The sequence below is a fragment of the Scyliorhinus torazame genome, chromosome 23 (assembly GCF_047496885.1).
Source record: "Scyliorhinus torazame isolate Kashiwa2021f chromosome 23, sScyTor2.1, whole genome shotgun sequence".
In the NCBI taxonomy this organism is placed as follows: Eukaryota; Metazoa; Chordata; class Chondrichthyes; order Carcharhiniformes; family Scyliorhinidae; genus Scyliorhinus; species Scyliorhinus torazame.
Window position 1 is genome coordinate 68,223,717 of NC_092729.1, and position 144,179 is coordinate 68,367,895.

A 144,179-nucleotide genomic window follows, 5' to 3' on the forward strand; every position below is an offset into this window, starting at 1 on the left:
CTCCAACAATATGGCCCCTCTCATTTGTAAATACTGAAGAAAAGTCCTTATTCAAGACCTCTCCTATCTTTTCAGACTCAATACACACTCCCCCGCTACTGTCCTTGATCGGACATACCCTCGCTCTAGACATTCTCATATTTTTCACATATGTGTAAAAGGCCTTGGGGTTTTGCTTGATCCTACCCGCCAAATATTGTTCATGCCCTCTCTTAGCTCTCCTAATACCTTTCCTCATTTCCCTCCTGGCTATCTTGTATCCCTCCAGCGCCCTGTCTGAACCTTGTTTGCTCAGCCTTACATAAGTCTCCTTCTTCCTCTTAATAAGACATTCAACCTCTCTTGTCAACCATGGTTCCCTCACTCGACCATCTCTTCCCTGCCTGACAGGGACATACATATCTAGGACACGTAGTACCTGTTCTTTGAACAAGTTCCACATTTCATTTGTGTCCTTCCGTGACAGCCTATGTTCCTAACGTATGCACTTCAATTCTTGTCTGACAACATCAGAGTTACCCTTCCCCCAATTATAAACCTTGCCCTGTTGCACGCACCTATTCCACTCCATTACTAAAGTGAAAGTCACAGAATTGTGGTCACTATCTCCAAAATGCTCCCCCACTAACAAATCTATCACTTGCCCTGGTTCATTACAAAGTACCAAATCCAATATGGCCTCTGCTCTGGTCGGACAATGTACATACTGTGTTAGAAAAGCTTACTGGACACACTGCACAAACACCACCCCATCCAAACTATTTGATCTAAAGAGTTTCCACTCAATGTTTGGGAAGTTGAAGTCACCCATGACGACTACCCTGTGACTTCTGCACAGATTTCCAAAATCTGTTTCCCAATCTGTTCCTCCACATCTCTGCTACTATTGGGGGGCCTATAGAAAACTCCCAACAAGGCGTCTGCTCCTTTCGTTTTTCTGACTTCAACCCATACTAACTCAGTAGGCAGATACTCCTCGAACTGCCTTTCTGCAGCTGTTATACTATCTCTAATTAACAATGCCACCCCACACCTCATTTACCACCCTCCCTAATCTCATTGAAACATCTATAACCAGGGACCTTCAACAACCATTTCTGCCCCTCTTCTATCCAAGTTTCCGTGATGGCCACCACATCGTAGTCCCAAGTACCGATCCATGCCTTAAGTTCACCCACCTTATTCCTGATGCTTCTTGCGTTGAAATATACACATCTCCGTGCCTGCAAGTATTCTCATTTGTCAGTGTTCCCATCGCCACTGCCTCACTACACGCTTTGGCGTCCTGAATATCGGCTACCTTAGTTGCTGGACGACAAATCCGGTTCCCATTCCCCATCCAAATTAGTTTAAACCCTCCCGAAGACGACTAGAAAGCCTCCCTCCCAGGATATTGGTGCCCCTCTGCTTCAGATGGAACCCGTCCTGCTTGTACAGGTCTCACCTTCCCCAGAATGCGTTCCAATTGTCCAATTACCTGAAGCCCTCCCTCCTACACCATTCCTGCAGCCACGGATTCAACTGCAGTCTCTCCCTATTCCTTGCCTCGCTATCACGTGGCACCGGCAACAAACCAGAGATGACAACTCTGTCTGTTCTGGCTTTTAACTTCCAGCCTAACTACCTAAATTTGTTTGTTACCTCCACACCCCATTTCCTACCTACGTCGTTGGTACCAATGTGCACAAGGTCTTCTGGCTGCTCCCCCTCCCCCTTAAGGATCCTGAAGGCACGATCCGAGACATCCCTGGCACCCGGGAGGCAACATACCTTCCGGGAGTCTCGCTCGCGACCACAGAATCTCCTATCTATTCCTCTCACCATTGAGTCTCCTGTTACTATTGATTTTCCATCCCCCCCCTCTTCCCTTCTGAGTCCCAGAGCCAGACTCAGTGCCAGAGACCTGGCTGCTAGGGCCTTCCCCCGGTACATCATCCCCCCCCCCCACCCCCAACAGCATGCAAAACGGTATACTTGTTTTGAAGGGGAAAGGCCACGAGGGATCCCTGCACTGTCTGCCGTTTTATTTTCATTCCCCTTACTGTAACCCAGCTACTGTTGTCCTTTACCTTGGGTGTGGTTACCTCCCTGTAACTCTTCTCTATAACCCCCTCTGCCTCCCGGATGATCCGAAGTTCATCCAGCTCCAGCTCCAGTTCCCTAACTCGGTGTCTGAGGAGCTGGAGTTGGGTGCCCTTCCCGCAGGTATAGTCAGCGGGACACCGATGGTATCCCTCACCATCCACATCCCACAGGAGGAGCATGCAACTGGCTTAGTCTCCATCCCCTCTTACCTTACAGAACATTGCTGCCCTGTGGACCAACTGGTCCTCCGCTCTCCAACTGTGCTCCCAGACAGCTACGCTTTCTGTAAACTCCTGGCTCCCTTCTTGCTCTTTGCGGAAATGAAGGAAACTAAATGAAAGGAGAACCTTACTCCCTCCTCACCTCACTCCCTCAGTCACCAAATTCTCACTATAACACTCAAATGCACCAAATTCAGCACTCAGTGCAAACAGAGTCTGGTGGATCACTATTATACTGTGAATCTAGCCTCTGAAAACTGGCTTAATGCAATTCACTAATTAACTAATTAACAAGCTCCAGCTGCAAGGACCTACAAGTAGAACCTTTGTTTAAAGCTGATTGAAAATTAACCTCCTTCTAAACCAAACAGCAACTTTTAAGTTAATTAACTAAATAAAAGAAAGACTAGACTTTAGATAAAAATGTATCTTGTATGCCTTAATTAAGACACCTCTTAACCTTCTTCTTTCTAATACAGACCTAATGCAATACAGAAGCAGAAAAAAGCAGCATTTCCTCAGTCATCCTCAATGTAATAGAGGCAGAAAGAGGTGCCTGATGCCAGGAAATTATCAGAACGCGAAGACGTTGTGCAGAAACTTGAAATGCAGGTCAATTAGCTATTTCTTCTCGAGATTAATTTTATTGATCAGTACCATACATATCAGGTAAATATTGCACAATAGTGTTTCTGAAAAGAAAATAGTTGCATTAGCCATTTGTGACAAAAACCAGGACATTTACAACGCATCGCCACTTCCATTATGTGGTCTTGTCATTTATTCCCTCTAAATTCTATCTCCAATATCATCTGAAATGCATTTATGCCATGTCCAATAGCTGGAACTGCATTTATTCAAAATACTCGTGTGAATCAGGAAAAAACACATCACCACAGCAATAGCGCCTGTTAAATTGGTAATATTCACTGAATTGATCCGCTTATCCCTAATACAAAGAGTTGATCAAATGAAAGGAACAGCTCTTGCCAATCGAATTCATCCATGAAATATGCACTTGCTGATTCAGAAAGCGACAATGTGAATGTTGCCCACGAGAAATTACACAAAAATGCACGGCACAGCCAAGCGTTTTCACAGGTGGCGATGCCAATGCAGTTTTATTGCGTAATAAAGGACAATGAAGATTCCACATTATACAAAAAATTATTTTGAAGACGTTACCCAAGTCTGTTATTGGACAAATCTGCCGCAAAACATCCAAGTCAGTTCAGCCAACTATCATTACGCTGTCTCTACCTCGTCTTCTCCACATCTGTAGCTCAGTGTATGTGAAAGAGCGTGTTTATGTGTGCAGCTGTGTGAATCATTGTGTGCATATGTGTGAGTTTAAATGCAAGATAATTTTCGCTGAATAACCTATTAATTGAGGGAGAACGGCACAGAGGGTAGTTCTTGCCTGGAAATCGCTGTTGGAGGGCGCGGTGGAAGAAGGTACGGTAGTGACGATTAATGGGTGTCTTCATAATTACATGAATAAGATGTGAATAGGGAGAAACAGATCCTGGAAGTGTAGAAGGTTTTATGTTGGACTGCAAGCATTGTCGGCGCAGACTTGGAGGGCCGATGTGCATGTTCCTGTGTTGTACGTTTCTTCTTTATTTGTTCTGTACAGAAAGTAAACACCATAATTGAACAGCAAATGTCCGAATGAAAGAATAAATAAACTAATAAAAACACAAACAACAGAGAATAATCAGGTAAATATGTTTTGACGTTTTTGATCTCATGTCGTGAAACACAAATTGGAGCCTGTGGGGATATTTCCTATTTTAAGACTGATGTCAATGTCAGACTATCTCCAAGATAACAGCATTTTCAGACACCTCAGAACGTGCGCAAAGAGTCATCAGAGACATAATTGCATGTTTTCAAAATTTCATTTGACACATTAAAAACTGATCAGGCAGAACACTCATGATTCCATTCTGCGCTTTTACTGTCGGAACGTAGGACTTTTTAATTCGTATTTTCACTGAAAGCATACGACTACTTTTAAAGAACGGGCGGAATGCAGCACAGTGGTTAGCACTGTTGGTTCACAGATCCAGCGTCCCAGTTTCTATCCACACTTGGATCACTGTGCGTGCGGAGTCTGCACGTTCTCCTCGTGTCTGCGTAGATTTCTCCCGGGTGCTCCGGTTTCCTCCCACAAGTCCCGAACGACGAGCTTGTTAGCTGAATTGGACATTCTGAATTCTCTCTCAGTGTACCCGTACAGCGCTGGAGCGTGGTCTTGATCAATTAGGCCAGTGGGCCGACGAATGGCAGATGGAGTTTAATTTAGATAAATGTGAGGTGATGCATTTTGGCAGATCGAATCAGGCCAGGATCTACTCAGTTAATGGTATGGCGTTGGAGAGAGTTATAGAACAAAGAGATCTAGGAGTACAGGTTCATAGCTCCTTGAAGGTGGAGTCGCAGGTGGACAGGGTGGTGAAAAAGGAATTCGGCATGCTTGGTTTCATTCGTCAGAACATTGAATACAGGAGTTGGGACGTCTTGTTGAAGTTGTACAAGACATTGGTACGGCCACACTTGGAATACTGTGTGCAGTTCTGGTCACCCTATTATAGAAAGGATATTATTAAACTGGAAAGAGTGCAGAAAAGATTTACTAGGATGTTACCGGGACTTGATGGTTTGAGTTATAAGGAGAGGCTGGATAGACTGGGACTTTTTTCCTTGGAGCGTAGGAGGCTTAGGGGTGATCTTATAGAGGTCTATAAAATAATGAGGGGCATAGATAAGGTAGATAGTCAACATCTTTTCCCAAAGGTAGGGGAGTCTAAAACTAGAGGGCATAGGTTTAAGGTGAGAGGGGAGAGATTCAGAAGGGCCCAGAGGGGCAATTTCTTCACTCAGAGGGTAGTGAGTGTCTGGAATGGGCTGCCAGAGGTAGCAGTAGAGGCGGGTACAATTGTGTCTTTTAAAAAACATTTAGTTAGTTGCATGGGTAAGATGGGTATAGAGGGTTATGGGCCAAGTGCGGGCAACTGGGACTAGCTTAATGGTAAAAACTGGGCGGCATGGATTGGTTGGGCCGAAGGGCCTGTTTCCATGCTGTAAACTTCTATGATTCTATGATTCTATGACTCGGTGATTTGCACAGTACCTTCATTGCAGTGTTAATGTAAGCCTCCTGTTGACATTAATAAAGATTATTATAAAAGATTATTACATGGTAAGTTATATAGCATTGCAGATTCATACAGTAATGTCACAGATATGAAACAAAATATGAGGAAAACCTCTGCACAATTGTCCATATTGTATTGTAATCATCATCAATCATAAAAAATGAAATTAAAAAACAAATGAGTGAAGAACAAAATCATTAGTTGATAAAAGAAAATAATTTTTTCCAAAAAGCTTCAAAATACCTTCATAATCGGGGGGGAACATTCTGAAGCTGACATTCTAATCTTCACTTGGAGAGGCTGGGTTTGATCAGTGATAGTCATCATGGCTTTCCCTGAGAGAGGTCAAGCCTCAGGAATTTGATTGCATTTCTCGAGAAGGTAATCGAGTGTATATGTGTGGGGAGGGAAGTTGTGGCTTCTATGGATTCCAGCAAAGGCTTCGACAAAGTTCCCACTTGCACGACTGATACAGTAAGTAAAAGCATGTGGGTTGCAGTGTCCCTTGGCAAGTTAAATCCAAAACTGACTTCGTGGCAATAGGTAAAATGAGTTAAGAAGTCCGGTGTTCAGTGGTGGACCACAGAGTTCAGTGCTTGGCCCACTGTTGCTGCAGGGATATATAGACGGTTGGTCAGATGGGCCAGTGGCAGGTGTAATTTAGCTCTGAAAAATGAGAGGTGACGCACCTTGGAAGGAGTGAAAGAGAAGGGAGTATGCAATGCATCATAGGACACGAGAAGCTCAGGGGAACAGATGGATCTTGTGATTATTGTCCAGAGGCGGCAGGACAGTTCAAGAGATTAGTAAAAAGGCACACTGGACACGAGACTTTAATAACCGTGCCCCATATATAAGAGCAGGGAGCTAATGTTGGAACTGCACAAGTCTCCCGTTAGGCGAAAGCAGCAGTACTGTGTGCTGTTCTGGTCGCCTCTCCATCGACGGTGCAGTGCAGCTTCACCAGGATTTTGCCTGGGTGGAGAATTTCAGCTATGAAGAGAGGGTAGATTGGATCGTGTTCTTTAATTCAGAACACAGACGGCTGAGGAGCAAGCTGAGGTGCACAGACAGGATAGATAGGGACATGCAGTTCTCCTTAATTCCAGGGTTAATATCGAGGAGCATTATTGTAAAGTGGGCGGCAATTGGCTCAGACTGGATCAGAGGACAACACCCCAGAGGGTGTTAGGAGTTGGGAATGCACTGACTGGGAGGGAAGGAGAGGCGGGAAACGTAACAACATTATAAAAAGTAAGTGGATGAAAGTAACTGGATGAGTACTGTCATAACGTTTACGACTGTGTGCCAAGTGCTGGGAAGTGGATTTCGACATCTGCAACAAGAGAAGCCATCATGGTCTCCTAATCTAGCCATCAAACCACTAGAATCTATCATGTGCTATCGTGTGAATGGCCAGCTGTCACTATTGATATATATCGAGATCGCTGTGTCAAAATCCTGGATCTCTCTCTCTAACAGCACATTGGGTGTACCTACACCATATGGACGGCAGCTGATGAAGAACACAGCTCACTACCGTAATCCCAAGGGCAATTCAGGATAAGCCATGAATGCTGGCCTTTTCACCACCGCCCTCTTCTTATTAATGAAGATGACAGAATGGTCAGGACTCGCAAAAAGCTACACCTGTATTCAGAATAATTTACAATCCTTTAGATTTCTACATCTCCGTCGCTCAAACGTTTTCGAAGCTGCAACGATTGGTCATTTCAGCAGCAAGATTGTGGCTGTATTGCAATGAGCTTCTCACTTCAGACGAAGTAGAAATGCCGGATGTTAAACTAAATGTGCCTCTCCGAATTACCGATAGCAGTATTGGATGTTTTGGTGGCAAGGTTTTTCACGTAAAGATTAAATGTCATGTATCTCTGTTCACCATGACGCGCATTTAACAACACCGCACCACATATAGGAGGTGGCCGTTTGGAAAGATTAGCAGAACAGATGTACCTGCCGTGGCCTGATGTAAAACATCATGGCTTCCCCAGAACTTCTGATCACAGTTACCAATTATTCTCAATGAAAAACATGGACTCATTTGAAATTTCACCTGTCGTCTCCATTCAGTTTCAATTTAATTTCCGTGTCTGGAGAAGCTGAATAACTCCTCTCACAACCGAGCACATGTTTCCCAGCCGAAATGATAGGCTTGGAGACACCGCTCTGGTAGTCAACGGCACCACACATAGCAGAACGACCCCTGACTGCAAACATCCGCTCACAAAGGTGTGGGTTAATAATGCTGCCGATGGATTAATCACGGAAAAGGTACTATTAATTCACCAACCAATTACCTAGAACTTGGAAATTGAACACATTTTTAAAATAAGTATTGCTCTGTAGCGACTTCGTGAACCGTGAGTCCTGATCCACTGAGGAGAACGGGGACACTGCAAATAAACCCCATGGGCATTGATGCCGCCTGCATTCCGATACTGGATGAGTGAGCGATGGGATAAGATGGGGAGAGCGCCAATTTAATACAAACTGAAATCAGGTTCAGTCTCTCAGTCACAATAAACATTCCCGCGTGTATTGACAGCAACAATGACACGCGGAATTGTGCCGAGTCTTTTGTAATTACATTGTTTTGGTTTTGGGCAGCCTTGGAAATGACCATATGGAGTTTTCATTCCACGGTAAGAGATGTGGTGAATGTATGGAGTTGTTCTATATTGCTGTGGTAATGTTGTTAACGGTCCTGAGTTCAATATACATTCAGGCCATATGTCTGCTAACGCTGTGATTAAAGAGCCATAAATATGATTTTTGGCATTGACATTAACTAGTTATTTGTTTCCGTGTACAGGGCTAATGAAATAAGGTTTATGGAATGGAGGTTTACCGGGTATAGTTAATTAATGAAGGATGGTGTGTAATCGGCGGTCATGGTCATGGGACATCCCACTGGCTCAAATCTGATATATTGATGAGAAGAGCCGGGTCTGTATGATTTTTGTGGCAGTTTTGTCATCGGACTTAAGCCTGTGAAAGCAGAATGATTTCCACGTTGTTCCTGAACGGGTCTCTGTCAAAAGGCCTGCACCGGAACAGGAAGGAAACCTGATTGCTAACTATATTTATGAGTGGACAGTGAACTGTATTGGGATGCTTAGTTGAAATATATATGGTGGCAACTGTGCATCGCGAGTTAAAGTTTTTTCTTCCATTTCAGAACGGTTTTCCTGATGATTGTTAAAGTGTTAATGTACTTAATTCTGTTTTTAAGCTCACGTTACTATTAACATCACACATGAACGTGCGGGGCATGATTGCAAAATTGCAGGTGACAAGAAATATAACAGAGAGTATCGAAGGTGGCAGGAATCTAACTTAATGCAGAGCAAAGACGGGGACAAATATGAGATGGGAGTTGGTCAATGTCGGACTGAGATTCTTGCACCTAAATGTGCGCAGTATACCAAACAAAGTAAATTAGCTTCTTGCGCACAATTACATTGGTTGATACGATGTTGTGGGCATCACAGAGACGTAGGTACCCGGGAATCAGGCTGGTATCTAAATATCCAAGAATATGTGCCTGTCGAAAGGACAGGCAGATGGGCAGATAACGCGAGTTTGCATCGTTTGTTCGAAATGAAATTAAATCGATAGCCAGGAGAGATACAGGGTGAGAAGACGAAAAATGTGTTTGGGTGGCGTTGAGGAGTCGCAAACGAAAAAAAGGCCCTGATTTGAGTTATGCCCAGGCAGTAGTCAGGATCTGGGGCAGTAGCCAAGCCACGAGATAGAAACATCTGCTAAAAAAACAATATTACAATAATTGTACGGACTTCAAGATGCATGTGGAATGGGAAAATCAGGTTGCTACTGGATCCCAAGAAATGGAATTCGTGGACTGTCTAAGAGTTTATTTTTATGAGCAACTTGGGACAGAATGCACTAGGGAGGAGACAATTCTGGGTTTGGTGATGTATAATGAGGCAGACGTAATGAAGGAACTTAAGGTGAAGATACTATTTGGGGGCAGAAAGCACAGTATGATCGAATGCATTTTTAATTTTTGATAATCTTTATTGTCACAAGTAGGCATACATTAACACTGCAATGAAGTTACTGTGAAAAGCCCCTAGTCGCCACACCCCGGCGCCTGTTCGGGTACACAGACGGAGAATTCAGAATGTCCAAGTCACTAACACCGCGTCTTTCGGGACTTGTGGGAGGAAGCCGGAGCACCCGGAGGAAACCCACGCAGACTCGGGCAGAACATGCAGACTCCGCAGAGACAGTGACCCAAGCCTGAAATCAAACCTGGGACCCTGGCGCTGTGAAGCAACTGTGCTAACTACTGTGCAACTTGCCGCCCACTACCGCCGTTTTAAACGGAGAACAAATAATCAGATGGAACGGTATTTGAAATTGAATCAAGGAAACTACGACGTGAGGGAGGAGCTGGCCAGAGTTGGTTGCAAGTGGAGGCGTGCAGGGAAGACAGTGGAGCAGCAAAGGCAGGGCTTCTTGGTGGTTATTCGCGAGGTACAACAGAAATTTATCCCAAGGAAGAGGAATCATCTAAGGGGAGGACGAAGCATCCAGGGCTGGCGGGGAAAGTCAAGGAAAGCTTCAAAGCAAAATACAAAGCATACAACGTGGCGAGCATTAGTGGTAAACCAAAGGATTGGGAAGCCTTTCAAAGCGAATAAAGGATTATTAAAAATGCAATGAGGGTGGAGAGGATAATGTATGAGGGTAAGATAGCCAGTAATACAAATGAAGGTTGCAATAGGTATTTGGAAATATATAAAGGGTAAGAGAGAGAGGCAATAACAGGCATTAGACCATCGTAAACTGAGGATGGAGAAGTCGTAATCGGAAACAAAGAAATGGCAGGAGAACGAATAGTCACTTCTCGGTGGAAGACATCGGTGGGGTACCAGAACATACCGAGAATCACGGGGCACAGTTCTCTTTTTTAAAATTAGAGTACCCAATTCATTTTTACCAATGTAGTGGCTATTTAGTGTGGCCAATCCATCTACCCAGCGCATTTTTGGCATGTGGGGGCGAGACCCACGCAAACAAGGGGATAATGTGCAAAGTCCACACGGAAAGTGACCGAGAGCTCCGATCCTACCTGGGACCTCGGCGCCGCCAGGCAGCAATGCTAACCATTGAGCCACAGTGCTGCTCCAGGGGGCACAGTTAACGTCAGTGCCCTACACTAAAGAGAACGTTCTGGGGAAACAGAAACGTCCGAGGGTGGATGAATCAACTGACCGGATGGGCTTTATCCCAATGGTTCTAAAGGAGATAGCTGAGGTGATTGTAGAGGCTTTGGTGATGATCTCTCAGAAAACACTGGTGGCACGGAGGGTCCCAGAGGACTGCAAAATGCGTAAATTAACACCCCTGTTTAGGAAGGGTGGGAGGCAGAAGACAGGAAATTATATGTCGGTTAGCCTGACTTCGGTCATTAGTAAGATTTTAGAGTCCGTAATTAAAGATAAGATTGTGGAGTACTTGGAGAAGGCATGATCAAAGAGGCCTCTTCACGTGGAGGACATGTCTGAGTAGGTAACAAGGAAGTTAGACAAAGGAGAACTAGTGGATATGATTGATTTCGATTTCCAGAAGGCATTTGACAAGGGCTCGCATAGGAGACTGTTCAATAAGTTAAGAGCCCATGCTGTTCAGGGTAAGATCCTGGCATTGATGGAGGATTGGCTGACTGGCAGAAGGCGGAGGGGTGGGGGAAAAGGGGTTATTTTTTTGGATGGCTGCCGGTGACTATTGCTGTGCCTCAGGGGTGGATTTAGGGGCCACAAGTTTTTATTATATACATTAAATATCTGGAATCAAGAACTGAGGGCTCTATTGCTAAGTTTGCAGATGATACAAAGATATCCAAAGGGACAGGGAGCATTGAGGAAGCACGGGGCTACAATGTGGAAAAGTGTGAGGTTACGCACTTTGATAGGATTACTGGAGGCTTAGACTATATTCAAAATGCGTAAAGTCTCAGGAAACCAGAAAGAAACAGGGACTTATAAGTCCGAATGCCAGTTCATTTGGCAGTTAGGAAGGCAAATGCAATGTTAGCCTCATGTCGAGAAGGCGAGAATACACAACCAGGGATGTATTTCTGAGGCTGTATAAGGCTCTGATCAGACCCCATTTGGACAGTTTTTGACCCCGTATAAAAATGAGGATGTGCTGGCCTTGGGAACGGACCAGAGCGGGTTCACAAGAATGGTCCCTGGAATGAAGAGCTGTCGTATGCGGAGTGGTTGAGTACTCTAGGCCTTTGTTCGTAGGAGTTTAGAAGGTATGGGAGGATCTTATTGCAACTTACAGGAAACTGAGAGTTCTAGATAGTGTGGACGTGGAGAGGGTGTTTCCACTCGTCGGAAAAATCTAGAACACTAGGGCGCAGACTCTTACCGAAGGGATGATCCATTAAAACTGAGATGTGATGGATTTATTCAACCACAAGTTGGAAAACCGGTGGGACTATTTGCCTCACATTACCGTGGAGGCCAAATCACTGAGTGTCTTTAAGATAGAAATATATAGGTTCTTGTTCAATAAGGGGGTCAGGTGTTATGGGTAGAAGGCAGGAGAATACCGATGAGAAAAATATCATGATTGAATGACGGAGCAGACTCGATGAGTCGAATGGCCGGTTTCTAATCCTCTGCCTTTTGGTCTTATAGACATAAATATTGGCAGAGTTGTGGTCAGTGAGAAGGATATCTATAATCTCAAAAATTATATAGATGGGTGAGTGGAGGGGCGATCAAGTGTCAGATGTAATTTAACATTGGTAAGTGTGAGGTCAGCATTTATTGAGGACAAGCAGTTCTAGGGAGTACACAAGAAATGGGAATTGACTGAGAGGGTAATTAAGTGAGAGAGCTTGGTGTACATGTAGACAGATCCCGAAAGGTATCAGTTCAATTCGGCAAGGTCGGGAAGAAATTACATGGAATGTTCTCCTTCATCGGCAGAGGAATAGAATATAAAGTAAGGGTCCAATGGTGGAATTGTATCAAACACTGGTGAGGCCACAACTGAAGTAATGGTCACCACATTACAGGAAGGCCATAATTGCACTGGACAGAGTGCAGAAGAGGTTTGTAAAAATGTTGCCAGCGCTCAACACGTGCAATTACAATAACAGATTGGATATTTGAGGTTATTTTCTTTGGTACAAAGAAGACTTAGGGGGGACTTAATTGTGCTGTACAAAGTTATGAATGGATGTGAAAGAATGGACAGAATAAAGTGGTTTCCCTTGTTCGAGAAGTCTGGAGCCAGGGGACATAGTTACAACTTAAGTGCTAGAAGGAGAAGAGGGGACATGAGGACGTATATTTTCACCCAGGCGTTAGTGGGTGCCTTGAAATCGCTGCCCGAGTTGATGGTGGAGTCCATGACCCCAAACCCTTCTTTAAAATCCCTCATCTGCACCTGATATGTTTGTGAGCGACAGGGTTATGAACCGGGTGCAAGAAGGTGGGATTATGAAGGCACCCCGATCTCCCCGGCTGGCATGGACAAAATGGGCTGAATGTCCTCTTACAGAGTTGCAACAGTTCTAAGTTTCGATAGGACAACTCCTGGTCATATTATACACACCAGTTGCAGACTTATCCATTGCTCATTCTTTTACAAATTGAACATTTTTGAAAATTGCAGTCTGGTCCATTATCATACAACATCGAACATACAGTGCAGAAGGAGGCCATTCGGCCCATCAAGTCTGCACCGACCCATTTAAGCCCTCACAACCACCCTATCCCCATAACCCAATAACCCCTCCTAACCTTTTTTGGACACTAAGGGAAAGTAGCATGGCCAATCCACCTAACCTGCACATCGTTGGACTGTGGGAGGAAATCGGAGCACCCGGAGGAAACCCGCGCAGACACGGGGAGAATGTGCCGACTCCGCATAGACAGTGATCCAGCGGGGATACAACATGGGGCCCTGGCGCTGTGCAGCCACAGTGCAGTCCACTTGTGCTACTGTACTGCCAATCCCAAAAGAGATTGAAGTGAAGAAATGTCCCTCACAGAATCAGAATGCCTGACTATGATGAAGACCAATCTCCAACCAAACACAAATGTTTAAAGTTGTTACTTCTGCTACATTTAACTCCACAACCGAAACAACACATGATCATTGTGTAACTTACAAATGTTAACATTTTCGAACATGACATTATCTTATCAATGTTTCAGCCTTTGTTGTGCAAAATTCAGCGCTGTTGCTCTAACTGTGACTTTAACTGTCACTTCCTCCTAGTAGATATAACCTCTCTCATTTAACATTTCCTGGTTTGAATTTTTGTGAAGTGGCACTTACCCGCCGTCCTTCCAACTCACATGTCCTCAAGTCCCTCAGAGTGAACATGGTGGGTGGTGTCCTCTTTCTATTCTTTGGTGAGTAGTGCAGCAATCTTTTATTGACCCGAGTGTGTTTTTGGCTTCTGCTTGGTGTGTGTACTAGCAGAGGAATAGTGGATCTGAGCCCCGAGGCGCCAGAACGCTGGTAGCGAAGAGTGTTAAAGCAATACCAGTGGTGGAGATTGCATTAGTTTGTACTCTCGGACCAGGAACTTAACTGTGTTGAATTCTGTGTGAGCAGCAATGAAAAAGTGAAGCTGGCTTTAGATCGCAGGAACGTCGAGCGATGTTGATGACAGCAGCAAGCCAAGAGAGTGTCTGCTACTTCGACTGACCTCCTGGCCCTGTTACACTGCATTGATCAGAGGATGGACCCTGAGGATATTATCAGCTGTTTTACATAGTGTTTAATTAGCCTGTTACACCGCCAAATAACTGCTGAGCTCAAACACCAAGTGGGTCCTTTCCACCAATGTGTGAGGCAGAGAATCACTTGCCCAAGAATCGTGTTAAAGGGGGGCTGATTTATGAATCGAACATTAACGCTTCTATTTGTGACAGATTGTATCTACTTGTCGAATTAATATGGCAGCACGGTAGCACAGTGGTTAGCACAGTTGCTTCACAGCTCCAGGATCCCAGGTTCGATTGCCGGCCAGTGTCACTGTCTGTTCGGAGTCTGCACGTTTTCCCCGTTTCGACGTGGGTTTCCTTCGGGTGCTGCGGTTTCCTCCCACAGTCCAAAGATGTGCAGGTTTGGTGGATTGACCATGCTAAATTGCCCTCAATGTCCAAAAAGGTTAGCTGGGGTTGATGGGCTACTGGGATAAGGTGAAGGGATGGTCTTAAGTACGGTGCTCTTTCCAAGAGCCGCTGCTGCAGACTCGATGGGCAGAATGGCCGCTTTCTGCACTGTAAATTGTGTGAAATTCTATGAAAATAAGCTAGTCTGCATCAAGGCTTCTCAGAGGCCTTGAGTTGAATTAAAGCCTCTTCCATCAGTAGTTGGACAAACTGAAATTTTAGCAGAGATGGAATACTTGTGTGCTGTTTGGAGAACATAGTTATTTTGTTTTGTCTTGCCTTGTTCAAGGACAGAGTCGCTCAAGGAGGTATAATCCATTTATTCACAATGACACTGATATTTCACAGAAAAGGCGTAGATATTCTATCATCTGACAAATGTGTCTGAACCATTTATAGAATGATAAAGGAAATAGTCAGGGTCAAAGCTGTTGAAACCTTCAAGAACCATCAATAGATTATTTAGAAATAAACGTTGCCATTATTAGGATTAGAATGGCAGCAGGGCAAGTCTGGTGTACCGAGATCTTACCTTATATGAAGGTAGAATGGAGTCATTCGTCTATGATTTCATCAGAATTTTAGCGGAAGCAAAAGTTAGATTCACGCTGAGTTGTCTTCTCAGAATTTGAATATTTTGAACTTCCCTGTCCCGATTGCTGGAGCTGAGCATATAACTGAGATGTAATCTCTAATGTGAACAAACACTGGAGCCTTGCAATCGGTGTTTCAGCTGACTATTGTGCTCAGCATTTATCTCTCAGTCTCTTCACACCCTGCACTTACTTTTATCCTCCAATGTCCTTGTGCTACTTGTGGAATTGTTCCTCCCTCTTTGTCTGTTAGGGCCCATTCGTGGAATGTTAAGACCTTCATGCTATTGAATGACTAGATTTCATACTTTCTTGAGCAAATAGCAAATAAACACGGTCCTTATACTGTAACAGTTTTGGTGTTCGAGGCATTAATCCTTTTGAGCTTAGGTTGGAAACAAGTAAGCCAGATTCTTATGTAATAATTTAATTGAATTTGGATTCGCCAGCACTGCGTCTCCCAATTCCCCTATTTCTGTCAATTGAGTTTCTGGCGCTACCAATCAGCTCAGAGCATCGGCAGCTTTGAAGGAATCGTGGACCAAAAGCATTGACAGAGTCACTTAATTCTGCGCCATTCTGGGGAAGAAACACTGTAGGGCGGTGTGGTTGCCATTGTTACCACAGGTCGCGGTTTTTATCCCCCACAGGTCAACCAACTCACTCAGTGTCTGTGCAAACAGGTAAACATTGAGGAGGAGAATGTTGCATTTGTGAATGCAAATCCTGCCAATATATTGACAAAGCTGGAGGGAATTGTTTTATTCACAGTATTGTGACATTTTCTGCTGCATATATTTGGAGCTGTTCCTTTATCTTTGAGTCAATTTCTTTTCTCACAATTGCTAAGTTCCTCTTTCTTTGTCGCGAATGTAGTTTGAGTTGAAACCACAGTCTTCCTGTCTGTTGCTCAGTGCTTTTTCTCCCATTGATAACAATGGCAATTGTCAGCATGTTTGATGTGCTTTCTGGCTCTGTTGCATCTCCTAATTTCAGGCGATGTGTGATAATTTCCAGCATATGTGTTGCGGTCTGCACAACTGAACTTTCCTCACTGATACTTCAGTCAGGGCTCAGCTGTATGAACTTGTCTTAAAACCTTCTCCTCATTCTCCATTCTACAAATGAGCAACGAACTGAGCAGTATGTCTGCAGAGGGGGCGGAGTCAAATGTCCTTGATTAAAACAGCTATCAACACTCCTCAGAATATTTCTCCCCATCTACATCTTTCACAATATACATGATCACTTTTCACAGATACATCCATTTCATAATGGAACTCCGCCAATTGTACTGTACAGTCTGTTTGGTAATCTGTGAAGAAATCTCCCATCTCTACAGTGTACATTTCTGCTCTCATCTATTTTTCGTTCGCGAAATCAATCAGTCGCATAATTATTTCTGAACAGTTGGAGCATGGGACCTCATTAACTAATATTTAATATTTGGGTTCATCTGTCAAAGTCCCAGTGTGGAGCTGCAGTTGATTGGAATACAGGAACATAGGAGCAGGAACAAGACATTCAACGCCTTGTTACTGCTCCTTCACTCAACAGCATCACAGCTGGTCCTCCACAATAACAGCATGTTCGTTCACTCTCTAGTTATCAGTTGATGTATTTTACACTCGAAAGTTATTGACATATATCTTCAACATGCCAAGGATTTAGCCCAGAGTTATCTATCATAGAATTTACAGTGCAGAAGGAGGCCATTCGGCCTATCGAGTCTGCACCGGCTCTTGGAAAGAGCACCCTACCCAAGGTCAACACCTCCACCCTATCCCCATAACCCAGTAACCCCACCCAACACTAAGGGCAATTTTTCGGTACTAAGGGTTATTTATCATGGCCAATCCACCTAACCTGCACATCTTTTGACAGCGGGAGGAAATCGGAGCACCTGAAGGAAACCCACGCACACACGGGGAGGATGTGCAGACTCCGCACAGATAGTGACCCAAGCCGGAATCGAACCTGGGACCCTGAGGCTGTGAAGCAATTGTGCTATCCACAATGCTACCGTGCTGTCTATCGGACCGAACGCTAAAGAGTCAGCAGGTTTTGAGTGACGAATGTCCTCCTGATCTATGTTTAAAATGGTCTCCTTGTAATTTAGAGACAGTCTCCCCAGGCTGCCAGGAAACATGCATTCTCCATCCACCTGTCGAGTCTTAGAGAATAATGCTTGGTTCAGTCGGATCATCTGTCATTCGCAACTGTACAGTAGGGAACACAAACACATTTTTAGCAATGTCTCCTGAGGGGACAGCTACGCAATCCCTGGGATGGATATCGTGAAGCGAGTCCACTATTTCTGTGGCACATATATTTGTTCTTATGCCAGAAGGCCACAATTATAGGGAAAGCTGCGGATATTATTTCACCATGGCTCTCTCTAAATGCAAGAAAACATTCATATTCCTGTCCGAAAACACTCTTGCAATTAATGACACGGTACATTTTGACATCCTAGTTGTTTAATGAATTTCCATGCCAGCTTTTCGTGAGATATGGGCAATGACATCCAAGTTCCTGAGAATGAAATAACTGAGCATTTGGAAAGTGGGGAACGGATCGGTCCAAATCGGCATGGATTTACTGAAGGGAAATCATGCTTGACCAATCTTCTGGAATTATTCGGTATGTGACCAATTATTATTCAGAGTGGACAATGGTGAGCCAGTTGTTGCTGTGGATCTGGACTTTCAAATGGCTTTTGACAAGATCCCACAAAAGACATTGCTGGACAATATTGTAGCTCATGGTATTGTGGGTAATAGATTGAAGTGGATAAAGAACTGGTTGGCAGACAGGAAGCAGAGAGTGGGAATAAAGTGGTCATTTCAGAGTGGCAGACAGCGGCAATTGATGTACCGCAGGGTTCAGTGCTGGGGTCCCAGCTATTCACAATATTCATCAGTGATTTGGACGAAGCAATTGCAAGCAGTATCTCAAAATTTACAAACGACACAAAGTTGGGTGGCAGTGTGTGCTGTGAGGAGGATGCAAAGAGGCCGCAGGGTGATTTGTACCGGCTGGTGGAATGGGCACATACCTGCCAATTGCAACACGATGTGGATAAATGTGAGGTATCCACTTTGGTGGCAAAGCAGGAAGGATGATTAATATGTGAACAGTGGCAGTTTAGGAAAAGGGGAAGTGCAAAGAGATCTGGGTGTCATGGTTGAACACAGCAGACGGTGACGAAAACGAATGGCATGCTGGGCTTCATAGCGAGAACATTTGAGTATAAGAATAGGGATGTCTTGCTGCAGTTATACAGGGCCTTCTTGCTGCAGTTATACAGGGCCTTGAAGAGGCCACATCTTGAGTACTGCGTGAAGATTTGGTCTCCTAGATTGAGGAAGGACATTCTTCCTTTTGAGGGTGTCAAGAGAAGATTCAGCAGATTAATTCCAAGGATGGCAGGGCTGGTGTATGAAGAAAGACTGGATAAACTAGGCTTGTATTCAGTTGGAGTTTCGAAGAAAGCGAGGCGATCTCATAGAAACATATAAAATCCTGATGGAACTGGGCAGGCTGGATGCGGAAGAATGTTCCCGATGTTGGGTCGTCCAGAACAAGGGGCCACAGCCTAAGAATAAAGGGGGAAGCCATTCAGGACTGAGCTGAGAAAGAATGTCTTCTCAGAGAGCTGTGAACTTGTGGATTTCCAAACCACAGAAAGCTGTTGGGGCCAGTACGTTGGATATATTCAAGAGGGATCTGGACTTGACCCTTGCGGCTAAAGGGATCAAGGGGCACTGAGATCAATAGGGAGTGGGATACTGAATTTGAATGATCAGCCATGATCATATTGAATGGCGGTGCAGGCTCGATGGGCAGAATGCCCTCCGACTGCACCTATATTCTACGTTTCCATGTTAATATCAAATCTCTCACTATTTCGTAAAAACTCTGACTTTCTGCTTTTCCAACCAAAGCGGAAAACATCACATTTTTACCACATTACGGTTCTTCCGCCAGGTTGATGTCCACTCACCTGTCCTCTCAGAATCCCATGATGCATCCTTCCATCGCCACTCAACTGACTTCTCCACCTGGCTGCGTGCTGACAGCATATTTGCAGCTATTGCCTTTATACCTCTCACCAAATTCCTTGATATAAATTGTGAACAGCTGGAGCCCAATCACAGATCCTTGTGGTTCCCCTGTTTAAACCTTGCCCGAGAGCATGAAATGACTTCCTTTATTGTTCTATTCCTTCCGTATGTAAAAGACTTTTCAGTTCATGCCAGGATATCGTTACTGTTCACATGCACCCTACTTTTGCCCATTCATTTTGCGTATCGGACAGTTCTGAATTCCGTCTGGAAACTCAATGCATCGCGCCAATTGCTCTCACAGGAATGTCCTGCCTGGGATTAGATTTCTAGTGATATCCATCACCCACCTCTTGAACCTAATCTCTCTCTCAGAGCTTGAAGCAGTTGAAGTTGTAACTTGTTACTCTGTTCAGGTACAGACAAATGTTGCATCGTGTCTGATCACACCCACCAACCTAACCCATTTAGTCTATGTAATGCCCACAAATGCATCCATCCATGTTTAGGTTAGAAAGTGCTGGTGCAATATTAACTGTATTTATTTATTTATGTGACTGAAATTCAGATTACATCAATAAATAAAGACCTGCGAACTTGTCTGCTGCTTCTCTAACAGGTGTGAAAGACTTTGGAAGGAAAATATTGTTTAAAACTGAAGTCTTGCCAACAATATACCTACGATAGGTTCTAATTCTCTTGACCTGAAACAAACTTCCCACTCGGATGAGAGAGAGTCTTGTAGTATGTGTTAAATTACAACTGATCATATGTAAAGGGTTCTTAAACTGCAGAAATGGGTTGTCAGTTCGTGCATTCTCTATTAATTCACGACTCAGTACAATTGAAATTATTTGTATTTATAGTAGATAAAGAGGTCATTCGGATGAAGAGCTCAGGTGTTGTCATTGACACTCCACACCATCCTCCTCTTATACTGGTTCATACAACCTTACCAGTACTTCCTCTAACTCTTTTGTATCAGCCAAATGTTTACAACCAAATTTCCCTGAATGACATGAATGGTACCAGCATCAGCAAATCTGGAAAGTATCAACTTCTATATCCCGTCCACTCCCTGGTGGGGGCGGGGGGGGCGGGGTGAGAAGCAGTTATCATTTCAGATCTAAATGATGACTCTACTAAACTGGCTCTGCTGACTCTGTGATGATTTTGAGCGGAGGGAAACCATGAAATGGAAATTAGACTGCTGTTCAGCCCATGGCCTGGACAGAGCAGATAATCTGGTTAGCTCTGGATGTCCTCTGTGACGGCCAATCAGCTCAGTGTGCCAAAGCTATAGAAAGGAAGCATTAACCAAGTGTGGTGATAACGCTGCTCAACCAGTGTTCAATGCAGCGAAGTGAACATGCGCGGAATGGGCGGGGAATTAGCAAAGATAGAAACAGAGCTAGAAAGGCCTTTAGTTCAGTATTACAACTATGGTTCCCAGTACAGGCAATCAAGTTCAAACTGGCTTCCATGATGTATATGGTTATGCGGTGGGACATTGACCAATGGCATGATTCAGTCATGAAGGAGGAGCTTCCGGAGATATGGGAAGTTCAGTTAAAGGGCAGCACTTGAAGCCAATAATGGAACGTTCTGGAATGTCTAATTAGGTTATTCTGTTAGATCTGAGTCATGGTCCTTCCTGGAAACAGCTAAGTTCCTCTTTTCTCAACTGAAGTCTCTTCGAGGTCAAAACTTTTCTTTCCACTCTGACACTTAAGTGCTATTTCTGTTATCTTTAATACCGACCACATTCAAAACGTTGGCTTAATTTTTTAGTCTTTGTTGTAGGAGTACGTTCCTGGAAGACTCTGTATATGTTAGGAGCTGATGACTTTATCAGTTATACAATCAAACGCTCCTCTTGAGAAAACCAGGCGGCGTTTTACCTCTGACAACCTGTATTAACTTCACTTCCTCCTTCAGTCTGCTGGAGTTTAGCACACCATTGATATAGAGGTCTGTAGAGTGGTAGGAGACTAATGAGAGGCAATGCTCTTTGTGCTCAGAATTTCCTTGACATTTCTCACATACATACATACATTCATACATAGAAGTTGGGGGTAGGAGGAGGCCTTTAGGCCCTTCGAGCCTGCTCCGCCATTCATCACGATTATGGCTGATCATCCAACTCAATAGCCTAATACTGCTTTCTCCCCATAGCCTTTGATCCCATTCTCCACATGTGCTATCTCCAGCCGCCTCTTGAATATATTCAATATTTTAGCATCAACTACTTCCTGCGGTAATGAATTCCACAGGCTCGCCACTCTTTGTGTGAAGAAATGTCTCCTTATCTCTGTCTGAAATGTTTTACCCTGAATCCTCAGGCTGTGACCACTGGTTCTGGACACACACATCATTGGTAACCTCTTCCATGCATCTACCCTGTCTAGTCCTGTTAGAATGTTTTACGTGTAAGGACACATATAGCACAGTGGATCGCACTGGGACTCTGGCTCTGAGGACCCAGGTTCGAATCCACGCCTTGGGTCACTGTCCGTGTGGAGTTTGCACATTCTCCCCATGCGTGCGGAGGTTCCGCCTGCACAACTCAAAGATGTGAAGGTTAGGTGGGTTGGCCCTTAATTGGAAAAATAATAATTGGATCGTAAAAATTGATATAAAAAAACAAAAATAATTTTATAAGTCTATATGAGATCCCCCCTCATTCTTCTGACCTCCAGAGAGAACAATCCCAACCTTGTCAATCTCTCCTAATATGTCCCGCCATCCCTGAAATATGTCTGGTAAAACTTCGCTGCGCTTCCTCGAGAGCAAGAACATCCTTCCTCAGAGAAGGAGACCAAAAGTGCACACAATACTCCAGGTGTGGCCTCACCCATGCCCTGTATAATTGCAACAATACTACCTGCCTCTATACTCGAAACCTCTCACAATGCAGACCAACATATAATTGGCCTTCTTTACCGTCTGCTGCACCTGCATGCTCACCTTCAGCGACTGGTGCACAAGGACACCCAAGTCCCGCTGCACCATCCCCTCTCCCAATATACAACTATTCACCTAGGATTTTGTCTTCCTGTTTTTGCTTCCACAATGAATAACATCACACTTATACAAATTATACTGCACCTGCCATTGATTTGCCCACTCACCCAACCTGTCCAGATCTTGCTGTAGGATCCCTGCATCCTCGTCACAGTTCACCCTCCCACCTAACTTGGTATCATCTGCAAACTTTGAGATGTTACATTTGTTCCCTCATCCAAATTATTAATATATACCGTTAATAGCTGGGGCCCCAGCACCGATCCCTGTGGTACCCCACTGGTTACTGCCTGACAATTTGAAAAGGACCCATTAATCCCAACTCTTTGTTTACCCTCTGCCAACCCGTTTTCTATCCACCTCAATACACTTCCCCCAATCCCATGTGTTTTAATCTTGCACAAAATCGCTTTTGCGTGACTTTGTCAGGCGCCTGCTGAAAGTCCAAATATACCACATCGACTGACTCCCCCTCGTCAACTGTACTGGTTGCTTGTTTAAAGAATTCGAACAGATTTGTCCAGCATGATTTTCCCTTCATAACTCCATGCTGACTCGGACTGATCCTACCAGTGATTTCTAAGTGTTCCGCTATAAAGTCCTTGATAATGGTTCAAGCATTTTCCCCACTACCGATTTTGGCTTACTGGTCTATAATTCCCTGCTTTCTCTCACCCTCCCTTTTTGAATATCGGAGTGACGTGAGCTACCCTCCAATCTGAAGGTACAGTTCCAGAGTCTATAGAATCCCGGAAGATGACCACCAATGCATCCAGTATTTCCAGAGCCACATCCGAAAGCACTCTGAGATGCAGATTCCTAGGCCCTGGGTATTTATCCACCATCAATCACATCGATTTCCTAGCACCATTACTCTACTAATGTTGATCCCCCTCAGTTCTTCCCTCTCACTAAACCTTTCATTCTCCAACATTTCTGGTGTTTGATTTGCGACCTCTTTTGTGAAGACAGAACCAAAGTGTGTACTCCGTTGCTCAGCCATTTCGTTCTCGCTTTTTGTGCATCCCATGTTTCTGTCTCTAGGCATAGACTGTGGCAATTGAGACTGTATATCACAGTCTCAATTGCCACAGTCCATGCCTCCATCTTTTCCATATTGCAACCAGGGCATTGAGATTCACATGATTTGTCTTTTCCTGGACACGAATGGATCGATAAAGATCTGTGACGTTTACACTCACACACTCCACGCAGCTGCACCGCTTCGCCTTTACAAAGATTGCACTCAGTCAGCAAATGGAGCTTGTGTGTTATTTAAAACTACTTTAATTCGAGGACTTTCCTGAAGATAATGTGAGGTTATTGATCCTTGCCATGGAATATTAGTAGTTTACATAAATGGAGCACACAGTATCACAAATATAATTATATTCACGGGAGTCCGTTACCAAGCATGATCTTGCCCTGCTGTGCTCTGAGGAGAATAACTGTAATTATCATTCGTCTCCATATAAAGTAAGTGTCATCCTCCCTGATACAATTGGATCAATCTCATTTCATCCCTAACAATTGTTGGATACCCTCCCTAAAGTACCTGTTCAAAATTGGAAATGATGACATGTTCAGGCATGACCGGTGACTTTTTTCAGAATCATTTATTTCATAAAACCATGGAGGAAAGAAGCACTGCATGGGGCCCGTCTAGTCGATTTCGCAACTCAATGAAATTATATCCGATCTGGTCTGCTAATCAATAACTCCCACTTGTCTGGCTTATCCCCATAATCATTGATTCCATCACTGATTAAAAGTCTGTCTATTTCAGCCTCGTATTTGTCAACGGCCAAGATCTCCAGACATCTGAAATAAGGAATTCCACAGGATCACTGCCACATTAGAGAATAAATCCCTCCTCACATATCTCTGAAAAGATCGGTCCTGAACCTGGGATTATGCCCTCTTGTCCGAGACTCTCTCACAAGGGGAAACAACCATTCCCATTTACCCTGTCAAGCCTTTCTTGACAATTCTATATTTCTCAATAATGTTCTCATCTGATCTTTCTATGTTTAGAGATCCTTTAATCTTTACTATTTCACAGAGTCTTCCGCATTACCAGTAGTTTGAGTATTTTGTATATGTGGACACTCTTCTCAATGTCAGATGTTAGACAATCAATCAGAAGTACAATGCTTACTGTACAACTACAGTAGTACAACTACTGTCTCCCTCCTTCCTGGAATATCGGTGTAATATTAGTAAGGTTTCAAGCGGCTCCATTCATTCAGGCTGACGGGGATTTGAGAAGATTACGCCGAATGCATTTGTTATCGCTGTGGTTCACTTCCATTGAGACCCGAGGTTCAAGGCCTTAGATTTGACGGAACTTGTCAGTCTTCACTTCCATAAATGTGTCCCGTATGTGTTGTACCCTGTCTTTCTTGGTTTTAGCTCCCTCCCACTTTTTCGGCCACCAATCCCTGGATGGTTGTTCCCTAATTTACTTTAAACACAATGTTTCTCTCCGTATCATTCTCTCGCGTCTGTCTGTCCGTCTGTCTGACTCTCTCCATCTGTCCACGTGAGGATCCCTGTATCCATCATCCTATGTGTGTTTCTCCCTGACGGTCACTCGGTCTCTCTCTCTCTCTCTCTGACCGTATGGCTGTATCTGTCTGTCTGCCTCTCTGTTTGTTTGTGCAGCTCTCTCTGCCCGTCTGTCTATCTCTCTCTCCCTCATTCATAGTCTCTCTCTCTCTCTCTCTTTCTCTCACTGTCTCTCTCACCCTCTCTCTCTCTCTCCATCTCTCTCTGTCTGTGTGGCTGTATCTGTCCGTCTGCCTATATGTCTGTTCGTGTATCTTTCAGTCTGTAAGTCCGCCACTATTGGTGATGCCCGGTACAGTAATTAATTATTTAATTTGTTCAAATTATTTAAACAAGATTCTCAGAATGTATCTTCACTCGCCTTATAAAAAACATCTTCCCCTGACCCATTGTTTTTCAGTGATGTGTTAATATGATGTTTATTTTGTCTGAGTTGATCTATTTCTTATCTGAGACCACAGATTTCCGTTATAATATTTACCAACTCTGTTAAATTTAACCAGATACATTTTCATATGTTTAAGCTTTTGTTAATCTTAATCGAGGACTCTTTACGTTAATGCACCAAGTTTGAAATTGTGACAGTTACAAAACTACACTTGTAAACTGAATTGAAGCACGAAACGGATCGAATAATTTAAACTGCACTTCCTCCATTATTCTGCTTAATCTGCTAACACCATTGAGATAGAGATCTGTACAGAGGGAGGAGACTAATGTCCTTTTGTATACACTGTGCAGTAGCTGCTGCTTGTGGTCAACATTTATCCGGCAACCTTCACATGTTCAATAAAAAAACTCTATGGTGAATGCAGCCAGCCGTTTAATGATGGTGGATACAGATATAGGCAGGCATAAACTGACACAGAGACAGAGACACAGACTGGGACAGACAAACTGAGAGCGACAGACAGAGGCCCACGTTAATACAGGTATACAGGCACAGACTGCTAATCAGAATGTGACAAATGCATAGAGCCAGCTGGACACAGAGTGAGACAAAGACACAGATTAATACAGATATACAGACAGAGGCAGCTAAATAGAATGTGACAAATGCAGAGAGACAACTGGAAAATCGGAGTGAGACAGAGGCACAGATTAATACAGATATAAAGACATGGGGAGCACGGTAGCATAGTGGTTAGCTTAATTGCTTCACAGCTCCAGGGTCCAAGGTTCGATTCCCGGCTTGGGTCACTGTCTGTGCGGAGTCTGCACGTTCTCCCCGTGTGTGAGTGAGTTTCCTCCGCGTGCTCCGGTTTCCTCCCACCGTCCAATCATGTGCAGGTTAGGTGGATTGGCCATGCTAAATTGCCCTTAGTGTCCAAAATTGCCCTTAGTGTGAGGTGGGGTTACTGGATAAGGTGCAGGTGTGGGCTTGGGTAGGGTGCTCTTTCCAAGAGCTGGTGCAGACTCGATAGGCCGAATGGCCTTCTTCTGCACTGTGAACTCTATCTATAAACAGCTAGCTAAACAGAATGTGCCAAATGCATAGAGGCAGCCAGACAGAGACACAGATTAATACAGATATACAGACACAGACAGCGAAACAGAATGTGACAAATGCACAGAGATAGTCGGACAGAGTGACACACAGACACAGATTAATACTGATAGACAGACACAAACAGCTGGTAGATTGTGACAAATGCATAGAAACTGCCGGACAGTGTGAAACTGATTTAAACAGATAGACAGACATAGCCAGCGAAACAGAATGTGACAAATGAATAGAGGCAGCCGGAGAGAGTGAGACAGAGACACAGATTAATACAGATATACAGGTACAGACGGCTAAACAGAATGTGACAAATGCAGAGCGATAGCAGGACAAACAGAGTGAGACACAGACACAGATTAATACAGATATAGAGGCACAGACATCTACACAGATTGTGTGAAATGCATAGCGACAGTCACAGAGTGAGACAGAGACACAGATTAATATGTTGCTCAGAAGGGAAGGGGGAGTAGAGCATTAGTCATTGGAGACTCCATAGTAAGGGGGATAGATAGGAGATTCTGTGGGAACGAGAGAGTCTCGCGGTTGGTGTGTTGGCTCCCAGGTGCCAGGATGCGTGATGTCTCGGATCGTGTTTTCGGGATCCTGAAGGGGGAGGGGGAGCAGCCCCAAGTCGTGGTCAACGTAGTTACCAACGACATAGGTAGGAAAAGGGATAGGGATATAAGGCAGGAATTCAGGGATCTAGGGTGAAAACTTAGATCTAGGACAAACAGAGTTATGGAAATGAAATAAATGAAATGAAAAACACTTATTGTCACAAGTAGGCTTCAAATGAGGTTACTGTGAAAAGCCCCTAGTCGCCACATTCCAGCGCCTGATCGGGGAGGCTGGTACGGGAATTAAACCGTGCTTCCGGCCTGCCTTGGTCTGCTTTAAATCCAGCAATTTAGCCCTGTGCTAAACCAGCCCTATTATCTCTCGGTTGTTACCCGTGCCACGTGACAGCGAGACGAGGAATAGGGAGAGAGAGGAGTTGAACACGTGGCTACAGGGATGGTGCAGGAGGGAGGGTTTCAGATTTCTGGATAATTGGGGCTCATTCTGGGTTAGTTTGGACCTCTACAAACGGGATGGTTTACACCTCGACCAGAGGGGTTCCAATATCCGGGGGGGGGGGGGGGGATTTTGTAATGCTCTTGGGGAGGGTTTAAACTAGTTCAGAAGGGGCTTGGGAACCTGAATTGCAGCTCCAGTATACAGGAGATTGAGAGTAGTGAGGTCATGAGTAAGGTTTCAAAGTTGCAGGAGTGCACCGGCAGGCAGGAAGGTGGTTTAAAGTGTGTCTTCTTCAATGCCAGATTAATCCGGAATAAGGTGGGTGAACTTGCGGCATGGGTTGGTACCTGGGACTTCGATGTTGTGGCCATTTCGGAGAGCAGGGACAGGAATGGTTGTTGCAGGTGCCGGGATTTCGATATTTCAGTAAGCACAGGGAAGGTGGTAAAAGAGGGGGAAGGGTGGCATTGTTAGTCAAGGACAGTATTACGGTGGCAGAAAGGACGTCTGACGAGGACTCGTCCACTGAGGTAGTATGGGCTGAGGTTAGAAAAAGGAAAGGAGAGTCGCCCTGTTCGGGGTTTTCTATACGCCTCCGAAAGGTTCCAGAGATGTTGAGGAAAGGATTGCAAAGATGATTCTGGATAGGAGCGAAAGCAGCAGGGTAATTGTTATGGGGGACTTTAACTTTCCAAATATTGACTGGAAACGCTATAGTTCGGGGACTTTAGATGGGTCTGTTCTTGGGCAATGTGTGCAGGAGGGTTTCCTGACACAGTATGTAGACAGGCCAACAAGAGGCGAGGCCATATTGGATTTGGTACTGGGTAATGAGCAGTAAAGGTGTTATATTTGGAGGTAGGTGAGCACTTTGGTGATAGTGACCACAATTCGATTAAGTTTACTTTAGTGATGGAAAGGGATAGGTATATAACGTAGGGCAAGAGTTATATCTGGGGGAAAGGCAATTATGATGCGATGAGGCATGACTTAGGATGAATCGGATGGAGAGGAAAACTGGAGGGGATGGGCACAATGGAAATGTGGAGCTTGTTCAAGGGAAAGCTACTGCGTGTCCTTGATAAGTATGTACCTATCAGGCAGGGAGGAAGTGGTCCAGAAAGGGAACCATAGTTTTCTAAAGCAGTCGAAACACTTGTCAAGAGGAAGAAGGAGGCTTATGTAAAGATGAGACATGAAGGTTCAGTTAGGGCGCTAGAGATATACAAGTTAGCTAGGAAGGACCTAGAGAGAGAGCTCAGAAGAGCCAGGAGGGAACATGAGAAGTCTTTGGCAGGTAGGATCAAGGATAACCCTAAAACTTTCTATAGATATGTCAGGAATAAAAGAATGACTGGGGTAAGAGTAGGGCCACTCAAGGACGTAGTGGGAAGTTGTGCGTGCAGTCCGATGAGATAGGAGAGGTGCTAACTGAATATTCTTTTACTAAAGTTTTGTACAGCTGCATCATCACCTCACGGCTCTTAAATTCAATCGCTCCGTTAATGAACGCTAGCACACCATAGGCCTTCTTCACAGCTCTATCCACTGGAGTGGCAACTTTCAAAGATGTATGAACATAGACCCCATGATCGCTCTGCTCCTCCACATTGTCAAGAACTCTACCGTTAACCCTGTTTTCCGCATTCATATTTGTCCTTCCAAAATGGACAACCTCACACTTTTCAGAGTTAAACTCCATCTTCCACTTCTCAGCCCAGCTCTGCATCCTATCTAAGTCTCTTTGCAGCCGACAACAGCCCTCCTCACTATCCACAACTCCACCAATCTTCGTATAGTCTGCACATTTACTGGCCCGCCCTTCAACTCCCTCATCCAAGTCATTAATGAAAATCACAAACAGCAGAGGACCGAGAACTGATCACTGCGGTACACCACTGGTAACTGGGATGCAGGCTGAATATTTCCCATCCACCACTACTCTCTGAATTCTATCGGTTAGCCAGTTCGTTATCCAACTGGCCAAATTTCCAACTATCCTATGCCTCCTAACATTCTGCAGAAGCCTACCATGGGGAACGTTATCAAATGCCTTACTAAAATCCGTGTACACTACATCCACTGCTTTACGTTCATCCACATGCTTGGTCACCTCCTCAAAGAATTCAATAAGACTTGTAAGGCAAGACCTACCCCTCACAAATCCGTGCTGACTATCCCTAATCAAGCAGTGTCTTTCCTGATGCTCAGAAATCCTATCCTTCAGTACCATTTCCATTACTTTGCCTACCACCGAAGTAAGACTAACTGGCCTGTAATTTCCAGGGTTATCCCTATTCCCTTTTTGGAACAGGGGCACGACATTCGCCACTCTCCAATCCCCTGGTACCACCCCTGTTGACAGTGAGGACGAAATGATCATTGCCAACGGCTCTGCCATTTCATCTCTTGCTTCCCATAGACTCCTTGGATATATCCCGTCAGGCCCGGGGGACTTGTCTAGCCTCAAGTTTTTCAAACTGCCCAACACATCTTCCTTCCTAACAAGTATTTCCTCGAGCTTACCAGTCTCTTTCACACTGTCCTCTCCAACAATATGGCCCCTCTCATTTGTAAATACAGAAGAAAAGTACTCGTTCAAGACCTCTCCTATATCTTCAGATTCAATACACAATCTCCCGCTACTGCCCTTGATCGGACCTACCCTCGCTCGAGTCATTCGCATATTTCTCACATATGTGTAAACGTCCTTGGGGTTTTCCTTGATCCTACCCGCCAAAGATTGTTCATGCCCTCTCTTAGCTCTCCTAATCCCTTTCTTCAGTTCCCTCCTGGCTATCGTGTATCCCTCCAACGCCCTGTCTGAACCTTGTTTCCTCAGCCTTACATAAGTCTCCTTTTTCCTCTTAACAAGACATTCAACCTCTCTTGTCAACCATGGTTCCGTCACTTGACCATCTCTTCTCTGCCTGACAGGGACATGCATATCAAGGACACGTAGTACCTGTTTCTCGAACAAGTTCCACATTTCACTTGTGTCCTTCCCTGCCAGCCTATGTTCCCAACTTACGCACTTCAATTCTTGTCTGACAACGTCGTATTTACCCTTCCCCCAATTGAAAACCTTGCCCTGTTGCACGCACCTATCCATCTCCATTACTAAAGTGAAAGTCACAGAATTGTGGTCATTCTCTCCAAAATGCTCCCCCACAAAGAAATCTATCACTTGCCCTGGTTCATTACCAAGTACTAAATCTAATATTGCCCCTCCTCTGGTCGGACAATCTACATACTGTGTTAGAAAAGCTTCCTGGACACACTGCACAAACACCACCACATAGACAAACACAGAGTCACAGACTGAGACAGACACACAGAAAGGGTCAGTAGCATATATTGAAATGTTCATGCTAAGATCGCTTCCCCACAAAACGATGCATGGTATAACTTGTCATTGCACGGTAATCCACTGTCTTTAACCTTTGGCGCTATTTCTCGTGGTCCATCCATGTGTAAGATGTGGTCCCTCACATACCTCCGCGTGAACGCCCACTCCCAATAGACCGGGCTGATATAGGATATTCAGAGGGACATGACGTCATATCCCACACCAGCTCATTCAGAACTTTGGAAACATATCTGAATACAATCCTGTTCTCAAATCGCTCCACCTCCCGCTTGTTTTCTCAATAGACTTCAATCAGAATTATCTGATTATCAATGACATGCCAGTGCAAATAACCACTGCTCCTTCAGCCAATCAACTGCTCTGGTTATTTACCAAACATCTATAACCGCCAATTAATCTTGCTGTGCACCAAGGAGAAAACCCTCAAATTGTCATATCTCCCCACCCAATAAAGTCCCTGTCCTCGGGCAGAAGTATCGAGCAGTCTGCCTGTAACCCTTTATGATACTGTCCGACTCATCCGAAAGTGGTTCCTTCATAATTCGACGCAAAAAAAGTGACTGCTCGGACGGTCAATTTTTTTTCCAGAATTTATTCTTTCATAACGCGCAGTACGGTAGCACAGTGGGTAGCACTGTGGCTTCACAGCTCCAGGGTCCCAGGTTCGATACCCCGCTGGGTCACTGTCTGTGCGGGGTCTGCACGTTCTCCCCGTGACTGCGTGGGTTTCCTCCGGGTGCTCCGGTTTCCTCCCACTGTCCAAAGATGTGCAGGTGAGGCGGATCGGCCAAGATAAATTGTCCTTAGTGTCCAAAAAAGGTGAGCTGGGTTACGGACATAGGGTGGAGGCGTGGGTTTAAGTGGGGTACCCTTACCCGAGGGCCGGTGGAGACTCGATGGGTCGATTGGCCTCCTCCTGCACTTTATATTCTATGATTTCTATGGTAAGACCACAGGGTCGGGTGTAGGCCATTCGGCTAATCGAGCCATTCAATTAGATCATGACCGAGCTGACGTGATAATCCTCAACACCACGCTTCCCGCTCTTACCGCATAGCTCTCGATTCCATTACTGATTAAAAATCTGTCTATCTCAACACTGAATGTTTTTCACGACCCAACCGTGGACACATCGGCGGTAAATAATTCCACAGATTCACTGCCCTCTGAAAGAATAAATACCTCCCCATGTCTGTATAAAATGATAGATGTCTGAGTCAGATATTAGTGCCTTTTGAGTTCGACTCCCCCACAAGGGGGACAACGTCAATCATCGACACTGACAATCCACCGTGAGATTCCTATAATTCCCAATAATCTGCTTTTCTTTTTAAGAAGTGGATTTATTATATTGTTTTAAATTACTTTTTGACATATTCATTCGCTTTTACATGCCACTTTAAAGCTTCATGTATGGGAACACTGATCTCAAGGTCAGATGATAGGTACCTAGTCTATAGTGTGAGATCTGTGGGAGGCTGCCAACAATTTGGAATTAGCAATTTGTGGGACTATGAGCGCAGACAAGTCATCCAAGGTTACTAATACTGCTCAATAGGTGTATTTTATGGTACACAAACTTTAATCTAAACACATAATTAACCAGACTCATATTAAGGAAACCTCTTTGCAATTGACAGCTAATACAGTTTGTAAATTACTGAAAAACACAACTTGATCGCACTATCTAAAGCTTCCAAAATGTATTCAAGGTTAGTAACCTAATACACTTCAATTTCCACATCTAAATAAAGTCAACATCAGAGCTACTTGCTTCTGAAGAGGAGCAACTAAACCGGAGGGCGTAGACTTATTCCGGTTACGGCAAATTTCGCGGCTAAACAAATCACTTACAAGGGCCCACCCGAGATGAGAAGTTGTGACCTGACCGCGACAGACTGGAGGGTGGAGTTTATTGTATTTATCAATCAATATTTATGGTAGAAATCAAGCACCAGGGACCATATAGGTAATTGTAACTTAATTTAATAACAACGTAATAAGTAAGTTGGGCAGCACTGTGGTACAGTGGTTAGGAGTGCTGCTTCATAGCGCCGAGGTCCAAGGTTCGATCCCAGCTCTGGGTCACTGTCCGTACGGAGTTTCATTCTCCCCGTGTTTACGTTCGTTGCACCCCCCAACCCGAAAATGTGCAGGGCAGGTGGATTGGCCATACTAAATTGCACCTTAATTGGAACAAAATTATTGGGTACTCTAAATTTATTAAAAACAAGAATATAATGAGGACTTATTTTTTTATTGATTACTTACTGCTAGAAATGTCAGTAAGCGGGCTAAAATGCTTCGCCTGTGAGATGTGGGAAGTCCTTGACAGTTCAAGCGTTCAAATCAAGTGTATCTGCAGTATTTATACCCAATTGCAGATCCTCACAGATCGCTTCAATCTTGAAGCAGAAGTTGGATCAATTGAGGAGCATTCAGGTGACGAAAAGCATCACAAAGAGGTGTTCTAGACACCTGGTCACCCCCCCGGTACAGATGGGTGACAGCTGTCATAATAACAAACTTTATTGTCACAAGTAGGTGCATCTGACATGTGGGGGTCTTCCAAAGTTTGACTCTGTCTTTCTCTCTCTCAGTTATTCTGTATCCAACTGTCTGCCTGTCTTTCTCGCTCTCTCTCTCTCTCTCTCTCTGTCTGCTACCCCAAGTGACGAATGCTTACTTTAGCTTTTCATTTCCTCTTAAACCCCTTGTCGAACAATATTGCCATGTTTTTTATTCAGTTTCATGGCGCTAAAATCCCCAGCACGTCGGCACAGTGCAATAAATCTGCATGTTAACATATTCTGCGATATGTGTGGAACATTTAAGAGTTAATTAATATTGAAATATGTTAAACATAATTGGATTCGTGCAGGTATGGATCAGTCTGGATAAATAAGTGCAGGGGGTTCAGTCTATCAATCCGACATTTATGACGCCCATTTATTCAAGAATTATCTGTTTCATCTTTTCGAAAAATTTGACAGAGATTTTCACCAAGCATTGCTCAACAGGGTCAGTAAACATGACTTCCTATGGCCCATTGCTTACACTCTCAACGGTTAAGTTTATTTTGTATGAGGCGCTCTGTCCCTGATCTGAAACCACTGGTTTCCGTTACAAACGCTGACTGTCACTAAAATACAACCAGGCGGAATTTAAAATGTTCTATCCACTAATATTTCTGTTTCTTCATTTATGGATTTCATGTTGCGTTTCGGACAGTGCACAAACTAATTCCAGATTCCGAAAATTGAAACAATATTCGGTTCTTATTATTTAAACGGCACGTTCTGCTTCATCTCCTGGATTTAACTAAGTGAATAATCTGTACAGACGGCGGAGATTAATGTTTTTTAGTGAACACATTACGTATGGATCCATATCGTGCCAGGGACAGGCACACAAATAGTGACAGACACACAAAAAGGTAGAGACAAACAGAGGGAAGCACACAGGGACAGGCACACAGACAGTGACAGACACACAGAAAGGCAGAGACAAACAGTGGTAAGCACACAGGGACAGGCACACAGAAAGTGACCGACACACAGAAAGGCAGAGACAAACAGAGGTAAGCACACAGGGACAGGCACACAGAAAGTGACAGACACACAGAAAGGCAGAGACAAACAGAGGTAAGCACACAGGTACAGGCACACAGATAGTGACAGACACACAGAAAGGCAGAGACAAACAGAGGTAAGCACACAGGGACAGGCACACAGAAAGTGACAGACACACAGAAAGGCAGAGATTAACAGAGGGAAGCACACAGGTACAGGCACACAGATAGTGACAGACACACAGAAAGGCAGAGACAAACAGAGGTAAGCACACAGGGACTGGCACACAGAAAGTGACAGGCACACAGAAAGGCAGAGATTAACAGAGGGAAGCACACAGGGACAGGCACACAGATAGTGACAGACACACAGAAAGGCAGAGATTAACAGAGGGAAGCACACAGGGACAGACACACAGTTAGTGACAAACACACAGAAAGGCAGAGACAAACAGAGGGAATTGGCAAATAGGGTTAAGGAAAATCCCAAGGCTTTTTACATGTACATAAAAAGCAAATGGGTAGCCAGGTAAAGGGTTGGCCCACAGAAGGATAGGCAAGGGAATATATGTGTGGAGCCAGAGGAAATGGGCGAGGTACTAAATGAATACTTTGCATCAGTATTCACCAAAGAGAAGAAATTGGTAGATGTTGAGTCTGGAGAAGGGTGTGTAGATAGCCTGGGTCACATTGAGATCCAGAAAGACGAGGTGTTGGGTGTCTTAAAAAATATTAAGGTAGATACGTCCCCAGGGCTTGATGGGATCTACCCCAGAATACTGAAGAGGCTGGAGAGGAAATTGCTGAGGCCTTGACAGAAATCTTTGGATCCTCACTGTCTTCAGGGGATGTCCCGGAGGACTGGAGAATAGCCAACGTTGTTCCTCTGTTTAAGAAGGGTAGCAAGGATAATCCAGGGAACTACAGGCCGGTGAGCCTTACTTCAGTGGTAGGGAAATTAATGGAGAGAATTCTTCGAGACAGAATCTACTCCCATTTGGAAGCAAATGGACGTATTAGTGAGGGGCAGCATGGTTTTGTGAAGGGGAGGTCGTGTCTCACTAACTTGATAGAGTTTTTCGAAGAGGTCACTAAGATGACGGATGCAGGTAGGGCACTGGATGTTGTCTATATGGACTTCAGTAAGGCCTTTGACAAGGTCCCTCATGGTAGACTAGTACAAAAGGTGAAGTCACACGGGATCAGGGGTGAGCTGGCAAGGTGGATACAGAACTGGCTAGGTCATAGAAGGCAGAGAGTAGCAATGGAAGGATGCTTTTCGAATTGGAGGGCTGTGACCAGTGGTGTTCCACAGGGATCAGTGCTGGACCTTTGCTCTTTGTAGTATATATAAATGATTTGGAGGAAAATGTAACTGGTCTGATTAGTAAGTTTGCAGACGACACAAAGGTTGGTGGAATTGCGGATAGCGATGAGAACTGTCAGAGGATACAGCAGGATTTAGATTGTTTGGAGACTTGGGCGGAGAGATGGCAGATGGAGTTTAATCCGGACAAATGTGAGGTAATGCATTTTGGAAGGTCTAATGCAGATAGGGAATATACAGTGAATGGTAGAACCCACAAAAGTATTGAAAGTCAAAGAGATCTAGGAGTACAGGTCCAGAGGTCGTTGAAAGGGGCAACACAGGTGGAGAAGGTAGTCAAGAAGGCATACGGCATGCTTGCCTTCATTGGCCGGGGCATTGAGTATAAGAATTGGCAAGTCATGTTGCAGCTGTATAGAACCTTAGTAAGGCCACACTTGGAGTATAGTGTTCAGTTCTGGTCGCCACCCTACCAGAAGGATGTGGAGGCTTTAGAGAGGGTGCAGAAGAGATTTACCAGAATGTTGCCTGGTATGGAGGGCATTAGCTATGAGGAGCGGTTGAATAAACTCGGTTTGTTCTCACTGGAACGAAGGAGGTTGAGGGGTGACCTGATAGAGGTCGACAACATTATGAGGGGCATAGGCAGAGTGGATAGTCAGAGGCTTTTACCAAGGGTAGAGGCGTCAATTACTAGGGGGCATAGGTTTAAGGTGAGAGGGGCAAGGTTTAGAGTAGAAGTACGAGGCAAGTTTTTTACGCAGAGGGTAGTAGGTGCCTGGAACTCGCTACCGTAGGAGGTGGTGGAAGCAGGGACGATAGTGACATTTAAGGGGCATCTTGACAAATACATGAATAGGATGGGAATAGAGGGATACGGACCCAGGAAGTGTAGAAGATTGCAGTTTAGTGGGGCAACATGGTCGGCACCGGCTTGGAGGGCCGAAGGGCCTGTTACTGTGCTGTACATTTCTTTGTTCTTTGTTCTTTGTTCACACCGGGACAGGCACACAGAAAGTGACAGACACACAGAAAGGCAGAGACAAACAGAGGTAAGCACACAGAGAAAGACACACAGACAGTGGCAGACACACAGAAATGCAGAGACAAACAGAGGTAAGCACACAGATACAGGCACACAGAAAGTGACAGACACACAGAAAGGCAGAGATTAACAGAGGGAAGCACATAGGGACAGGCACACAGAAAGTGACAGACACACAGAAAGGCAGAAACAAACAGAGGTAAGCACACAGGGACAGGCACACAGAAAGTGACAGACACACAGAAAGGCAGAGATTAACAGACGTAAGCACACATGGACAGACACACAGATAGTGACAGACACACTGAAAGGCAGAGATTAACAGAGGTAAGCACACAGGGACAGGCACACAGAAAGTGACAGACACACAGAAAGGCAGAGATTAACAGAGGGAAGCAGACAGGGACAGACACACAGTTAGTGACAGACACACAGAAAGGCAGAGACAAACAGAGGGAATCACACAGGGACAGGCACACAGATAGTGACAGACACACTGAGAGGCAGAGACAAACAGAGGTAAGCACGCAGGGACAGGCACAATGAAAGTGACAGACACACCGAAAGGCAGAGATTAACAGAGGTAAGCACACTGGGACAGGCACACAGATAGTGACAGACACACAGAAAGGCAGAGACAAACAGAGGGAAACACATAGGACAGGCAAACAGATAGTGACAGACACACAGAAAGGCAGAGACAAACAGAGGTAAGCACACAGGGACAGGCACACAGAAAGTGACAGACACACAGAAAGGCAGAGATTAACAGAGGGAAGCACACAGGGACATGCACACAGACAGTGACAGGCACACAGAAAGATAGAGAATAACAGAGGGAAGCAGACAGGGACTGGGACACAGATAGTGACAGACACACAGAAAGGCAGAGACAAACAGAGGGAAGCACACAGGGACTGGGACACAGATAGTGACAGACACACAGAAAGGCAGAGATTAACAGAGGTAAGCACACAGGTACAGGCACACAGATAGTGGCAGGCACACAGAAATGCAGAGATTAACAGTGGTAAGCACACAGGGACAGACACACAGAAAGTGACAGGCACACAGAACGGCAGACATTAACAGAGGGAAGCACACAGAGACAGGCACACAGAAGGGCCGAGACAAACAGAGGGAAGCACACAGGGACAGGCAGCCAGATCGTGACAGACACACAGAAAGGCAGAGATTAACAGAGGTAAGCACACAGGGACAGACACACAGTTAGTGACAGACATACTGAAAGGCAGAGACAAACAGAGGGCAGCACACAGGGACAGGCACACAGATAGTGACAGACACACAGAAAGGCAGTGATTAACAGAGGGAAGCTCACAGGGACAGACACAGAGTTCGTGACAGACACACAGACAGGCAGAGATTAACAGAGGGAAGCAGACAGGGACAGACACACAGTTAGTGACAGACACAGAAAGGGAGAGAGAAACAGAAGAAAGCACACAGGGACAGACACACAGATAGTGGCAGACACACAGAAAGGCAGAAACTAATAGAGAGAAGCACACAGGGACAGACACACATTTAGTGACAGACACACAGAAAGGCAGAGATTAACAGAGGTAAGCACACAGGGGCAGACACACAGTGAGTAACAGACACACAGAAAGGCAGAGATTAACAAAGGTAAGCACAGAGGTACAGGCACACAGATAGTGACAGACACACTGAAAGTGAGAGACAAAGAGAAGTAAGCACACAGGGACAGGCACAGAGATAGTGGCAGGCACACAGAAATGCAGAGATTAACAGAGGTAAGTACACACAGAAAGTGACAGGCACACAGAAAGGCAGAGACTAATAGAGGGAAGCACACAGGGACAGACACACATTTAATGACAGACACACAGAAAGGCAGAGATTAACAGAGGTAAGCACACTGAGACAGGCACACAGAAAGTGACAGACACACAGAAATGCAGAGATTAACAGAGGTAAGCACACAGGGACAGACACACAGAAAGTGACAGACGCACAAAGGCAGAGATTAACAGAGGGAAGCACACAGGGACAGACACACTGATAGTGACAGACACACAGAAAGGCAGAGACAAACAGAGGGAAGCACACAGGGACAGGCACACGATAGTGACAGACACACGGAGAGGCAGAGACAAACAGAGATAAGCACGCAGGGACTGTCACAATGAAAGTGACAGACACACAGAAAGGCAGAGAAAAACAGAGGGAAGCACATAGGACAGGCACACAGATAGTGACAGTCACACAGAAAGGCAAAGATTTACAGAGCGAAGCACACAGGGACCGGCACACAGATAGTGACAGACACACAGAAAGGCAGAGAATAACAGAGGGAAGCACACAGGGACTGGCACACAGAAAGTGACAGACACACAGAAAGGCAGAGACAAACAGAGGGAAGCACTAAGGGACAGACACACAGACTGTGGCAGACACACAGAAATGCTGAGACAAACAGAGGTAAGCACACAGGGACAGGCACACATATAGTGACAGACACACAGAAAGGCAGAGATTAACAGAGATAAGCACACAGGTACAGGCACACAGATAGTGACAGACATTGAAAGGGACGGACAAACAGAAGTAAGCACACAGGGACAGGCACACAGATCGTGGCAGGCACACAGAAATGCAGAGATTAACAGAGGTAAGCACACAGGGACAGACACACAGAAAGTGACAGGCACACAGAAAGGCAGAGATTAACAGAGGGAAGCACACAGGGACAGACACACAGTTAGTGACAGACACACAGAAAGGCAGAGATTAACAGAGGGAAGCACACAGAGACAGGCACACAGAAGGGCCGAGACAAACACAGGGAAGCACACAGTGACAGGCAGCCAGATCGTGACAGACACACAGAAAGGCTGAGACAAACAGAGGGAAGCACTCAGAGACAGGCACATAGATAGTGACAGACACACAGAAAGGCAGAGAAAAACAGAGGTAAGCACACAGGGACAGTCACACAGAAAGTGACAGACACACAGAAAGGCAGACATTAAGAGAGGTAAGCACACAGGGACAGACACACAGATAGTGACAGACATACTGAAAGGAAGAGACAAACAGAGGCCAGCACACAGTGACAGGCACTAAGAAAGTGACAGACACACAAAAAGGCAGAGATTAACAGAGGTAAGCACACAGGGACAGACACACAGTTAGTGACAGACACACAAAAAGGCAGAGACAAACAGTGGTGAGCACACAGTGACAGGCACACAGAAAGTGAAAGACACACAGAAAGGTAGAGACAAACAGTGGAAAGCACACAGGGACAGGCACACAGATAGTGACAGGCACACAGAAAGGCAGAGTTTAACAGAGGGAAGCACACAGGGACAGACACACAGTTAGTGACAGACACACAGAAAGGCAGAGATTAACAGAGGTAAGCACCCAGGTACAGGCACACAGATAGTGGCAGGCACACAGAAAGGCAGAGATTAACAGAGGTAAGCACGCAGGGACAGGCACACAGATAGTGGCAGGCACACAGAAAGGCAGAGATTAACAGAGGTAAGCACGCAGGGACAGGCACACAGATAGTGGCAGGCACACAGAAAGGCAGAGATTAACAGAGGTAAACACACAGGGACAGGCACACAGATAGTGACAGACACACTGAAAGTGAGAGACAAACAGAAGTAAGCACACAGGGACAGGCACACAGATAGTGGCAGGTACACATAAATGCAGAGATTAACAGAGGTAAGTACACAGGGACAGACACTCAGAAAGTGACAGGCACACAGAAAGGCAGAGATTAATAGAGTGAAGCACACAGGGACAGACACACATTTAGTGACAGACACACAGAAAGGCAGAGATTAACAGAGGTAAGCACACAGAGGCAGGCACACAGAAAGTGACAGACACACAGAAATGCAGAGATTAACAGAGGTAAGCACACAGGGACAGGCACACAGAAAGTGACAGACACACAAAGGCAGATATTAACAGAGGAAGCACACAGGGACAGGCACACAGATAGTGATAGACACACAGAAAGGCAGAGATTAACAGAGGGAACCACACAGGGACAGACACACAGTTAGTGACTGACACACACAATGGCAGAGACAAACAGAGGTAAGCACACAGGGACAGACACACATTTAGTGACAGACACTCAGAAAGGCAGGGATTAACAGAGGTAAGCACACAGAGACAGGCACACAGAAAGTGACAGACACACAGAAATGCAGAGATTAACAGAGGTAAGCACACAGGGACAGACACACAGAAAGTGACAGACACACAAAGGCAGAGATTAACAGAGGGAAGCACACAGGGACAGACACACAGTTTATGTCAGACACACAGAAAGGCAGAGATTAACAGAGGGAAGCACACAGAGACAGGCACACAGAAGGGCCGAGACAAACACAGGGAAGCACACAGTGACAGGCAGCCAGATCGTGACAGACACACAGAAAGGCAGAGACAAACAGAGGGAAGCACTCAGAGACAGGCACATAGATAGTGACAGGCAGACAGAAAGGCAGAGAAAAACAGAGGTAAGCACACAGGGACAGTCACACAGAAAGTGACAGACACACAGAAAGGCAGACATTAAGAGAGGTAAGCACACAGGGACAGACACACAGATAGTGACAGACATACTGAAAGGAAGAGACAAACAGAGGCCAGCACACAGTGACAGGCACTAAGAAAGTGACAGACACACAAAAAGGCAGAGATTAACAGAGGTAAGCACACAGGGACAGACACACAGTTAGTGACAGATACACAAAAAGGCAGAGACAAACAGTGGTAAGCACACAGGGACAGGCACACAGAAAGTGAAAGACACACAGAAAGGTAGAGACAAACAGTGGAAAGCACACAGGGACAGGCACACAGATAGTGACAGGCACACAGAAAGGCAGAGTTTAACAGAGGGAAGCACACAGGGACAGACACACAGTTAGTGACAGACACACAGAAAGGCAGAGATTAACAGAGGTAAGCACCCAGGTACAGGCACACAGATAGTGGCAGGCACACAGAAAGGCAGAGATTAACAGAGGTAAGCACGCAGGGACAGGCACACAGATAGTGGCAGGCACACAGAAAGGCAGAGATTAACAGAGGTAAGCACGCAGGGACAGGCACACAGATAGTGGCAGGCACACAGAAAGGCAGAGATTAACAGAGGTAAACACACAGGGACAGGCACACAGATAGTGACAGACACACTGAAAGTGAGAGACAAACAGAAGTAAGCACACAGGGACAGGCACACAGATAGTGGCAGGTACACATAAATGCAGAGATTAACAGAGGTAAGTACACAGGGACAGACACACAGAAAGTGACAGGCACACAGAAAGGCAGAGATTAATAGAGTGAAGCACACAGGGACAGACACACATTTAGTGACAGACACACAGAAAGGCAGAGATTAACAGAGGTAAGCACACAGAGGCAGGCACACAGAAAGTGACAGACACACAGAAATGCAGAGATTAACAGAGGTAAGCACACAGGGACAGGCACACAGAAAGTGACAGACACACAAAGGCAGATATTAACAGAGGAAGCACACAGAGACAGGCACACAGATAGTGATAGACACACAGAAAGGCAGAGATTAACAGAGGGAACCACACAGGGACAGACACACAGTTAGTGACTGACACACACAATGGCAGAGACAAACAGAGGTAAGCACACAGGGACAGACACACATTTAGTGACAGACACTCAGAAAGGCAGAGATTAACAGAGGTAAGCACACAGAGACAGGCACACAGAAAGTGACAGACACACAGAAATGCAGAGATTAACAGAGGTAAGCACACAGGGACAGACACACAGAAAGTGACAGACACACAAAGGCAGAGATTAACAGAGGGAAGCTCACAGGGACAGGCACACAGATAGTGACAGACACACAGAAAGGCAGAGACAAACAGAGGGAAGCACACAGGGACAGGCACACAGTTGGTGACAGACACACTGAGAGCAGAGACAAACAGAGGTAAGCACGCAGGGACTGGCACAATGAAAGTGACAGACACACCGAAAGGCAGAGATTAACAGAGGTAAGCACACAGGGACAGGCACACAGATAGTGACAGACACACAGAAATGCAGAGATTAACAGAGGTAAGCACACAGGGACAGACACACAGAAAGTGACAGACACACAAAGGCAGAGATTAACAGAGGGAAGCACACAGGGACAGACACACAGTTAGTGACAGACACACAGAAAGGCAGAGATTAACAGAGGGAAGCACACAGAGACAGGCACACAGAAGGGCCGAGACAAACACAGGGAAGCACACAGTGACAGGCAGCCAGATCGTGACAGACACACAGAAAGGCAGAGACAAACAGAGGGAAGCACTCAGAGACAGGCACATAGATAGTGACAGGCAGACAGAAAGGCAGAGAAAAACAGAGGTAAGCACACAGGGACAGTCACATAGAAAGTGACAGACACACAGAAAGGCAGACATTAAGAGAGGTAAGCACACAGGGACAGACACACAGATAGTGACAGACATACTGAAAGGAAGAGACAAACAGAGGCCAGCACACAGTGACAGGCACTAAGAAAGTGACAGACACACAAAAAGGCAGAGATTAACAGAGGGTAGCACACAGGGACAGACACACAGTTAGTGACAGACACACAAAAAGGCAGAGACAAACAGTGGTAAGCACACAGGGACAGGCACACAGAAAGTGAAAGACACACAGAAAGGTAGAGACAAACAGTGGAAAGCACACAGGGACAGGCACACAGATAGTGACAGGCACACAGAAAGGCAGAGTTTAACAGAGGGAAGCACACAGGGACAGACACACAGTTAGTGACAGACACACAGAAAGGCAGAGATTAACAGAGGTAAGCACCCAGGTACAGGCACACAGATAGTGGCAGGCACACAGAAAGGCAGAGATTAACAGAGGTAAGCACGCAGGGACAGGCACACAGATAGTGGCAGGCACACAGAAAGGCAGAGATTAACAGAGGTAAGCACGCAGGGACAGGCACACAGATAGTGGCAGGTACACAGAAAGGCAGAGATTAACAGAGGTAAACACACAGGGACAGGCACACAGATAGTGACAGACACACTGAAAGTGAGAGACAAACAGAAGTAAGCACACAGGGACAGGCACACAGATAGTGGCAGGTACACATAAATGCAGAGATTAACAGAGGTAAGTACACAGGGACAGACACACAGAAAGGGACAGGCACACAGAAAGGCAGAGATTAATAGAGTGAAGCACACAGGGACAGACACACATTTAGTGACAGACACACAGAAAGGCAGACATTAAGAGAGGTAAGCACACAGAGGCAGGCACACAGATAGTGACAGACATACTGAAAGGAAGAGACAAACAGAGGCCAGCACACAGTGACAGGCACTAAGAAAGTGACAGACACACAAAAAGGCAGAGATTAACAGAGGTAAGCACACAGGGACAGACACACAGTTAGTGACAGACACACAAAAAGGCAGAGACAAACAGTGGTGAGCACACAGGGACAGGCACACAGAAAGTGAAAGACACACAGAAAGGTAGAGACAAACAGTGGAAAGCACACAGGGACAGGCACACAGATAGTGACAGGCACACAGAAAGGCAGAGTTTAACAGAGGGAAGCACACAGGGACAGACACACAGTTAGTGACAGACACACAGAAAGGCAGAGATTAACAGAGGTAAGCACCCAGGTACAGGCACACAGATAGTGGCAGGCACACAGAAAGGCAGAGATTAACAGAGGTAAGCACGCAGGGACAGGCACACAGATAGTGGCAGGCACACAGAAAGGCAGAGATTAACAGAGGTAAGCACGCAGGGACAGGCACACAGATAGTGGCAGGCACACAGAAAGGCCGAGATTAACAGAGGTAAACACACAGGGACAGGCACACAGATAGTGACAGACACACTGAAAGTGAGAGACAAACAGAAGTAAGCACACAGGGACAGGCACACAGATAGTGGCAGGTACACATAAATGCAGAGATTAACAGAGGTAAGTACACAGGGACAGACACACAGAAAGTGACAGGCACACAGAAAGGCAGAGATTATTAGAGTGAAGCACACAGGGACAGACACACATTTAGTGACAGACACACAGAAAGGCTGAGATTAACAGAGGTAAGCACACAGAGACAGGCACACAGAAAGTGACAGACACACAGAAATGCAGAGATTAACAGAGGTAAGCACACAGGGACAGGCACACAGAAAGTGACAGACACACAAAGGCAGATATTAACAGAGGAAGCACACAGGGACAGGCACACAGATAGTGATAGACACACAGAAAGGCAGAGATTAACAGAGGGAACCACACAGGGACAGACACACAGTTAGTGACTGACACACACAATGGCAGAGACAAACAGAGGTAAGCACACAGGGACAGACACACATTTAGTGACAGACACTCAGAAAGGCAGGGATTAACAGAGGTAAGCACACAGAGACAGGCACACAGAAAGTGACAGACACACAGAAATGCAGAGATTAACAGAGGTAAGCACACAGGGACAGACACACAGAAAGTGACAGACACACAAAGGCAGAGATTAACAGAGGGAAGCACACAGGGACAGACACACAGTTTATGTCAGACACACAGAAAGGCAGAGATTAACAGAGGGAAGCACACAGAGACAGGCACACAGAAGGGCCGAGACAAACACAGGGAAGCACACAGTGACAGGCAGCCAGATCGTGACAGACACACAGAAAGGCAGAGACAAACAGAGGGAAGCACTCAGAGACAGGCACATAGATAGTGACAGGCAGACAGAAAGGCAGAGAAAAACAGAGGTAAGCACACAGGGACAGTCACACAGAAAGCGACAGACACACAGAAAGGCAGACATTAAGAGAGGTAAGCACACAGGGACAGACACACAGATAGTGACAGACATACTGAAAGGAAGAGACAAACAGAGGCCAGCACACAGTGACAGGCACTAAGAAAGTGACAGACACACAAAAAGGCAGAGATTAACAGAGGTAAGCACACAGGGACAGACACACAGTTAGTGACAGATACACAAAAAGGCAGAGACAAACAGTGGTAAGCACACAGGGACAGGCACACAGAAAGTGAAAGACACACAGAAAGGTAGAGACAAACAGTGGAAAGCACACAGGGACAGGCACACAGATAGTGACAGGCACACAGAAAGGCAGAGTTTAACAGAGGGAAGCACACAGGGACAGACACACAGTTAGTGACAGACACACAGAAAGGCAGAGATTAACAGAGGTAAGCACCCAGGTACAGGCACACAGATAGTGGCAGGCACACAGAAAGGCAGAGATTAACAGAGGTAAGCACGCAGGGACAGGCACACAGATAGTGGCAGGCACACAGAAAGGCAGAGATTAACAGAGGTAAGCACGCAGGGACAGGCACACAGATAGTGGCAGGCACACAGAAAGGCAGAGATTAACAGAGGTAAACACACAGGGACAGGCACACAGATAGTGACAGACACACTGAAAGTGAGAGACAAACAGAAGTAAGCACACAGGGACAGGCACACAGATAGTGGCAGGTACACATAAATGCAGAGATTAACAGAGGTAAGTACACAGGGACAGACACACAGAAAGTGACAGGCACACAGAAAGGCAGAGATTAATAGAGTGAAGCACACAGGGACAGACACACATTTAGTGACAGACACACAGAAAGGCAGAGATTAACAGAGGTAAGCACACAGAGGCAGGCACACAGAAAGTGACAGACACACAGAAATGCAGAGATTAACAGAGGTAAGCACACAGGGACAGGCACACAGAAAGTGACAGACACACAAAGGCAGATATTAACAGAGGAAGCACACAGAGACAGGCACACAGATAGTGATAGACACACAGAAAGGCAGAGATTAACAGAGGGAACCACACAGGGACAGACACACAGTTAGTGACTGACACACACAATGGCAGAGACAAACAGAGGTAAGCACACAGGGACAGACACACATTTAGTGACAGACACTCAGAAAGGCAGAGATTAACAGAGGTAAGCACACAGAGACAGGCACACAGAAAGTGACAGACACACAGAAATGCAGAGATTAACAGAGGTAAGCACACAGGGACAGACACACAGAAAGTGACAGACACACAAAGGCAGAGATTAACAGAGGGAAGCTCACAGGGACAGGCACACAGATAGTGACAGACACACAGAAAGGCAGAGACAAACAGAGGGAAGCACACAGGGACAGGCACACAGATAGTGACAGACACACTGAGAGCAGAGACAAACAGAGGTAAGCACGCAGGGACTGGCACAATGAAAGTGACAGACACACCGAAAGGCAGAGATTAACAGAGGTAAGCACACAGGGACAGGCACACAGATAGTGACAGACACACAGAAATGCAGAGATTAACAGAGGTAAGCACACAGGGACAGACACACAGAAAGTGACAGACACACAAAGGCAGAGATTAACAGAGGGAAGCACACAGGGACAGACACACAGTTAGTGACAGACACACAGAAAGGCAGAGATTAACAGAGGGAAGCACACAGAGACAGGCACACAGAAGGGCCGAGACAAACACAGGGAAGCACACAGTGACAGGCAGCCAGATCGTGACAGACACACAGAAAGGCAGAGACAAACAGAGGGAAGCACTCAGAGACAGGCACATAGATAGTGACAGGCAGACAGAAAGGCAGAGAAAAACAGAGGTAAGCACACAGGGACAGTCACACAGAAAGTGACAGACACACAGAAAGGCAGACATTAAGAGAGGTAAGCACACAGGGACAGACACACAGATAGTGACAGACATACTGAAAGGAAGAGACAAACAGAGGCCAGCACACAGTGACAGGCACTAAGAAAGTGACAGACACACAAAAAGGCAGAGATTAACAGAGGGTAGCACACAGGGACAGACACACAGTTAGTGACAGACACACAAAAAGGCAGAGACAAACAGTGGTAAGCACACAGGGACAGGCACACAGAAAGTGAAAGACACACAGAAAGGTAGAGACAAACAGTGGAAAGCACACAGGGACAGGCACACAGATAGTGACAGGCACACAGAAAGGCAGAGTTTAACAGAGGGAAGCACACAGGGACAGACACACAGTTAGTGACAGACACACAGAAAGGCAGAGATTAACAGAGGTAAGCACCCAGGTACAGGCACACAGATAGTGGCAGGCACACAGAAAGGCAGAGATTAACAGAGGTAAGCACGCAGGGACAGGCACACAGATAGTGGCAGGCACACAGAAAGGCAGAGATTAACAGAGGTAAGCACGCAGGGACAGGCACACAGATAGTGGCAGGCACACAGAAAGGCAGAGATTAACAGAGGTAAACACACAGGGACAGGCACACAGATAGTGACAGACACACTGAAAGTGAGAGACAAACAGAAGTAAGCACACAGGGACAGGCACACAGATAGTGGCAGGTACACATAAATGCAGAGATTAACAGAGGTAAGTACACAGGGACAGACACACAGAAAGTGACAGGCACACAGAAAGGCAGAGATTAATAGAGTGAAGCACACAGGGACAGACACACATTTAGTGACAGACACACAGAAAGGCAGAGATTAACAGAGGTAAGCACACAGAGGCAGGCACACAGAAAGTGACAGACACCCAGAAATGCAGAGATTAACAGAGGTAAGCACACAGGGACAGGCACACAGAAAGTGACAGACACACAAAGGCAGATATTAACAGAGGAAGCACACAGAGACAGGCACACAGATAGTGATAGACACACAGAAAGGCAGAGATTAACAGAGGGAACCACACAGGGACAGACACACAGTTAGTGACTGACACACACAATGGCAGAGACAAACAGAGGTAAGCACACAGGGACAGACACACATTTAGTGATAGACACTCAGAAAGGCAGAGATTAACAGAGGTAAGCACACAGAGACAGGCACACAGAAAGTGACAGACACACAGAAATGCAGAGATTAACAGAGGTAAGCACACAGGGACAGACACACAGAAAGTGACAGACACACAAAGGCAGAGATTAACAGAGGGAAGCTCACAGGGACAGGCACACAGATAGTGACAGACACACAGAAAGGCAGAGACAAACAGAGGGAAGCACACAGGGACAGGCACACAGATAGTGACAGACACACTGAGAGCAGAGACAAACAGAGGTAAGCACGCAGGGACTGGCACAATGAAAGTGACAGACACACCGAAAGGCAGAGATTAACAGAGGTAAGCACACAGGGACAGGCACACAGATAGTGACAGACACACAGAAAGGCAGAGACAAACAGAGGGAAGCACACAGGGACAGACACACAGAAAGTGACAGGCACACAGAAAGGCAGAGATTAACAGAGGGAAGCACACAGGGACAGACACAGTTAGTGACAGACACACAGAAAGGCAGAGACAAACAGAGGGAAGCACACAGAGACAGGCACACAGAAGGGCCGAGACAAACAGAGGGAAGCACACAGGGACAGGCAGCCAGATCGTGACAGACACACAGAAAGGCAGAGACAAACAGAGGGAAGCACTCAGAGACAGGCACATAGATAGTGACAGGCAGAGAGAAAGGCAGAGACAAACAGAGGTAAGCACACAGGGACAGTCACATAGAAAGTGACAGACACACAGAAAGGCAGACACTAAGAGAGGTAAGCACACAGGGACAGACACACAGATAGTGACAGACATACTTAAAGGAAGAGACAAACAGAGGCCAGCACACAGTGACAGGCACACAGAAAGTGACAGACACACAAAAAGGCAGAGATTAGCAGAGGTAAGCACACAGGGACAGACACACAATTAGTGACAGACACACAAATAGGCAGAGACAAACCGTGGTAAGTACACAGGGACAGGCACACATAAAGTGAAAGGCACACAGACAGGTAGAGACAAACAGTCGTAAGCACACAGGGACAGGCACACAGATAGTGACAGGCACACAGAAAGGCATAGTTTAACAGAGGGAAGCCCACAGGGACAGACACACAGTTAGTGACAGACACACAGAAAGGCAGAGATTAGCAGAGGTAAGCACACAGGTACAGGCACACAGATAGTGGGAGGCACACAGAAATTCAGAGATTAACAGAGGTAAGCACACAGGGACAGACACACAGATAGTGACAGACATACAGAAAGGCAGAGACAAACAGAGGGAAGCACATAGGTCAGACACACAGATAGTGACAGACACACAGAAAGACAGAGGCAAACAGAGGTAAGCACACAGGGACAGGCACACAGAAAGGCAGAGATTAACAGAGGGAAGCACACAGGAACAGGCACACAGATAGTGACAGACAGACAGAAAGGCAGAGAATAACAGAGGGAAGCACACAGGGACTGGGACACAGATAGTGACAGACACACAGAAAGGCAGAGACAAACAGAGGGAAGCACACAGGGTCTGGCACACAGAAAGTGACAGACACAGAGAAAGGCAGAGACAAACAGAGGGAAGCACTAAGGGACAGACACACAGACAGTGGCAGACACACAGAAATGCAGAGACAAACAGAGGTAAGCACACAGGGACAGGCACACATATAGTGACAGACACACAGAAATGCAGAGATTAACAGAGGGAAGCACGCAGGGACTGGCACAATGAAAGTGACAGACACACCGAAAGGCAGAGATTAACAGAGATAAGCACACAGGGACAGGCACACAGATAGTGGCAGACACACAGAAAGGCAGAGACAAACAGAGGGAAGCACATAGGACAGGCACACAGATAGTGACAGACACACAGAAAGGCAGAGGCAAACAGAGGTAAGCACACAGGAACAGGCACACAGATAGTGACAGACACACAGAAAGGCAGAGACAAACAGAGGGAAGCACACAGGGACTGGCACACAGAAAGTGACAGACACACAGAAAGGCAGAGACAAAGAGAGGGAAGCACGAAGGGACAGACACACAGACAGTGGCAGACACACAGAAATGCAAAGACAAACAGAGGTAAGCACACAGGGACAGGCACACATATAGTGACAGGCACAAAGAAAGGCAGAGATTAACAGAGATAAGCACACAGGTACAGGCACACAGATAGTGACAGACACTGAAAGGAAGAGACAAACAGAAGTAAGCACACAGGGACAGGCACACAGATAGTGGCAGGCACACAGAAATGCAGAGATTAACAGAGGTAAGCACACAGGGACAGACACACAGAAAGTGACAGGCACACAGAAAGGCAGAGATTAACAGATGGAAGCACACAGGGACAGACACAGTTAGTGACAGACACGACAGACACACAGAAAGGCAGAGATTAACAGAGGGAAGCACACAGAGACAGGCACACAGAAGGGCCGAGACAAACAGAGGGAAGCACACAGGGACAGGCAGCCAGATAGTGACAGGCAGACAGAAAGGCAGAGAGAAACAGAGGTAAGCACACAGGGACAGTCACACAGAAAGTGACAGACACACAGAAAGGCAGATATTAAGAGAGGAAAGCACACAGGGACAGATACACAGATAGTGACAGACATACTTAAAGGAAGAGACAAACAGAGGCCAGCACACAGTGACAGGCACACAGAAAGTGACAGACACACAAAAAGGCAGAGATTAGCAGAGGTACGCACACAGGGACAGACACACAGTTAGTGACAGACACACAAAAAGGCAGAGACAAACAGTGGTAAGCACACAGGGACAGGCACACAGAAAGTGAAAGGCACACAGACAGGTAGAGACAAACAGTCGAAAGCACACAGGGACAGGCACACAGATAGTGACAGGCACACAGAAAGGCCGAGTTCAACAGAGGGAAGCACACAGGGACAGACACACAGTTAGTGACAGACACACAGAAAGGCAGAGATTAGCAGAGGTAAGCACACAGGTACAGGCACACAGATAGTGGGAGGCACACATAAATTCAGAGATTAACAGAGGTAAGTACACAGGGACAGGCACACAGAAAGGCAGAGATTAACAGAGGTAAGCACGCAGGGACTGGCACAATGAAAGTGACAGACACACCGAAAGGCAGAGATTAACAGAGATAAGCACACAGGGACAGGCACACAGATAGTGACAGACACACAGAAAGGCAGAGAAAAACAGAGGGAAGCACATAGGACAGGCACACAGATAGTGACAGACACACAGAAAGACAGAGGCAAACAGAGGTAAGCACACAGGGACAGGCACACAGAAAGGCAGAGATTAACAGAGGGAAGCACACAGGAACAGGCACACAGATAGTGACAGACAGACAGAAAGGCAGGGAATAACAGAGGGAAGCACACAGGGACTGGGACACAGATAGTGACAGACACACAGAAAGGCAGAGACAAACAGAGGGAAGCACACAGTGACTGGCACACAGAAAGTGACAGACACACAGAAAGGCAGAGACAAACAGAGGGAAGCACTAAGGGACAGACACACAGACAGTGGCAGACACACAGAAATGCAGAGACAAACAGAGGTAAGCACACAGGGACAGGCACACATATAGTGACAGACACACAGAAAGGCAGAGATTAACAGAGATAAGCACACAGGTACAGGCACACAGATAGTGACAGACACTGAAAGGGAGAGACAAACAGAAGTAAGCACACAGGGACAGGCACACAGATAGTGGCAGGCACACAGAAATGCAGAGATTAACAGAGGGAAGCACACAGGGACAGACACACAGAAAGTGACAGGCACAGAGAAAGGCAGAGATTAACAGAGGGAATCACACAGGGACAGACACACACTTAGTGACAGACACGACAGACACACAGAAAGGCAGAGATTAACAGAGGGAAGCACACAGAGACAGGCACACAGAAGGGCCGAGACAAACAGAGGGAAGCTCACAGGGACAGGCAGCCAGATAGTGACAGGCAGACAGAAAGGCAGAGACAAACAGAGGTAAGCACACAGGGACAGTCACACAGAAAGTGACAGACACACAGAAAGGCAGATATTAAGAGAGGTAAGCACACAGGGACAGATACACAGAGAGTGACAGACATACTTAAAGGAAGAGACAAACAGAGGCCAGCACACAGTGACAGGCACACAGAAAGTGACAGACACACAAAAAGGCAGAGATTAGCAGAGGTACGCACACAGGGACAGACACACAGTTAGTGACAGACACACAAAAAGGCAGAGACAAACAGTGGTAAGCACACAGGGACAGGCACACAGAAAGTGAAAGGCACACAGACAGGTAGAGACAAACAGTCGTAAGCACACAGGGACAGGCACACAGATAGTGACAGGCACACAGAAAGGCCGAGTTTAACAGAGGGAAGCACACAGGGACAGACGCACAGTTAGTGACAGACACACAGAAAGGCAGAGATTAGCAGAGGTAAGCACACAGGTACAGGCACACAGATAGTGGGAGGCACACAGAAATTCAGAGATTAACAGAGGTAAGCACACAGGGACAGACACACAGAAAGTGACAGGCACACAGAAAGGCAGAGATTAACAGAGGTAAGCACGCAGGGACTGGCACAATGAAAGTGACAGACACACCGAAAGGCAGAGATTAACAGAGATAAGCACACAGGGACAGGCACACAGATAGTGACAGACACACAGAAAGGCAGAGACAAACAGAGGGAAGCACATAGGACAGGCACACAGATAGTGACAGACACACAGAAAGACAGAGGCAAACAGAGGTAAGCACACAGGGACAGGCACACAGAAAGGCGGAGATTAACAGAGTGAAGCACACAGGAACAGGCACACAGATAGTGACAGACAGACAGAAAGGCAGAGAATAACAGAGGGAAGCACGCAGGGACTGGGACACAGATAGTGACAGACACACAGAAAGGCAGAGACAAACAGAGGGAAGCACACAGGGACTGGCACACAGAAAGTGACAGACACACAGAAAGGCAGAGACAAACAGAGGGAAGCACTAAGGGACAGACACACAGACAGTGGCAGACACACAGAAATGCAGAGACAAACAGAGGTAAGCACACAGGGACAGGCACACATATAGTGACAGACACACAGAAAGGCAGAGATTAACAGAGATAAGCACACAGGTACAGGCACACAGATAGTGGCAGGCACACAGAAATGCAGAGATTAACAGAGGGAAGCACACAGGGACAGACACACAGAAAGTGACAGGCACACAGAAAGGCAGAGATTAACAGAGGGAAGCACACAGGGACAGACACACACTTAGTGACAGACAGACAGAAAGGCAGAGATTAACAGAGGGAAGCACACAGAGACAGGCACACAGAATGGCCGAGACAAACAGAGGGAAGCACACAGGGACAGGCAGCCAGATAGTGACAGGCAGACAGAAAGGCAGAGACAAACAGAGGTAAGCACACAGGGACAGTCACACAGAAAGTGACAGACACACAGAAAGGCAGATATTAAGAGAGGTAAGCACACAGGGACAGATACACAGATAGTGACAGACATACTTAAAGGAAGAGACAAACAGATGCCAGCACACAGTGACAGGCACACAGAAAGTGACAGACACACAAAAAGGCAGAGATTAGCAGAGGTACGCACACAGGGACAGACACACAGTTAGTGACAGACACACAAAAAGGCAGAGACAAACAGTGGTAAGCACACAGGGACACGCACACAGAAAGTGAAAGGCACACAGACAGGTAGAGACAAACAGTCGTAAGCACACAGGGACAGGCACACAGATAGTGACAGGCACACAGAAAGGCCGAGTTTAACAGAGGGAAGCACACAGGGACAGACACACAGTTAGTGACAGACACACAGAAAGGCAGAGATTAGCAGAGGTAAGCACACACGTACAGGCACACAGATAGTGGGAGGCACACAGAAATTCAGAGATTAACAGAGGTAAGCACACAGGGACAGACACACAGAAAGTGACAGGCACACAGAAAGGCAGAGATTAACAGAGGTAAGCACGCAGGGACTGGCACAATGAAAGTGACAGACACACCGAAAGGCAGAGATTAACAGAGATAAGCACACAGGGACAGGCACACAGATAGTGACAGACACACAGAATGGCAGAGACAAACAGAGGGAAGCACATAGGACAGGCACACAGATAGTGACAGACACACAGAAAGACAGAGGCAAACAGAGGTAAGCACACAGGGACAGGCACACAGAAAGGCAGAGATTAACAGAGTGAAGCACACAGGAACAGGCACACAGATAGTGACAGACAGACAGAAAGGCAGAGAATAACAGAGGGAAGCACACAGGGACTGGGACACAGGTAGTGACAGACACACAGAAAGGCAGAGACAAACAGAGGGAAGCACACAGGGACTGGCACACAGAAAGTGACTGACTCACAGAAAGGCAGAGACAAACAGAGGGAAGCACTAAGGGACAGACACACAGACAGTGGCAGACACACAGAAATGCAGAGACAAACAGAGGTAAGCACACAGGGACAGGCACACATATAGTGACATACACACAGAAAGGCAGAGATTAACAGAGATAAGCACACAGGTACAGGCACACAGATAGTGACAGACACTGAAAGGGAGAGACAAACAGAAGTAAGCACACAGGGACCGGCACACAGATAGTGGCAGGCACACAGAAAGGCAGAGATTAACAGAGATAAGCACACAGGTACAGGCACACAGATAGTGACAGACACTGAAAGGGAGAGACAAACAGAAGTAAGCACACAGGGACTGGCACAATGAAAGTGACAGACACACCGAAAGGCAGAGATTAACAGAGATAAGCACACAGGGACAGGCACACAGATAGTGACAGACACACAGAAAGGCAGAGACAAACAGAGGGAAGCACATAGGACAGGCACACAGATAGTGACAGACACACAGAAAGACAGAGGCAAAAAGAGGTAAGCACACAGGGACAGGCACACAGAAAGGCAGAGATTAACAGAGGGAAGCACACAGGAACAGGCACACAGATAGTGACAGACAGACAGAAAGGCAGAGAATAACAGAGGGAAGCACACAAGGACTGGGACACAGATAGTGACAGACACACAGAAAGGCAGAGACAAACAGAGGGAAGCACACAGGGACTGGCACACAGAAAGTGACAGACACACAGAAAGGCAGAGACAAACAAAGGGAAGCACTAAGGGACAGACACACAGACAGTGGCAGACACACAGAAATGCAGAGACAAACAGAGGTAAGCACACAGGGACAGGCACACATATAGTGACAGACACACAGAAAGGCAGAGATTAACAGAGATAAGCACACAGGTACAGGCACACAGATAGTGACAGACACTGAAAGGGAGAGACAAACAGAAGTAAGCACACAGGGACAGGCACACAGATAGTGGCAGGCACACAGAAAGGCAGAGATTAACAGAGGGAAGCACACAGGGACAGACACACAGTTAGTGACAGACATACAGAAAGGCAGAGATTAACAGAGGGAAGCACACAGAGACAGGCACACAGAAGGGCCGAGACAAACAGAGGGAAGCACACAGGGACAGGCAGCCAGATCGGGACAGACACACAGAAAGGCAGAGACAAACAGAGGGAAGCACTCAGAGACAGGCACATAGATAGTGACAGGCAGACAGAAAGGCAGAGACAAACAGAGGTAAGCACACAGGGACAGTCACACAGAAAGTGACAGACACACAGAAAGACAGATATTAAGAGAGGTAAGCACACAGGGACAGACACACAGATAGTGACAGACATACTTAAAGGAAGAGACAAACAGAGGCCAGCACACAGTGACAGGCACACAGAAAGTGACAGACACACAAAAAGGCAGAGATTAGCAGAGGTAAGCACACAGGGACAGACACACAGTTAGTGACAGACACACAAAAAGGCAGAGACAAACAGTGGTAAGTTCACAGGGACAGGCACACAGAAAGTAAAAGGCACACAGACAGGTAGAGACAAACAGTCGTAAGCACACAGGGACAGGCACACAGATAGTGACAGGCACACAGAAAGGCAGAGTTTAACAGAGGGAAGCACACAGGGACAGACACACAGTTAGTGACAGACACACAGAAAGGCAGAGATTAGCAGAGGTAAGCACACAGGTACAGGCACACAGATAGTGGCAGGCACACAGAAAGGCAGAGATTAACAGAGGTAAGCACGCAGGGACAGGCACACAGATAGTGGCAGGCACACAGAAAGGCAGAGATTAACAGAGGTAAGCACGCAGGGACAGGCACACAGATAGTGGCAGGCACACCGAAAGGCAGAGATTAACAGAGGTAAGCACACAGGAGCAGACACACAGTTAGTGCCAGACACACAGAAAGGCAGAGATTAACAGAGGTAAGCACACAGCTACAGGAACACATATAGTGACAGACACACTGAAAGTGAGAGACAAACAGAAGTAAGCACACAGGGACAGGCACACAGATAGTGGCAGGCACACTGAAATGCAGAGATTAACAGAGGTAAGTACACAGGGACAGACACACAGAAAGTGACAGGCACACAGAAAGGCAGAGATTAATAGAGTGAAGCACACAGGGACAGACACACATTTAGTGACAGACACACAGAAAGGCAGAGATTAACAGAGGTAAGCACACAGAGACAGGCACACAGAAAGTGACAGACACACAGAAATGCAGAGATTAACAGAGGTCAGCACACAGGGACAGACACACAGAAAGTGACAGACACACAAAGGCAGAGATTAACAGAGGAAGCACATAGAGACAGGCACACAGATAGTGATAGACACACAGAAAGGCAGAGATTAACAGAGGGAACCACACAGGGACAGACACACAGTTAGTGACTGACACACAGAATGGCAGGGACAAACAGAGGTAAGCACACAAGGACAGGCATACTGAAAGTGACAGACACACAGAAAGGCAGCGACAAACAGAGGTAAGCACACAGAGACAGGCACACAGAAAGTGACAGACACACAGAAAGGCAGAGACAAACAGAGGGAAGCACATAGGACAGGCACACAGATAGTGACAGACACACAGAAAGACAAAGGCAAACAGAGGTAAGCACACAGGGACAGGCACACAGAAAGGCAGAGATTAACAGAGGGAAGCACACAGGGACAGGCACACAGAAAGTGACAGACACACAGAAAGGCAGAGATTAACAGAGGGAAGCACACAGGGACAGGCACACAGAAAGTGACAGACACACAGAAAGGCAGAGACAAGCAGAGGTAAGCACACAGAGACAGGCACACAGATAGTGGCAGACACACAGAAAGGCAGAGACAAACAGAGGTAAGCACACAGAGACAGACTCACAGACAGTGACAGACACACAGAAAGGCAGAGACAAACAGAGGTAAACACACAGGGACAGACACGCAGACAGTGACAGACACATAGAAAGGCAGAAATTAACAGAGGTAAGCACACAGGGGCAGGCACACAGATAGTGACAGACACACAGAAAGGCAGAGACAAACAGAGGGAAGCACACAGAGGCAGACACACAGACAGTGACAGGCACACAGAATGGCAGAGACAAACAGAGGTAAGTACACAGAGACAGGCACACAGAAAGTGACAGACACACAGAAAGGCAGAGATTAACAGAGGGAAGCACACAGGGACAGGCACACAGAAAGTGACAGACACACAGAAAGGCAGAGACAAACAGAGGGAAGCACACAGAGGCAGACACACAGACAGTGACAGGCACACAGAATGGCAGAGACAAACAGAGGTAAGTACACAGAGACAGGCACACAGAAAGTGACAGACACACAGAAAGGCAGAGATTAACAGAGGGAAGCACACAGGGACAGGCACACAGAAAGTGACAGACACACAGAAAGGCAGAGACAAACAGTGGTAAGCACACAGGGACAGTGACACAGATAGTGACAGATACACAGAAAGGCAGAGATTAACAGTGGTAAGCACACAGGGACAGGCACACAGAAAGTGAATGGCACACAGACAGGTAGAGACAAACAGTCGTAAGCACACAGGGACAGGCACACAGATAGTGACAGGCACACAGAAAGGCAGAGTTTAACAGAGGGAAGCACACAGGGACAGACACACAGTTAGTGACAGACACACAGAAAGGCAGAGACAAACAGAGGGAAGCACATAGGACAGGCACACAGATAGTGACAGACACACAGAAAGACAAAGGCAAACAGAGGTAAGCACACAGGGACAGGCACACAGAAAGGCAGAGATTAACAGAGGGAAGCACACAGGAACAGGCACACAGATAGTGACAGACAGACAGAAAGGCAGAGAATAACAGAGGGAAGCACACAGGGACTGGGACACAGATAGTGACAGACACACAGAAAGGCAGAGACAAACAGAGGGAAGCACACAGGGACTGGCACACAGAAAGTGACAGACACACAGAAAGGCAGAGACAAACAGAGCGAAGCACTAAGGGACAGACACACAGACAGTGGCAGACACACAGAAATGCAGAGACAAACAGAGGTAAGCACACAGGGACAGGCACACATATAGTGACAGACACACAGAAAGGCAGAGATTAACAGAGATAAGCACACAGGTACAGGCACACAGATAGTGACAGACACTGAAAGGGAGAGACAAACAGAAGTAAGCACACAGGGACAGGCACACAGATAGTGGCAGGCACACAGAAATGCAGAGATTAACAGAGGTAAGCACACAGGGACAGACACACAGAAAGTGACAGGCACACAGAAAGGCAGAGATTAACAGAGGGAAGCACACAGGGACAGACACACAGTTAGTGACAGACATACAGAAAGGCAGAGATTAACAGAGGGATGCACACAGAGACAGGCACACAGAAGGGCCGAGACAAACAGAGGGAAGCACACAGGGACAGGCAGCCAGATCGTGACAGACACACAGAAAGGCAGAGACAAACAGAGGGAAGCACTCAGAGACAGGCACATAGATAGTGACAGGCAGACAGAAAGGCAGAGACAAACAGAGGTAAGCACACAGGGACAGTCACACAGAAAGTGACAGACACACAGAAAGGCAGATATTAAGAGAGGTAAGCACACAGGGACAGACACACAGATAGTGACAGACATACTTAAAGGAAGAGACAAACAGAGGCCAGCACACAGTGACAGGCACACAGAAAGTGACAGACACACAAAAAGGTAGAGATTAGCAGAGGTAAGCACACAGGGACAGACACACAGTTAGTGACAGACACACAAAAAGGCAGAGACAAACAGAGCGAAGCACTAAGGGACAGACACACAGACAGTGGCAGACACACAGAAATGCAGAGACAAACAGAGGTAAGCACACAGGGACAGGCACACATATAGTGACAGACACACAGAAAGGCAGAGATTAACAGAGATAAGCACACAGGTACAGGCACACAGATAGTGACAGACACTGAAAGGGAGAGACAAACAGAAGTAAGCACACAGGGACAGGCACACAGATAGTGGCAGGCACACAGAAATGCAGAGATTAACAGAGGTAAGCACACAGGGACAGACACACAGAAAGTGACAGGCACACAGAAAGGCAGAGATTAACAGAGGGAAGCACACAGGGACAGACACACAGTTAGTGACAGACATACAGAAAGGCAGAGATTAACAGAGGGATGCACACAGAGACAGGCACACAGAAGGGCCGAGACAAACAGAGGGAAGCACACAGGGACAGGCAGCCAGATCGTGACAGACACACAGAAAGGCAGAGACAAACAGAGGGAAGCACTCAGAGACAGGCACATAGATAGTGACAGGCAGACAGAAAGGCAGAGACAAACAGAGGTAAGCACACAGGGACAGTCACACAGAAAGTGACAGACACACAGAAAGGCAGATATTAAGAGAGGTAAGCACACAGGGACAGACACACAGATAGTGACAGACATACTTAAAGGAAGAGACAAACAGAGGCCAGCACACAGTGACAGGCACACAGAAAGTGACAGACACACAAAAAGGTAGAGATTAGCAGAGGTAAGCACACAGGGACAGACACACAGTTAGTGACAGACACACAAAAAGGCAGAGACAAACAGTGGTAAGCACACAGGGACAGGCACACAGAAAGTGAAAGGCACACAGACAGGTAGAGACAAACAGTCGTAAGCACACAGGGACAGGCACACAGATAGTGACAGGCACACAGAAAGGCAGAGTTTAACAGAGGGAAGCACACAGGGACAGACACACAGTTAGTGACAGACACACAGAAAGGCAGAGATTAGCAGAGGTAAGCACACAGGTACAGGCACACAGATAGTGGGAGGCACACAGAAATTCAGAGATTAACAGAGGTAAGCACACAGGGACAGACACACAGAAAGTGACAGGCACACAGAAAGGCAGAGATTAACAGCGGGAAGCACACAGGGACAGACACACATTTAGTGACAGACACACAGAAAGGCAGAGATTAACAGAGGTAAGCACACAGGTACAGGCACACAGATTGTGGCAGGCACACAGAAAGGCAGAGATTAACAGAGGTAAGCACGCAGGGAAAGGCACACAGATAGTGGCAGGCACACAGAAACGCAGAGATTAACAGAGGTAAGCACGCAGGGACCGGCACACAGATAGTGGCAGGCACACAGAAAGGCAGAGATTAACAGAGGTAAGCACACAGGAGCAGACACACAGTTAGTGACAGAAACACCGAAAGGCAGAGATTAACAGAGGTAAGCACACAGCTACAGGCACACAGATAGTGACAGACACACTGAAAGTGAGAGACAAACAGAAGTAAGCACACAGGGACAGGCACACAGATAGTGGCAGGCACACAGAAATGCAGAGATTAACAGAGGTAAGTACACAGGGACAGACACACAGAAAGTGACAGGCACACAGAAAGGCAGAGATTAATAGAGTGAAGCACACAGGGACAGACACACATTTAGTGACAGACACACAGAAAGGCAGAGATTAACAGAGGTAAGCACACAGAGACAGGCACACAGAAAGTGACAGACACACAGAAATGCAGAGATTAACAGAGGTCAGCACACAGGGACAGACACACAGAAAGTGACAGACACACAAAGGCAGAGATTAACAGAGGAAGCACATAGAGACAGGCACACAGATAGTGATAGACACACAGAAAGGCAGAGATTAACAGAGGGAACCACACAGGGACAGACACACAGTTCGTGACTGACACACAGAATGGCAGAGACAAAGAGAGGTAAGCACACAGGGACAGGCATACTGAAAGTGACAGACACACAGAAAGGCAGCGACAAACAGAGGTAAGCACACAGAGACAGGCACACAGAAAGTGACAGACACACAGAAAGGCAGAGATTAACAGAGGGAAGCACACAGGGACAGGCACACAGAAAGTGACAGACACACAGAAAGGCAGAGACAAGCAGAGGTAAGCACACAGAGACAGGCACACAGATAGTGGCAGACACACAGAAAGGCAGAGACAAACAGAGGTAAGCACACAGAGACAGACTCACAGACAGTGACAGACACACAGAAAGGCAGAGACAAACAGAGGTAAACACACAGGGACAGACACGCAGACAGTGACAGACACATAGAAAGGCAGAAATTAACAGAGGTAAGCACACAGGGGCAGGCACACAGATAGTGACAGACACACAGAAAGGCAGAGACAAACAGAGGGAAGCACACAGAGGCAGACACACAGACAGTGACAGGCACACAGAATGGCAGAGACAAACAGAGGTAAGTACACAGAGACAGGCACACAGAAAGTGACAGACACACAGAAAGGCAGAGATTAACAGAGGGAAGCACACAGGGACAGGCACACAGAAAGTGACAGACACACAGAAAGGCAGAGACAAACAGTGGTAAGCACACAGGGACAGTGACACAGATAGTGACAGATACACAGAAAGGCAGAGATTAACAGTGGTAAGCACACAGGGACAGGCACACAGAAAGTGAAAGGCACACAGACAGGTAGAGACAAACAGTCGTAAGCACACAGGGACAGGCACACAGATAGTGACAGGCACACAGAAAGGCAGAGTTTAACAGAGGGAAGCACACAGGGACAGACACACAGTTAGTGACAGACACACAGAAAGGCAGAGACAAACAGAGGGAAGCACATAGGACAGGCACACAGATAGTGACAGACACACAGAAAGACAAAGGCAAACAGAGGTAAGCACACAGGGACAGGCACACAGAAAGGCAGAGATTAACAGAGGGAAGCACACAGGAACAGGCACACAGATAGTGACAGACAGACAGAAAGGCAGAGAATAACAGAGGGAAGCACACAGGGACTGGGACACAGATAGTGACAGACACACAGAAAGGCAGAGACAAACAGAGGGAAGCACACAGGGACTGGCACACAGAAAGTGACAGACACACAGAAAGGCAGAGACAAACAGAGCGAAGCACTAAGGGACAGACACACAGACAGTGGCAGACACACTGAAATGCAGAGACAAACAGAGGTAAGCACACAGGGACAGGCACACATATAGTGACAGACACACAGAAAGGCAGAGATTAACAGAGATAAGCACACAGGTACAGGCACACAGATAGTGACAGACACACAAAGGCAGAGATTAACAGAGGAAGCACATAGAGACAGGCACACAGATAGTGATAGACACACAGAAAGGCAGAGATTAACAGAGGGAACCACACAGGGACAGACACACAGTTCGTGACTGACACACAGAATGGCAGAGACAAACAGAGGTAAGCACACAGGGACAGGCATACTGAAAGTGACAGACACACAGAAAGGCAGCGACAAACAGAGGTAAGCACACAGAGACAGGCACACAGAAAGTGACAGACACACAGAAAGGCAGAGATTAACAGAGGGAAGCACACAGGGACAGGCACACAGAAAGTGACAGACACACAGAAAGGCAGAGACAAGCAGAGGTAAGCACACAGAGACAGGCACACAGATAGTGGCAGACACACAGAAAGGCAGAGACAAACAGAGGTAAGCACACAGAGACAGACTCACAGACAGTGACAGACACACAGAAAGGCAGAGACAAACAGAGGTAAACACACAGGGACAGACACGCAGACAGTGACAGACACATAGAAAGGCAGAAATTAACAGAGGTAAGCACACAGGGGCAGACACACAGATAGTGACAGACACACAGAAAGGCAGAGACAAACAGAGGGAAGCACACAGAGGCAGACACACAGACAGTGACAGGCACACAGAATGGCAGAGACAAACAGAGGTAAGTACACAGAGACAGGCACACAGAAAGTGACAGACACACAGAAAGGCAGAGATTAACAGAGGGAAGCACACAGGGACAGGCACACAGAAAGTGACAGACACACAGAAAGGCAGAGACAAACAGAGGGAAGCACACAGAGGCAGACACACAGACAGTGACAGGCACACAGAATGGCAGAGACAAACAGAGGTAAGTACACAGAGACAGGCACACAGAAAGTGACAGACACACAGAAAGGCAGAGATTAACAGAGGGAAGCACACAGGGACAGGCACACAGAAAGTGACAGACACACAGAAAGGCAGAGACAAACAGTGGAAAGCACACAGGGACAGTGACACAGATAGTGACAGATACACAGAAAGGCAGAGATTAACAGTGGTAAGCACACAGGGACAGGCACACAGAAAGTGAAAGGCACACAGACAGGTAGAGACAAACAGTCGTAAGCACACAGGGACAGGCACACAGATAGTGACAGGCACACAGAAAGGCAGAGTTTAACAGAGGGAAGCACACAGGGACAGACACACAGTTAGTGACAGACACACAGAAAGGCAGAGACAAACAGAGGGAAGCACATAGGACAGGCACACAGATAGTGACAGACACACAGAAAGACAAAGGCAAACAGAGGTAAGCACACAGGGACAGGCACACAGAAAGGCAGAGATTAACAGAGGGAAGCACACAGGAACAGGCACACAGATAGTGACAGACAGACAGAAAGGCAGAGAATAACAGAGGGAAGCACACAGGGACTGGGACACAGATAGTGACAGACACACAGAAAGGCAGAGACAAACAGAGGGAAGCACACAGGGACTGGCACACAGAAAGTTACAGACACACAGAAAGGCAGAGACAAACAGAGCGAAGCACTAAGGGACAGACACACAGACAGTGGCAGACACACAGAAATGCAGAGACAAACAGAGGTAAGCACACAGGGACAGGCACACATATAGTGACAGACACACAGAAAGGCAGAGATTAACAGAGATAAGCACACAGGTACAGGCACACAGATAGTGACAGACACTGAAAGGGAGAGACAAACAGAAGTAAGCACACAGGGACAGGCACACAGATAGTGGCAGGCACACAGAAATGCAGAGATTAACAGAGGTAAGCACACAGGGACAGACACACAGAAAGTGACAGGCACACAGAAAGGCAGAGATTAACAGAGGGAAGCACACAGGGACAGACACACAGTTAGTGACAGACATACAGAAAGGCAGAGATTAACAGAGGGATGCACACAGAGACAGGCACACAGAAGGGCCGAGACAAACAGAGGGAAGCACACAGGGACAGGCAGCCAGATCGTGACAGACACACAGAAAGGCAGAGACAAACAGAGGGAAGCACTCAGAGACAGGCACATAGATAGTGACAGGCAGACAGAAAGGCAGAGACAAACAGAGGTAAGCACACAGGGACAGTCACACAGAAAGTGACAGACACACAGAAAGGCAGATATTAAGAGAGGTAAGCACACAGGGACAGACACACAGATAGTGACAGACATACTTAAAGGAAGAGACAAACAGAGGCCAGCACACAGTGACAGGCACACAGAAAGTGACAGACACACAAAAAGGTAGAGATTAGCAGAGGTAAGCACACAGGGACAGACACACAGTTAGTGACAGACACACAAAAAGGCAGAGACAAACAGTGGTAAGCACACAGGGACAGGCACACAGAAAGTGAAAGGCACACAGACAGGTAGAGACAAACAGTCGTAAGCACACAGGGACAGGCACACAGATAGTGACAGGCACACAGAAAGGCAGAGTTTAACAGAGGGAAGCACACAGGGACAGACACACAGTTAGTGACAGACACACAGAAAGGCAGAGATTAGCAGAGGTAAGCACACAGGTACAGGCACACAGATAGTGGGAGGCACACAGAAATTCAGAGATTAACAGAGGTAAGCACACAGGGACAGACACACAGAAAGTGACAGGCACACAGAAAGGCAGAGATTAACAGCGGGAAGCACACAGGGACAGACACACATTTAGTGACAGACACCCAGAAAGGCAGAGATTAACAGAGGTAAGCACACAGGTACAGGCACACAGATTGTGGCAGGCACACAGAAAGGCAGAGATTAACAGAGGTAAGCACGCAGGGAAAGGCACACAGATAGTGGCAGGCACACAGAAACGCAGAGATTAACAGAGGTAAGCACGCAGGGACAGGCACACAGATAGTGGCAGGCACACAGAAAGGCAGAGATTAACAGAGGTAAGCACACAGGAGCAGACACACAGTTAGTGACAGAAACACCGAAAGGCAGAGATTAACAGAGGTAAGCACACAGCTACAGGCACACAGATAGTGACAGACACACTGAAAGTGAGAGACAAACAGAAGTAAGCACACAGGGACAGGCACACAGATAGTGGCAGGCACACAGAAATGCAGAGATTAACAGAGGTAAGTACACAGGGACAGACACACAGAAAGTGGCAGGCACACAGAAAGGCAGAGATTAATAGAGTGAAGCACACAGGGACAGACACACAGTTCGTGACTGACACACAGAAAGGCAGAGACAAACAGAGGTAAGCACACAGAGACAGGCACACAGAAAGTGACAGACACACAGAAAGGCAGAGATTAACAGAGGGAAGCACACAGGGACAGGCACACAGAAAGTGACAGACACACAGAAAGGCAGAGACAAGCAGAGGTAAGCACACAGAGACAGGCACACAGATAGTGGCAGACACACAGAAAGGCAGAGACAAACAGAGGTAAGCACACAGAGACAGACTCACAGACAGTGACAGACACACAGAAAGGCAGAGACAAACAGAGGTAAACACACAGGGACAGACACACAGACAGTGACAGACACATAGAAAGGCAGAAATTAACAGAGGTAAGCACACAGGGGCAGGCACACAGATAGTGACAGACACACAGAAAGTCAGAGACAAACAGAGGGAAGCACACAGAGGCAGACACACAGACAGTGACAGGCACACAGAATGGCAGAGACAAACAGAGGTAAGTACACAGAGACAGGCACACAGAAAGTGACAGACACACAGAAAGGCAGAGATTAACAGAGGGAAGCACACAGGGACAGGCACACAGAAAGTGACAGACACACAGAAAGGCAGAGACAAACAGTGGTAAGCACACAGGGACAGTGACACAGATAGTGACAGATACACAGAAAGGCAGAGATTAACAGTGGTAAGCACACAGGGACAGGCACACAGAAAGTGAAAGGCACACAGACAGGTAGAGACAAACAGTCGTAAGCACACAGGGACAGGCACACAGATAGTGACAGGCACACAGAAGGGCAGAGTTTAACAGAGGGAAGCACACAGGGACAGACACACAGTTCGTGACAGACACACAGAAAGGCAGAGATTAGCAGAGGTAAGCACACAGGTACAGGCACACAGATAGTGGGAGGCACACAGAAATTCAGAGATTAACAGAGGTAAGCACACAGGGACAGACACACAGAAAGTGACAGGCACACAGAAAGGCAGAGATTAACAGCGGGAAGCACACAGGGACAGACACACATTTAGTGACAGACACACAGAAAGGCAGAGATTAACAGAGGTAAGCACACAGGTACAGGCACACAGATAGTGGCAGGCACACAGAAAGGCAGAGATTAACAGAGGTAAGCACGCAGGGACAGGCACATAGATAGTGGCAGGCACACAGAAAGGCAGAGATTAACAGAGGTAAGCACGCAGGGACAGGCACACAGATAGTGGCAGGCACACAGAAAGGCAGAGATTAACAGAGGTAAGCACACAGGAGCAGACACACAGTTAGTGACAGACACAATGAAAGGCAGAGATTAACAGAGGTAAGCACACAGCTACAGGCACACAGATAGTGACAGACACACTGAATGTGAGAGACAAACAGAAGTAAGCACACAGGGACAGGCACACAGATAGTGGCAGGCACACAGAAATGCAGAGATTAACAGAGGTAAGTACACAGGGACAGACACACAGAAAGTGACAGGCACACAGAAAGGCAGAGATTAATAGAGTGAAGCACACAGGGACAGACACACATTTAGTGACAGACACACAGAAAGGCAGAGATTAACAGAGGTAAGCACACAGAGACAGGCACACAGAAAGTGACAGACACACAGAAATGCAGAGATTAACAGAGGTCAGCACACAGGGACAGACACACAGAAAGTGACAGACACACAAAGGCAGAGATTAACAGAGGAAGCACATAGAGACAGGCACACAGATAGTGATAGACACACAGAAAGGCAGAGATTAACAGAGGGAACCACACAGGGACAGACACACAGTTAGTGACTGACACACAGAATGGCAGAGACAAACAGAGGTAAGCACACAGGGACAGGCATACTGAAAGTGACAGACACACAGAAAGGCAGCGACAAACAGAGGTAAGCACACAGAGACAGGCACACAGAAAGTGACAGACACACAGAAAGGCAGAGATTAACAGAGGGAAGCACACAGGGACAGGCACACAGAAATTGACAGACACACAGAAAGGCAGAGACAAGCAGAGGTAAGCACACAGAGACAGGCACACAGATAGTGGCAGACACACAGAAAGGCAGAGACAAACAGAGGTAAGCACACAGAGACAGACACACAGACAGTGACAGACACACAGAAAGGCAGAGACAAACAGAGGTAAACACACAGGGACAGACACACAGACGGTGACAGACACATAGAAAGGCAGAAATTAACAGAGGTAAGCACACAGGGGCAGGCACACAGATAGTGACAGACACACAGAAAGGCAGAGACAAACAGAGGGAAGCACACAGAGGCAGACACACAGACAGTGACAGGCGCACAGAATGGCAGAGACAAACAGAGGTAAGTACACAGAGACAGGCACACAGAAAGTGACAGACACACAGAAAGGCAGAGATTAACAGAGGGAAGCACTCAGGGACAGGCACACAGAAAGTGACAGACACACAGAAAGGCAGAGATTAACAGAGGGAAGCACACGGGGACAGGCACACAGATAGTGACAGACACACAGAAAGGCAGAGATTTACAGAGGTAAGCACACAGGGACAGGCACACAGAAAGTGACAGACACACAGAAAGGCAGAGATTAACAGTGGTAAGCACACAGCGACAGACTCACAGATAGTGACAGACACACAGAAAGGGAGAGACAAACAGAAGTAAGGACACAGGGGCAGGCACACAGATAGTGGCAGACACACAGAAATGCAGTGATTAACAGAGGTAAGCACACAGGGACAGGCACACAGAAAGTGACAGATACACAGAAATGCAGTGATTAACAGAGGTAAGCACACAGGGACGGACATATAGAAAGAGACTGTCCCATACACAGAGACTGACAGACAAATGACGCAGAGAAAGATAAGGGTAACACATAGAAACATTCACCGAGATAGCCAAAGAGACAAAGTTACACACAAACGGACAAATGGAGGTGGGCAAACATAAAGACAGAAACTAACACACAGACTCACACAGACACATCCATGAGCACACAAAAAAGACAGAGGCACATAGACTGTCACAAAGACTGAAATATAAAGGCACATCAGCGCAAACAGAGACAGATACACAGAAAGACTCATAACAAAGTATAAAGAACAAAGAAAAGTACAGCACAGGAACAGTCATTCGGCCCTCCAAGCTCGTGCCGACCATGCTGCCCGACTAAACTACAATCTTCTACACTTCCTGGCTCCGTATCCCTCTATTCCCATCCTATTCATGTATTTAGCAAGATGCCACATAAATGTCACTATCGTCCCTGCTTCCACCACCTCCTCCGGCAGCGAGTTCCAGACACCCACTCCCCTCTGTGTAAAAAGACTTGCCTCGTACATCTCCTCTAAACCTTGACCCTCGCACCTTAAACCTACGCCCCCTCGTAATTGACCCCTCCATCCTGGGAAAAAGTCTCTGACCATCCACTCTGTCTATGCCCCTGGAGACCTCTATCAGGTCGCCGCTCAACCTCCTTCGTTCCAGTGAGAACAAACAGAGTTTATTCAACCGCTCCTCAAAGCTAATGTCCCCTATACCAGGCAGAATCCTGGTAAATCTCGTTTGCATCCTCTCCAAAGCCTCAACATCCTTCTGGTAGTGTGGCCACCAGAATTGAACACTACACTCCAAGTGTGGCCTAACCAAGGTTCCACGCAGCTGCAACATGACTTGCCAATCTTTATACTCAATGCCCCAGCTAATGAAGGCAAGCATGCCGTATGCCTTCTTGACTGCCTTTTCCACCTGTGTTTCCCCTTTCAGTGACCTGTGGACCTGTACACCTAGATCTCTCTGACTGCCAATACTCTCGAGGGTTCTACCATTCACTGTAAACTCCTTACCCGTATTCGACCTTCCAAAATGCATTACCTCATATCTGTCCGGACTAAACTCCATCTGCTTTCTCTCCGCCCAAGTATCCAAATGATCTAAATCCTGCTGTATCCTCTGACAGTCCTCATCGCTATCCGCAATTTCCAAAATCTTTGTGTCGTCCGCAAACTTACTAATCAGAGCAGTTACATTTTCCTCCAAATTATTGATTTCTACTGTGAACAGCAAAGGTCCCAGCACTGATCTCTGCGAAACACCACTAGTCACAGCCCTCCAATCAGAAAGGCACCCGTCCATTGCTACTCTCTGCCTTCTATGACCTAGCCAGTTCTGTATCCAACTTGCCAGCTCACCTCTGATCCCGATTGACTCACCTTTCGTAACAGCCTGCCATGAGCGACCTTGTCAACTGCCTTACTAAAGTCCATATAGACAACATCCATTGCCCTACCTGCATCTATTATCTTTGTGATCGCCTCGAAAAACTCTATTAATTAATGAGACACGACATCTCCTTCACAAAACCGTGCTGCCTCTCGCTATTACGACCCCTTGCTTCCAAATGGGAGTAGATCCTGTCTCGAAGAATTCTCTCCAGTAATTTCCCTACCACTGACGGAATAGTTCCCTGGATTTTCAGTGCTACCCTTCTCAAACAAAGGAACAACATTGGCTATTATTCAGTCCTCCGGGAGATCACCTGAAGACAGTGAGGATCTAAAGATTTCTGTTCAGGGCTCAGCAATTTCCTCTCTTGCCTCCTTCAGAATTCTTGGGTAGATCCCATCAGACACTTAGTATTATTCAAGACGCCCAACACCTCGTCTTTTTTGGATCTCAATGTGACCCAGGCTATCTACTCATCCTTCTCCAGACTCAACATCCGCCACTTGAAATGAAATGAAATTGCTTCTCTTACGGTGCAAAGTATTCATTTAATACCTCGCCCAATTCCTCTGGCTCCACATATCGTTTCCCTCCCCTGTACTTCAATGGGCCAACCCTTTCCCTGGCTACCCTCTTGCTTTTTATGTACTCATAGAGCTATATGTACAGAACGAGAGCGAGACAACAACAATCACACAGGCTAGCAGAGACAGATACGCAGATAGACATACACGCACAAAAACGCACAGACAGGTCTGAAGCTGGGAAACGTTTCTCCGAGAAAATGGTGCTCGAAGGTTGGAACCTGTTGCTGAAAATTGGAAGTGTTCCACGATTAATTATTAATTCCAAATCTCACACTGGGAGACGTACAGGCACAAACACACAAAGACAGACTCATACAGAGAGACTGCGACAAAGGCAGAGACAGAGACACATTACAGAGAATGATCCAGCCCAACATTATTGACGACATAGAGAGCGTATACAGGAAGGAACGTTCCCCACGAGTAGAGGGGCACATATCCAGGGGGTATGACGTAAGGAATATGTCATTTCGAGGCAATTTGAGGGAATACCACATTCACACAGAGGAAGGTGGGAATCTGAAACTGACTGCCTGGAAGGATGGAAGAGGTGGGAATCCTCACAACATTGAAGAAGTATTTAGGTGAGCACTTGAGACTTCATAACATAGAAGTCACGGGACCAATTGCTGAAAATGGAATTAGAATAGATATGTGCCACACGGCTGCTACAGAACCTCTGGACCGAATGGTCTCTCTGTATCCTGTAAAACTCTATGGCAACTCTGTCCCCTCAGCTACTTGACTTCTTATATCTAAAGACATGGTAATACATTTAATTTCGAAAAAAAACTCCTGAACTGAGATTTACAATTAGTATTTGACAGTGGATCAATTGCAATTTGTCGGGGAAAGTTCCAATCTTTGGGTACCGTTTCCCCGGGAAAAATTATCCCGATCTTTCCGACTGAAGGCATTGGCACTCGAGTGTCTTTTATTCCCCAATATCCGCACTGCAGTGTTGGAGCCGCTGGGCTTGTCTTCCCCCGAGCAGCGAACATCCAGATGAGCTTCAACTCAAGTTTTCAAAATCATAATCGATATTTATTGATTGCATAAGGATAAATCATCTTTATGTGCAGAATAGTGGGTAGCCAGAGGATACTCAATAGAACCTGATTGGCACAAGAAACAAACCGGCATAAGAGGGACTTTTTTCTCCACAGCGAGCTGCTTCACTGAAATGTACGTCCTGACATGTCAACAGCAAAGCTGAAAATAAAATCAGATGCTTACCTGCCGTCAAAAAGGAATACCTGGATATCAGGGAATTCGGGATGTGTGTTTAGTAACAAAGCCTCTGAAACGGGCACTTTGGCGCTGCATTGGAACAGGCATTGTTTCGAGAATTCTAGGAATGGTGTTGATGCTCCTTTTATTCATTCTTATTTTCTCAATTTCAGTGATTTTCCTGATTGAAATGAGCGTTTCACAAAGTAAGTGGCGACATATCTCTCCAATTTCATAAACTGCCTTGAACAACTAATTCTTGTCCTGTTTAATCAATCCTTTTTTTCCATGGTAATTGATCTGAATATTGTAACCCATCGTGCTACAACACTGACAATGATAATGCAGGACCTGATTGTCAATGTGACCGGAAATTCCGTATTTTCTGTTGACACGTCACCCATTCACACACACCGGGGGAGGATGACGAGAGAGGCATGTCGTTTTCAAGTTGGCAACAGCTGAAGTTCTGTAAAATATGAGTATTCATTTTATGTTTGCAGTTACAATTCCAAGTATATGTACAGCATATTCAAAGGTGTCATTGCATGTCTTCGAACTGCTCCACTGTCCAATTGAGGCCTATCCTCGGAGTACCTAATAAACTGCAAAACCGATAACCCTCATGTCTGAAATTAACAACTAACTCAGATGCTCTAGCAGATCTAAAACACTCACCTCGTGTGTAATTGCTTGTTAGAATCGCCCATGAAATGGGCTTCTTCTACTCCTGAGATTTTCTCACATGCCATCTGAGCAGAAATGAAGGGAAATAGTCTCACTGTCAAGTGCATGACAAAGGTGATAATTGTCCACCAATATCATTCCCATCCAAAGGCCTCACCAAACATTATTTTATTTATACAGTGGCAGTACTGCAGTAACTCGTCCTAAACGCCACAAGGGAGCAAATATCCATTGAACACCGAGCATGGAGATGGCATTGGAGATTAGCAAAAACTGTGACGAGAAGGAGGTCTTCAAGGGGGAGTGACTCAAGCGGAGAGTTTTAGGGGGCGAACCCCAGAGCTCAGGGTCCCAAAGCAGCTGCAGGAGCTCATTACAGGGTAATGGAAAGTCTAAGTGAGCTCTAAGGCACACAATTATATTGGTGTAGAGAGATCAGCGGGTTTCAGGAGCTCGGGAACAGAACACAGATAGGGATGACACATGGAGAGTTCCGGAATATAATTATTTTCCTCTTTAATGCAGGCAGTTTTCAATTCATTGGCTTTCGTTTAGAGGAGCACAATTTTGTTCTTAGAGAATGGTGTTCCGACATTAATGGGCCTTAGGTTGCATTGGGGCTGAGGATACCGGATATTCTGTTACATTCATTCTGATGCAGTGTGACAGATGTGTTCTCCACCGGGTGAGAGTTGAAATACACATGTGCGGAGGCAGGAAAGACAGGTGGGCTGAGACAGGGGCGGAGTCAGCGGATGTCATGGAGATTGACGTTTTTGGTCTGAGCAATGATGCATTAATGGGGGCAGAAATCAACTTAGGGTCAAATATGATATCAAGATGGTGAAGAGTCTCTGTCAGCTCAGGCGGATATCAATGAGAAGGATCCAGTTCGTGTCTGGGGAACGAGTTTACGGGGTGCCAAGGGCGGACTGGTGTTTGGGACGAGGTTATTAACATAGACACTGAAAGCAGATTCATAGGAAGGCCATCAAAGTACGGTTTTCCTCCATTTCGCAACAAATCCAAACTCGGAATATGTCAGTGGTCCTTAACTAATAGCTGGCTCCAACTGCTGCCTTCCTTTTGTTTTTAGATTAACATCACACCATGGAATGCATCGCTTCGCAGAGTATCCCCAGCAGATTCTAAACGGCCCATTCGTGAGGGCAGTAATTAGAACAAACAAATAACATATCAACACAGGAACAGTTCCTTCGGCCCTCCAAGCCTGCGCCAATCCAGATTCCTGATTATCACTTAGCACTTATTGCCCAAGCGATCTGCGTCCCTCCATTCTCAGACCGTTCATGTATCGAGCAAGATATGTCTTGAACGTTGCTATCGGCCTGGCACCACTACCTCCACTGGCACCGTGTTCCCGGCGCCCAACCCCGTCTCCGTGAAAAACAATTCCCCTGAACGTTCCCCCCTCACGTTGAGCCTCTCGGCCTTGTAATTGAGCCTTCCACCCTGGGAAAAATATTCTGACTATTCACCATGTCTATACCTCTCTTACATTCGTAGACTTCAATCAGGTCACCCTTCAGCCTCCGTCTTTCAAACGGAAACAATCCGAGTTGATGCAACCTCTCCTCAGGGATAACTCCCTCCAGACCAGGCAATACCCCAGGACACCTTCTTTGCACTTTCTCCAAACCAACCACGCCCATCTGGTATAGTCGCGAGCAGAACTGCACATAATATTCCAAATGTGACCTAAATAACGTTTTATATAACTGTAACATGATCTGCCATCAATTGTACTCAATACCCCGGTGGATGAAGGCAAGCAGACTGTCTGCCTTCTTGACCGCATTGCCCACCTGCATTGCATTTTTCATAGAAATATGGACCTGAACGCCCAGATCTCAGTGTATGTCAATGCTCTGAAGGGCTCTGCCATTTACTCAATAATTCACACCTGAATTTGATTTTCGAAAATGCATCGCCTCGCATTTGTCCGGATTGAACTGCACCTGTCATTTCTCTGCCAAACTCTCCGATCGATCATTATCCTGTATTCTCTGACAGACCCCGTCACTATCTGCAACCCCGTATATCGTAGTGGTCCCTGAAAACTTGCTAAACAGAGCACCGAAGTTTTATTCCACATCATTTGCATATATTAAAAACAAATATAGTCCAAGCACTGATCCACGTGGAACACCACGAGTTACATAACTCTATTCTCAAACACTCCCTTGCACTACTACTCTCTTTCTCCTATTGCCAAGCCAGTTCTTTTACAATCTAGCTAGCACACCCGACTCCCACGCAACTTTATATTTTTTAGCAGTCTGCCATGAGGGACATTGTGAATCGCCATACTAACGTCCATGTAGACATCTCCACCCTATCCCTCATGAATTAATTTTGGCACCTCCTCAAAAAAACTAAATGAAGTTGATAAGACAATACTGCTCCCGAAAAAAACTATGTTGCCTGTCACTAACAAGTCCATTCGGTTCCAAATGCGAATAAATCCTGTCCCTCGGGAGTTCTCCAATAGCTTCCTCGCCATTGACGTCAGGCTCAACAGGCGATAGTTACCTCGTTTATTATTGCTTACCGTCTTAAACAAAGGGAATTTAGCTATTGTCCAGTCCTCTGGAACCTCGCCTGTGGTCAAAAATAATGCAAAGCTTTCAGTGGAATCCCCCGGTTTTACCTCTTTTGACTCCCATGACCCTGGAATATATCCCATCCGGCAGAGGGCACATGTCTAACAGTGCATTGATAGATATCCAGCACTTGCTCCTTCGTTATGCTGACGCGTCCTCTATTATTCACACACCCTTAGAATCATATAATTTACAGTGCACAAGGAGGCCATTCGGCCCATCGTGTCGGCACCGGCCTTTGGAAAGAGCACCATACTCAAGGCCACACCTCGATCTTATCCCGATAACCCAGGAACACGTCCTAACTATTAAGGCAATAAGGGGCAATGTATCATGACTAATCCCTCTAAACTGCACATCTTTTGCTTGTGGGGAGAATGCAGAGCACACGGAGGAAACCCATGCAGACACATGGAGAATGGGCAGACTCCACACGAACAGTGACCCAAGCGGGAAACTAACCTGGGACCCTGGAGCTGTGAAGCAATAGTGCCGGCCACTGTGCAAACTTGCCACCCAAACACTGTACTGCTGTGCCACCCATCCGCAACCCCAACATCCGTCATGCTCCTGTCCTTGGTGAATACCGATGCAAAGTACTCTTTGAGGATATCAACCACTTCCTCTGACTCCACGGATGCCCTCCCTCCTTTGTCCTGGAGTGGGACTACTCTTTCCGTCGGAACCCTCTTGCTCCTCGCATATGTATAAAATGCATTGGGATTTTAATAAACCCAATGGCAATGACATTTCAAGCCCACTTTTAGCTCACCTAATTCCCCGCTTGAGTTTGTCAGTCTTGACAGAGTCACTCGCCGCTGTAATAATTGTATGTACTTATTTCAGCGAAGAGAATCTATTGTCTGAAATTGCACAGATTAAAATAGATTTTCACACTTTTAAATTACATTTTTAAATCAGTTGTACTTAACATAAATATTGACGTCAAAATAAATCTTCACTTCCAGGAAAATATTTCTGATCAAACATCTCACTTTGGTAAAGGGTATTCCACTGATTTATTATATTTATTGTTATTTTATTTACTACTTTCAGATCTAGTTACATTTAAATATCTGTATCACGTGCTGAGCTGAGCTACTGAAATGTATTCTGCAATTTCAAATATCTCACTGTTTCTTTGCAACCAAACTCCTTAAAGTAAGATTGGTCAACATGAGATGCCGGAGCAAACATTTCCCTCCAGCACAGTTCAGCAGTTACTGAGTTATCACATTCTCACTGTACATGAAGTCCTGATGATCTATTTAACAGTCATTTCTGTTCCGGTCAACACAGTTCACCGGACAAAGGCAAATATATCACTTGATCAACCGACTGGAGTGTATTTAGAAACAGAGAATGTCACCATTACCTGCACCGGCCAGACATGTGATTCTGATAAAACCTTCTCCGTTTACAAAGATGGTCAACATTTTAACGGTGCTGGAATTACCACACAGGACATCTCTGCAACTTTCTCATTTGCTGCAATCGGCAATAGAGGACATTTTGCGTGTTATTCTTATTGTGTGCATGATCAGAAAACATCCGCAGTGAGCGAATCTGTGATTGTGACAATAGCAGGTGAGGGACTGAAAACAGTGTTTTTTTAAAGATAACTGCTTCAGTTCATTGTTATATTACAAAGCCTGTTTCATCTAATGTAAGAACATTTTCGGTCAGATACTGAGAGGGAGCATTTTAATTGAATAAAATCCTGACAGAATCCATGAACGTTTGGGGCCTGGATACTTGATCTATAACTATGAGCCAGAGAAGACCACACGAGCCAATCAGGAGGAGGTGTGAAGTATCCAGTCCACAGATGATGTGGTCTGGAACTGAACTGCAGACTGTGATCATTGCCACATGATGGCGCAGTCACTCCCACGCTGCGTGAGTATTTAGAGAGTGCTGCACTGTCAGGGGCTAGATATAAAGAATTTAGGGTTTGAGGTCGATAATCCGGAGCAGAACTCCTTCTACAGCCCGTCCGTTTCCGCTACTGCGGAGGTGCTGCACTCTTGGAGGTAGATGTAAATAATTCAGGAACTGAGATCCATAACACAGGCTGACACGAACCTCGATGCCTGTACTGAAGAAGGCTGCACTGGGCGGGGTAGATGTATATGCTTTCAGGCTTGAGCTTCATAATCCACGCCGACACTAGCCCCCACCCCAAACCCGTGGAAAGAATGAGGGAGGGCTGCACTGTCGGAGGTAATACGTGAATGAGCCGATTTAAGCAGATTTGATCGCACTCTCATGAGGCAGAGGAAAGCACATTTAACTCCCACTCCATGCAACCCCTTTTTAAATTCTTATTTCCCAGATGTTGGTTTCGCTGGCTGGGCCACAATCTATTCCAAATCCCTAATATCGCTGCAGAATGTGTTGGTGAGTTGCCTTCTTGAAGCACAGTCCCTTGTGCTGCACACACCGTTAGAGAGGAAATACCCCGGTCTTCACACTGGGACAGTGAAGAAACAGCGATATATGTCCAACTCTGAGTTATTTGCCACAGGATTACTAGTCGCCACAGTGTTTGTAAGGCTCGTCCAGTTCCGTTTCTGGGCTTAGTACTCTACCCTGAGGAACTGCTGCAGTGATGTCCAGACAATTATGTGAGTGACCTTCAACAACCACAACCATCATACACTGCGCTTTGTATGACTCGAAACAGAGGACAGTTTCAGAACTCATTCCCATTGACTCCAGTTTTGCTAAGGCTCCTTGAAGCCATATTCGACCTTCGATATCAATCAAAGTGTTAGCTATCGTTTGGGTTCCAGCTCGTCTTTCCTTGTTTGACCCTAGGCTGTAATGATGCCAGCAGATGAGTAACCGTGGTAAACCGGATCTAAGCGGCAGTGAGCAAGTTATGGCTTAGTAAATTCCGCTTGATAGCACTGTTGATTTAGTCAGGGAGCAGCTCAGTGGACTGTGAGACCGGTTTGTTTTCCGGAGAGACGCCATCAGTGGGTTGTACTCCTCGGGCAACCTACGGTATCCATGTGACCTCTCCCTGTCAGTTGTTCCCCCTGCCTGCGGTGTGGTGATCGGCAGGTTAAATCCCAACAATCAGCTCTCTCTTTGATCTGTGGCTGTGATCCTCAGAGACTCAGGGTGCTTTGAGACAGATCAATGGAGGTTTTTGTCCTAACAATGGCCCTAATATGTATTCTTCTGATACATTTAGAACTAATCTATCCACTTTCTCTTTACCATAGATCCGCCGGCAAAGCCAAGGGCAGTCCTTGATCAATGGACCGGAGTGTATGTAAGAGGAGAGACTCTCACTGTTACCTGCACAGTGACTGGAGATAATCGAGAAAAATACTTCAAATTTTACAAAGATAAACAACGTTTGTCCACCCGTCGAATTGACAGAAACGTCAAAATTGGACCAATCCGGGCCACTGGTAGAAGAAGTGAAGGGCGATATGCCTGTCAATATGGAATTTGGGTTCCAGCTCGTCTTTCTCAGGCTGACCATAGCGCCTGTAACAGCTTGAGTGAGGGAGCAGCTCAGTTGGATGTGAGGCCAGTTTATGGTACGGAGAGACGCCAACAGTGGGTGTTACCACACGGACAGCCTACGGTATCCATGTGACCTCACCCTGTCACCCATTCCCCCTGCCTGCGGTGTGGTGAACGGCAGGTTAAATCCCATCAATCAGCTCTCTCTAAAAAAGGAGATGGTGGCCTGTGATCCTCAGAGACTCAGGGAGCTTTCAGACAGATCAATGGAGATTTTTTTATAACAAAGGCCCTAAAATATGTTCTTCTGATTCATTTGTAACTATTATATCCACTTTCTCTTCACCATAGATCCGCTGGCAACGCCAAGGGCAGCACTTGATCAATCGACCGGAGTATATGTAAGAGGAGAGACTCTCACTATTACCTGCACAGTGACTGGAGATAATCGAGAAAAATACTTCAATTTTTACAAAGATCAACAACGTTTGTCCTCCTATCAAATTGACAGAAACGACAAAACTGGACGATTCGGGGCCACTGACAGAAGAAGTGAAGGGCGATATGCCTGTCAATATGAAATTTCCGTAGGTGGTAGGCAGCTAATATCCCCAATGAGCGAGGCTGTGGAGGTGACAATATCGGGTAAATAACATAGAATAGAAAATTCTATGTTTATTCTGTGGGCTTTACGTATTGATTATTTCAGCTCCGGTTCAGGGCAATAACAGTTTAACTTTCATTTGGGGGTGGCTCCGTGTCACCGGGGTGGGACGGTAGAAGCGACAGTATTTCTAAATGAGTGTCCATTTCATTCCTCAACGATTGATTCTCTAAATGACAGAATGTGGCATGAATTCACCAATGGAGCATCGGCTGTGGATTTGGGGACTCAGAGAGCTGATATGGGTAGTGGGTGGTTGTCAAATTTGATGCATGGTGTGAGGAGTATATTAGTAGGGAAAGGTGCATTCACTGGGAGATATTTTGCTAGCTCCGATGAATTCACAGTCCTGTGATTTCGGAGTTGATTACATAATATTGCTTGAAAGGAGCGGACGCTGCCATTGATTTTCTGTACCAACGAATGACCAATTCCGATCCTACAGCCCCCATGGAGATCTATATGTTGCTTAGTTAAACGCCACTGTCATGTGAGAGTACCTTTATGAAATGGATGTTTATTACTGCAGTGATGTCAGAGAGTGGGTGGAGATGGCCTGTCTGTCAGCTTTTTACTTTCGCTTGAGGCTTTTGCTGCAGGGTGGATTTGGTTTAATTTTAGTTTTGGAGACACTGAAATCACACCAGGATGCGTATGAATCCCTGCAAGCTTATGAATGTTTATTTGGGGTTTTCAAAGTGGTAACAGCTCTCAGTACTGAATTTAAACATGATGTGCTTCTGTTAAAAGTTTTTTTAAGTCGTATGGGTGTTGAAAGGAAAGCATGGATTACTTAGTGTTGTATTCTTTGCGGGTTGTATTTGAATTAATGGTTGCTAAGATGTTCACTATGTTTTAGAAAGCTTAACTTGTGTTCATAGAATAAACATTGTTTTGCTTTCAAATTCCTTTTCCATTTCTGCTGTACCGCTCCTGTCGAGTGGGCCGTGTGCTTCCCTTACCACAATCTATTAAAATTGTGGGTCTGGTAGGGCAGCACCGTGGCGCATTGCTGCCTCATGGCCCCGAGGTCCCAGGTTTAATACCGGCTCTGGGTCACTGTCCGTGTGGAGTTTGCACATTCTCCCCATGTTTGCGTGGGTTTCGCCCCCACAACCCAAAGATGTGCAGTGTCGGTGAATTTGTCACGCTAAATTGCCCCTTAATTGGAAAAATGAATTGGGTACACTAAATGAAAAACAAAAAGTTGTTGGTCAGGTGAACTCCATGATGCACTTTGGGGTTCTCGAAACCATGCCCAGAAGACCACTCTCCAACCTCCAGCCATCCAACTCGTCATTCACTCTCTTTCTTGGTATGACCAATAGTTCAACTTCTTTTGGATTGTCTCCATGCAAATTCACCGGACATATAATTTTGGCGTTGTCTCGGCTATATATATATATATATATGTATATTCACCAGGTTAATCCAGACAGACACGCATATATATATTATCAAGTTAATCCAGACTGACACTCCAGACGTTGCCAGTATTGAATGCGACACTATTGGAGCTAGACACAGATAGTCTTCGACCAGAGCTCTATAATCTAGTCTGACACATCCCCCTGTGCCAGTACTGAGGGTGCATTTCACTATTGGAGGTGGCTAGAAACACACTGGGACTTGTGCTTCATAAATACTACCTGTAACAACCCTGTGGCTTTAGTCAGGGAGCAGCTCAGTGGACTGTGAGACCGGGTTGTTTTCCGGAGAGACGCCATCAGTGGGTTGTACCCCTCGGGCAACCTACGGTATCCATGTGAACTCACCCTGTCAGCTGTTCCCCCTGCCTGCGGTGTGGTAAACGGCAGGTTAAATCCCAACAATCAGCTCTCTCTAAAAAAGGAGATGGTGGCCTGTGATCCTCAGAGACTCAGGGTGCTTTCAGACAGATCAGTGGAGATTTTTGTCCTACCAATGGCCCTAATATGTATTCTTCTGATACATTTATTACTATTCTGTCCACTTTCTCTTTACCATAGATCCGCTGGCAAAGCCAAGGGCAGTCCTTGATCAATGGACCGGAGTGTATGTAAGAGGAGAGACGCTCACTATTACCTGCACAGTGACTGGAGATAATCGAGAAAAATACTTCCGTTTTTACAAAGATAAACAACGTTTGTCCTCCCGTCGAATTGACAGAAACGATAAAATTGGACAATTCCAGGCCACTGGTAGAAGAAGTGAAGGGCGATATGCCTGTCAATATGGAATTTCCCTCAGTGGTAGGCAGTTAATATCCCCAATGAGCGAGACTGTGGAGGTGACCATATCAGGTAAATAACATAGAATAGAAAATTCTATGTTTATTCTGTCGCCTTGAGGTATTGATTATTTCAGCTCAGGTTCCGGGCAATAAAAATTTAACTTTCATTTGGGGTGGCTCCGTGTCACCGGGGTGGGACGGTAGAAGCGACAGTATTTCTAAATGAGTGTCCATTTCATTCCTCAACGATTGATTCTCTAAATGACAGAATGTGGCATGAATTCACCAATGGAGCATCGGCTGTGGATTTGGGGACTCAGAGAGCCGGTATGGGGAGTGGGTGGTTGTCAAATTTGATGCATGGTGTGAGGAGTATATTAGTAGGGAAAGGTGCATTCACTGGAAGATATTTAGCTAGCTCCGATTAATTCACATTCCTGTGAGTTAGGAGTTTATTACATAATATTGCTTGAAAGGAGTGGACGCTGCCATTGATTTTCTGTACCAACGAATGACCAATTCCGATCCTACAGCCCCCATTGAGAGCTATATGTTGCTTCGTTAAACGCCACTGACATGTGAGAGTACCTTTCTGAAATGGATGTTTATTACTGCAGTGATGTCAGAAAGTGGGTGGAGCTGGGCTGTCTGTCAGCTTTTTCTTTCGCTTCAGGCTTTTGCTGCAGGGTGGGTTTGGTTTAATTTTAGTTTTGGAGAAGCTGAAATAACACCAGGATGTGTATGAATCCCTGCAAGCTTATGAATGTTTATTTGGGGTTTTCAAAGTGGTAACTGCTCTCAGTACTGAATTTAAACCTGATGTGATTCTGTTAAAAGTTTTTTTAAATCGTATGCGTGTTGAAAGGAAAGCATGGATTACTTAGTGTTGTATTCTTTGCGGGTTGTATTTGAATTAATGGTTGCTAAGATGTTCACTATGTTTTAGAAGCTTAACTTGAGTTCATAGAATAAACATTGTTTTGCTTTCAAATTTCTTTTCCATTTCTGCTGTACCGCTCCTGTCGAGTGGGCCGTGTGCTTCCCTTACCACAATCTATTAAAATTGTGGGTCTGGTAGGGTAGCACCGTGGCGCATTGCTGCCTCATGGCCCCGAGGTCCCAGGTTTAATACCGGCTCTGGGTCACTGTCCGTGTGGAGTTTGCACATTCTCCCCATGTTTGCGTGGGTTTCGCCCCCACAACCCAAAGATGTGCAGTGTCGGTGAATTGGTCACGCTAAATTGCCCCTTATTTGGAAAAATGAATTGGGTACACTAAATGAAAAACAAAAAGGTGTTGGTCAGGTGAACTCCATGATGCACTTTGGGGTTCTCTAAACCATGCCCAGAAGACCACTCTCCAACCTCCAGCCATCCAACTCGTCATTCACTCTCTTTCTTGGTATGACCAATAGTTCAACTTCTTTTGGATTGTCTCCATGCAAATTCACCGGACATATAATTTTGGCGTTGTCTCGGATATATATATAAATATATGTATATTCACCAGGTTTATCCAGACAGACACGCATATATATATTATCAAGGTTAATCCAGACTGACACACCAGACGTTGCCATATTGAATGCTACACTATTGGAGTTAGACACAGATAGTCTTCGACCAGAGCTCTATAATCTAGTCTGACACATCGCCCTGTGCCAGTACTGAGGGTGAATTTCACTATTGGAGGTGGCTAGAAACACACTGGGACTTGTGCTTCATAAATACTACCTGTAACAACCCTGTGGCTTTAGTCAGGGAGCAGCTCAGTGGACTGTGAGGCCGGTTTGTTTTCCGGAGAGACGCCATCAGTGGGTTGTACCCCTCGGGCAACCTACGGTATCCATGTGACCTCACCCTGTCAGCTGTTCCCCCTGCCGGCGGTGTGGTGAACGGCAGGTTAAATCCCAACAATCAGCACTCTCTAAAAAAGGAGATGGTGGCCTGTGATCCTCGGAGACTCAGGGTGCTTTCAGACAGATCAATGGAGATTTTTGTCCTAACAATGGCCCTAATATATATTTTTCTGATACATTTAGAACTAATCTACCCACTTTCCCTTTACCATAGATCCGCTGGCAAAGCCAAGGGCAGTCCTTGATCAATGGACCGGAGTGTATGTAAGAGGAGAGACTCTCACTGTTACCTGCACAGTGACTGGAGATCATCGAGAAAAATACTTCAATTTTTACAAAGATAAACAACGTTTGTCCTTCCGTCAAATTGACAGAAAGAACAAAATTGGACCATTCCGGGTCACTGATAGAAGAAATGAAGGGCGATATGCCTGTCAATATGGAATTTCCGCCGGTGGTAGGCAGTTAATATCCCCAATGAGCGAGACTGTGGATGTGACCATATCAGGTAAATAACATGGAATAGAAAATTCTATATTTATTCTGTGGGCTTTACGTATTGATTATTTCAGCTCCGGTTCCGGGCAATAACAATTTAACTTTCATTTGGGGTGGCTCCGTGTCACCGGGCTGGCACGGTAGAAGCGACAGTATTTCTAAATGAGTGTCCATTTCATTCATCAACGATTGATTCTCTAAATGACAGAATGTGGCATGAATTCACCAATGGTGCATCCGCTGTGGATTTGGGGACTCAGAGAGCCGGTATGGGGAGTGGGTGGTTGTCAAATCTGATGCAGGGTGTGAGGAGTATATTAGTAGGGAAAGGTGCATTCACTGGGAGATATTTAGCTAGCTCCGGTGAAATCACAGTCCTGTGAATTAGGAGTTGATTACATAATATTGCTTGAAAGGAGCGGACTCTGCCATTGATTTTCTGTACCAACGAATGAACAGTTCCGATCCTACAGCCCCCATGGAGAGCTATATGTTGCTTAGTTAAACGCCACTGTCATGTGAGAGTACCTTTCTGAAATGGATGTTGATTACTGCAGTTATGTCAGAGAGTGGGTCGAGCTGGGCTGTCTGTCAGCTTTTTCTTTCGCTTCAGGCTTTTAATGAAGGGTGGGTTTGGTTTCATTTTAATTTTGGAGAAGCTAAAATGACACCAGGATGTGTATGAATCCCTGCAAGCATATGAATGTTCATTTGGGGTTTTCAAAGTGGTAACTGCTCTCAGTACTGAATTTAAACCTGATGTGCTTCTGTTAAGTTTTTTAAAAAGTCTTATGGATGTTAAAAGGAAAGCATGGATTACTTAGTGTTGTATTATTTGGGGGTTGTATATGAATGACTGGTTGCTAAGATGTTCGCTATGTTTTATAAATGTTAACTTGTGTTCATGGAATAAATATTGTTTTGCTTTCAAATTCCTTTTCCATTTCTGCTGTACCGCTCCTGTAGAGTGGGCCGTGTGCTCCCCTTACCACAATCTACTGAAAGTTGTGGGTCTGGTAGGGCAGCACCGTGGCGCATTGCTGCCTCATGGCCCCGAGGTCCCAGGTTCAATCCCAGCTCTGGGTCACTGTCCGTGTGGAGTTTGGATATTCTCCCCGTGTTTGCGTGGGTTTCTCCCCCACAACTCAAAGATGTGCAGGGTCGGTGAATTGGTCACGCTAAATTGCCCATTCATTGGAAAAATGAATTGGGTACACTAAATGAAAATCAAAAAGTTGTTGGTCTGGTGAACTCCATGATGCACTTTGGGGTTCTCTAAACCCTGGCCCAGAAGACCACTCTCCAACCTCCAGCCATCCAACTGGTCATTCACTCTCTTTCTTGGTATGACCAATAGTTCAACTTCTTTTGGATTGTCTCCATGCAAATTCACCGTGCATATAATTTTGGCCTTGTCTCGATATGTATATTCACCCGGTTAATCGAGACAGACACGCATGTATATATTATCTAGATTAAACCAGACTGACACTCCAGACGTTGCCAGTATTGATTGCTACACTATTGGAGCTAGATACAGATAGTCTTGTACCAGATCTCTATAATCTAGACTGACACATCCCCCGGTGCCAGTATTGAGGGTGCATTTCACTATTGGAGGTGGCTATATACACACTGGGACTTGTGCTTCATAATTCAGGCTGAAAATACCACCTGTAACAAACCTGTGGATTTAGTCAGGGAGCAGCTCAGTGGACTGTGAGGCCGTTTTGTTTTGCGGAGAGACGCCAACAGTGGGTTGTATCCCTCGGGCAACCTACAGTCCATGTGACCTCACACTGTCAGCTGTCCCCCCTGCCTGCGGTGTGGTGAACGGCAGGTTAAATCCCAACAATCAGCTCTCTCTAAAAAAGGAGATGGTGGCCTGTGATCCTCAGAGACTCAGGGTGCTTTCAGACAGATCAATGGAGGTTTTTGTCCGAACAATGGCCCTAATATGTATTCTTCTGATACATTTATAACTATTCTATCCACTTTCTCTGAACCATAGATCCCCTAAAAAAGCCAAGGGCAGTCCTTGATCAATCAACCGGTGTATATGTAAGAGGAGAGACTCTCACTATTACCTGCACAGTTACTGGAGATAATCGAGAAAAATACTTCAATTTTTACAAAGATAAACAACGTTTGTCCTCCCGTCAAATTGTCAGAAACGACAATTTTGGAACATTCGGGGCCACTGATAGAAGAAGTGAAGGGCGATATGCCTGTCAATATGAAATTTCCGTCAGTGGTAGGCAGCTAATATCCCCAATGAGCGAGACTGTGGAGGTGACCATATCAGTTAAATAACATTTAAATGAAACTTCTATGTTTATTCTATGTGCTTTACGTATTGATTATTTCCGCTCCGGTTCACGGCAATAACAATGTAACTTTCATTTGGGGCGGCTCCCTGTCACCGAGGTGGCACGGTAGAAGCGAACAGTATTTCTCAATGAGTGTCCATATCATTCCTCAACGATTGATTCTGTAAATGACCGAATGTGACATGATTTCACCGACGGTGCATCAACTGTGGTCGTGGGGACTCGGAGCCGGTCGGGGGAGCGGGTCGTGGTGATATTGGTGGTAAGGTGTGATGGGTATGTTAGTAGGGAAAGATTCATCCATTCGGGGGCGAAATTGATATTCTAAGGTGAAACCATAGTCCTGTGGCGGTGGGGGTTTATTACAGGCATAAAGTACCGGACTGTGCCATTGATTTCCTATATCAATGAATGCCCAATTCCGTACCCCCTTCCCCCTGGAGTGGTATCTACTGCATATACTGTCAAATATCACCCCACAACCTGCACCCACCGCGTCATTCATTCCCCTTGTTCGTATGACCAGCAGTTCGACTTCATTTGGGTGATCTCCAGTTGAGATCTCCGGACCGATAATTGTAGCTTTGTCTCGGAGATCGGCATGTTGTCATATCATAGAATTTACAGGGCAGAAGGAGGCCATTCGGCCCATCGTGTCTGCACCGGCTCTTGGAAAGAGCACCCTACCAAAGGTCAACACCTCCACCCTATCCCCATAACCCAGTAACCTCACCAACACTAAGGGCAATTTTGGACACTAAGGGCAATTTATCATGGCCAATCCACCTAACCTGCACATCTTTGGACTGTGGGAGGAAACCGGAGCACCCGGAGGAAACCCAAGCAGACACGGGGGAGACGTGCAGACTCCGCACAGACAGTGACCCAAGCCGGAATCATACCCGGGACCCTGGAGCTGTGAAGCAATTCTCCTATCCACAATGCTACCGTGCTGCCCCGGTAATATCCTCAATATCAAGCAACATAATCGTAAACTCACTGTACCCCCTCCAAAGCATCCATATCCTTCAGGCTCAATGCCGTGGATGAAGGAGAACCTGACACATTCCTTCTTTCCGAGTTTCTCTACCTGCGTTTTCACTTTTAGTTACCTGTCGACCTGTACACTCAGGTCCCTGTGCCTTTCACTACCTCGGAAGTTCTGATATTTATTGCTTATTTCGCACTCGTATTAGATGTTTCAAAATGCATTACCTCACATTTGTCCACATCAGACTCCATCTGGCATCTCTCTGCCGAAGTCTCCAACCGATCAGTATCCTGCTGTGCAGACCCGATGGGCCGAATGGCCTCCTTCTGCACTGCATGCTCCATGTTTATGTTCATGAATTGCAAATATATATCCAGCTCTCTTCGGCAAAGTCCTATGCAATCCACCTCCAACAGTAGGCAGCTCATTCAAAACCCCAAAAACATATCACTCATAGCTCTCTTGATTGCCGTCTTGTAATTGTGACCGCTAGTCACTGACATACCAATTAGTGGAAAAGGAATATTATCTTGACCCTGTCAAAATTGTTCAGAATATTCGCCACTTAATGTTCTCTGATCCAAGGAAACCTGTCCAAGGAGGAGGGGCCGCATCTCACCTGCAGGGGCACTAATATCTTGGCTGGTAGGTTTGCTAGAATCACTAGGGAGGATTTACCGTAGTATGTCAGGGGTTGGAAACCCCTCAACGTTAGCGTAGAAAGTGTAATAGCTGAAGGGGAAACATAGAACAAAATAAGAGAACGACATTACCCGCAGGCAGAGCAAAGAAGGTGACAAGTTTGGGAAGGGCGGAGTCAATGCAGGACTCAGGATGTTGTATGTTAATGCACACATTGTACGGAACAAGGTAAATGAGCTTGTTGTACGCATTGAAATTGGCCGGTACGATGATGTGGGCATCACAGAGATGGGGCTGCAGGGGGAATCAGGACTGGAATCTCCATATACAAGGATGTGTCCTATGAAAAGGGCAGGCAGGTGGTCAATGGGGCGGGGTTGCATTGTTGGTAAGAATGAAGATAAATCGATAGCAAGGAGCGGTATGGGATCAGAAGGCATAGAATCTCCAGGTAGGCTGAGGAATCGCAAAGGTAAAAGTACCTGATGGGAGTTATGTACAGGCCCCCTGGCACTGGCCAGGATGTGTGGCAGATAATAAATCAGGAGACAGAAAAGGCAAGTCAAAAAGGCAATATCGTGTTATGGGCGAGGCGTTTTCAGAACCCAAAATGTATCATGGAGTTCAACCAACCTCTTCCTTTAATGGATGTGTTGCTTTTCCTAGCACACGGCTTTTTCCTTTGGTGTGGGATTACAATTATGGACACGTGAGTTTTTAAACACAAAACAATGTTTATTCCATGAACTGAACTTAACATCTGAAATAAACATTGGATCTCTTAACACCCCTTACTTCAAAGATAACTCAGAAAATATTGCAACAGTCAATAACTCCTTAAAATGTTCCTTCAACTTTCAAGAGACTTAACACCTTTAAACAGTATGACATAAGGTTAAAGGATATATATTATTTCTGTAGAATGGCAGAGATATAGTTGCTCGGTTGACTTCAGCTCCAGCACCTTGCTTTCTTCCTGCAAACTCTCTGGAAACACACAGACACACACAACCTCCAGTCTCACACTGGCTTTCTCCTTTTAATCAGCTCACAGCAAAACCAGCCAGTCACTTTTCAAACTGCAAAACCAAACTGCCAAATGGCTGAACTGAACTGAGCTCCACCCACTCTATGACATCACTGTTTTCTTAAGGGCACATTGCTTAAACATCCAGTTCTTAAAGGCACTCTCGCATGACAATTGCAATAATCATGGGCGACTTCAATATGCTGATGCACTGGGAAAATCAATTCCGTTGTGGATCCCAAGAAAAGGAATTTATGGAATGCCGAACAGATTTTTTTTAAGAGCAGGTTGTGACAGAGCCTGCTCGGAGACAGGCAATTCTGGATTTGGTGATGTGTAATGAGGTAACTTGATTAGGAACTTAAGGTGAAGGAACCCTGAGGGAGCAGTGACCACAATATGTCAGAATTTACCCTGCAGTTTGATAGGAAGAAGTTGGAATCAGATGTAACGGTATTAATATTAAATACGGGAGACGACAAGGACACGAGGAAGGGGCTGACCAGTGCTCATTGGAAAAGAAGCCTAGCAGGGAAGACAATGGATCAGCAATGGCAGGAGCTTTGGGGGATTATTCGGGAGGCACAACAGAAATTCTTCCCATGAGGAGGAAACATGCTCAGGGGAGGACAAGGAATCCATGGCTGACGAGGGAAGTCAAGGACCAGATAAAAACAAAAGAAAAAAGGTTGCAAAGTGGCGAGGATTAGTGGGAACCCAGGGGATGGGAAGCCTTTAAAAGCAAGCAGAGGACTACTAAAAAAAAAACAGAAACGGGGGAGAACATGAAATATGAGGACAAGTTAACTAGCAATATAAAATACATAAAAAAAGGTAAGAGAGGCAAAAATAGATATTGGGCCATTGGAAAATGTGGCTGGAGAAGTAATAATAGGAAATAGAGAAATGACAGAAGAACTGAATACTTACATTTATTATGGGCCAGGGTTTAGACAACTCCAAATTATATCATGGAGTTCAGCTGATCCACGACGTTTAATAGTTTTGCTTATGGGGAGCACAAGGGTCCACTCTCCAGGAATTATGCAACAGAGACCATAAGTATTTTTTAAAAAACAAAACAATGTTTATTCTATTAACCCAGTTAACATTTTATAAAATACACTGGAAACATCTTATCAACTACAAACATACGTAACCCCAGAGATACAATACTCTATAGATAGCCCTTAATGCCTTTCCGAGCAACATCCATAAGTTAACCCTTTTAACAACGACAACAGGTTTGAATTCTCTCCATAAACAGGTATTACTTTGAAATTATCAACTGAGCTGAAGACGCTTTAGCTGGTCGAGAGAGGTCATTACACATTTGTTTGCTCTGAAGATAGCTCTGTGGAATTCCTTGCCCAGTGAATCAGTAGAGGCTCCTTCATTAAATGTTTTTAAGTTAAAGATAGATAGTTTTTTGAAGAATAAAGGGATTAAGGGTTATGGTGTTCGGGGCAGAAAGTGGAGCTGAGTCCACAAAAGATCAGCCATGACCTCATTGAATGGTGCAGCAGGCTCGAGGGGCTATATGGCCTACTCCTGCTCCAAGTTCTTATGTTCTTATGTACACGTCTGACAACGAAACCAAAAACAGAGCCACAAAGCATATTTTCAGCTCAAAACGAAGTAAAAGACTGAAAGACAGCACAGCTCCAGCCACACACTGACATCACTGGAGCTATTTGCTAAACACCCATTTCCTAAAGGTACATCCACCTGACACCTCACACCAAGAATAAAAAAATAAACCATCAACTTTAGGACGGTTTCATTTTTCACCTTTTTATTTTCCGTTTAAGATATACTGACAGTAAAATATCTTTACGTTGCACAAAACAAAAGACGCAAACAGGTATAACAACATAGTCCACTTTACTTCTTCTTCATCCACCGAATCTGTTTCTCTTCATCACATTCGTGACAAAGCATCGGCTATCACGTGTTCTCGTCCTGCCACACATATTATTCCACATCACTCGCATCAACAGCGACTTTGAATGGTTTGGTATAATTTGAGATGGCTAACACAGGAGCAGTGGCTAACACAGACTTCAAGCCGTCAAATGCCAGTTCACACTCCACTGACAAAAGAAATTTGCTACGTTTCTTTGGCAAATCCGTCAGTGGAGCGACCACACTGCTAAAATTCGGCATAATTTACCGGTAAATTCCACTCATGCCAAGAAATCGCATCATTTCCCTTCGTGCTGAGGATACTGGAAACTCCCCAATAACGTTTGTTTTCACAGCCCGTGGCACCATTCGACCCTCTCCGATTGTGTGGCCAAGGAAAGTGACTTGGGTTTTCCAAGTTCACGTTTAGCTATGTTTACAACCAAACACGGCTCCTGAATTCGATCGAATAACCCCAACAGATGCTTCAAAATGGTCTCTGCATGTCTGGCTGAAAATTACCAGATCATCGATGTACACCGCACAATTGGGTAATCCTGAAACAACTTTGTGAGGTAATCGTTGAAATGTGGCTTGGGCGTTTTTAATGCCAAATGGCATAACCTTGAATTGGTATATACCATCTGGAGTCACAAAACCTGAAATCTCCTTCGCCCTTTCGGATAAAGATACCTGCCAGTAACCTTTAAGTGTTTGGAAATAAAAGCTGATTGTCCCACTTTCGCATTCCTCTGAGCGTGGGATAGGATAAGAGTCCGTTCTTGCAACTGCATTCACCTTTCTCTCGTCCACACACAACCGTTGGGTACCGTCCGGTTTCGGTACTATCACTATGGGTGAGGTACATTGGCTGCAGCCCACTTCAGTTGTGCCATTTTAAAGCATACTTTCAATCTCTCTGTTATGCAGTGCGTATTTTAAACGATTAAGTGGACACGGATGTTGTTTAATTGGAAAAGCATTTCCCACATCTACATCATGTATAGCCATTTTAGTACTTGCTGACCTATCTCCACAAACCTGCCCATGTGATATCAATAACTCTTTCAGGTCAGTTAGTTTTTCCTCTGGAACTTAGCTCAACAATTTATCCGAATTTTTAAGAGCATCCTCGTTTTCCAATTTAATTGGAGGAATGTCAAATTCAAAGTATCTGGATTCAGTTCTTCACTTTAAAACCTCCTCCTTTTGCTCTCCTTCCCTTTCAAAGTACCTTTTAAGCATATTCAGATGACACACTCGGTGAGTATTCCTTCTATCTGGCGTTCCTACCACATAATTCACCTCACTTAATTTCCTTTCAATATGATAAGGTCCACAAACCTAGCTTTTAAAGGTTCACCTACCACTGGCAATAATACTAAATCGTTGTCTCCACTGGGAAAACTGCGAACTTTTGCTTTCTTGTCCGCTACCCGTTTCATCACATGTTGTGCAACCTTTAAAGATTGTCGAGCCAATTCCCCTGTTCTATTTAATCGTTCAGGACAATTTGACACGCAGTCCAATAATATAAGTTCCGACTGCTTACTCACCAATTTTTCCTTAATCAATTTAAGTGGTCTTCTTACCTCATGACCAAGCATTAGTTCAAAAGGACTGAATTTGTTTGACTCATTAGGTGCATCCCTAATTGCGAACAGTATGAATGGAATTCCTTTATCCCAATCCTCTGTATAATCTTGACAATAAGTCGTCTTTAATGTCTGATGCCACCTTCCTAACGCTCCCGGCGATTCTGGATGGTACGCAGTTGACTTAAATTCTTTTATTCATAAGCTATCCATAACTTCTTTGAATACCCTTGGGGTAAAACGTGATCCTTGATTCGATTGTAATTCTGTGGGTTGTCCACCTACGGTAAAGAATGTAAGTAACTCCTTCACATTCGTTCTAGCTGTAATATTGCGTACTGCAATGGCCTATGGAAACCTAGGAGGCACATCCATTATAGTCAAAATATATTGATTCCCACTTTTCGTTTTAGGAAGCCGTCCTACGCAATCAATTAAGACCCTTGTAAAAGGTTCCTCAAATGCTGGAATGGGTATTAAAGGCGCTGGTTTTATCACTGCTTGAGGTTTCCCTATCACTTGACATGTGTGACATGACCGTCAAAATGTAGCTACATTTTTATGTAGTCCAGGCCAATAAAAATATTTTTGAATTTTAGCTTGAGTTTTCCTTACTCCCAAATGCCCTCCCACTGGGACCTCATGTGCAACTCGCAACACCTTCTTTCTAGACACTTCCGGCAATACCACTTGCTGAACTCCTGCCCACTTTTCATCCGCCTGCATATGCAAAAGTCTCCATTTTCTCATCAAGACATCATTTATACGGTAATAACATTCTGATATACACTCAGATTCCTCTTCCGCGTATGCTTTCTGATACATCCGTTTTATTTCTTTATCTTTCTGTTGTAACTCCGCCAATTTTCCTGAGCTAAAAATATCCGCCTCATCCTCCACCTGTTCTTATCCAACCATCTGATCAAAATTCCTTTCTGATAATTGCACTTCAACTTCATCTTTACTCTTTGATTTCTCCTCTTGTCTTATCCTATGACTTTGCGACCTTGTTACTACACAATCCGGAAACATTACAGGGTATTCGTCCTTCAACACGTCAATTGTCTGATTTTCCACTGGTTTATCAACCACAGTAGACATCACTCCCACCTGCGATCCAGCTTTATCATTACCTAAGATTAACTCTATTCCTGGACACGATAGTTTGGCTATTACTCCTACTACCACTTCACCACTCATCGCTGTGCTTTCCAACCTTACCTTATATAATGGAACACTACTTCTCTCACCCTGAATTCCACATATTACCACCTTTTCTTGCAATATTCCTCGCAAACTACATTTTTCCACATCTCTTACCATCAAAGTTTGACTAGCTCCCGTATCTCTTAAAAATGTGGCTTCTTTACCTGCTTCTACTGATACACATGAGTAAATTTTAATCACACAAGTAAATTATTTAAAGAGATCTGGCACCTTCTTATCAACTACCTCTTGATCAGGCACATCCTTCGCTTCACTGGGGCTGTTCTTTCCCACGTTAACACACCTCATTCTCTTATCCTGTTTTACCACACCAGTCTCCCCAGTGCTTTTCTTCAACAACCAACAATGTGACTTTATATGGCCTAGCTTATTACAGTGAAAACTTTTGAAACGTTTCCTGACTCTTCCAAACTCCTGGATTTATTTCTTAATCTGAGGTACACTCTCCTTATTATCTCCCGTCAGATTACCTTTACCTTTACCGCTTGAGTATTTCTCTTTTCCCCAGTTTCTATCCCTCACATGCTGAAACTGATGTCGGAAACCAAACATTGATTGATGAACTAATTCATAATCATCTTACATTTCTGCTGCTAAAATTACAATTTTAACCTTCTGTTCTTCCACGTGAGTTCGCACTACATCCGGAATTGAAGATTTAACTTCTCTAAATGTATTATTTCTCTGAGAGCATCATACGTTTGATCTGTTTTCAAAGCCCCTATCCACCTATCAAAAGTACTCTGTTTGATCATTTCAAACTGCACATATGTTTGACCAGGTTACCTCCTTAAATTTCTAAACCTTTGTCTGGCTTCAGGCACTAGTTCATATGCACATAAGATGGGTTTTGTCACCTCCTCATACGTTCCAGGTACCTCCTCCGGTATGATACAAACACTTCACTAGCTCTACCTACCAACTTCGTTTGAATCAGTAATACCCACACGTCCTGTGGCCATTTCAGTTGTTTAGCTGCCTTCTCAAATGAAATGAAAAAGGCTTTTATCTTCTTCTCATCAAACCTTGGCAATGCGTGGACATATTTAAATAGATCCACACCGAGCCTTCGACTATGACGCTCAAGCTTATTATCCTCAGTACGATCCTGAAACTGTACGTGTCCCTTTACATCTGCCAGTTTTCACTGACTGGTGTTTCATGGCCATTTTCCGAAGTTCAAACTCTCTCTCTTTTTCCCTTTCCTCTCTCTCTCTTTCTCTCGCATTTGCTTTTTCCTCTCTATCTCTTTCTCTGTCATTTCATTTTTCCTCTCTATCTCTTTCTCTCTATTTTTCTTTTCCCATCATTGCATTTTCAAGCTGCTTTTATTCTTTCTCATGTTCCAGTTGTTTAAACTGTAACTGAAATTTTGCCAGTTCTAATACGTCCGACTGTATCTCTGGCTAGTTTAAATGTTCAGCTACCGCCGTATGTACCTCGCCTTTTCGTACGCTGTCAGGCAACATTAACTGCAATGTCTTTGCCAATCTAAAAGCCTTTTTTTAGTCTCTGTTCGTCAGGTACTGCGTGTGACCTTCTCCAACCCCCAAAACACCCGAGCCTCTGAATGAGCCATTGTCTAACACACACTGCCTTCTTCAACTGGAATACCACACCTGAAAAGAAAACTCAAATATGGTCACCCCTCACTGTCTTTAAGTTTACTAAGTCAACCCAATCAGGAAAGATAGATCTTCATCCCGGACGAGCCCACAATTTATTATGGCCCAGGGTTTAGAAAACTTCAAAGTATGTCATGGAGTTCACCTGAGCCACGACTTGTAATAGATTTTGGTTACGGGGAGCAGACGGATCCACTTTCCAGGTGCTATGCAACAGAGACCATAAGTATTTTTTGAAACAAAACAATGTTTATTCTAAGAACCAAGTTACAAATCATCAAGTGAGCTGAAGACATGTTTTAACTTGTAGAGAGAGACATAATTACACATCTGCTTGCTTTGAATACAGCCCTACAACTCAAAGCCAAACTAAACAGAGCCAAAATGCAGCTTTATAGCTCAAAATAAAAGTGAGAGACAGAAAGACAGCCCAGCTCCACCACACACTGACATCGCTGCAGCTATTTGATAAACACCCATTTCTTAAAGGCACATCCACCTGACACTTTGCATCAGTCATCACGGTGGTAGGCGCCAGTGGGATGTCAGAGCTTCAGGGGAATCGGGGTGAAGGGGTGAGTGCAGTGGCCATTACTAAAGATAATGTTCTGGGGAAACTGAAAGGTCTGAAAGTGGATAAGTCCCCTGGACCGGTTAGATTACTCCCTAGGGTCCTAAAAGAGATAGCTGAGGATATTGTGCAGGCATTGCTGGTGATCGTTCAGGCATCACTGGAGTCAGGAACGGTCCCAGAGGACTGTAAAATGGCTAATGTGATACCACTGTTTAAGAAGGGATGGAGGCAAAGACGGGAAACTATAGGCCGGTTAACCTGACTTCGGTAATTGGTATGATTTAATAGTCCATTATTTAAGATGAGATAGCGGAGTACTTGGAAGTGCATGATAAAATAGGACTGAGTCAGCACGGCTTTGTCAAAAGGAGGTCATGGCTGAAAATACTGTTCTTTGAGGATGTAACAAGGAAGTTAGGCAAAGGAGAACCAGTGGTCGCGATTTATTTAGATTTCTAGAACGCCTTTAACAAGGTGCCGCATAGCAGACTCTTCAAAAAGTTAAGAGCTCATGGTGTTAAGGATACGAACCCGGCATGGATAGGGGATTGGCAGACTGGCAGAAGGCTGAGGGTCAGGCAAAAGGGATATTTTTCGGGATGGCTTCCAGTGACTCGTGTGCCTCAGGGATCAGAGCTGGGAGCACAGCTTTTCACACGATACATTGACAATCTGGAAGAATGAACTGTTGCTAAGTTTGCAGATATGCAAAGATCTGCAAAGGGACAGGTAGTATTGAGGAAGAAGGGGGCTGCTTAAAGACGTAGACAGGCTAGGAGAGTGGGCAATGAAGTGGCAGAAGGAGTACAATGTGGAAAAGTGTGAAGGTATGCAACTTGGAAGAAGGACTGGAGGGTCGACTACTTTCCACATGGGAAAAGCATCGCAAATCAGAAGCAGCAAGCCACTTGGGAGTCCGTTTTCACGATGTTCGTACGTTTAACGTGCAGGGTCATTCGGCAGTTAGGAACGCAAATGCAATGTAAGCATTCATATGGTGAGGGCTAGGATTCAAGCCCAGGAATGCACTTCTGAGGCTGTAAAAGGCTCTGATGAGACCCCCATTGGAGGATTGTGAGCAACTGTGGGCCCCGCATCTAAGGAAGGATGTGATGGGCCTTGGAAAGGGTCCAGTGGAGGTTCACAAGAATGATCCCTGGAATGAGGAGCTTGTCGTACGAGAAACGGTTTAGGTCTCTGGGTATGAAGTCGTTGGAGTTTAGAAAGATTAGGGGGGATCTTATTGAAACACAGGATACTGCGAGGCCTGGATAGAGTGGCTGTTTCCACTTGTAGGAAAAACAAGATCCAGAAGACTCAATTTCAGACTAACGGCATAGGCAGCACGATAGGACAATGGAAAGCAGTGTTCCTTCACAGCTCAGGGTCCCAGGTTCGGCTTGGGTCACTGTCCTTGTGGGGTCTGCGTTGATTTCCTCGGGGTACTCCGGTTTGCTCCCACAAGTCCCGAAAGGTGTGCTGTTAGGGAAACAGTCCATTATGAATTCAACCTCTGTGTACCCGAACAGGCGACGGAATGTGGCAACTATGGGATTTTCACGGTAATTTCATTGCAGTGCTAATGTACGCCTAATTGTGATAATAAAGAATAATATTCTGTAAAAAGAGATAGGAGAATTTTCTTCAGCTCGATGGTGGGGATGCTGCGGAGACCAAGTCACTGAGTTTCTTTAAAACAGAGATTGACAGGGTCCTGATCAATAATGGGATCAGGGTTATCGGGAGAAGGCAGGAGAATGGGGATGAGAAAATTATCAGCCATGATTGAATAGCGGAGCAGACTCGATGGGCCGAGTGGCCTAATTCTGTTCCTGTTCTTAGTCTTATGGAGAACAAGCCCAGTTTCTCCGGTCTTTCACTGTGTCTAACATCCTTTATTGCTGGTATAATTCTAGTAAATGCTCTCCGCACCCTCTCCATGCCTTCAACATCCTTCAATAAGGTGCCCAAAACGGAACACAATACACCAAATGGAGTCTGACCAATGATATGTAGAGGTGTAGCATCATTTCCTTGCTTTTATACTCTATGAGTCTTTATGACCCCGAGGATGTTATCAGTATTCTTTACACAGTTTCAATGCCCATCCACCTTGAGAGAATTATGCACTTCAGCCCCGAGGTCCGTCGGCTCCTGTATCTGCGAAAAGTTGCACCGTTGAGCCTATATTGTTTTGCCATTTGTCTTCGACCAAATAACCTCACAATTGGCTACATTGATGGGATTGTTGTTTTTCTGATAAGAAGCCTTTGGCCAGCAACGTCCTACAGGGATGAATGTTTTTTACATACATCAATGACGTGCATGTTAATGTCGCAGGCGTAATTGGTAGATTTGCAGGGTACAGGAACATTGGGGATGTCCCTGACAGTGAGGAGGGCATTCTTGGACTGGGAATGATACGGATCAACTCGTTGTTGGGCACAACAACAGCAGATGGAATTTACTACTGATAATCTGCGGGGATGCATTTTACGAAGTCTAATAATGATAGGATAGACAGAATGTACGGTAGTTTCCAAGGGAGTATGGAGGAGCAAGGAGACTTTGGTTGAAAAGTCGATGGATCCCGAAATGTGGATAGATAGGGCAGTGCAGAATGCACACTGAACGACTTCCTTCATTACGCGGCGTATAGACTAAAGGAGCAAGGAGGTATTGCCCAAATGTACATAACATTGCTTTGGCCACAGATGAAATACCGTGTGCAGTTCTGGTTGCCACACGATTGGAAGGGCGCTAATGCACTGGCGAGGGTGCAGAGGAAATTTAGAAAGATGCCGCCTGGGGTGGAAAGTTTCAGCTATGAGGACAGTCTGGAGAGGCTGTGCTTGTCTTCCCTGTAGAAGGAGGTTGAGGGAACGATCTGATTGAGATATACAGAGGCACAGAAAGGCAATATCGTAATAACATTTTCCCATGGTAGATCAGAGGGAATATGTTCAAGGTGTGGAATTAATTCCTCAGAAGGGAGCTGAAGAAACATTATTTCACCGAAAGGGTGGTGGAAATATGCAAGACACTGTCTGAGTGTGGTAGAAGCAGATACACTCGGATTTTTCGAAATTATCTGGACAAGGACTTCAATCGCCAAGGCATTGTTGACTATGGACCATGTGCTGCTAAATAGTATTGGCATTGAATGGTATTTCACGCACTGAGGACCCGGGTTCGATCCCGGCCCTGGATCACTGTCCGAGTGGAGTTTGCACATCCTCGCCGTGTTTGTGTAGGTTTTACCCCTTCAACCCAAAGATGTGCAGGGTAGGTGGGTTGGCCACACCAAATTGCCCATGAATTGGAGGAAAAAAGAATAGGGTACTCTAAATGTATCTAAAAATAATAATGATATTTAGGGGCAGCACGATGGCACAGTGGTTATCACTGCTGCCTCACGGCGCCGAGGTCCCAGGATCTGGGTCACTGTCCGTATGGAGTTTGCACATTCTCCCCGTGTTGCGTGTGTTTCGCCCCCACAACCCACAGATGTGCAGGGTAGGTGGATTGACCACGCTAAATTGCCAATTAATTTAAACAAATGAATTGAGTACGCTACATATATTTTTTTTAATAACATGTCATGGTCGACATAGACGTGTTGGACGGAAGGGTCAGTTTGCCTGCTCTATGACTGTATCGTCACCGACTCCCCAATGACTTCATCAAAACAAATAAGTGGTGTATTCTATTTCCTGTAAATGTTGCCCTAACCTTTCTTGCACTGTCCAGAAAAATCCCAGATTCTCCAGTCTCTATAAATAACGCATTTCCCTCATCACTGCGACCGTTCGATTGATGTACTCCAAGGCTATTTCCATGGCCTGGCATTCCTTAACAGTCTGGTGCACAGCATTGGAGACAAGTTAAAACTATTGTTGCACAAATATTTAGCAGAACTCCCTTTGTTACTCCATGTGCTTATTGCCAGAACACATATCAGTTATCTGTCTCTTTCAAGGATGTCATGCCAACGCGCTTTAAGGTCCACCTCCTTCTGCGCCTCATTTTTCTACTCCATTTACTTTACATTCAAAACACTGTAAAGCTGCCAATTCCCTGTCCAGTTCAACAGATGAGGATACCGCATTTAATGTTGTGAAGGAAACGATAGGTAGGTTTTTGAACAGTAGAGGAACTCAGGGTTATGATGAGCGGGCGCCTAAGTGGAACTGAGTCCACAAAAAGATTAGCCGTTATCTTATTGAATTGCGGAGCAGGCTCGAGCGGCCAGATGGCCCATTCCTGCCTCTCGAACATAGAACATAGAAAAATACAGCACAGAACAGGCCCTTCGGCCCACGATGTTGTGCCGAAACTTTGTCCTAGATTATGCATAGATTATCACCGAATCCACAGTGCAGAAGGAGGCCATCCAGCCCACCGAGTCCGCACCGGCCCCGGAAAGTGCACCCTACCCAAGGTCAACACCTCCACCCAACACTAAGGGCAATTTTGGACACTAAGGGCAATTTATCAAGGCCAATCCACCTAACCTGCACATCTTTGGACTGTGGGAGGAAACCGGAGTACCCGGAGGAAACCCACGCACACACAGAACTGTGGGTGTAGGTACACCACGTAGACTGCACTAGTTCAATAAGTTAGCTCTCCACCACCTTGTCAAGGGGCAATAAGGGCTGGTAATGAGCCGAGCCAGCGACACGCACATCCCATGAATGAATGAAAAAAACTCTTGTTCTCCTCATTCCTCCAACAGAAACGACTCAATTCATGTTCTCCTGCATTAAAATTAATCAGTTGTGTTTCCTTCGCATTATACATCTCTGTGTCGTCTGTAAGTGCATCCCTCCTCGCTCCTCATTACACTCTCCTGCCTCGTCGCATCTGTGATTGTATTCATTTTAATTGTGCCGTTTTACCAAAGTTCAGATTATAATCCACTCCCGACAAGTCAGTAGTGAGTTTGCAATCAGTCGTCACTGTTCCTTTCTTTCTAATTGCAGATTTACATAAACCACATCTCTCAGTTGATTTGGATGGTGTTGGTGAGGGTGGAGATATCACTTTGAATTGTACAAGCCCCATGGAAAGTCCTGGCATTGCATTTTACTTATACAGGCAAGAAGAACCTCCTTTAGTCAGTGTCAAACCTCCTGATGAAGACAGACATGCTGTCACTTTCGCCATCAAGAATATCGACCACTCGAAAATAGGAAAATATACCTGTCAGTATGAAGCAAACATCAATGGAAGAAACCTATACTCGCCTCATAGTGACGCTGTCAGCATCACTGTTAGAGGTAAGTGAGATTGGCTGTCAATATATCCATCCGATTTTACTGAAGTTTTCGCCCTGTATTAATTTCAATCTGCGATCCTGGTGACACTTGCTACTGTAATTAACAATTCAAACGTATGTGGGCATGGGAACATATTTTTCCCCTCCGCAGGTTTCCAATATTGACCCAATGGATTGTGAGCATCGCAGGTGTAACACACATAGAAGGTGGGAATAATGGAACATCTGTTTGATAGTTGGCACACGGTGGTATCCCATGAAGATTCTCATGACTTACAGTCAAAATGAGCAATCGGTCTGGTGTAAATGAAACGTAAAACCCCTTAAAATCAATGGATTGATTTGAACCCCATTGCTGATTAGCAGTTTTCACTGTGGCCCACTTTTTAAAAACTAGGAAAAACGGACTGATAATATCAAATTATCCAAATAATGTTAAACCAAAATAAAAACATTATAAAAGATATCACAAGGTCAGAAAATGCTATATCATGTTACATGCAGAAGGGAAACGGCCAAATGTCGTTTTAACTGGAAGTTTTCAAAATAATAATGAGCTTTGATTGGTTACATAAGCAAAAGGTCTGTGCAGTGGCGAGGGAGTGTCTAAACAGGAGATGTTGATTGAACATCATTGACGAAACGAGCAGAGCTGAGATTATTATAGTGTCTCCCCTGTAGGCATTTTCTGTGACGTGGGGAATGCAGCTAGAAATGTTGGGGGAAGCATATTCAGTAACTTTCAAACGGAAACTGGAATATATACTGAATTAAAAGTTAATGGAGGATGAAGAACGAAACAGTTTGGTGGGAGATTGAGACTAATTGAATATGAGATTAAATGCGACAGCACAGATGTTATGGATCGAAGGATCTCCTCCTCGTTTAGATAATTGTGTGTTTCTACATCTAGTTTTCAACTTCTGTTTATTTTCTCTTCCTCTGGCCTGGAGGAACTGTTTGTGTCTGCAGTATTCCCGTCTCAATTAGTGTCCCAACACTTGTACCACATTGTTGACCTTGAGTAGAAGATGCTCATTCATAATGTTCTGTTCTTTCTCCCATTATCTCATTCAGAAAGTAAGTCTATTGCTCCCCTAGCGGCTGGTGTTGGTTCTGCTGCGGGTCTAATACTCATCCTGGCTCTCCTGGGCGCCTGCCTCTGGCGGAAAGGTAGGTCATACTCGGTATAACAACAGGTAAGTACATGCACCGACCAAGGTGAATGTCGCCTCTTCGTGAACACTATGAGCCAATTCGCTAAACAATCCAGCCAATTGGGCAACACGGTAGCACAAGTGGATAGCACTGTGGCTTCGCAGTGCCAGGGTCCCAGGTTCGATGCCCCCGCTGGGTCACAGTCTGTGCGGAGTCTGCACGTTCTCCCCGTGTCTGCGAGGGTTTCCTCCGGTTGCTCTGGTTTCCTCCTACAGGTCAAAGACGTGCAAATTAGGTGGATTGGCCATGACAAATTGCCCTTAGTGACCCAAAAAGGTTCCAAGGGGTTATTGGGTTACGGGGATAGGGTGGAAGTGTGGGCTTAAGTGGATCGGTGCAAACTCGATGTGCCTAATGACCTCCTTCTGCACTGTATGTTCTATGTTCTATATAATTGTCTCTGACATGTAGTGCATGTCGAGCATCACATAAAGGATGAGATAGCCAATGACGAATCTTGAAGAATCATAAGCAGAAAATAACCTTGTGCGGATGAGGAAGGCAACAGTAAATATCAACTGTTACTCGAAAATTCAGTGGCACTGTGTTCACGAGAGCTAAATGAGTGGCTGAGCTGGTGACTCAAAATCAGACAGCTGATATTGCACAGGTATTACTTTGCTATCACTTGCGACAGAACGTGCATATTGCTTTGGAGGATAAAAAAAAAAGCAAATGTCTACCCCAGCACTGTCAGATTACGAACAAAGGAGCGTGGGTTCAGAGAGGTGATTTTAAACACGGTGTTAAAAGAAGACATGATATGGAATCTGCAACATGACCGAAAAGACAAAGGAAGACAGCAACAAGTTGGTAAAATATAATCTTGTACATATATATGGAAATTGTTCAATCAGTGTTGAGATTAAGTAATGACTGCCAAGGACTATACTGGTGACGAATGGCTTGGCATCATTCACCCAATATCTGGATGTTGCAATGGGCTGAGGGCACCGCAGCGACAATCTGGGGGATGTGTGAAATTGACTTCCTTGTCTGGAAGCATTTGGCTGTCTAATAGGTACAGCTTCTCCACACCATTCTTCAATCCACTGATTCCTAGCCCACTGCCATCGGCCATTGTGTAACTCACATCAATTGAAATGGACATTGAGTTTGGTATCACCACACGCCCCACGTTTAGACCCATCCACTACATTAGACGCACCAACTGCTCAATGGACACTTGCCCATAGAAACCCCCACCACACTGGAATTTTCCAGGTCATTCCACTGAGTCCCACACTGGTTTCAGTTCGCACAGTGGACGCTCATGCCAACACCTCTGTCGGGAAGAAATTCCCTCACTTTGCAAACTTCCCCACATATCAAGACAATATTCTTTTGCAAGTGTTTAATTAATGTTCTTCTACTTGAATGTTTTCTATTGTTCATAAATCTTACTGCTCAAAGTCTCTTAAACAATCTACCATCCCAACAAATATACCAGAGTTTTCTTCGCCGAATGCTAGCCGGGATGTTATCATTTTTAAAAACCGTACATCTCTCAATTCCATTAATTATTTATTCATTCCTCATACCGCTGACCTAAATGGACTTCCAAACAGGAACTATTCTTTCTCATCCCCACTTCCAATCGCACCCTCGACATAGCTTTGAATCCAATGACTTGCTCTCCCTTGTCTGCATAACCACCTCTGCCAAGTTCTGAATTCACTCCGTCAACACCTTCATATTCATTACCCTCACCCAAACTCCAAACGAAATTGTTTAGTCGTGTAAATTGAACTTACACCGTCGTAATAATCACACACAGTGCCATCCACTGACACGACAGTGGGAATCACTCTGGATGGGACGTGAACTAATTCTTCAGGGCACTTTTTATAGAATCACTACTGTTATGGGCTAGGCGTTTTCAGAACCCCAAAATGTATCATGGAGTTCAAACAACCTCCCCCTTTAATGTATTTTTGGCTTTTTCGAGCACACAACTTGTTCCCTAGAAGTAGGATTACAATTATGGACACGTGGGGTTTTAAACACAAAACAATGTTTATTCCATGAACTCAACTTAACATCTTAAATAAACATTTGATCTCTTAACACCCCTTACTTCAACGATATCTCCGAAAATATTGCAACAGTAAATAATTCCTCAAAATGTTCCTTCAAACTTCCAAGAGACTTAACACCTTTAAACAGAATCACATCAGGTTAAAGGCTTTACTCTTATGAGTTTAAATCACCCAAATGACCCAGAGATAGTCTTTCATGGCAGAGATCCAGCTCACTGCAAACACAGACACTCCCAAGCTCTTTTCAATCTGCAAAACTAAACTGCAAAATGGCTGAACTGCACAGCTCCACCCACACTCTGACATCATTGTTTTCTTAAAGGTACATTGCTTAAACATCCATGTCTTAAAGGTACTCTCACATGACACTACAGTGCAGAAAGAGACCATTGGGCCCATCAAATCTACTTCGGCCGGTAGGAAGAGCACGCTACTTAAGCCCATGCCTCCACCCCATCTCTGTAACCCATTCATCCTATCTAAACTTTTGGATAGTAAGGGGCAATTTAGCATGGCAAACCCACCTGACCTGCACAGCTTTGGACGGTCGGAGGAAAAGCGGAACATCCGGAACAGCCCACGCAAAACGGGGAAATAATGGAAACCCCACGCAGACAGTCCTCGAAGCCGGAATTGAACCTGGGTCCCTGTCGCTGGGAGGCAGCAGTGCTAACCACTGTGCTACAATGCCGCTAAGATTCAGAATCAGCAGTCAAACAACCTGAAAGTCTCCATTCATATTTAGATTTGCTCTGGCGTCTCAAAGACCCTCACTGCTCTTTGAAATTCTATGAAACTTCCTTTCCTGCAGACGCAGTATTGGTTCGCGGTTTCTAACCCGTGTGTTTCCTTCACAGGGAAAAGAAAAGAGAACAGTCAAACCAGGTGAGACCATTCCTGCTAATACTCAGTGACATGGGTCAGCCTAATGCTCAGAACGATTCGATGATTAGAAGAATGTGTGCTCTCTGGGTGCAGTGTGAATTGGTCTTTAAGATACGAGATTTAGCAACTTACATGTAAATAAGCATGTACCAGGCACACGCACACTGGAAAACACAATGACACAAAGAGACACGATTCATAAATCATAGATGCAACACGCACGTGCAATCATTCGAAATGACGCACTTACCTTCGCACTCATTCACTGTCATTCACTCATGGCCAAGGGCGGACATGTGACACAGTCACTCAGACACACAAAAGCACAAGCACGCCTACATTCACACACGCACACACTCGCGCACACCCTCACAAATTCTCATGCACAGTCACATTCACCCACACGTACCGACATGACACACACGCTTTCAGAATCTCAAATTCGCTCACACACATTTACACACGCACTCACAAATCCAGATACTCACACTCATACATGCAGAATGAAAATACAATCCGCACTCCTACCTACACACTCACACCAATCTCGCAAGTGCACTATCACACACATAAATTCCCTCACGCACACACTCACAATTGCAGACTCAGACACGATCCACACACTCACATTCACACACTCAGACCATCAAACGCACCACATACTCACTCACACAGGCATCCATTGACACACAGACTCATGCGCATGATAGGAGGGATGTGAATGAACTGAAAATGGTGTGGAGGAAATTGACCATGATGAAAGCAAATTACTGTGGATTCTGGGACCGGAAACATAAATGGAAAATTTGTGGACACTCTCAGCTGGTCTGACAGCCTCTGTTGAGAGAGAAGGGAGTTGATGTTTTGAGTCTGGATGACTCTTTGTCAAAGCTGTGGGGAACTGGGAATAGGGTCAGATTTATACGTATTAATGGAGGGTCGGTGGGGGGGGGGGGGGGGGGTGGGGAGGGGGGGTGGGGGGGGGGAGGGGCGCGTGTGGCATTTGAGCTGGATAGAGCCCCAGTGAAATGTGGAGATTGAGAGAGATGTCATGGGAAGTAATATCAAAGAATGTAAAAGGGTTGACAAAGGTTAATAATGGTGCTGACAGTGACACATTGAGGGATTAGAATACATTAATGGTAGAACACAGGTATGTAGCGTGTGAAAGGGCAACTAGGAACAAGTTGCATAGGCCAAGTTGGGTAGGCAGAGGGGGGGTTGGGGAACAATGGTGCGGAAAGAACATATCGATGGAAGAAACGAAAATACGTTGATATAATTTTTTTTATGTAGTTGAAGGTGCAGGAGAGAGTTAGTAGTCTTAGGATGTTAAACTCAGTGGTAAGTCCGGGAGGCTGCAAGGTTCCTGATCAGAATATATGTTGTTCCGCCTGTTGGCGCGGGGATTCACTGGAACATAGTAGCAGGCCAAGGACGGACATGTGGACGTGAGCGCAGGACGGTGAGTTAAAATGTCAGCGATAGGAAGGTCTGGGTCCTACTTGTTGGCGGACCCATGGTGTTCTGCAAAGCGGTCACCCAGTCTGCGTTTAGTCTCTCCAATGTAGAGTAGGTTTCATTGGGGCAGCAAAAACAATAAGCCAGTTACACGTGAGCGCTGCATCACTTGAAAAGAGCGTTTAGTCATTTGTGTGCATGCAGAGGTGCAGTGGGAAGAGAATGAGGTATTTAGGGGTTGGGGGAGACCACAGTCTCCCGGATGGAACGGGCCCTCCGAAATGCTGACATGGGGAGTAACGGAAGATGTGTTTGACGGTGGCATAATGCTGGAGTTAGCAGAACTGGCTGATGATAATCCTTTGAATGTGGAGGGTGGCGGACGGAGGGGCGAGTGAGGACAAGGGAAACTTGTCATTTTTCTGGGAGGGGATTTACCAGGTTGTTGCCTGGGCTGGGGAGTTTTAGTTATGAAGAGCGGGAGACGTGGCTCGTGTTCCATGGAACTGATTGCACTGAGGGATGAATAAATGTAAATACGTTGACATAAATTTAAAAAAACGTGAGTGAAGTTGCAAGAAGAGCTCACAGTCAGAAGATGTTAAGTCCAGAAGGCTGCAACGTGCCTAATCGTAAGATGGTGTTGTTCCTCCTGTTTGCGCTGGGCTTCAGTGGACATTGCAGCAGGCTAAGGACGGGCATGTAAATGTATAGAATTATGAGGGGTGCATATAGTGTAGACAGGAAGAAACGTTCCCCCTTGGTTAAGGCATCAATTGCGATGGGGGATAGTTTAAAGTAAGGGGCATGTGGTTTATTGGGGATGTGAGGAATAAAACTTTTTTACCCATGGGGTGGTCGGAGTTTTGAACTCATTGTCTGAATGTGTGATGGTGGCAAAGACATATGGAACAGAAAATGAGTATTTAGATGAACACTTCTGATTCAAGGAGACAAGGTTATGGGCCAAGTGGTGGAAAATCTGATTCGAAAAGATAGGCTTGGCCACCGCAGATGAGATAGGCTGAAAGGCCTTTCTGTACAGTATAACGTTATGATTCTATGGCTATGCACACTCATACACCACTCACACACTCACAAATCACTGTCACACACATACACACACGCACATGCGCAGTCACACATCCGCACAGCATCCAAACGCACATACCACTGACATAGTGACACACTCAAACACACACTCTCTTTCTCACATACACGCATACCTATACACACATAATCAGACCGTCAACATAATCGCAGGCAGAGCTTCAAGAACGCACAAAATTTTTACATAAACACCCGCACTTAAATACTGACACAGGGACACACCCACGGAAACACGCACATGCACACACAGTAGCACTCAGACTCACCACAAGACACACAAACCCGCCAGTGCGCGTGCGCGTGCACAAACACACACACACAATTCAATATAATCTCAGGCTCTCACTCACACTGAAACTCATATATGCACACAACATGCACACCCTCAAGCACCGACACACATGCACATTCAAAAATGTTTTCGCGCACACATGTCCAAACACAACCCTTCAACTGATGTATTTAAATTTCAGTTATGGGCTGAAGCCGTGACACAGAAACATTTCTTGGCCATTCCAATTGTAGCGTATTTACACAATACACCGGAATAATCCCTACATCTCATTCAATAACAGAGAATCTATCACCTGGGGTGATACCAGATGAAGAGGATTGAATGTTTTTTTTCTGTTACTTGAAGGGACACAGTGTCTCCTGCCGACCAAAGCGATGAACCTGTTACATGTGAGTTCAGATTTCCATTCTTACAGCAAGAATTGTCCTTTGTGTTCAGATATCTGTTGTCACCTCATGAATATGTAAGTGCAGAGATTCCCGGCACAATTGTAGCACCGTTGTCAGGTATAAGCTAATGGATCAGCTGCACTGTTCTAATTGACATTGGCCATCTTTCTCTAAGTCCCAGTTAGTATAGGTGATCCAGAAAAAGCATTGAATGTGCTAGTGATCAATTCAGCTGGGTCTCTGATTGACATCAATATACAATAGTATATTGTGGTGTAATTGGATCATGCATGTGAAGGGTCCTTGGAGAGCAGTGTATCATTAAATGTAGCAACAAAAGTTAACATTGCTGAAAATAAACTCGAAAGTGGTTTTATTCTGAAAGGGTGGAACTGAAAAACATAGAAAGTGAAGCTAAATAAACAACCAGCCTTGGGCAGGAATGGAGTGTTGACTTCAATGTTGGTCAACAGATAGCAAAATGGTCAAACTAAATATATCTGAACAATTGAGTGAATCTAAAATCTGTGCATGGATGGTCATGGCAGGTTCGCATTGCTGCATAATTCTATTAGTGGTAATGGAAGGCTGAAGGGTTAATGACCACAGTTCTTCAACTTTTTGAGAGTATTTTCATGGAGAAATCACAGAAGGATGTGGCTGATTGTGGATCAGAGCAAACCCAGAGAACATTAAAATTAATGTCACAAATAAACTAAGTGTGAATTAAAAATGAGATTATTTAAAAGAAAAAAAGAACGAATTTCATTTATATATTATTTGGAAAGCTAATTGGTCACAAATCGCTGTATTTAATATTCTTTTTTTTTTAAATAGTCACACAACAGACCTAAAGGTCACATGCAACTCATTAATGAATGGTCAAATATTCTGAGAGTTGAATCGTCAATGTGTTGTTTTCAAATTGTTTTGTTTCGTTTAGATGCTGTTCTTAACCTACAACCTGAGCCGGAGAGTAATAAGGTAAGTTCTAATTGGCTCTGAGGGTGTATGTGAGGGGGGATGCATGCGACTTGTGTGTGTGGGAGAGTATGTGCGCGCGAGATTGTGCACCTGGTGGGGGTGGATGTGAGGGTATATGTGTGCCTTCGTGTGTGCGTGAGGGATAGTGTAGTATGTTTGAGTGGGTATGTTTGAGTTGTGTGTGTGTGGAGGAGGGAGCCTGTATGTGCGTTCGAGTATGTGAGTGGGGGTGTCTGAGTTTGCATCTGGACGTGTCAGGGAGAGTATGTTTGAGTTTGTGTGCTAGGGAGAGTATGTTTTTTGAGTGTGTCAGGGAGTGTCTGTGTCTGCAGGTGCGTGTTAGGGGCAGTGTGTGTGCTTGCATGTGTGTTTGCGAGGAAGAGTTTGTGAGTGCATGAGTGTGTGTGCTTGAGTCTGTATGCGAGTGATATTGTGCGTGCTTGAGCGTGTGACAGGGTGAACGTGTGTATGTTTCAGTGTGTCTACGTGGGTGTGTCTGAGTGTTCGTGAGGATGAGTGTGTGTTTGACTGGTGGTGTCTGTTTGTCTGTGTGTAATATAGAGTGTGTGTAGTTTACCTGTGTGCCCAAGAGAAAGTGCATGTGGTTTAGTGTGTATTTGTGGGAGAATGTTTGTGTGCGAGAGTGTAAGAGTGAGTGTGTGCGTGCTTGAATGTGTATTTGTGGGAGTGTGTGTCCATTGAAGAGTGTGTGTGAGATGTGGTGTGTACATGCTTGAGTGTGTATTTAGTGAGCAAGGCCAACAGCGTTCGTTGAATTCCAGTTCAGACTGACCCCATTCATGAAGGCACCACATTCTCAACGTCGTCCTCCGCCTGAGGCGTGGTGAAGTTCAGGTTACATCACCACCAGCCAGCCCCTCAAAGGGGAAAGCAGCCTGAAGTGAACTGGCACTGTGGCGACATTACTGTTTTTCAACTTCATAAGGAGTTGAATGTGCGTGTCTTTGTGTGCACCTGCGGGAGAATGTGTTTGTGTTTTCGTATGTAACTTAGAATGTATCTGTTTATGTATCTGTAAGAGAGAATATGTGAGTGTTTGAAAAGTGTATTCTTTGATGCTCTTTTTATTTCGTTCATTCTTTATCAAATAACGTGCTGCCTTGCATCACTGAACCTTTTCTTGCGTTTGCACACAATAATTCTCTTTCCCCTCAATAGATGTTCATTACAATACATGCTGTGTCCATCATATTTTGATTTGTCTTCAACATGCCACCGAACTTTATGGAGCTAAGAGAATCGAACGGATATGAATTTGTCTAAATATGTTAGACAGCTGATCCTCAGTAAATAGAGAATTATCGAACAGTGATGTGTTAAGCTGCCCTTTACAGGGCATGGAGTGGATTGAACGTGTATTTCTAATTATTGCAGCTGTGTAGAGAACAGAAAATTTTATCATATGAACATGCATGTTTCTATTGTTTTCATTGAGCAGGCGTGAACACCTAATGTCCTGCACCAACAATCATTGAGCCCACCATGAATGTCAAGTTCTCCCGACCATTAACCTCGAAGCAAAATTCTAATTGTACTGTGCATTGGCAATAATAATACTCTTTATTTTTACAAGTAGGCTTACATCAACACTGCAATGAATTTACTGTGACAAGCCCCTAGTCGCCACATTCCGGCGCCCCTTCGGGTAAACAGAGGGAGAAATCAGAATGTCGAATTCTCCTAACAAGCACGTCTTTCGGGACGTGTGGGAGGAAACCGGATCACCCGGAGGAAACCCTCGCAGCCACGGGGAGAACGTGCAGACTCCGCACAGGTCCGCACAGACAGTGACACAAATCGGGAATCGAAACTGGGGCCCAGGCGTTGTGGAGCAAGATGCTAACCACTGTGATACCATGCCGCCCAAGATCACACCTGCCCAGTTTCTTGTACCTAACTTCAGGATGGACATAATTGCATGGAAGGCAGTTCAGGGAACGTTCACGAACACAACTCTGGGGTAAAGGGGATAAGGCTGATGAGGACCGGTTAACCAAATCAGGCCTGTACCCAGTGTGTTTACAAAATGAGAGGTGTCTTTAACATGCAACGTTCTGGGCTAACACGGTGGCGCAGTAGGTTAGCCTTTCTGTCTCACGGCGCGGAGGTCCCGGGTTCGATTCCGGCTCCAGGTCACTGGCCGCATGCAGTTTGCACATTCACCCCGTATTTGGATGGGTTTCGCCCCCATAACCTAAAGATGTGCAGGGTGGGTGGATTGGCCACGCTAAGTTGCCCCTTAATTGGAAACAAATAATTGGGTACTCTAAATTTATATTAAAAAAAGCATCGAACTGTCTGCGTGCAGGGGTGCGCTGTGTATGGATGAGGTGCAGCGTGATAGGGTGGCTGCAAGACAGTGCTTCAACTAGTGTGGTATCTAAATTCTGGGGGTCGGAGGTTGGATGCACAGGTTCATAATAAGGAGTCCAACACTGTATCCGGAGATAAGGAGGAATGCTGTCTCTCACAGGGTCATTAGAAACTGGAATGTTCTCCCCCAGAGAGCAGTAGACATTTGGATATTGAATATATTCGCGACTGAGTTACATTTATTTCTGAAAGACAAGAGAGTCGAGGGGTGGTGGGGCGGGGCCGGGGGCAGTCAGGAAGTGGAGGTAAGGGGGCAATCAGATCACCCCGCTCCTCTCGAATGGAGGAGCAGGCTGGAGGAACCGAATGGCCTATTCCTGATCCTATTCCATTCGTTGTCATAAGACCATAAGACCACAAGACATAGGAGCAGAATTAGGCCACTCGGCCCATCGAGTCTGCTCCGCCATTCAATCATGGCTGATATTTTTCTAATTCCCATTCTCCTGCCTTCTCTCCATAACCCCTGATCCCCTTATTGATCAAGAACCTATCTATCTCTGTCTTAGAGACACTCAGTGATTTGGCCTCCACAGCCTTCTGCGGCAAAGAGTTCCGCAGATTCACCACCCTCTGGCTGAAGAAATTCCTCCTCATCTCTATTTTAAAGGATCGTGCCTTTAATCTGAGAAGGGGTGCTCTGGTTCTAGTTTTTCCTACAAGTGGAAACATCCTCACCACGTCCACTCTATCCTCGCCTCGCAGTATCTGGTACGTTTCAATCAAATCCCCTCTCATCCTTCTAAACTTCAACGCGTACAGACCCAGAGACCTCAAACGTTCCTCAAACGTCAAGTTCTTCATTCCAGGGATCATTCTTGTGAACCTCCTCTGGACCCTTTCCAAGGCCCAGCACATCCTTCCCTAGATATGGTGCCCCAAACTGCTCACAATACTCCAATTGGGGTCTGACCAGAGCCTTATACAGCTTCAGAAGTACAGCCCTGGTCTTATATTCTACTCCTCTTGACATGAATGCTAACATTGCATTTGCCTTCTTAACTGCCGACTGAACCTGCACGTTAACCTTACGAGAATCTTGAAAAAGGACTCCCAAGTCCCTTTGTGCTTCTGCTTTCCTAAGCATCTTCCCATTTAGAAAATAGTCTATCACTAGATGACTCCTTCCAATGTGCATAACCTCACACCTTTCTACATGGTATTTCATTTGCCACTTCATTGCCCACTGTCCTTGCTGGTCCAAGTCCTTCAGCAGCCCCATTGCTTCCTCAATACTACCTGTCCCTCTACAGATCTTTGTATCATCTGCAAACTGAGCAACACTGATCACTATCTTCTCCCAGATCATTAATGTATATTGTAAAAAGTTGTGGTCCCAGTACAGACCCCTGAGGCTCACCACTAGTCACCGGCTGCCATTCTGAAAAAGGCCCCTTTATCCGCACTCTCTGCCTTCTGCCAGTCAGCCAATTCTCTATCCACGCCAGCATATTACCCTTAACACCATGGGCTTTTAAATTATTTAACAGTCTCATGTGCGGCACCTTGTCAAAGTCCTTCTGGAAATCTAAATAAGTGGCGTCCCTGATTCTCCTTTGTCTAACTTGCTTGTTACCTCCTCAAAGATCTCTAACAGATTTGTCGGACACGAACTCCCTTTGACAAAGCCGTGTTGCCTCAGTCCTATTTTACCATGCACTTCTAAGTACTCTGTGGTTTCAGCTTTAATAACAAACTCCAAAATCTTACCAATGACCGAAGTCAGGCTAACCGGCCTATAATTTCCCATCTTCTGCCTCGCTCCCTCCTTAAACAGTGGTGTTATATTAGCCACCTTCTAGTCCTCTGGGACCCTTCCTGCCTCCAGTGATTCCTGAAAGATCATCACCAATGCCTCCACAATCTCCTCAGCTATCTCTTTGAGAACCGTGGGGTGTAGTCCATCCAGCCCAGGTGACTTATCCAACTTTAGACCTTTCACATTCCCCAGAACCTTCTCCTTAGTAATGGTCACTGCACTCACCTCTGCCCCCTGGACTCCTGGAGCTCTGGCATCCCACTGGTGTCTTCCACCGTCATGAACTTGTGACGATTGATTCTCGAGCCCCGTTTCCCTCTATCAGGATGTGTCCCTTTGAGGCCTGGACGGCGGGATGTGGCTTCTTACCACCACTTATCACGTCGAATAATGTTCTTTCTCTGTCGAGTCAGCACGACAGCACAAGTGATGAGCACTGTGGCTTCACAGCGCCAGAGCCCCAGGTTCGATCGCCTGCTGTTCTGGTATGCACCCTCTCTGGCCTGCAAAATCCTACCAACTGTCCTGGCTTGATGCAATTCACACCTCTTTAACCTGGGGTTACCCCACCTCTGGATCTGTAAAGATTTAACCATCTGCTAATGGTCGCATTCCTAGCATTGTTTGGCATCTTTGAATTTGTCTATATATGTGTTTCTGGAACATGCCTCTTCACTCACCTGAGGAAGGAGCAGCGCTCCGAAAGCTAGTGACATCGAAACAAACCTGTTGTACTTTATCCTGGTGTTGTAAGACTCCTTACTGTGCCTTTACCGTACTTTCAGATTCACTTCCCTTTGGACGAAAAACGACTTGCCTCAAATACGCACTAAATGTCCTGTTTCTAAACTTACATCTCCTGCTCCAGGCTCTTGATCCCTCTACTAGGGGTAATTATTCTTCTTACCTAATCTATCTCTGCCCTCATAGCTATACACGTGTGGCGCACCCCCCTCGCCCTCCGCCCAGCATTCTCTGCTCTAAGGAGGACAGCCCAAGCCTAAACACTCTCTCTACAAAGTTCAAACGTTTCGGCCGAGGAAAGATCCTCCTGTTCTTGTCTTCACAGCCTTCCTATCGTGTGACGACCGGAACTGCACGCTGTACTGCAGCTGTGGCCTAATGAGCATTTTGTCCAGGTCCATCAGAATCTCCCTGCTCGTATATTTTCTGCCTCGGCTAATAAAGACAAGTATCCCATGTCTGCTATTACCCACCTCACCTACCCGTTGTTTTGCCTTCAGCAATACATCTATCTTCACACCAAGACTCTTCTGGCCCTTTGTACTTCCTAGAGGTGTACTATCCATTGTGCATTCCCATTCCTGTGAGTCCTCCCAGAGTGCAGCACCTCACACTTTTCCTGGTTGAATTCCAAGATGGAGGGCGAAAGTTCATTGGATGAAGTTGTTGAAGTCAATGTTGAGTTCAGAGTGTGGTAATTGGCTAGTCGGAAGATGTGTTGCTGTTTCTCCAGTTGTGAATATTTAGCATTGAGCCAATTTCCCCAGTAACAACTGTTCCACCTTGCTGTTGAATGTTTGACACTCTTGTGCCACCTTGGTGTCCGAAAAGAATTCTGCGGAACTTACCTAAGACTTTCAAACAATTGACAGAACTTCTGACCCATTTCAATCTTTATTTCAGGCCCAGCGTCAGCGAGGCATCGTGCAAGCTCAGGGCGACGAGACAACAATCTACGCAACGGTGAAGCTGTAGGGCATTGGCAGGGATCCTGCACCCTCCGCAAGAAATCCAGGACTTAGCTGCCCAATGACAAGCAACATGCTACCCAAATCAATATTGTCAAAGGAAACTCGTTGTTTACCCGGAGGTATTCAGAGAGAGATCAAACTTCTCGAGACGTTCATCTCCACTCCTTTATTGAATCTATTAGGGGCCTGGGGACATTCTGCTTCTCTGTGTTGCTGATATTGAATTCAATCTGTTCTGTGTAACTTCCTCTGCTCCATAAATATTAATGGCAGTAGCTAAGAATATTGAAACATCCAAAATTGTCTCCAATTGACCTCCTCCAACAAGAGTCCTTTGAGTCAACGAGTTCCCAATTTTCAGTTTCTCAATTTAATTTCTGGATAGACTATCGTTAGAGTAATGTCTTCTGCTGTATAGATTCTCCAATCAGAGCTAATGGCGTATCTGCCTCTACCTTATGAAATAGGTTTAACATTGTAACCACCACAAACTGATCACCTTTCGATTTTCTCTCCTCAACTGAATCATAGCTATTCTCATTACTTTACATTCAGAGCAAAGGAGCAGCTGTGCTCTTCCAACTTTAAGAGCAACGTGTCTCTACTGAGGTGCACTGACCAGAACACAACACGTGCATCACAGGTTGGATCGTACTATGCTTCTGCGGACCTGGAGCTGGAGCGGACAGCTCTTTCCAATTTACAACTCTGAGAGCATTGGGACTGTGTCACTGCCTCCGCGTCGCAGCATGCTGCCTTCTACCGGGTCCGAGAATGTGACCTCTCTGCTAATCAGCATATTATAGTTTGCACAATTGATAGAGTCGGCACGGAGCCCATCATGCACTCAGGTAGTAAAAGCGGAGATTGTGGGAAAAGGAAGCTTCTTCTCAAGGACCATTTCTCTCATTGTGTTGTGGGAATTAAAATGGATTTAGGAAGTTCCAGGAACATTGATGTCCTCCTTTTGCTGATAGATTTCACTCCAATACAATGCTGAGTCACACCTGAGCTGAATGGCAGAAGGCAAATCTGGAGAGTGTAATCAGATGATACATACGGACTGGGAATTAATCCCTTCCACTGATTGCAATGAGTTTCTGTCCTTTGAGAATTATGGGATTGCTCCCTTCCTCCACAAGATAGTCCTTTCTGTTGAAAGACCAGGCTGTTCTAAGCACATTGAAGTTTAAGAACCAATGTCCATTACAATCGCACTCATTGTTTATTTTTGGGGACGCCTATGTTCTCCAGTTATAGTTATTTAAGGTGCTTTGATCGATTCATTGTTTCTGAGTAGACATTTGCTCATGTCTATTGCGGCGGAAGTTTTTTTTTACAGTTATACTTACTTGAGGTGATTTGAAGATTTGTAATTTGCTGCAACTATGTTTTGAAACGACACTTATCGTTGAGGTTCTCAATAAATGCCCCAAACTTTCACAATGTCATGGTCTGGTGTGGTTCTGTTTACCAGAACACGGTCAAAGTGTCTCGTCAGGATTAGTCCTGGCACCATTTACGTGGTGTATGCAGAATCAATTCATTGAAGCGGGACATGACATTCGGAGGTCCGGTCAGCTTTGATTTGGACAGGAACACATTATCTAATATATCAATAAACTTGCCTCTTAACTGGAAATAACGTAAAACAGAGATACGGGCGCGACATCATAGTTTGCTCCGCCGAGCGCAGCCCACATCCCTCCAATAAATAAAATCAAACTTACCCACATAATTGAACCTCCTCATTCCTGAAAGCCTCCCTTTACATGTTTAGTGCCAACTCGTTAAAACATTCATCTCCTTCCTAAAGTCCAGCATCTTGAATTAGCTCCGGTGGTGGGAGCGGGGTGCGGGGAGGGGGAGATGCATTGCCTCTCTGCCGGCTTCCGAACTAGGTTACAGCTGTGGCCAGAATAAATACTTTTGGGACATACAGGTACAATGTACGTACAGTATCCATGAAAATGTTTGGAAAATTAAAGAATAGAAATCCAAGACTGTTTAGATAGAGATTATTGCTGCAATCATTTAACTGACAAATTATATTTTAACACTTGAAAAGGGCAGCACGGTAGCACAACTGGGTAGCACTGTGGCTTCACAGCGCCAGGGCCCCAGTTTCGATTCCCCGCTCGATCACTGTCTGTGCGGAGTCTGCAAGTTCCTCCCGTGTCTGCGTGGGTTTCCTGCGGGTGCTCCGGGTTCCTCCCACAGTCCAAAGATGTGCAGGTTTGGTGGATTGGCCATGCGAAATTGCCCTTAGTGTCCAAAATTGCCCTTAGTGTTGGGTGGGGTTACTGGGTTATGGGGATAGGATGGAGGTGTTGACCTTGTGTAGGGTGCTCTTTCCAAGAGCCGGTGCAGACTCGATGGGCCGAATGGCCTCCTTCTGCACTGTAAATTCTATGATAATCTGTGATGTTCTATGTTCTATACATTAATCAGGAAGAGAAAATGGGATTGCAGATGCTGCATCACGAATCTGATATGGAGAAGATTGGAATGTTCGAAGGAGGAGAACAAAGACTGAAATTGAGATACTTGCATGCTTAAATGTAATATATGCGCCTTAACGAACATTAGTTGTGTTAAGTAATGGGAAATATATTCCGTTGAAAGACTTTAAAAAATGAAGTCAACGTTTTATATTGCTAGATCATTGTTAAGGGAAGATGTGGTGAACGTAGACATTTCACCCGCATTGTATTATAGGCATTTGGTGCAGTAAGGGGTAAATGTCTGGGTTAGTGTTTGCTTGATTGCTGCAGTAGTGTTTTAAACACCCTGGATGCATGGCAGCTAAGCTTGTTGCTCCGAAAGTCTAATTAAAACATTGTATAGGTTTGGGCTAATGGGTTTTATGTATTTTAAAAGCGTTCCCCGTGGAGCAGTTAAATAGAGACAAGGTGTTGACTTTAATAATGTTATAAAGTTCAACCCAAGAGTTGAAGCAGTCAGTTGTTACCGGCTTCAAGAAAGTTACTTTTAGCTGGAAGGTGAGTTGGTAAGGTTTCTGAATATTTGAATATTTGAACATTCAGATATTCTGCATTATTCTGGCAGGGTGTCAGATCATTTCTTTCCACAGTCTCAAAAGATCTCTTCAAAGTGGGGTGTTCGATATATCTCAACACATTAATATTCCTGAACGCTAACTGCAGTTTAATGTCCTTTGGAATCTGAGATGCTCTTGCTGCTTGAGTGAAAATAAAGATCATAGTTCAGGATTATTGTGTCACTGTATTAATTAGCAATGTTTAAACGGGAATTGTACTTTATTTTCTTGTGTTATATGAAATAAATTGTGTTGGTAATACATTTTATTCTTTATTTATTCTTTCATGGGATCTGGACTTCGCTCGTTGGACCAGTGTTGATTGAGCATCGCACATTGCCCTTTCACTGAGTAATCTGCTCGGCTATTTCAAAGAGTATTGTCAGAGTCAACCACATTGCTGTTACTCTGGAGTCACATGTAGGCCACACCATGTGAGGACGGCAGATTTTCTTCCCTAAACGATATTAGTGAACCAAATGGGGGTTTTGCGACAATCGTCAATGGTTTAATTGTCATCATTAGACTTTTAATGGCAGATTATTATTGAAATCAAATATCACCATCTGCCGTGGTGAGATTCGCACTTGGGCCCCAGAGAACTCCCCTCGGTTTCTGGATTATTATTCCAATGTGCCACGTCCTCCGTTTGCTGAGATAGCCCCCGAGGACAGGTAGACTTTCCTTACAGTCTTAGAAAATTAAAACAAATTATTGGCGTTCGTGTCCAGTATCTTAGCCATTGTTTGTGTCTAATCCATGATCGTAATGGAAGGTCTGATGAAGGAGCTATGCTATGAAAGCTACTGATTCCAAACAAACCTGTTGGACTTTAACCTGGTGTTGTCAGACTTCTCACTGTTTTCACCACAGTCCAACACCTGCATCTGCACATCATGATCGTAATAAATGGCACGATTGTCCCAGTCAGATTTCATGAACATCTCCCGGGCTCCAATTGACCAAAGGCTTCATTGGACCAGCCGGATCAACACTGTAGTTGAAAAAAAGCAGGCCAGATATAATGAAATCTGGAGAGAGTTTCACATTTTCTGGCTCGCCAAACCCTGTCGATCAGCTTCATGGACACACACCAAGTGTTTGAGGAATATTCACCGCTTGCCTGGATGATTGTGACTCTGAAAACAATGCGGGTAAATGCAGCTCAAGACGGATATGTTGGCTTTGGCGCGCATAACACACAGATTCACAATGGGACTCGCACTGAACAATTACTCAGGCTAGAGAGAGATAAACTGTCAGTGGTGATGTCACTGCGAACATCCACACTCCATGCTGACAGAGGAGTGACACTTCCCATCCTATCCCCTTCGATTCTATCCAATTCCATCCCCCTCCATCCCACCTCGATCTCATACGCATCGATCCCGTTCATCCACGCTCCGCCTCCACCATCGAAACTGTGTTAAAATATATGATACAATTTGTATCAATGGGATGAAGAAACAGAACAGTCAGCCATATTTAAATCGAATGGCGTATGTGCTACAGTGAGCTTGTGTCGGAAACAAAAACCTTTGTTGCTAAAATAGAGATGTCTAGACGTCTAGATGGTGTAGAGGAGGAAATATAGGCTGGTTAAGAGCTGGTTTAGCTCACTGGGCTAAATCGCTGGCTTTTAAAGCAGACCAAAGCAGGCCAGGAGCACGGTTCAAGCCTCCCCGAACAGGCGCCGGAATGTGGCGATTAAGGATAACATTACTTAATTGAAGTCTATTCATGACAACGAGCGATTTTCATTTTATTTCATATCACACAGATCCAGCGGTCCAGGTAAATGCCATGGGGAATATGGCAGCCTGTGCAATATACATTAAATTAATAAATGTGGAATTGAAAGCGAGTCTCAATAAGAGTTACGATGGCAACGAGCATCGTTTGTACTCAGATAGCGATTTGACAGATGGCGGGGGAGGGGGGGGAGAGGATTAGCCGCAGAATGGAGGTGGATTCTACCACGTTTGGTTGCTCTGTTCTACCAGTGACTCCATGTCCACGCAATTTTAATTGGCATTGCATTGGCCATTACAATTGCAGTTCCTGGGAACATGCGGGCAGTCAAGAAAGGCTAACAGCTAATCCCATGAAAGAAAATAAATTGTGCCACTGAATCGACAATTGGTTCGGGGCCACCTTTAAAACCGAATGTACCTTCAAAAGCCTCAACAGTGATTTGAAGTGGACAGAATTACAAAATATAAACTAAATTTCATGTCTTCACCCGACTCGGATATAAAACTGCATTGCACCGATCAATGGCACAGCACGACGGGTTAAATCAATCAAATTAATGTTCATAACATTAAACTCTGTGATTTCATAGCTTAATTATGGCCTATCCGAATTCATTAACTTACACAGGGCCAGAGAAGTATCAGTTCGAAACTTGTGAAATGCTTTGTCGAACTCAAAAATCACTGAGAAAAGAACATGTGAATACGATAATTGTACATAAATAGGCCTTGATATAATTTATTGTGTTGTAGAATGATGCAGACCAGAGACCTTCTGGTCCATCATAACTATTTCCGATGTAGTCTGTTCACCCCCAAACAAGCATTTATCCAAATCAAATAGAATATTGCAATTTAAGCTGCTCCCACTTGCATATCAGAGAGCGGTCCAGATTACAGCAACCTGTGTTCACAGAAACATTTAATTCGATCCTTGCACCAATCCTGAATTCAACATCATCTAGGCCGGCACGGTGGCCCAGTGGATAGTGCTGCTGACTCACTGCGCCAAGGTCCCAGGTTCGATCCCGGCTCTGGGTCACTGCCCGTGTGGAGTTTGCACGTTCTCCCCGTGTCTGCATGGGTTTCGGCCCCACAACCCAAAGATGTGCAGGGTCGGTGGATTGGCCACTCTAAATTGCCCCGCAATTAAAATTAAATAAATCAACGCCCGCTGGTAACTCAGAAACATTCAGCGACTGGAGACAGACTTTAATTATTTTCTCTATTCAAACACTTCCTGATTTTCGACTCCACCATCAAATCCACCCTTCACTATCTCGGCTCTCAGGAGAACTACCGCAGTTTCTCCAATTGGACGAGATGAACATACTAATATTGTTGCGTTGGATCTTCCATAAATGAAGCTACAATAAAGTTTTTACACAGAATGGATGGTGGAGGATTGGAAATCATTTCCTCACTGGCTCTTGACGCGAGGATGATTGCCATTTTCAAATCTTCGATTGATAATTATTTTTATTTAATAGAGGGATAACAGATATCTGATTGAGCAGGTAGCTGGACTTACGAAGCAGGCCCCACATATTGCCATTGAATAATGGATGAGGTTTCTGTTAGCAAATGACGGACACATGCAAGCACGTCCTATTGGTGCGTCTGTCTTTTTCTCTGCATTATGTCACATTGTTCCACAATATAAACTTAGCAAACGCTAATTCGAACTCAGCAGTGAGTAGCATAAAAGCCACCCTTCAACTGGGTATTGGCAGAATGGCTACATTTACAAAACATGCATCGTGAAATTTACTACTGTGATAAATATAAGAATTGGTTACCTCTTTCTCTGTTCCTCTCTCTATGTTACCATAGAATTTACAGTGCAGAAGGAGGCCATTCGGCCCATAGAGTCTGCACCGGTCCTTTGAAAGAGCACCTTACCTAAGCCCATAACTTCTCCTTATCCCCACACCTCCACCCTATTCCAGTCACCCCACCTAACCTTTTTTGGACCATAAGGGCAAGTTTTGCATAGCCAATCCACCTAACCTGCACAGCTTTGGACTGTGGGAGGAAACCGGAGCACCCGGAGGAAAGCCACGCAGACACGGGGAGAACGTGCCGACTCCGCACAGACAGTGACCCAAGCCTGGAATCAATCCCTGGACCCTTGAGCTGTGAAGCAACTGTGCTAACCACTGTGCTACCGTGCTGCCCACTGGTTACTACTTCTCTCTCTCTTTCTCTCTGTTTCTCTATTTGTCCCTCTGTTACTGCTTCTCCCCTCTCTCTTTGTCTCTCTCTCTCCCTCTGTTACTGTTTTCTCTCTCTCTCTCTCCCTCTGTTACTGTTTCTCGCTCTCTCTCCCTCTGTTACTGTCTCTCTCTCCCCCTCTGTTATGCTTCTCTCTCTCGCGCGCGCTCTCTATCTCTCTTTCTTTCTCTCCCTTTCTCTCTCTCAGTCACTCTGTCTCTGACTGCTCCTGCTCATATTGGTGGTGCCTGTTCCCATAACATGTTTGGTGCTGTGCTGACTGCCTGACTGCAGAATGGGGGAGGAGAGATGGAAAGAGAGAAGTAGAAGAGGGATACTTTCAAGGCCGTGAAGGGAGCAAGCCCGCGGAACTGCTTATTTGATGGGAACCTCCCAGCTGATGGTCCTGCACGGCCCGCACCCCCCCCCCCCACACCCACCCACACCCCAACAATCAACAACATGCCTTTCAGCGAGGAGGAAGCATTTGTTGTTATTCTGTCAGATGTGCTTGCTCCCGGGTGGGGATCTGGTAGACAGTGTGTTTTCTGATTCCCTTCCGGGCTGAGAACGTCGCACACCAGTTGATCCTGTGCATGGTGAGGGCCTATGCTTTTCATTGGTGTAGTCGTCCTAGAGAGGAAGTCCGGACCGTCTATCTGCTCGGCCCCTTCCTTGCTGAACATCTACTTTTGTTCCCCTATCCTCCCGTCCACCAGCTGAACAGGAGTCTCCAGTCACCGGCTCTATCCCAGCCACATGTCCCACCCTCCTGTGAGCCATCCTCCTCCTCCTGCCGTGTCCCTTGCTCTGTCTCCCCTCCCTGTCCTCGCTACTCCGCTAACTTTCTGCGTGGAGAGTAGGGAATACCACTTCCCTCCTCCCTCGTGGCTGGTGCTCCACAATCCTGGCTGTCTCGCAGAAATGCCCTCCATGGTTTCTGGCCTGCACGAAGTGGTTTCATGGACCGGCTGCTGCTGCAAGAACGTCACCTCCTTACCCTCACACATCATACGGATCCTGGGGGTGGAGGGTGTTGCATGCGGCAGTGTTGTACAGCCATTGATTGTACATGTTCTCCGACTCCCCGGAACTCTGCCATTGTTGCGGCAATGTGGAGTCCATTAACCGTGTCTCTGTGTTATAGGCTGTGTTGTGGGAAAATCAACCACTTCGGGAGTCAGACTTGCTGTGTTCAATCAGTGCAGTTTATTGTTACACGAAGCTTCGGGAGAAAGCGTACGTACCCCCGCGGTACGGTAGCCAACCTTTCTCGTGGTTTGAATGGCATTCATTCATTTTATACTTTGGGTTCACAATGAGCCCAGATACAAAACAATTATCACCTTGTTATCTTTATACATTTTATAGATTGTACATCGCTATTTGTAAGCGTTTTGCCATTTACACATGATTATAGTTAAAGAGGTTTTACAGGTTACAGGCAGCAGCAGGAAGGTAGTATCGATTGTCCCTTTGTTTCAGGAAATGGCCCAAGCCATTCATATTAGCATATCATTGTGTACACCTTGGCTGAAGTCAGCTTTATTCAAGCGGTGTCCCGCATTTATGTATTTCTTAATCTTCCTGTCTGGCTTCCTTTGTCCTGGATCTGTTCCTATCTGTCCCACTGGCACCCCGCTGGGCTCCAGGCATCAGTTATGTCTGCTTTATTCTCTGTGTCTCTATCTTATGAGTCAGGCTACCATCTTCTGTGCCAAGTGCCCTTCTGAACCATTTCCCACTTCAGCTGCACACTCCTTCGCTTTCTGACCAAACTGTCATGTGAGAGTCCCTTTAAGAAATGGATGTGTAAGCAATGTACCTTTAAGAAAATAGTAATGTCAGAGAGTGGGTGGAGCTCAGCTCAGTTCAGCCATTTTGTAGTTTGGTTTTGCAGTTTAGTTTTGTAGTTTCAGTTTAAAAAAGTGCCCGGCTGGTTTTGCTGAGAGCAGCTTCAAAGTGCCTGGCTGTTTTGCTGTGAGCTGTTTAAAAGGAGAAAGTCAGTTTGAGACAGCAGCTTGAGAAGTTCTGGTTTGCTGTGAGTAGCCTGAAGGGAGAAGCCAGTTTTGAAAAGAGCTGTGTGTGTGTCTGTGTTTTGCAGTTTGCAGCAAGAAAGCAAGGTAATGGACCTGAAGTTAACCAAGCTAATATGGCTCTGCCATTGTACAGAGTATATATATGTCCTTTAACCTGATGTGATCCTGTTTAAAGGTGTTAAGTCTCTTGGAAGTTTGAAGGAACATTTTTGGGAATTATTTACTGTGGCAATATTTTCTGAGTTATCTTTGAAGTAAGGGGTGTTAAGAGATCCAATGTTTATTTAAGATGTTAAGTTGAGTTCATGGAATAAACAGTTTTGTGTTTAAAAACCCACGTGTCCATAATTGTAATCCCACACCGAGGGAAAAAGCCGCGTGCTCGGAAAAGCAACAAATCCATTAAAGGGAGAGGTTGGTTGAACTCCATGATACATTTTGGGGTTCTGAAAACGCCTTTCCCACAACAAAACATTTACCGAAGTTTTGTTCGCACTTCAGCCCCACGCTCCTGATCTATGGGAACCTTTGCGGAGGGGGCTAGGGAAGGTGGGGTCCTTCTTGTGAACCTATTCCTGGGCCTGGGCAAGCTCGCCATGTATTGGTCCAGGCACCGGGCGACAGAGGGGGTCGCCCATCCAGACTGCCTTTACCTCTTCCGCGGCTTAATTGACGGCCATGTGTCCTAGAAAGGGAGCATGCGGTGTCCACGGGCACCATCGAGGCCTTTCATGGCCCGTGGGCTCCACAGCTGTTGGGGTGCTCTATTGAGCACTTTAGCTGCCCTCGTCTTTAATTTTTATATGTTCCCATTGATATTCGTTACGTTCGGGAAGTACCCCTAACAGGAGAGGCACGTTGTGGCGTTATACCTAAGTTTGTTTCTTTCACTATTTGTTGACATCGAAAGAGCGGCCAATCCAGAGGCAGAACCTTCACATCCTTGGACTGTGGGAGGAAACCAGAGCATCTGGAAAACATACAAGCGGTCTCATCCTGGGTCGGAATTGAACCCTGGTCCTTGGCGCTGTGAGGCAGCAGTGGTAACCACTGAGCCAGCGTGCCTGCCCGACAGGTAGCTCAGAGAAAGACATAACCGAACAAGGAGACACTAGGTGAGCCCTCGCGAGAAAGCAGAAGGCACTGGAAATGTAGGGCTTCCATTGGTCTGCTGGTCGTTCCTGTGCAGAGAAGCCTCAGGGCTCTGATCAGCGAGTGTGCTGGGCAGGGTCTGTGCAGTGAACTCTCAGGGCTCTCCCCAGCGAATGTGCTGGGCACGATCTGTGCAGTGAACCCTCAGGGCTCCCCCCAGCGAGTGTGCTGGGTAGGGTCTGTGCAGTGAACTCTCAGGGCTCTCCACAGCGAATGTGCTGGGCACGATCTGTGCAGTGAACCCTCAGGGCTCTCCCCAGCGAGTGTGCTGGGCAGGGTCTGTGCAGTGAACCCTCAGGGCTCCCCCCAGCGAGTGTGCTGGGTAGGGCCTGTGCAGTGAACCCTCAGGGCTCTCCCCAGTGAGTGTGCCGGGCAGGATCTGTGCAGTGAACCCACAGGGCTCTCCCCAGCGAGTGTGCTGGGCAGTGTCTGTGCAGTGAACCCTCAGGGCTCTGATCAGCGAGTGTGCTGTGCAGGGTCTGTGCAGTGAACCCTCAGGGCTCTCCCCAGCGAGTGTGCTGGGCAGGGTCTGTGCAGTGAACCCTCAGGGCTCTCCCCAGCGAGTGTGCCGGTCAGTGTCTGTGCAGTGAACCCTCAGGGCTCTCCCCAGTGAGTGTGCCGGGCAGGATCTGTGCAGTGAACCCTCAGGGCTCTCCCCAGCGAGTGTGCTGGGTAGGGTATGGGCAGCGAACCCTCAGGGCTCTCCCCAGCGAGTGTGCTGAGCAGTGTCTGTGCAGTGAACCCTCAGGGCTCTGATCAGCGAGTGTGCTGTGCAGGGTCTGTGCAGTGAACCCTCAGGGCTCTCCGCAGCGAGTGTGCCGGTCAGTGTCTGTGCAGTGAACCCTCAGGGCTCTCCCCAGCGAGTGTGCTGGGCAGAGTCTGTGCAGTGAACCCTCAGGGCTCTCCCCAGCGAGTGTGCTGGGCAGAGTCTGTGCAGTGAACCCTCAGGGCTCTCCCCAGCGAGTGTGCTGGGCAGGGTCGGTGCAGTGAACCTTGTAGCCATCTGGGTTGGCCTCTTTCCCACTTAAAATGGACCTCCGCAGGGAAATTCAGCCAACACAGGCAAAAACTAACAAGTGCAAACATCATGTGTATTAGAACTTGCAAAAGCCCAGACAGCACTGAAACTCACAGCCATCTGCATACTAATGAGCGATCCCCGGGAACAATCGACACATTTAAGGTGAATAAGGCCGAGCGAGACTCCTCGGCGCCAGCAGGAGCCAAGACAAAGGAAGGACAACGGACACCTAGGGTCCACCCAGCGATCAGGGACCGGCTCCATTATTGGAGAAATAGATCCAAGTGATAGGAACGTAGTCCAATCACTTGGAACCAGATACGGGGTCCGACCCAAAGTGACGTGAATCCCCTGGGGACTATAAAGTAAAGTCCCCAAGTTCAAATCGCCCATCTTGGCAGGGTCACTCAGCAGCGAATCAACCCTTGAGAGTGAACTGACAAGCTATCGCATCAACCAAGTAAGTCTCCAGTCAACGCACGCTACGAGATAGGCGCGCCTAGCTACCTGTCCATACCAGCTTTTGAATCCTGCAGACTCAGATCGAACGAAAGGCCATTTGTTCCCCTGACCTGGTGGGCAATTTCCGAAGCTAAGTATAGGCCTTTAGTGATAGAGAATAGTCTAGTAAGTAGTTTATGCGTGAGTAGTGATTGACTGTGGATAATAAATGTGTTTTGGTTTGAATCTTACTAATTGGTGTGTTCAGTTATTGATCAGTACTTGAACTTGAACCTCGTGGCGGTATCATAAAGATACCTGGCGTCTCTAGAGCAAAGGTTATAAAAACAGAGCAAATTAAGTAAAGATACAACGGGCAACATTTAAGAGACAACCGAAAGTTAGCAACATTTACTGGCGACAGCCTGACGGGACCCGACTTAGAAGTGGCATAACCACTCCGGGAGAACCCAAAATTTGAATTAGAATCCAATTGGGAACAGAAAAACCACAAGTGTTCAAGCAGTTCTGATCAATCCTCGTAATTCGGAAGCGTGTTAATGCTTGCGTAACTAACAGGGCTATAAGGTAAAACTGATAGATTTTTGTTGCGAAAAAACTGTCGGGAGTTTGTATTCCGGAAAATAGCAAAAGCCGTACCCGTAATTACAGCACCGCCTTAGTGCCCCTCGTTCCAAATTTTAAGAGAGGAAAGATGGCAATGAGGCAATGCAACGCCTCATGAACCCTAAAGAATTCGTGGTCGGAGCGACCAGCAGCAGAGTAGGACAGTGCCCCGTTTGGGAAGAAGTGATCAGGAAATATCTCAAAGGGAAAGGATGGCCCCTATGGAGTGAATTCTGTGATAACAAGGAAACAGGACCCGGGAGTCTCGGACATACTTGGTGGGAGAACCTATCTGAGATCCATAAGAAAAGTTTGGGAAAAGCTCGCAAGCCGATGGCAATTGTGTCCTGTCTGGTACAATTGCGAGGCACAGTTCGGACACTCCGCAAAGAGATAGAGGAGACACATCGAATGAGCAAGGTCGATGTTAGCGAGAGCGAGAAAGAGAATATAGAATTAAAAAGTAAGTTGGCAGCAAAGGACGGAGAGGTGGATGATGCCAAGTGGAAACACCAGTCTTGTCGAGCGCACCTAAGCAACTGCCAAACCCAATATGAGAAGGCCTATCAGGACACGCAACGTGCAGTCCTGGTGAGAGAAGAGACAGAGAAACAGGTAGAGGCATTGCAAAGGCAGTGCAACGATTTAAAAGCAGCGTTAACAGCACTCCATGATGCCAACACGGCGCACAGGCAAAGCTCATTAGATCATGCTAAATGCAGGAAGCAGATTGCAGAACTGCAGTCTTTGCTTTCAGTGCAAAATGGGTTTCAGAGCACCTTTCGATCCCAATTAGATGAGGAAGACGGCCCTGATTGGCAAGAATTAAATGAAACCGCGCATAGGTATGTTCAGGGAACATGTGCACAAGGAAAGCCCCAAAAGAGAAAAGCACCCCAACCCCTTACAGAACAGATAGATCAGGCACCCATGAATCCAGTCACTATCCACCGCACAGTCACATCGGAAGGAGACGCAGAATTCCTTTACACCACCCCCTTAACCGTGACCCAATTACGGGACGTGTGCAAAAAGATCACACCGTTCCTCCCCACCTCAGACCCCCACCACTTCTTTGCTAGAGTGAAGCAGCAGGCGACCATGTACGGCCTGGATGAGCGTGAGCAAGTGAAGCTCACAGTTTTGAGTTTAGACCCTTCGGTCGTAGCAGCCCTTCGCGACCCACAGAATGTAGGAGGAGGCACCCTTGCAGAGATGCACACAGTGATCCTAGAACCGATCGGTTACAACAGAGGTGACCCTATTGAAGGCCTGAATAAGTGCAGGCAGAAAAAGGACAGAACACCCCACAGCGTTTGCTGGTCGCCTGAAGATCCATTTTACAGCAGTTTTCGGCAATTTAGACCGCGTCCATTTGTCCCAAGACGGTATGGCCAAATGGACCTGCGCCCTTATCCCCCATGCCACAGAGGCAGGACAAAAGGCCGATACAAACTATGACCCCTCAGAAGAAGCGCACAACGAAAAGTGGGTTTTAAAAAGACTATCCCGCGCCTGGGACCAATCTGTCCAAAACAAACCCGTAATTAAGTAACCCGAAGAACAGCAGGCAGAGGCAGATATCCACGCAGTTAAGACGCACCAGAACCCCGCATGGCTGAACGAAGGCATGAACAGCCCCCGACAAAAGCCACAGCAGTGTTACAACTGTGGACAATTAGGACACTTTGCACGAGAATGCAATGCCCCACGAAAGCCACATAGAGCCCAGCGGGCAGTCACTCTGAATAAGAATAGAACAGAGCCCATACATAGGTTGAGCACCCGTTCAGACCAGACAGACATGAACGGGACTGACTGACGGTGTTCGGGCTTCCCCACCTGGGTCTGCGACACACTTTAGGATAGGTCCGGCCAACCAGTAGTTGCAACAAAAGTACGGGGACAGCCCATCGAATTTCTCTGGGACACAGGAGGGTCCCGCACCACAATAAATTCCTCCACCATATTCCAAAAAGACACGTGGCCCACTACATCCACAATCAACCTCAGCGGCTTCACAGGCCACTCACAGCAGGGACACATCACAGTCCTGTACCCATTCAAATTGGCAATATTACGACAAGGCATCCCATAGTTTTAGTTGATCTACCCCACACAGCAGAACACATTTTGGGCATTGATTTTATGAACTCCCACCACCTTTCATTTGATCCAGTAAAGCAATGTGTCTGGAAAATGGCAAAAATCCGCAAGAGCCCCCGCAACGCTCACAGTAGGTGAGTATGCAAACAAGATTCGCGCAGTCGGCGATTTCTGGTTTGACCCGACCACGAATATCAGAGACAAGGAGGTTAGGGCAGTTCTGCAGAAGCACAGGACAGCATTCGCGACCCACAAACACGACTGTGACCGGATGACTGGTTCCGTTCAAATCACAGGACCTGACCCTAAACCCCAAAAGCAATACGGATTTCCCGAAGAGGCAGAGGGGAAAATCTCCAAAGTTATCGAAAGCTTATTCGAGTCGGGCGTACTTAAATCGGTAGCGTCTTTTAATAATGCCCCGATTTGGCCAGTGAGAAAGCCCGATGGATCATGGAAACTGAGCATCCATTACCGGGAACTCAACAAAGTCCCCCTCGCACAAGCCCCCACTGTACCCACAAGTCCCGCCACCATGCTGAAACAGGGACTCAATTCACGATGTTTTACGGTTTTGGACGTCAGTAACGGATTCTGGTCGATTCCATTGACAAAAGCGTGCCAATACAAGTTTGCGTTCACTTTTAAGGTCAGCAGCACACGTGGACATGCCTTCCACAAGGATTCCACAACTCCCCCTCCATTTTCCACAGACAGCTGGCAAATGGATTATCAAACTTTTCTCTCCCCGAATGTCTGGTCCAGTATATGGACGACCTATTACTGCAGACAGCCACCAAGGCAGAGCACATCGAGCTTCTGTCCGAACTCCTGGAACTCCAACAGCAAATTGGATGCAAAGTGAACCCCCAAAAGGCCCACATTTTGGAAAACAATGTGAAGTATTTGGGTACGATTATCACGCATGGTAAACGTGAGATCGAGCATAAAATAATTGACTCGCTTGTCAAATTGCCCCTTCCCCAGAATGTTTCAGCACTCCGGTCGATTTTAGGACTGGTTGGCTACTGCCGAATCCATATTGACGGTTTCGCCACCAAGGCAGCACCCCTCTCAGACCTCCTAAAGAAAGGAGCCCCTTGGGAATGGCTTCCGCAGCATACGGATGCTGTGGATGCTTTGAAAAGAGCCCTCATTGCAGCCCCCGCACTACAGGTTGCAGACCCGCTTTCTCCCTATGCTATAGAGATAGCTAGCACAGACCGTACCCTTTCGGCCGTGCTCCTCCAGGAACGACACGAACAGTTAAGACCCGTGGCCTACGCCTCCAGAGTTTTAGATCCTGTGGAGCAGGGATTTTCGGCCTGTGAAAGGCACCTGCTCACAGTTTTCTGGGCGGTTCAGTATTTTTCCTACATAACCGGACTAAACCCCATCACAATCCTCACGGAACACCCCCCGCCCACCCAACTTTTACTAGGCGGACTTAAGGACGGTATCGTAAGCCAGATTAGAGCAGCCACGTGGACCCTGCTTTTGCAGGGACGGGACATCACTGTAAAAATAATCAAGACCCACACTTTACTAGCCGACAACCTTCAATACCCAGGCACCCCCCCCCCCCCCCCCCCCCCAACGAATGTGAAATCATCTCACCGCACCACAACACAGGCCACTTTATCGCAACAACACGCCCCCAAAAAATAGGTAGTTCACCCCAGAGCCCCCAGCGCACAGACATGTGCGAATCCTTAATGATATATGTGGATGGTTCTTCCATTGTATTAGACGGGAAGCGTATTACAGGACGTGGCATCTATGTTGAGGACGCGCAGGTACGCGCCCTAGAAGAGGTCTCATTAAAACTACGAGGACATTTAGGCACGCAGGCGGCATACATTGTGGATCACCCAGATTCCTTCCCCAGCCCAGCAGACATATACTTGGACAGCCTCCATGTCTGCAACAGCCTTACAGAATTCCTACCCGTGTGTAAAGCAAGAGGATTTGTTTCCGCAGATGGAAAACCCCTCCCTTCAGCCCCATTGCTCCGCCACATTTTCGAGAAAGCACAGGACAGGACATTTGGAATTGTTAAAGTTCGAAGTCACCAGCGTTCCTCCCCACCTGGACATGTAAAAGCCGACGCACTGGCTAAAGCAGGTTCCAGGCATGTATATATTTGGACACCTCCCGAAAGCGCCCCAGTGAATGCAGTTCAGGTCTCACAGACTAACGTCGAGGATTTAGTACAGGCCCAGAAGCAAGATAGCAATCTCAGGGAGATTTTGAAAGAAACATTTCCAGCAACAGAAGATAGATTTAAAAACGCACTAACAACACATGACGGTGTGGTCCTAAAATACACCCTTTCTGTGGTTCCTGAACAGGACAGGAATCAGCTTATTTGTTTGTTCCATGACAGCCATGGTCATGAGGGAATTGATCCCACTACTGCCCACCTCAGGCAGCTCTGTTGGTGGCCAATTTAAAAAGAAGACGTAACGCACTACGTTGAGAATTGCCTTATCTGTGCCCAAAACAATCCGGACAATCCGCAAAGAAATCTCAACTTAGCCACACCCGCCCCGTTAATGGCCCCTGGACTAACCTCCAGATTGATTTTATAGGACTATTGCCCCCTTGCAGGAATCGTTACAAGTACGTATTAGTCGTCATAGACACTTTTACGAAATGGGTAGAGGCATTCCCATCCAGAACTAACACGGCAAAGACCATAACCAAGATCTTAACCCACCACATCTTTCCGAGACTGGGACTCCCCTGCAGCATTGAATCCGACCAAGGTTCCCATTTTACGTGTCATAAAGAACATCCTCACGATATTTGTTATTCCCCAAAAATTCCACATCGCATACCACCCCCAGTCAAGTGCTATCGTGGAGCGAATGAATCTGACCCTAAAAGCAACCCTCAGGAAGATGGTCCAACAAAACAGCACCACTTGGGATTTAGTCCTCCCTTTTGCACTAATCTTTTTGTGTAACACTGTTTCGACATCCACAGGATACACCCTACACGCTCTCATGACCGGACGCCCCATGAAAGGCACAGAAGTTTTATTAAGACTTGACTTGACCAGCCCAGAAGTGACGGCCCTCACACACGAGAAGGCAGTGAATCAATTAGTAAAGAATGTAAAAACGGCTCAGCTAGCAGCCGCAGTAAAATTGGGCACCAGGAAGACAAGAGCAGGGTCTGTTTTGACAAGACAGTGCATGCGACTGAATTTGATGTAGGACAGCTGGTTGTGCTCTCCATTTACAACCCTAGCACGTTCATGTCACCTAAGTATTCGGGTCCGTACTCCATTGCGAACAAAGTAAGCCACTCCGTTTATAAGATCAAGTACCCCAATGGGAAGACCGCGTGGTTTCATATTAACCAGGTCAAGGCATATGGCTCGCAGTCCAACCACGCACACCACGTCATGCTCGACGCAGCAGACCACGCCCCGCCCACAGTCAACGTATCCCTCCCCTCCCACAACACGCCCACCCCATCCACGGACTCGACCTCGACTCCACCCTCGAAATCTAGACTCCACCCCTGAACGCCCACAGACAGCAACAGCAGCGACAGCGACTGTGACACAGACGGTAGCCACAGCATGCCTCCCTACTATGCCCATGCAACAGGCCCCAGATCCAGCGAATCTGAACACGATTCGAGTGATCCCTTCCTGATCACATGCCTTAACAAACCTCACCAAAGACCACCGCCCTACGATGACGACCCCGACTCCATCCCCACAGAATTAGACACCACTATTTGGCACCGTGACAATTCGCACAGGCTCGTCCGAAACGACGCGATGGACCCTAAGTCACACCATGCAGCTTTAGCAATCCTCATCCATTCAAGAGTATGGCAACCGGGAGAAGATGATGACATCGAGTCTGACTCCCAAAACGAGAACCCCTTTGCGACCCTGTTCGCAGCTGATAACTGAGGTGCCCAGGTGATGGAGAACAAAAGGAACCGATGGAAAGATACGGTGTCCTTTCTGATGGAACTGCACCATGTTTTTTGAATGTTTGTTCGTTAGTGTTATCGTTAAATGTTGTGTGTAAACTTGGAAAGTTTTTTCACGGCCCCACGTCACCACCCTCTTTGACGGCCAATGACTGTTAGAGGATCTAGTTTGTCCCAGACAATAGTTCAGAGGAACTAGTCTGTCCACTGAACTCGACTCTGAGCTGTTCTCCTAAATTCGAGAGGCAGCCCCCATGACGACCACATTCTCACCCGTTCTTGCCGGTTGCTCTGGCAGTGGAGAAACGGTATTGGTCCCGATCCTGCCTGAGGACCCCCCTCTGGTCAGCTACGCTCGGGTAGAGCACATACGGCATTGATCACCATCCTGCCGGGGGATTCCATCCAAATCTTACCCGCCGCGGTCCATAGGGACCCCATTTTGGCTTCTTACGTTCAAAATTATTTTGTTTGGTTTTGGCAACCTATGGTTGCTTCCCTCTGCTATTTACATCCTCAAACACTGGCGAGACGGCTCGCAGTACGGAAGTGTTTTCTTAGATGTCTAGTTCAAATATTCGGTTAAAAAAAATGAGGGAGTCACACATGGTGACCAATTATAAAGGGAAATTGGCACTAAAAGACAGAAATGCTAACGTACAAGATATTAAACAAGATAGTAACAGAAACTATGCTTGATTCACAGTATTCCAGAAGCTCCAGGAAGAGAGAAGAGACGAAAAGGAAGAGAGAAGGAAGATGAGAACAATGAAGACACCATACGTGCCTTTCGTTATCATTGTGATTTGTATTCGGTTACGCGTGAACGCGAACCACCTGCCCCCCCCCCCCCCCACCACCCCCCCCCCCCCCCCCCCGGCCGTCAATGATTCACTTCCCCATAGCACCCAGAGCCCAGTGACAAGTAACAACACACCATCATGGTGTGATAGCTTTATAACGTGGTACTCCCTTTCATACGTAATTGAATCCCTTTTAGCATTGGCGATATTCTGCAGCATCGTGCAGACTATCCGCATGAGTAAATGGCGAAGGAGAGCCTACCGCTCTCACACCCCGGTATACAGGATGAGATCCCCTATTTTCGGTTTCCACCAGGCCCCCGAACCCCTTGATCTACAATGAAGGACATTCGTTTTGCGTCATTTGTAAATTAAGAACTATGTCTCATTTTGCAACTGAAAGATTGTACAACTCTGTGCGTGACCGCCAAGCCAGAGGAAAATGTGAATGCTGCTATTATGTTTGTATTGTTAGGAATTTATTATGATTGGATGTTTAAGTGAGTGTAGTTTATGGACGATAGTTAGACGTACCGTTTTTTTATGTTGTAGTGCATGTCTATGTTGTGACATAGCGCCACTTAGAACTGTCAGTTAAAAAAATTTGTGCATACTTATGGTCAGTGTAGAGGCCATGGAAGAGTGCTCGCTGGGTCAGGGAGTGAAGACGACGCAGTTCTGTGATCCTTCACGCTTTGCGTTAGGGATCACAAGGATAAAGTGTAGCCACCTGCGTTGGCAACTTCCCGACTTAAAATGGAGATCCTCTAAGAATGCAGGAAAAATCAGTCAGGCGCAGGAAAACAAGCAGGTGCAAAGTTTCCGGTTTATCAGAATCTGCAGGAACCCAGACAGCACTGAAACCAACAACCATCTACATATTAATGAGCGATCTCCGGGAACAATTAGAAACATTTAAGGTAAACAAGGCCAAGCCAGGCTCCTCGGCGCTAGCAGAAGCCAAGACAAGGGAAGGCCAACGGACACTTAGGGACAGCCCAGTGATCAGGGAACAGCTCCAGTATTGGAGAAATCGATCCCAGTGATCAGAAGTCAGTCCAATCACTTGGAACCAGGTGCGGGGTCCGCCCAAAAGGGCGCGAAGCCCCTGGGAACTATAAAATAGAGTCTCCAAGTTCAATTCGCCCTTCTTGGCAGGGTGTCTCAGCAGCTCGAATCAACCCTTGAACGTGACCTGCTTCAGCCAAGTAAGTCTCCAGTCAACGCACGCTACGAGATAGGCGCTCCTAGCTACCAGTCTATACCAGCTTGGAAGCCTGCAGCCTCAGAATCAAACGAAAGGCCATTTGTTCCCCTGACCTGGTGGGCCAGTTCCAAAGATAAGTATAGTCCTTTAGTGTTAGAGATAGTCTAGTAAGTAGAGTTTTATGCATGAGTAGTGATTGCCTGTGTATAATAAATGTGTTTTGATTTGAAACTTACTAACTGGTGTATTGAGTTATTGATCAGCATTTGAACTTGAACCTCGTGGTGGTATCATAAAGATACCTGGCGACTCTAGAGCAAAGGTTATAAAACAGAGCAAATTCAGTAAAGATGCAACGAGCGACATTATTAACCGCCAAATTTAAGCCACCAAAAGTTAGCAACATTTCCCTCTAATCTTTCCAGTTCTCACTCTCTTGGTTGTTGTTGGCCACAAACACGTTTTGGAACAGACAGACAAATTGCCCCCATGCAGTCAGGAAGTCTTACTCTGACCCTCGGTTGGCGTATTTGATATTCTCCAGGTGGAGAAATACCGAGAGGTCAGCGAGCCAGTCTGCAGCTGTGGGTGGTGCTGCTGATCGCCAGCCAATCAGGATTCTCCGGCGTGCGATTAGGGAAGTAAAAGCGAGGGCGTCGGCCCTCTTCCCCATGTGTAACGCAGGCTGCTCCGATACACCGAAGGTTGCCACTATTGGGCATGGCTTCACCCTTACCCCCACAACATTGGACATTGCCTCCGAGAAGGCTGTCCAGAACCCAGCAATTTCGGGACAAACCCAGAACATGTGGGTATGGTTGGTCTGCCCCTTTTGGCACAGTTCACATTTATCCACCACCACCGGGAAGAAGCTGCTCATTCGGGTTCTGGTCAAGTGTTCTCTGTGTGCGACATTGAACTGCATGAGGCTGAGCCTTGCGCAGGAGGAGGTGAAGGTTGCCCTTATCAGTGCTTCACTCCAGAGTGCCGACCCCGCGTCTGTTCCCAGTTGGTTCTCCCATTTCCGTCTGGTCTCGACCAGTGGTGTTCGGGCTCTGTCCAGTAACTGACCGTATATTTTCGCACATAATTCCCCCTCCTTACTGTCCGTGGTCAACAGGTCCTCTAATAGTGCAGTCTCCGGAGGCCTGGGGTATCCTACTGTTTCTGCCGAGAAAATGATTTATTTGTAATATCCAGTCGTTTTGTCAACTACCATTCCTCCGTCAGTTCATTTATCGTCGCTAGTCTGTGCCCTACGTGGAAGTCCCTAACTGCCAGCGTTCCTCCCTCCTGTCTCCATTATTTAAACGTTGCGTCCAGCATAGCTGGTGGGAATCTGTGGTTACCACAGATGGGGGCCATGGAGGAACATACCAGTTCGCCCGAAATGTTGTCTTCGCTGGCCCCACGTTTTCAGTATGGCTGCTACCACTGGGCTCGATGTCTATTATGCCGAGGAGGATTGGAGTGCTGCCGTGGCTAGGTCCCGGAGTATCGTTCCCTTGCAGGAGGCCTCCTCCATCTGTACCCACTACGAGTTGTGCTCGTGCAACCATCCCCGCACTCTTTCGGCTTTAATTTGCAGTAATGATTTGAGCACTCTTGGATTTTTGCCTCCTCCACTCCCACCCTCAACATAGACACACAGAGAAAAGGTTTCAATTAAGCTGTCTAGGTTCTGGAAGATGGCCTTGGGGATGAAAATGTGTAACGACCTAAGCAGGAAGGGGAACCTCGACAGCACGTTCATTTTCATCGTCCGCACTCTCCCTGCCAGGTAGGTTGATAATGAGTCCCACCTCTGTACATCTTTTTACAGTTCCTCCTCCACCAGGCTGGTAATGTTCCATTTGTGGCACTGTTATCTGGATCCCCAGGTTCCGGAATCTGTTTTGTGCTATTTTGAACGGGTCCCTCCAGCCCTGCCCGCAACCCCCCCCCCCCCCACCCCCCCGCACTCCGGTTTGGATTTCACTGGGAATGCCTCCCTTCTGCCCAGATTGAGTTTGTAACCTGCTATGAAAACAAAACACACAGAGGATCTACTTCGGAGTGAAAGTTGGTGGCAGAGAGTGTGGGACTGTTAGATTAGTTTACTTGAAAACTGGAATGAATGGCAGCATTTACTGACAGACAGCAGAGTTAATCAGGGAGGCAGGGATGATTGATATCAAGGCATTAAATGTGACATACATGGGTTCGTTTGAGGGGTGATCTTTGAATCACATACACTGTGTATGTACGGAACAACTGGGAGGTTACATGCCCCAAAGGCCGTATATCTTTAAAACACACCCTGCAGCCCTTATATTGACTCATTGTGGTCATGTGGGATTTGGTAAACATCTTCCATGGCCAACAGGAGGGAATTTGGTTGACAATTCTGTCTTTCACATTATATGATTGTGGGGCATTCATGTGGGACAATTCAGCTTTTTACAATATGTACCTAATTCTTAACAATGTTGCACATTATATCTAACCCTGCAGTTCGGTGTACTTTCTGTGTCTGCTGCTGTAATAGCAGCCCTGTGTGCAAAACAAATGACTCATCGCCAGGTACACACTCAAAGATAATGGACGATTAACAAACTTTGCCCAAGGTCCGAATGCCTTGAGTTATTTGTGCCTGCCCGGCTAAATGTAAGCTGATGAATTAGGAACAACAGGAAAAGGCTGCAGACCATTTATGGCATGGGCTGAGATTATGGAGGATTAATTAGTTGCATGTAATGAATTGTGACACGAATAAAGGTGATTGGCTGTATGAAAATGAGATAACAATCTGATTTCGCTTTAGAATCTGTGTATTAACCCCGTGCGAACTTAGCTATAGTGAGGAAGAGTGGTTTCTAAATAATGCGGAGCCGCAGGCCTGTCTCCCAGACCTGATATAATAAACTGCTTCTTTACTCACTCAAAAAGGCGTACGTGTGAATATTTTCAACTCTAACAGACTCACTACGAGGGCACTGATGAAACAGACTCCTTACTACAGCGCTTTTTAAATAAACACTATTACCAGCAGAGTATGGTTGACTGCTTACTATCGGGCACTGTTTTCATACACTCAGTTTAAAGGAGGATCGGTTTACACAAACACTGTTAACTGCAGGGCATTGTTTACATCGACTTTGTTGACAGTGGTGCACGGTTTAAAAAAAAATGTTTACTGTCGGGTACCGTTTACATAAACTCTGTTACAGCAGGCTACAGTTTACAGAGACAATGCAGCAGTGTAATGTTTACACAGTCACTGTTCACTGTAGGAAACTGTTTACATAGACACTATTTACAGCAGTGTACGGTTCACGTAAACATTGTTTACTCTAAGATACTGTTGACATAGACACTGTTTACTGTAGCTCACTTTTTAAATAGAATCTGTTTATAGATGTGCGCGATTTACATAAGCACTGCTACTATAGGACACTGTTTACATAAATTAAGTTTGCAACTGTGTACGGTTTATATAAACACTGTTTACTGGAGGACACTGCTTATATAGACTCTGTTTACAGCAGTTAATGGTTTATATAAACACTGTTTACTTTAGGGCACTCTTTGCATAGACTGTTCACAGCAGTGTATGGTTTACAAAAACAGTGTTTACTGTAGGACGCTGTTTACATAGACTCTGTTGACAGCAGTGTACGTGTTACATAAACACTGTTTACTGTAGCGCTATTTATATAAACTCTATTGACGGCAGAGTACGTTTTCCATAAACACTGCTTACTGTCGGGCACTGTCTACATTGACCGTGTTTACAGCAGTGTACTGTTCACATCATCACTGCTTACTGTAGGACAGTGTATACATTTACTCGGTTTACAGCAGTGTACGGTGTGAGTCACCCTGGTTAGCTGATGTCGGTATAAAAGGCAGACAGATAGCGCACTTAGTAAGCTTTGCGCAGGTGAAGGAGACACATCCTGAATGAGGCACACCCAGAGTGGTAATTGGAACTTGATAATTTGGTGCAGTGAGGGAATCAGGAAAGGTAAGTGGTGTCTAATTTTGCTGTATTTCATTTAAAGTGCAGCGTGTAGCTTAGTGTCTGATTGTCTGAAACTGCCCTCACCCGAATTGCTGAGAGGCAGTTCTCTGTCAGTCACCTGAGGCCTGTTTAGTGGCACAAGGGTATACATTGTATTCTTCTGTTTGAAGCTTAAGCAATGTGAGTCACCCTGGTTAGCTGGGGTCTGTATAAAAGACAGACAGTAAGCGCACTCAGTAAGCTTTGCGCAGGCTAAGGAGACATCTCCTGAGTGAGTGAGACACATCCAGAGTGGGAATTGGAACTTGGTAATTTGGTGCAGGAAGGTAATTCGGTGCGGAGTGGGAGAAGGTGCTTTTTCCCTACTCGCCAACATTGAGGGCATTTAAAAGTTTATTGGATAAACATATGGATGATAATGGCATAGTGTATGTTAGATGGCTTTTGTTTCGGTGCAACATTGTGGGCGGAAGGGCCTGTACTGCGCTGTATTGTTCTATGTTCTATGTTTGGTTCCCCTTCTCCTGGCTTGTCACTGTTAATCTGCAGGGAGGGAACCAGAGAGCGTCCTGAGAAGCGAAGTGATTCTTATTTCCTTTTCAAATTGTGTGGGATCACGTAAAGCTGTGACCTGATTGGCTGGTTGGGAATCTGTTAAATTTGAAAATCTAATTGATTAACTAGATAGTGGAGTAACTAAACCTGCGGGCAGTGATCGATATTTAGTATTTAAGTTTACAGTAAAGATCATCTAGCGGCAGGGCCAAATAGTTATTTGTAACAATAATTCAAGTATTTATTTTAAATGAATTAATTAGTGCTTAAATGTCACTCAGCGGGGTGCAGTGCTCCGACTTTGACATGTGGCAGACACGTGACGCTTCCAGCGTTCCGGCCGACTACTTCTGCAGCGAGTGTAACCAATGTCAGCTCGTCACAGACCACGTGGTTCGGTTGAAGCAGCAATTGGATGCACTTAGGGTCATGTAGGTGGCGGCAAGTGTCATAGATAGGAGTTATAGAGACGTGGTCACACCCAGGGTACAGGCAGAGAGATGGGTGACCACCTGAAGGGGCAGACAGTCAGTACAGGAATCCCCTGTGGTTGTCCCCCTCTCGAACATGTAAACGCTTTGAATACTGTTGGGGGTATAGCCTATCAGGGGAAAACAACAGCAGCCACATCAGTGGCACCACGGCTGGTTCTGATGTTCTGATGTTCAGATGTTCCGCCTCTCCCCGCCTCTCCCAGCATCTTCCCGCCTCTCCCCGCGTCTCCCCGCCTCTCCCCACCTCGCCCCGCCTCTCCCCGCCACTCCCCGCCTCGCCCCGCCTCGCCCCGCCAATCTCTCCATCTCTCTCCATCTCTCTCCATCTTTCTCCAATTCTCCATTTCTCCATCTCTCCATTTCTCCGTCTCTCCATTTCTCCATCACTCCATCTCTCCTGGCCCAAACAACATAACGGGACACAAAGCGAAGCGAAGCGGTATCACCAGGAGCAGTGCACCCCTCCCCAATGAACTCAATTCATTCGATGCTCAGTTCGACCAGGAAACCAATGATCGCTGTGGAGTTCCCCAGCGGCCCATAACACACCCATAGCCACCATCATAGCTTCCGAAGTCAGATCGGCCTTCCAGAAAGTGAACCCTCGGAAGACGATCCTTGGTCGTGCACTCAGAACGTGCATGGACCAGCTGGCAGATGTGTTTGCGGACATCATTAACCTGTCCCTCTGCTGCTCCGAATCCCACACCTGCTTCAAGAAGACCACCATCATATCAGTGCCAGAGAAGAACCAGGCAACGTGCCTCAATGATTACCGTCTGGTGGCGCTGACTTAAGTCGTAATGAAGTGCTTTGAGCGGTTGGTCATGAAGCGCATCACCTCTATATGCCCAGAACGCCTTGATCGACTGCAATTTGCATACTACCGCAACGAGTCCATAGTTGACGCCATCTCCCTAGCCCTACACTCATCCCTGGAGCATATCGACAAGGACTACTACATCAGACTCCTTTTGACTGACGACAGCTCCGCCTTTAACACCATAATCCCAGCCAAGTTCATATCAAAGCTCCAACACCTAGGACTTGGATCCTCACTCTTCACCTGGATCCTCGACTTTCTGACCCACAGACCACAATCAGTAAGAATGAACAACAACACCACCTCCATAATAGTACTCAATACCGTGACGCTGCAAGGCTGCTTACTTAGCCCGTACTATACTCCCTGTACACACACGACTGCGTAACAAAATTTGGTTCCAACTCCATCGACAGTTTTGCTGACGATGCGGCCATAGTGGGCAGAATCTCGAACAATGACGAATTAGAATACCGCAGGGACGTAGAGAACCTCGTGGAGTAGTGCAGCGACAATAATCTATCCCTCAATGCCCGCAAAACTAAAGAGCTGGTCATTGACTTCAGGGAGCAAAGTACTGTACACACCCTGGGGCCACGGTGGAGATGGTTAACCGTGTCAAATTCTAAGGCGTCCACATCACCAAAAATCTGTCCTGGGCAACCCCCGTTGATGCTACCATGAATAACGCACAACAGCGCCTATACTTCCTCAGGAAGTTAACGAAATTCGGCATGTCCACATTAACTCTTACGAACATTTACAGATTCACCAGAGAGAGCATCCTATCTTGTTGCATCACAGCCTGGTATTGTAACTGCTCGGACCAAGACCGCAAGACACTTCAGAGAGTCGTGAACACCGTCCAGTCCACCACACGAATCTGCCTCCCATCCATTGACTCGGTCTACACCTGCCGCTGCCTGGAGAAAGCGGGCTGCATAATCAAAGACCCCTCCCATCCGGCTTATTCACTCTTCCAACTTCTTCCATCGGGCAGGAGATACAAAACTCCGAGAACACGCACAAACAGACTAAAAAACAGCTTCTTCTCCGCAGATACTAGACTCCTAAACGACTCTCTTATGGACTGGGCCGATTAACGCTACACCCCTGTATGCTTCACCCGATGCCGGAATTATGTAGTTCCATTCTGTACCTTGTGTTGCCCTATTATTTATTTTCTTTTATTTCCTTTTCTTTTCATGCACTTAATGATCTGTTGAGCTGCTCGTAGAAAAATACTTTTCACTGTACTCGGTACACGTGACAATAAACAAATCCAAATCCAATTCGTAAACTTCGGTGTTTGAATATTTTTGATAAAAGTAAAACAAATGCTGTGTCAGTGGATTTATTACTTTTGAGTCATTTTCCAGTCTACTGCGCCACTCTGGCTGCTGACGTTCCTCCTCCTCCCGGTCGCCAGACGCCGCAACAATTCTCTCTGCGGTGGCTGCTGCTCCTCCTGGTGTCACCTCTTGGCCCCGCACCCCCGGCCCGGCCCGGCCTCCCCCCCCCCCCCCCCACCCCCACCTCACCCTGTCTACACACACACACACATAACGCAAAGTGGCCGCCGACCGTCTCTCCTTGTCATACCAGGATGGCATATCAGGGTGAGGCTGGCTGGTGATGAGCAGTTTCACTGGCAGTGTAAGGCGAGAGATGCCGTGTTGGTGGGTTTGCTTCTCAGCATTGAATGAATTGAAGAAGAGAATTAAAGTGAAATTTCAGCACATTCTTCAACTGCTGTGTGAACTGGGTCTGTGTCACGGCGTAAATAGCAGTGTTTGTGCAACAACTCAAGAGCTGCAACATGAAGCCTAATTGCAGAACATAAACATCTAACCACACAGACCGATGCTCCAGAGAGTCCATCCGGTTCCATATAGAATAAACCATGAACACTGATTATA

General features: G+C 46.0%; 2 protein-coding genes and 1 long non-coding RNA gene across 4 annotated transcripts; all 3 read left to right on the forward strand.

The window, feature by feature from the left end:
* The first annotated feature begins 72,698 nt into the window (after window positions 1-72,698).
* Window positions 72,699-82,064, forward strand: LOC140399776 (uncharacterized). 2 transcript variants are annotated; one of them, XR_011937866.1, is made up of 3 exons: window positions 72,699-72,737; window positions 77,142-77,429; window positions 81,978-82,064. XR_011937866.1 is itself a non-coding variant. In XM_072489263.1 (3 exons), exons 1-3 carry the CDS (start codon window positions 72,722-72,724, stop codon window positions 79,456-79,458), a joined length of 687 nt encoding a protein of 228 aa, XP_072345364.1. In that variant the 5' UTR covers window positions 72,705-72,721; the 3' UTR covers window positions 79,459-79,569. The 2 variants fall into 2 exon arrangements, 1 of the variants encoding a protein (XP_072345364.1); XM_072489263.1 differs by lacking the exon at window positions 81,978-82,064 and adding an exon at window positions 79,076-79,569 and having other exon boundaries at window positions 72,705-72,737.
* Window positions 82,065-82,236: 172 nt separating this feature from the next.
* LOC140399777 (uncharacterized) lies at window positions 82,237-86,611 on the forward strand. Its single transcript, XR_011937867.1, has 3 exons — window positions 82,237-82,271; window positions 84,274-84,567; window positions 86,569-86,611. It is a non-coding gene; the product is annotated as an uncharacterized lncRNA (long non-coding RNA).
* Window positions 86,612-97,282: 10,671 nt separating this feature from the next.
* On the forward strand, window positions 97,283-116,007 carry LOC140399665 (uncharacterized). Its single transcript, XM_072489209.1, has 7 exons — window positions 97,283-97,406; window positions 101,459-101,755; window positions 102,832-102,927; window positions 105,869-105,896; window positions 109,108-109,151; window positions 110,095-110,135; window positions 115,936-116,007. The coding sequence occupies exons 1-7, from the start codon at window positions 97,283-97,285 to the stop codon at window positions 116,005-116,007; spliced, it is 702 nt and encodes a 233-aa protein (XP_072345310.1).
* The last annotated feature ends 28,172 nt before the right edge of the window (window positions 116,008-144,179 follow it).

What these genes read in the sequence shown, in the direction of transcription:
- LOC140399776 (XM_072489263.1), top strand. An exon ending in TGTGATTGTGACAATAGCAG is followed by an intron (nt 77,430 to 79,075) that starts GTGAGGGACTGA and finishes TCTTTACCATAG; the next exon opens with ATCCGCCGGCAAAGCCAAGG.
- LOC140399665 (XM_072489209.1), top strand. Translation starts at nt 97,283, where the DNA reads ATGTGGAAAAGTGTGAAGGTATGCAACTTGGAAGAAGGACTGGAGGGT. An exon ending in TGTCAGCATCACTGTTAGAG is followed by an intron (nt 101,756 to 102,831) that starts GTAAGTGAGATT and finishes TATCTCATTCAG; the next exon opens with AAAGTAAGTCTATTGCTCCC. An exon ending in AAAGAGAACAGTCAAACCAG is followed by an intron (nt 105,897 to 109,107) that starts GTGAGACCATTC and finishes TGTTACTTGAAG; the next exon opens with GGACACAGTGTCTCCTGCCG.